This window comes from Callorhinus ursinus, unplaced genomic scaffold (assembly GCF_003265705.2).
Source record: "Callorhinus ursinus isolate GAN/ISIS: 27379988/994484 unplaced genomic scaffold, GSC_fseal_2.0 scaffold13, whole genome shotgun sequence".
Taxonomy (NCBI): domain Eukaryota; kingdom Metazoa; phylum Chordata; class Mammalia; order Carnivora; family Otariidae; genus Callorhinus; species Callorhinus ursinus.
In genome coordinates, this window is record NW_027397075.1 from 25851663 (window position 1) to 25987137 (window position 135475).

The 135475-nt window shown below is 46.3% G+C and overlaps 2 protein-coding genes and 1 pseudogene across 2 annotated transcripts; 2 read left to right on the forward strand and 1 right to left on the reverse strand.

Moving 5' to 3' along the window:
- Positions 1–5867: 5867 nt before the first annotated feature.
- GPA33 (glycoprotein A33) lies at positions 5868–51081 on the reverse strand. The gene is made up of 7 exons (XM_025878021.2): positions 50864–51081; positions 37265–37419; positions 22520–22736; positions 14586–14738; positions 7689–7808; positions 6898–7024; positions 5868–6446 (listed from the first exon to the last, which is right to left on the reverse strand). The coding sequence occupies exons 1-7, from the start codon at positions 50910–50912 to the stop codon at positions 6314–6316; spliced, it is 954 nt and encodes a 317-aa protein (XP_025733806.1). The 5' UTR covers positions 50913–51081; the 3' UTR covers positions 5868–6313.
- Positions 51082–53814: 2733 nt separating this feature from the next.
- Positions 53815–54159, forward strand: LOC112828797 (protein FAM162A pseudogene; annotated as a pseudogene).
- Positions 54160–55260: 1101 nt separating this feature from the next.
- STYXL2 (serine/threonine/tyrosine interacting like 2) lies at positions 55261–85217 on the forward strand. The gene is made up of 6 exons (XM_025877982.2): positions 55261–55395; positions 56077–56202; positions 71328–71422; positions 74803–75034; positions 76533–76750; positions 82070–85217. Exons 2-6 carry the CDS (start codon positions 56093–56095, stop codon positions 84748–84750), a joined length of 3336 nt encoding a protein of 1111 aa, XP_025733767.1. The 5' UTR covers positions 55261–55395; positions 56077–56092; the 3' UTR covers positions 84751–85217.
- The last annotated feature ends 50258 nt before the right edge of the window (positions 85218–135475 follow it).

Sequence of the window (135475 nt, forward strand, 5' to 3'; positions counted from 1 at the left end):
TGCCAGTCCTTTCTGGCCTGCCAGGTCTCTGTGGATAGGTCTGTTGCCAATCTAATCTTTCTACCATTGTAGGTTACATATCTCTTCTCCCGAGCTGCTTTCAGGATTTTCTCTTTGTCTCTGAGACTCGTAAGTTTTACTATTAGATGTCGGGGTGTTGACCTATTATTATTGATTTTGAGAGGCATTCTCTGTGCCTCCTGGATTTTGATGCCTGTTTCCTTCCTCACATTAGGGAAGTTCTCTGCTATTATTTGCTCCAATATACCTTCTGCCCCTCTCTCTCTTTCTTCTTCTGGGATCCCAATTATTCTAATGTTGTTTCATCTTATCGTATCACTTATCTCTCGAATTCTGCCCTCGTGATCCTGTAGTTGTTTCTCTCTCTTTTTCTCAGCCTCTTTATTTTCCATCATTTGGTCTTCTAGATCGCTGAATCTCTCTTCTGCCTCATTTATCCGAGCAGTTAGTGCCCCCATTTTTTATTGCACCTCATTAATAGCCTTTTTGATTTTGACTTGGTTAGATTTTAGTTCTTAACTTCCACGCTTTTTTCAAGCCCAGCTAGTATCTTAAAGTCATGATTCTGAACTCTAGGTCTGACATCGTACTAATGTCCATATTGAGTACGTCCCTGGCTGATGGTACTACCTCTTGTTCTTTTTGCTGAGGTGATTTTTCTCGTCTTGTCATTTTGTCCAGAGGAGAATAGATGAATGAGAGAATAAAATGCTAACAGGTTAACAACGTCCCCAGGAAATATACTGTATACAAATCAGAAAAGACCTGAAACCAGGGGAAAAGAAAGGGAGAGAAAGAAAAAAGAAAGAGGAAAAAAAAAACACAAAAAGAAAAAGATAAAAACAAAAACAGAACAATACAAAAAAAAAACAGGATATGATCAAATATGATCAGGCTAGTGCATAGATCAGTGCCACACACTAGATTTTGGGCATATTTTGGTCTGTTAGAAAAAAGTGCCTCCTAAAATTTTAAAGGAAGAAAGACATATATGTACAAAATAAGGGTTGATACAATGAAGGGATGGAAGATGACTGTAAAGATAAAAATTATAAAAGATTTTATAAAACGAACTGATAAGAAGTTGTTTGAAAAAAGAAAAAAGAAGAAAAAAGGGAGAGAATGTGGTCAGGCAGGAGACTAGAACAAAGCCATACACTAGTGATTCAGGGTATATTTTGATCTGTTAGAAGAAAATGTACCTTAAAATTTTAAAGAGAGAACAACTTATATATATATGCCAAAAATAAGGGTAACTACTATGAAGGAATAAAATACGACTCTAAAACTGAAAAATAAAAAAATGTTTTTTTAAAAAAGGGATTGATAAGATGTTGTTTGAAAAAGGGAAAGAAAAATTAAAAAAAAACAGTTAAAAAAATTAACTTTGAAAAACTGATGATTCATAGTAAAAAAAAAAGCCATGAATTCTATGTGCAGTATTCCCCTAGCGCTGGAGATCTCCCGTTCTCCTTGATCGGTAAACTTGGTCTTGGCTTGCTGTCTGTTCGTACTGATCTTCTGGGGGAGGGACCTGTTGCCGTGGTTCCCAAATGTCTTTGCCGGAGGCGGGATTGCCCCGCCCTTGTCGGTCCGGGCTAAGCAAGCTGCTCGGGTTTGCTCTCAGCTTTTGTTCCCTACAAACTCTCGGTACAGCTTTGGAGGACCAGGGTGAAAATGGTGGCCTCCCAATCTCCACCCGGAGGAGCTGAGAACTCAGGGCCCCACTCCTCAGTGCGCCCCCAGAGAAAAGCAGTCACTCCCGTCTCCCTGGTCTCCGGCCGCACTCCGTGCTCACCCGGCCTGTGGCCGAGCGTTTCTGTCTCTGGCACCCGACCCCGTGTGGAGTCTCCAAACCCAGCAGATCCCTGCGGTGCGCTCCTGCACCGCTCCTCCCGGGGGAGGAAGGGGAGTCTCCCCAGCTCTGCCGCTTGTTGGGTCCCTGCTGGAGGCACAGTGGCCCAACTGGGCCGCGGATCACAGTTTATGGCCACCCCGAGCTGAGAGCCCGCGCCTTGGCTCCGTCTCTGCAGCCGGCTTCCCCGCTCCAATACCTGGGAGCTCTGCTGCACTCAGGCACCCCCCGGTCTTTCTGTGACCCCGAATGTCCAGAGACCACACTGTCCTGCGAGGGTTCCACCCCCCGCTTAGCCACTGAAGCGACGTCCCTCAGCGGAACCGACTTCTAAAAGTTCCGATTTTGTGCTCCGCGGCTCTATCACTTGCAAGAAGCGGCCAACGGAGGCCCCCTCCCCCGCCGTCTATCCTCCCGAATATCGCCTCGGATTCACTTCTCCGCACGTCCTACCTTCCAGTAAGTGGTCGCTTCTCTGTTCAGAGAGTTGTTGCTACTCTCCTCTTCGATCTCCTGTTGAGTTCGTAGGTGTTCAGAATGGTTTGATCCCTATTCAGCTGAATTCCTGAGACCAGACAAGTCCAGGTCTCCTACTCCTCCGCCATCTTGCTCCGCCCCCCTTTAGCATGTGATTTTGTAGAATGCAGCAGGTTTTGGAAATGCACATCTAGTGTTATATCTGAAATGCCTGTATTTTAATAGGTAACAATTCCCATATACCAATTTAAAACAAACAAGAACCCTGTGACTCTTTCTCCATCCCTGTCTTTTCCCCATTCAGTCATCCTGTACCTATGCATGGGGTCAGGAGGACATGTGCTCAAGTGGAAAGAGCATGGTCTTCAGAATCAGACAGAACTGAGTCTGATCCTTATTCTGAAACCTACCAGCTATGTTAACTCTAATGATGCTATCTCCCTGAGCCTCAGCTTCCTTCTCTGTAATGGAGAGGGTAGAAAGTCCTTTCTGGAAATCAGCCAGAAGACAGCCAATCTCCGTGAGCAAACTCAAGAGCCAATAGCAAGTGTCCCAAGGAGGTCCTTCCCACAGGACAGCACTTTCCAGTAGGGACTGGGCCTTGCCCCTGCAGATGCTCAGGGCCCTGAACCAGAACCTGCAGGGATGGGGCAAGGCTGGTGAATGCTTCACAGTCCCCCTCCAGATGACACGATGCCTGGTGATACACGCTGCTATAGAGAGGCTGTTCCCTTGTCCTGATTCCATGTTCAATAAGCAACTGAGGGCACGGAGCTCACGGGGTGAGAATGCCTGGGGTAAGTAGACAGTCTGGTCTGCTTAATAGCTACAAATCACAAAGTGACATTCTGTGTTTATTCAGCTTGCTCAAACTCACTGTGCCTCAGCTTCCTTGACTGTAAAATGGGAATAATAATAGCACCTAACTCTCAGCATCGCTGTGAGGATTATGAGAGGTATATGGAAAGTGTTTGGAACAGTGGCTGGTCCAGAACAAGTGCTATCTGAGTGTTCACTATTAGTATTGTACATCAGGCTCTGTGAGGTTGGTTAATGTCACTCTGCCTTTGGAAGCCAGTGCTGCACAAAAGCAACTTAAGACCATGCCCCTGAATAGTGGCTGATTTACCAAGTTCATACAACTTTGAAGGAACCTCTCCGGGCAGCCAGAGTCCTTGCTTAGGTGATAATATGCATGCCTCATCTTGCCATGTGCCTTAATATTTGAAACTGTCAGTAAGGATTGTATGAAAAACTGTTTCAAACGCCTAACAAGTGTCTAGCACACAGTCTGTCCTCAAACAATGGTGCCTTTGTCTCTCTTCTCAAGTGCCGTAAGTCTTTGAACTGTCAGCTGCAAACCATGCATTGGGAAGGGAATGCCCGGCAGCCTACGAACCACTGGGATAGCTAACTTTGACTCTAAGAGAACCTACAACCGTCTCGTTCCCACTGTTTCTGGACTGAAATAAGTTCAGCAGGAGACTGTAGCCTTAGCAGCTGATAACGTGATTTGAGACTCACGTAAGAGAACCCCAGTTAGACTTTAGCTCCTCCCAAGTAATGGTGTCTTGGTGACCATTATATACCCTGCAGCCAGCACGATACTTGGCACATAGCAGGTGTTCACAAACGATTTGTCATTAAATTAAGGCAGTAGGCCCTGATTTAAGGTTATTGAATTAACGCAATGGGTCCTGATTTCCCTCATTTTTTTACACGAGCCTGGAGCTAAGACATGTGAACCTTAGAGCCTTTCCAGGACAGAGAGACGAGCCAGCCCCAACCGGGGGAGGTGGCCACCTCCCCTGCCACAGCTTTGTCAAGAACGTGCTTGTAGAGCCTTGCACGGCAAGGACTGGAAGGCATCTCAAGGTATGTAGGGGCCCAAGAAATGCCCTTGGGCAAGAAACGTTGGCACCAAACATTATTTATTCAGCAGACATGTATCCAGTGCCAACATGGGCCAGGCCGTGAACGAGATTCAGTTCCTGCCCTCACAAATCTTAGAGGCCGAGGCAGAAAACAGCCCGTGGGGGGGACAGTACCATGTGATGGATGGGGGGACAGAAGGGGGCACAAGGTGCCATGGGAAGGGACATGGGTGAGAGGACTTTGAATGGGTGGCAGGAGTGACAATGTCACAGGTGAGAACCAACTGTGCATCACACAGGTTTGGGGAGGGAGAGCCACCTGTTCTGTTGACAGCTGGATTGCCTCCTCGTCTCGCAGGAGGGCCCCATTTTGGGTATAACCAGTATGAGCATCTCCACCCCCTTCCCTGAAGCCTGTGGACCGACTGCCAGGCCCACTGTGGTCTGTCCGGCACTTCGCCTGGAATATTCCTCTGCTACCAGGGCGGGTTCTGTCTTGTCCCCAGCAACCACTAGAGACATGGCTTGACCCTACTACGGCCACAGGCAATGCGACCCACAGATCCGACCTTCTGCTCCCGTCACCCTGCCTTGCCCCTCCTAGGACGCAGAGAGGTGTGCGGTAAGTAGACACAAACCCACGAGATGCGAGCTTTCCCTCGGTGTGAACAAACCCACATTAAAAAAGAAATAAGAATTTCCACTAACAAATTTATCATTACTGATCACGTTTTGAATGAAGTGAAGAATGTAACAAAATATATATATGTGTGTGTGTGTGTATTTTTTTTTTTAATCACAAATGGATGATAGATTTCTAGAACTGGTTTGCTGACCATCCAGAAAAGACAATAATGTAACTGCACTTCGGTGAGACTAGCCACCAGGCCATGAGCCCGAAGCTGGGACAGTGTTTGTGATCTGACAGTGGGCGACATGCCAGGCCAGTGGGGGAGCAGGGCCAGGGTTAGGTGTCAGGAAGCAGGGGAGGTCATGCCAGGTATTCTCGAGAAGGATCATCATGAAGTGAGCATGTGGGACCAGCTGAAACAAGCTCCTGCTTGTGCACACGTGTATGTTCACTTACATCAGCACACACTTCCTTCACTAAACTAGCCAAGGGGTTTGGGGGAGAGGAGTCGTGAGTCTACAAACATCTCAGAGAGACTCAACCTATCAAGATAGGTACCCAGATTCAGCTGGAGGGGGCACCTGCTGGGAGGGCTCCTAGGATGTGGCAGCGGTGGGGCGGCGGCGGGGGTGGGGAGTGAAGGCCGGGCTCTGGCCCAAGGAGCTCAGACATTAGCCTAGGGATACGCTAATGCTCAGACAACTGCCGTGTTGTGACGAGTGTGAGACAAGGTGACAAGATTGTTCCCATGTGTCGGGGAGAGCAGGGTCCAGTTACAGGAATCACTGGGATTTTGAGGCAGCCCTCTTGGGACAGGTGGCGTTGGAAACAGCATCCCAGCCAAGGAGAGAAAGTGAGGGGCCCCTGAGGAAGTGTGCAGGGTTGCTGAAGGCAGCCCTTGCGGAGAGTTTCTGGACTATACAAGAAAGTGGCAGGCGATGAGCTGGAAAGGGAGCTTGAGGCCAAAGTGGGTCCTGAAGCAGGAGTTTTCATTTAGGTTGGATAAATAACAGGGAGCCCTTCCAAGACTCATTTATTCAACAAATATGTACTGACTTCAACCCCTCCCCCAGAAGCTCCCCCAGGTGCTGTGCGAGCAGGGAGCACACGTTTCGGATGGCTCACAACCAGGGGCACCCAGGCTCCGCCCTGGGCCTCGGGGAGCCCCGCGCCAGCTACACAGGAAGATGAGGCTGCGGCCGGCTCCAGGCTGGGGGCCGGGCTGTGAGCTAGGCATGGCAGTAGGAAGGGGCCACTTTGTGGGTGAGGGCACTTGGCAGGGTCAGTCACCAGTGAGGTCCCCTTAGCCAAGTCCTCTAGCAGATGACACAGGGAAGAAGCATCCCATCAGTGACTGGAATGAAGGGCCAGAAAAATGGGGCAAAGAGAGGGGAGTCGGGCGGCAGAGGAATGAGCACCCATCTCCCCCCCACCTCAGCCTGCAGCATGCTCCGGTCACCGGTCAGCGTGGCGGGGGGACTCCCGCCCAGTGCTCTTCTGGTCTTCTTGCCCGTAGTCATCCTCCTCGTCCTGCTCTGTCTGAAGCTCTTTCACCTGCTTTGGAGCCTTCTGGTAGGCCGCCCGATTCCTGAGAGCAGTGAGGACAGAGGGGAAGGGTTTGCCCTCACTCAGGCCGGGAGAGCTGGGCCCAGTGCTCCTTATGGGAAGATCAGCCATCGGACCTGCCGCCCCTCCCCGCCCAGATGCAAAGGGACCCCGGGCTGGGGGGCTGGCTCGGAGTGGACGGGCAGGCGGCACAGACTTGCTCTGCTCATGAGCTCAGAGCGTTATAGGAACGGGCCAGCTCCGCCAGACCAGGAGGAACCAGCCCCTGGAGGGGGCCCCACCCGTGCTTGCCCCCGGACAGGCCACAGGAAGCCTGGGGAACTACGGGCCTTGCAGTCAGGCACCAGGACAGCAAGGCCACTTGGGGGCAGCTGTCCCCGGTGGTGGTGTGAGTGGCAAAGGCCATGAGGCGCTGTGACACGTCCTCGCCCTCTGCTCAGACCCTTGCCAACAGGCTGCCCGCAAACACTCACGGCGCTGTGTCCTCAGCCCTGCCCTCCTGCCGGCGGCAGCAGCAACAGAAGAAGACAATGCCAACGATGATGATGGCCGCAGTCAGGCCGCCGGCAATGCCCGCGTACAAGGCCACGTTCATGGAGGCTGCAAGAGACAGAGCAGGGCAGCGGCACCTCCCGAGTTCTGACCTGAGCCCAGGCATCTGGGGCTGGTGAGCCAGGGTGAGGGAAGCCTCTGGGCAGGCCCAGCCTCCCTCCCAGCCCAGGGAGGACTGTCGGCTTCTAGTAACACGCCACAAAGGGCATGGCCTTGCAGAAAGGTGACCAGGTAGGTCTAGAGACCACTCTTCAGGATGGAGGCGGATGCGAAGATGCACAGGCCAGTAGATCTGCGCCCACTCCCTGGGCAACCCAGGCTCCTGCCAAGTCCTCAGCTGTCAGCCATGCCAACTCCTACTCTAGCTCGTCCTTGAGCTGCTGGAGGTGACCCACCCCCCAAAATAAGGTCCAGGCTCCATGGCAGCTGACTCTGGACACTTCCCTCAGGCCCACTGAGTGGCCCTAAGGGCAGGCAGGGCTGAGCAGGTCTCCAGAAGTCAGTCTGAGGCTCTACTTCCAAAGAACCAAGGGAACTGGACTGACCTCTAGGCCGGGAGCATCTGGTTGAGGTCACCCCAGCTACCCTGCCAAAGAGGCTCCCGAATTCACCTCCACAACGTCTCTCTCAGCTGCCTCTTTGGACCCCAAGCCAGTGATCTTTCAGCCTCGGTCCACTCCCCTCCCCCCCCCCCCCCCCAACCCACTCTTACGAGGTCTGACAGCCACAGTGATGTTACAGGACTCGGTCCCCACCTCATTGCTGGAGGTGCAGATGTAACAACCCGATATATCTGTGGAGATGTTCTTCAGAGACAAGGTCTGGCCTGTGACTGGGAAGGAAGAACAGCAAGGGTGAGGAGCCCAGGCACCACAGGTCAGCGGAGACACCTAGGAATCTGGGAGCCTGAATTCCCAGGCAGACACGAGCACTGCGGCTGAACTTGTCCGAGCCTCCTCTGAAACATGGAGAGGGACAGAGTGTCCACCTCTAGGCCTCCCAAGACAGCTGCAGGCAGGATGCCCAGTTCTGAAGTACTCGGAATTCAGCCAGGCCCCCTGGTTCTGCCCCTGATTAATTCTGTGACGTTGGCCCGGGAACTTAGCTTCACTGAACCTTAGCTTCTCTATTTATAAATAACAAGAGTCCGTGGGAGGCACGCTAATAGCATAAAATGAGGTACTGATCAATGCAAGCCCACATCAGAACACCTGATGTGTAGTGAGTGCTCGGCAAACATAAAATACGTATGTATTACATGAAAATGCTTTCTAATTAGAAGATATGGTTATAACCACTTTTATGATCTTCTGAAACTGAGTCCTTGAGCTTGGACTCATGGAAGAAGTCCTTGAGAAATCAAGAATGGTCCAATAGTCCTCATGAGAAACCTTCCTGCTAAATCTGTGATCCTATGAATCTCTTCACCTTGAAAGGGAGAGCTTTATGCTTAGACATCTTTATATGCCCTGTCCTCAAAGAAGCTTTGTCATAACTGCTATCTTGAGTGGAGAGTTAGAGACCTTTTCCTCTAATCTGCGGCAGAGTTAGCCTCGTAAGATCCTGCTGCCACCAGGTGGTTGCATTTCATCCAGAGGAGATGTCTGACCTGGCAAGTGGCACCCAGTCACTGTACGGCTCCTAATCTCCAACAAGTCCAGGCTTTCTCTGACTGACTTATTTAGCTTAGTATTATACCTTCCAGCTCCATGTTGTTGCAAATGGCAAGATTTCATTCTTTTTTTATGGCTGAATAATATTATATTGCATACACATAACACTTCTTTATCCATTCATCAGTGGATAGACACTTGGGCGGCTTCCATAACTTGACTATTGTAAATAATGCTACTATAAACATAGGGGTGCCTGTATCCCTTTGAATTTGTGTTTTTGTATTCTTTGAGTAAATACCCAGTAGTAGGATTACTGGATCATAGTGTAGTTCTATTTTTCACTTTTTGAGGAAACTCCATACTGTTGTCCATATATGTGGAATTTAAGAAATAAAACAAGTGAGCAAAGGGAAAAAAAGAGAGACAAATCAAGAAAAAGATGCTTAACTCTAGAGAACAAACTGATGGTTACCATGGGGGAGGGTTAAACAGGTGATGGGGATCAGGGAGTACACTTGTGATGAGCACCAGGTGATGTGTGAAAGTGTTGAATCCCTATATTGTACACCTGAAATTAATATTATACTGTGTGTTAACTAACTGCAATTAAAATAAAAACGTTAAAAAAAAAATAACAAGTCCAAGCTTCTTAATGCCATCACAGTGTTACAGATCTGGTCCTGCAATCACCTCAGCTTTATCTCTTGCCAGTTCCCCTGCTGTGCGGCGCCCCCCTTGTCCCACCTCCAATCTCTTGCCAGATTGTATCTGGTGCGGATTTCCCTTATCTGGATGTGCTACTCTGTATACTTCCTCAGATGTGATCTCTTGTGATTTTGTCAGCCATCTTGTATGGGAAGTGGGACAAATATTCAATCTCCAATGTCACAGAGGTAACTGGAGTCTTCGAGAAGTTAAGGTACTCGCCGAATGCCACAAAATTAAGAAATGATAAAGCGTAACAAAAATCCCGTTTTAGGTCTAGAACTCTCTGGAGCAGTTGACAATTTTCTTTAAAAAATATGTATTACACAAACAATGCAGGTTCATTATAAGAATTTGTACATGATATGAAGCTATTATTTAAATCAATCCAGTCCAGAAAACCTTTAGACGCTTGATCACCATGACCCTAAAGAAGGTGAAGACAGTCTCTGTCCTGGCCTGAGGGTTGGCAGACAAGAAACCAGGATGATCACAGGATGATTAGAGTTAGAAATGGAAATGCTATTTGAGTTTATAGCAAGGGAGTTTAATCTCATCTGAAGGGTCAGGGAAAGCCGGTATAAAGAACAGAGAATAAAATAAAATCATCCATAATTTCACCAGCTAGAAATAACAGCTGATGATTTGGGTTATTTTCTTCCAATCTTTTTCTATGTACTTTCTTCAGATTCTTCCCTTGAAACCCCCAGCTGTATCTTCTGGATGCTCATTCTCTATATGCTTCTACCCTAGAATTTCATGCCTCCGAATGTTTTCTGGAATATTGCTTACATGTGACATTAACATACAGTACTAAAAAAGCAGTCCAAGACCAAAGCAAATTTCGACATCATTGAGAGAGGGTTAAATACATTTTTTAACAACAGAACTCTTAGAGCTTCTAATTTGCTAATGAGCACTGGGTGTCCCTAAATGGAGGTTATAGCAATAATGGTCTTCTTTCCTTTTAAAATTTTTAAAAATTAAAGTGAGTTAACATACAGTGTATTATTAGTCTCAGGGGTAGAATTTAGTGATTCATCAGTTGCATATAACACCCTCTGCTCATTACCTCCTGTGGCCTCCCCAGTGCCCATCACCCAGTTACCCCATTCTCCCCCCCCACCTCTCCTCGGTTTGTTTCCTAGAGTTCAGCATCTCTTATGATTTGCCTTCCTCTCTGTTTTTCTCTTATTTTCCCTTCCCTTCGCCTATGTTCATCTGTTTTGCTTCTTAAATTCCACATATGAGTGAAATCATATGATAATTGTCTCTCTCTTGACTTATTTTGCTTAACATAATACCCTCCAGTTCCATCCACATCATTGCAAGTGGCAAGATTTCTTTTTTTTTTGATGGCTGAGTAATATTCCCTTGTATGTATATACACCACATCTTCTTTATCCATTCATCTGTCAGTGGACATCTGAGCTCTTTCCACAGTTTGGCTATTGCAGACCTTGTTGCTATAAGCATTGGGGTGCAGGTGCCTAATGGAATCACTGTGTCTGTATCCTCAGATCATGGTGTCACATCTGGGATTCTGCCCCACTTTGCCACCTGAGCACCTTTAAACCAGGCACATCCCCCACCGCAGTGGACTTCTAAAAGTTCCGATTTTGCACTCCGCAGCTTATAATGCTTTGTAGTAGCCTCCTTAAGCAGGCTCCCTCCCTGCTGCCATATACTCAGCTATATCACACTGGAATCAGGTCTCTGCACCTCCTAACTTCCAAGTGGCGGTCTCTTTTCTACTTGTAGACTTGCAGTATTTGTTTTCTCAGAAACTCCAATTGATTTCTTAGGTATTCAGAATGATTTCATAACTATCTAGTTGTATTTGAGGGATGAGACAAACTTAGGGTCCCCCTACTCCTCTGACATCTTAACTCCTCCCCCCTAATGGTCTTATTTTCTAAACTAATTGGATTTTTTTTTTTTTATTTTTAAGAGGCATCTTGGGGCACCTGGGTGACTCAGTCGGTTGAGTGTCCAACTCTTGATTTCGGCTCAGGTCATGTTCTCAAGGTTGTGAGACTGAGCCGTGTATCAGGCTCCACATTCAGCACGGAGTCTGCTTGGGATTCTCTCTCTCCCTCTCCTTCTGACCCTCCCCTGCTCTCTCTCTCTCTCTCAAATAAATAAATAAAATCTTAAAAAAAAATAGAGATTCAGCCTATGTGTAAAGGTGTACACAGCACATTGCAGACCGATCACGACAGAAGCTTCAGACTGCCTCCAGGACCTTTCCGGTTATCAGAGCCCAGCTTTGGATTCCGGGCCTTGTTCCCCAAAGGAAACGGTGGACGTTAGAAGCTGGTCTGGAATTAACCAGTGCATATGCAGTGCCACAAGATCTGCTCTGACTCTGAGCTGGGGCTCCCAAGCCCCTTTTCCTCTTGGAAAGAACCTAATACAGTTTCTGAAATCCGGCTAACGCTGATTTCGCTGCAGTGGCGACACCTTGTGGTCAAGAAGAGGAACGCACAGGACCGTCAGCCTCCCACTTCCCTGGGCTCCAGCTGGGGAGATTTCCGCAGAGAGAAACCCCCGTCTCCCAGAGGCACTGATGTCAAATTGGCAAGATTTAACTTTCCTGTCCCCGGCCGCTCTCCACCCCCACAACCCTGACCCTACGGCTGCCACCTTTTACTCAGGATGTTCAAGATCCTCCTTAGCTGCAGGGCACATACCCTTTGACCCTTCAAGAACCTCCTCCTCTAAAGTGCTCTAGCCCCCAGAATTACCCCTCCCTCCTTCCTTGATATCCAAATTCCTCCTCTTTTAGTGCCTGAAGTTCAGCTGCCTTACAAAGGATATTCAGAACTATCACACATGGGATCTCCTCTTTCCTCTTCCCAGCCTTCTGGGTTTTCATCCCAGGGTTTTCAGATGAGGATTCTAAGGGTCAGAGAGGCTGTGAGTGACTTACAGCTACAAGGTAGAAACATAAGGACTGAAATTCTTATTTACTAATTCCAGAGTCCCTGTTCTTTTCGCTGCTGGCTTGTTTCCATTGATTACTAAATGAAAGGAAGCAATATCTACTGCCTTCAGATAGAGAAGGGTGGAGGAACCCTACTCTCAAACTGTCCACTGTGGACTGAAATGTTTTAAAAAAAAATCAGAACTGGGTTTGTTCTGACTCTGGTGCTCCGTGAGGCAGGTGGAGTCCGAAGGCTCTGAGAACGAACTCCACCCCATTCCATCCAACACCAGATGCAAGCTTGCCTTGCTTTTACCATTACCCACACTCTTGGCTGGCACTCCCGGATCTGGACTCTGTCTCTGAGCAAACCTTAACTTGAAGCAGGATGAAGCTTTTACAAAGTAAGCACGTGAGTCTCCCTTTGACCTTCTTTCATGTCCTCAGGTTTCTCCCCTTTCAAATCACTGAAAGACGAAGGTTTGGCTTCCAATAATTGGAAGTCTTTCCTGATGGAGGCTGGAGAGCATGAGCAGGGCAGTCATCTGTGATGCCCCTCAGAAGGTGCCTGGGGTTGCAGGGCAAAGGCCAGCCTCTCTGGCCCCATGCACAGGTTCTTCGTCGTCCCCCATCGCTGCTTTTCATAAAGCGGTACCCCCTCCTCCCTGCAACGCATGCTCCCTACCCTCGGCTGCACAGAATACTCGCGATTCCCGGGATATTTGCCATGCCTACCCTGCTCATCCTTAAGGATCTAGCTCACGTACCACATAGTTAATAACACCTAGCGTTAAGGAGTTCCATCTACCTACCAGGCATGGTCTCCATGCTTTACATGTTCTTTTATTTAATCTTCACAGGAACTCTGTGAAGTAAGTACTAGTGTTATGCCCATTTTACAGATGTAGAAACTAAGGCACAGAGAGGCTATTGCCATGGTCACACAGCTAACAAGTGGCAAGGCCAGGGTTCAAGCCCACACTAGGCTCTTAGCCACCTGCTATCTTGCTCCCTCAGGGGCCCCCTCCTTGGAGAAGCCTTTCATGCCCTTATGCACCCCCTGGTTTACAACAGCCCGGTTATAAAACTAGCACGGCGCTCACCATGTAATCTTCGGCCTTGGCTCTCCCTATCCAGCCTTTGCTGGAAGGGCCAACCAGCCATTGTCCGCGGCAGACCTTGATGACCATTGCTGGAGTCACCGGGTCGTGCACAGGCAGGGCCCGTCAAACCCAGAGGAGAGCTGCCAGGTGGTTTTCAGAAATTCCAGACACACTCGATAGCAATTCGCCAGCCAGAAATTTGTCAACAAAACTGGAAACTTGTTGAAATCCACAATATCCTTTCTAATTTACATTGGAGTGAGTGGGGTTTATTTATTACTTTTAAGAAGTTCTCGTTTGGCCCCCAGGTGAGTGAAGGACAGACCGACAAAGATCGTCCTTGTTTGACCAGAGCCCAGCCTGTCCATTCACCAGTGCGTCTCCACCCTCTGCTTCCCTCCTGGCTGCCCACTTCCTCCTCACCCACACCGAGCAGAGAGGCCGCCTGGAAGTTAGGCCAGCCAGCAGCTTTCAGACCTTGTCTGTTCTGATCTCCAGGAGCGCTGGCTGCGCCAGGGGCTACTGGGGCCCAAAGATGCCACTGAGGTATCGCCCCCCACCAGTGGGCACCAACGTAATGACAGTAAGATATTTATATAGGGTTGTTTTGTTTTGTTTTTCAGTTTGTTTCCTGACCAAAGGTCAAAGAGCAAGCTGCCCAGTACAAAGCAGGTCTCCAGGCCACCGCCACTGAACCTAACATCTCCTTCCCTGAGACTGAGGGACCCTTACGGCACACCTGGTCGTGCAGGGGCTGTGGCCACAAACAGAGGGCAGGTTTGGGAAGGAGGGCTTCCGTGGAGCCTGAGCTGGACCAGCCTGGATGGGGCATTCCCGATGGGAATTCCCGCCCTTGAGTGGAACCACAGAGCTAGGCTTGAGGCCTTGAATGTATACTTTAGGACATGATCACAGTCAAAATGAAAACCCCACTTGGGCTTTTGCACGGAGTGGCCATCCAGACGTGCTTATTCAAGGAACTGAGTTGTGCGGAACAAAGATAACAGATGAAGATTTATTATGCGCTTCCACGGAGTGCTTTATGTGACTCACTTTTATTTTCCACAACAACCTATGAGATGGGGATTATCATGAGAAGACTCAGAGATGCTGCAGGGGGAGGAGGGCAGGGGAGGAAAAGGGCAGCCCTTCAGGGAGACCTGACTGGTCAGGCCAGGATCTCCCCTGGCAGCCCTAGCATTTGGGGTGGGGGCTTGCATTTGGGGGTGGGGGCCTGTCCTCCCCACTGACCCTGTTACCTGCTGGTGTTGGCCGCTCCTGGTTCAGGGCATCATAGCTCTTCCAACTGTACTGAGGGGCCGGAGAGCCCTCCTTCGATTGGCAGGTCAGCTGGATGTCATTCCCAATCACGGTCTCTCCCTGGACGCCGCAGTCTGGTTTGGAGGGCGGCACTACACAGGGGAAGGACCAGAGTGAAGGCACGCATCAGGTGGGGCGTGGTGACAGCCACCTCCCACCTCGGACACACACTCCTACTGCTCTGTTTGTCCTCAGGCAGAGAAATTCATAGCCAACGGGTGAGAAATAGTCCTGCAAGGTCAATCCACCGCAAAATATCTCCTCAGTGGCCCTGTCACCATCACAGAGAGGCAGCGCGCACCTACATCAGGAAGCATCCTGAATGCAAGATTAGAGTCCCCACCATTAGAAATGGTGGGGATACTGAGGCCCAGAGAGGAGACTGGGTGGGACTGGAACCCAGGTCTTCTGACTCCACATCCAGTGATCTCTCCACCAGCCCAGGAGAGCTCCTTCTGATGTTGGCTCATCTGTGCCATTTTAGGGAAACCTTGCAGTCCCCCAGTGTTCCCATCTGTAAGATGAGGGGACAACGGAATTTCTGTAAAGGGTCAAAGGTAATATTTTAGATGTTGTGGGCCACGTTATAGTCTCTGTCACTGTTTCTATGGTTTCAATAACCCTTTATAAATGTAAAAACCATTCTTGGCTTGCAGGCCATGTACAGAGGCCCAGGCTGGATTTGGCCATGTCTGCCTGCCCCTGGGTTAGGGAAAGGTCCCTCTCTCTGAAGCCCTTCAACTCAGACTTCTTAGGAAGGTTCCCTTTGTGTTAAGCATTGCCCTTGTCCTGGGTTTTGCTGAGAAAAATGCAACTATTTGGAGTGGCTGGGTGATTGGAGAGACCCCAGGTGGTAGCAGAGTTGCATGCTGGGTGAGAACGAGGTCCGAAGGGGTGGGGGTGGGGGCAGAAAGGAAGAGACAAGGAAAGGGAAGCCTACAGAAAGGAGGTTACAGAAACCAACCGGCCCCTCCCCTCACAATCCTGACGCGATCTCCCACAATTCCCGAAGATCTTAAGCTGGTGCCATTTGCTTGGCATTGCCGTAGGATGGCTCATCCTACACCACTGGGTAGGATGGCTCATTCTACAAACCTTGTTGGGCACTTCCTGTATGTCTGAGACCGCTAGGCACTGGGATGACATAGTGAGTGAGTTCCTGTGTTCAAGGAGTCCAGTGGGGGCAAAAGACAAGTAACTGGACCATGACCAGGCAGGAGGCAAAGCTGCGGGGGCGGGGAAGGCACACTGACCCCCACAGCCTGGGCTGTGACCTGGAGGAAGAGTGAGAGTAAACAAGGCCAATAGTGGACGTGGTGGTGGTCAGAGAGAGGTGAGGGCCCTCCACACAGAGGGAAGAGCGTGCAAAGGCCCTGAGGCAGGAAGAAGCATCAGGTATGCTTGAGACTTCAGGTAGTGCCCTTGGGGCTGGGAGTGGGGAGAACATACAGTGCAGAGGGCTATTACTGAATCCCCTGTGGCAGGCCTGTCCCCTCCACCTCTTTCTTCAGACCCCTGGATGGTCCGCTTGCCCTGGTCAGTAGCGCCACCCATTGTACCATCCAGACTGCACGGATGCATGGTCACTGAGCATGCAGAGTGGCACAGCCCCCCCCCCCGCCCTCGAGTGGCTGGGGGAAGCTACCCAGGATGCACCCGGCCGCCGCTTCTGGTTTTTCTCTGAGACAGGCAAGGGGTTCTTGGGTGTGTGTGCCCCACAGCTCCTTCTCTCCTGAGGGCCACCAGGTGTGGGACAAGCGTGGAGAAAATAACAGCACCCCCCCCCACACACACACACCAGCCCCTGCTGCACAGTCCCTAAACCTAAGAGGCCCAAGCTTGGTTCACAAGCCACCTTTTTATATCCTGGTCCAGGCCCCAGGGACTGAAGCAGCCTGGGCAGGAAGAGACTGCTGCCTTCGGACCACTCTGACAAGCAGCCGTCTGCCCCGCGGGCCCGGCAAACAGGTACAAGCAAAGCTGAACACTGCTTCCCCAGAGACTGGCTCTAGGTCAGGGTTGATGAGCCAAGTTTGCCTCCTGAACTCTCCAGAGGTGCAGGAACAGCCCTCTCCACGCATGAAAAGCACTCAGCCTGCTTCCCAGGTATGCCTTGACCAGGGGGCTACAACTTTCCCAGTTAGAGAGCCCGCCGGAACTATGATACCCCCAAATTAGTGTCACATGGAGTCAGCCTCATACTTGGTGTGCATGACCATTGTCAAGCCTTTCTGTGACCAGCCTTCTCTGGGATCCGAGACAAAAAGGAGAGAGAACAGACCAAGGCAAAGGAGCATTTAGCATCTAGAGAAACATAAAAAAGCAAGCTGGACATATCCGGAGGCTAGCTTTGCCAGGAGAAATTACTAAGGCAAAGCCGTCATGCACTCTGGAGGCGGCAGTAGAGCTAACAAGAGACCAGTCTTACGAAGGAGTGTGTCAGGTTTTTGTCCGTACCTCCCCCAACACACACACACACACACCTGGGGCCCTTACCCTCGGCCCCCAGGCTGTCCTCCCACCCCAGCTCACGCTAGGCACACCCCCCCAACTCTGTCCCGATCTTCTCTAAGGATTCCTTCCCCAGCCCCCCACCATCACAACCAGCGAAGACCTCGAATCAGCTCTAGTTCAAACAGCCCCTCCTGCGGGGCGGTGAGGCCTGCGGGGCTCCCGGAGATCTAGGGTTCTGGGTGGCCTCTTCTTACCCCCCAGACTGAAGGCGGCTGTACCTGGAGCCTTCGGGACTGGGCACCGCGCCGCTCCAAAGCCTGCGCCTCCCGCTGCAGACGCCAGGCGGCGCCAGAGGCCGGGGAGCCGCCCGGTCCCGCCCCTGCCCCAACCCCCCCGGAGCGCCGCGTGCGGGGGGGGGGGAGGGGGGGCAGGGCCAGGTGGCTTCCCCCTGGTGACCCGCCCTGCGTGCTCAGCCCCCGTCCGAAAGCTCTCCGCTCCCTCAGTTTACTGTGAGGTCGCCCAGCCCCGTGTGGGCGGCCCCGTATAATTAAAGCCCTTCTACCTAAAAATAGCCCAGTAGCAAAAGCCTTTTGGAAACAAAACTTTCTTTTAAAGATTTTTACTGGATTTCTGAACAGAGAGTACAAAAATGATTTCTCTCTCTCTTTCTTTTCCTCTCTCTCTCTCGTTGTAAAGCAAAACACTGAGTTCCGTAATCTCTGATTCAACTTGTGTCTTTGCCCTCCTAGTTAGTTAGTTCCTGTCTTAAAATGAAGCTGGCCATGGGAGGGAAGGAGGAATCGGACATTCACACGTAAGTGGGGTCTTGCTGCCTTTCCCCCAACCAGCTTGTTGCCAAAGGAAAGTGGGAGCTACTTAAGGGAAGCCAGAAGGAGACAGAATCAGCCAGAAAAGGACCAGATCCGGAGAAGTGAGGAATGCAGCTAGGGGTCAACCAGGGCCATGGGTTTGGAGGAAGACCTACAGAATAGAAACTAAATAAAAACGTGCATTTTCTTGGCCTATAATATCTGTCCAAGGAGCTAACGCAAATAAAAATTAAGAGCTATGTACACAAAACAATTTGTTACATTATTCATAATGGCTTTGATTGGAACAGGCTGAAGGTTCAGCCAGGGACAGGGGACTCTATCCACTCAACCAAGTGGCAGGGAGCCTAAAGGACTGTAGGTGCTAAGACAGCGGAAAGCACTACCTGGTGAGAAATGAAAAGAGCCAAGTACCAACCCATTCGGCTACAAACTCAGTTATGGACATGAATAAGCATGTGCACAGGAGCCGGAAGTCAGCGTGGACAAATATAAAACCTAGTGATACGAGTGAATGTTTTTCTTTTTTAGTTTCTCTCTCTCTCTCTTTTTTTTTTCCTAATTAGTATTTTTAGGAGGGCAAGGCAAACACAGTTATTTGTTTGTCTGCGTTTGGACCAAGGTTGCTATAGCGGCAGGTGGGAAGAGCAGAGCTCCATTTCAACAACTAACAGCCTTCTGTGCGCTACAGATCTCCACCTGAGGGGCCCTCCAGAGAGCAGGCCCCCTGCTCTAAGGGTCCTGGGTAGACAAACACATCAGGCACCCCAGCTAGATTGGGAGCAACTAAAACACGGCTATAAAAATGCTAGAAGATGATAATGTGTGATGGCGACAGCCTCGTCCATGAGGTGAGAGGGGCTGTGAATGTTCGTTCCTAAAGGTCTAAGACCATCAAGAGCCCCCGCCGTGAAAACCCAGAGACAATGAGGCATGCACTCATGGGGCAATGGGGCTTCCATCTCCAGGACCCTAAGCAAAGACCTCCCACGTGGAAGAGCAGGTACAGAACCTCAGTTATCAATGAGTGATGTGTCCAAGATGCAGGTGCTCTGTGGACAAATGAGGGCAAATGGCATATCCGGAACTGGCTGGGCTCTGCCCCGCCAACCTTCTGTTGGCATGGATCCAGGAAGGGCAGAGCTCAAGTTACTGCCGGGGCCAGCTAAAACATCACTGGCAAGCTTACGTCTGCTATCAACTGACAGAGAGTGTACTTTGAAAAGGTAAGTAAACCTAGAAGAATTTGGGAATCATCCTCAACTGGATCAATTACTGGCCGGGGGTGGCAGGCTTACATGGCGGAGCAGTGCAGGGCTTTGCATTTGGGCCATCCTGTTTTGACAGAAGCTTGTACACTTTCTACAGGTGTCTCGAGCCTCAGTGTTCTATTAAACGTGTTAATACCCACTTCCACAGATGGATTGCAGAGATTAAAAGAGACCATAAATGTAAAGCTCTTAGATGCCTGGCGCATACCTGGTCCTCAGTAAATGGGAACTATTATGACCATGAATTTGTGGCAACTTTCCCACAGACCAAGGTCATTGCAAGTTGATGGTAGTTTTTCTCTCTATTTAAGATAAAACCCCTCTGTTTTCAGAGCAGGAGGACACAGAGAAACGGGAAATTTGGCTACATGGATGGGTGCAGGGTTGTGAAAGAGGTCCTGTGCCTTCCTTCTACAAACCAAAAAAAAAGGGCTCTGCATCTGTCCACGGGAGGCCTGGAATTCTGTTAGAGATCCCTTGTTATTGAAGGTCATTAAATCTGAAATACTTCTTCCTAGATGAGAGGACTTAATCTTTTTAATATGTCATTCCTTTGCAAATTAATTTGTAAGTTGACCATAATTCCAATCAACTTCTATTTTTAACTAAGCAAAGTGATTTAAAAAATTAACATGGAAGAATAAATGTGTAAAAATTGACAGAATTTTTTTTGGAAAAGTTTAGTAACAGAAGATATTACACAGTGCCAGGTATTAAAAGCCAACTATTCAAACACTGATAGCTCTAACTAAAAAAACAAAAACAAAACAAAACTAGATAGAGAGATAGATATGTCTATATATATATATCAACACTGAGTATAAACATACTGTAATCAAAACCATGTAATATCAGCATAGGAATAATCAAAAGAAAAGTGAACAAAAAAAGGAGTAAGAAAGCAGCCATTCTGTGTAAGAACTTCCTGTGTGACAAAGCTAGCATCCCAGTGGGATGATCAGTGTTTCTTTGGTACAGTGAATGATGCTGATGCAATTGGCTATCCATGTGGAAGAAAACAAAGTTAGACTCCTAGCATCCTATTTACAAAAATAAATTCCAGGTAAAATAAAGGTCTAAGTGTAAAAAATAAGGCTTAAAGACATAAAAAAAGAACATTAAGTTCATTTTTATACTCCCAGAGGTGGTGGTACATGACAAGGGACCTCAAACACGTGATAGAAAACATCAGCATGATACAGATCGGGATTTCTCCTGTGCCTCAGAATTTCCACTACAACCTCCAGGGGAGTAAGTGTCCTCAGTATTAAGGAGAAGCATGAGAAACATCCCAGCAGCCTTTCCAAGAGCGAATCCTTAGGTTATCAGTGACCCTCCTCCCACCCAAGCAAGAGAAGCCTGGAGGTTCAGCAGGAAGGAGATCTCTTTGAAGAGGACGCTTAGGAATAAGGACCCATGAGCATTTCCTCTCCTTCTCTTGGGGGAAGAGAAGGAGGTATTTCCCCCATCTCGGGTCAAGCCAGGGAGGCACCAAAAGAATCCGACATGGAGACTGGGGTTCCCTAGTGTTGGGAGCTGACATCTCTCATTCTCTGGCTGAGGCTCACTGAGTGACAGAAACCTGTAAGTTCTTCAAGTGCTGATCCTGCAGCATGAGGATGGAAGGGCTCTATAGATACCTCTGGGTCCCTGGGGATCCCCCTGAGGACTGTGGTGCCTGCCTGTTGCCAAGAGAAGCAAGAGAAGCCGGCTGGAGCAGGCTGCAATGGCAGGGTGGGGGTGCAGGCTGATTCATGTCATGAAGGGGGTTGTGCCCAAATGGGGGTAGTGAAGCTCATTAGTGGCTAGATTAACATTTTGATTTAGACTGCACTGAATTTTTTCTCACCTAACAAATTAACAAAATTTACAAAAATTAAAAAGATTGATAACATTCAGTACTGGTAAAGATATGGGAAAACAGGCGTGCTCATAAAATGCCATAGCAATGTAAGTTGCTTTGAGGAACGTAGTTTGTCGGTATGGATTAATATTTAATGAAGGCATCGTCTTTGACCCAGAAATCCTACTTTTAAGAATCTATCCAATAGAAATATAAACAACAGAGTGGAAGAATATCTATATATATCAGTATTGTTCACACACAAAACTGGAAACAGCCTGAGGATATCCATCAGGATGGAACACTTGAATAAATCATAGTACATCCACGTGATGGAATGTATGCTGCTAACAGGTAGATCTATAGGTATTGATCTGGAGAAATATGCATGAAACATTACCCAAAAAAATATTGCCAAGTGATCTTTATAATATGATCTCTCTTTTTTTTTTCCAAAGGAAAGGAAAGAAAGAAAAAGTGTGTGTGTGTGCATGCACACTTGCATAGTTGAAAAGGACGTGGAGAAAAGTATGGAGGAATATTACCATTGGCTACCAGGCTGGTGGTAAGATGGAAGGAGATGGTTAATTATTCTCTCTTCGGGGCTACATTGTTTGATTGACACAATGCTTCAAAAAGCCAGGCAGCCACTTCCCGCAATTTAAAAAAATCCCACTAAGGAGTATAAATGGAAAAAATAAAGGAAAAATGATCCATCATTTTGGTTTAAAGCATTGCTACCTTCCAGGGTGGAGGCCATTCCTTATATTGGACCTAGAGGAGCCATTCATTAAAATGCATCCAGTAACTGACTGAGTCAGGTGCCTACTTTCTCTGGGCCTCATCTACAAAATGAAGATACTAAAGTAGGTGATTGTTCCGAATCTTCCAAAACTATAAGCTCCAACAATAAGTTATCTGTATGAAGAGAATGTCATCTTGGGACATATTTCAAAGGTAGTAGAGCCTGATCTTCGGTGTGTGGTTGGGGCCCAGGGGTGGAGAGATGCTGGTGTGAAGGGTTTCTACTGATTAGCTGGATTTATGACGGGGAAGTTCACAATCTGGCTCTCAGCACCAAAGGAAGGCCCGGTGAGAGTGCTTATTTAGGATCTAGGATTTCTCTTTTTCTTCTCCCTAATAAGTTTGCGATGAAAAGGAAGGGAGCTGCATTATGGGGAAGAGCGCTGGATAGAGCATGGGCAGAATTTCCCAGGCTAACCCCAGGGCCACTCCAAACCAGCCTTCTCCACTGCCCTGGAACTGTGTGCCATTGGTGGGCCACTCAGAATAGTCTTCGGTTAAAAAGGGAAGAGCTGCCCCCTGCCCAGGCAGATGGGATGAGGGGAGGAGTCTGAGCTCCTGGTCAGGTCTGGCTGCCTCTGACTTTACCTTCCCACAAGGGCGCTTCTTCTCTGAGCACGCCTCCCTGCCCCACCTCCCTGCCACCCCAGGAAGGAGACAGAGACGCTCACCGAGGACCAAGAGCCGGATGCGTGACTTCGAGGTTCCCACCAGGTCTGACATCAGGGAGACTGAGCACTCGTACGTGCCGTTGTCATCCATGGTCAGCCGGTCAATGGTGATGGAGGCGTCTGATTGCTCAGCATTGCTCGATATGTTGACGCGGTTCTTGTAAAGTTCACCATAGATGTAGCTTTTCAACGAAAATTGCCAGGTGAGCACCCTTTCCTGGGAGGAAGAAGAAACACCACTTGGCCTTACCCCAAGTCTTGGCATGGTGCTTTCAGCCTGTGCTGAGTAGCCTCATCCACCATTTCCCAGGCCCAAAGGGCTGACTCAGCAACCCCTCAGAAGAAACAGCTCTAATATGTAGTGCCCATTTGTGGGTTCCTCTTATAATGTATGTGTCCTTTTAATGAAAATACTAAAAGACCAGGGCAGATAGGCAGTTCATAACACAGAAGCACAGATGGATAAAGGGCTTTCTCGGATCCCCACACCTTCACCTCTGGTAACCTCTGGCATCTCTCTTACCCATTCGATTTCAAACTGTTCTCACTCATTCAGACAACCAGAGTTTAATGAGCACCTATCACGTGCCACACATTGTGCTAGGCGGCCGCCATTGGCTTCCAAGCCCACTTTATTTACTTGACTCTTACCTTTGGAATTTATTTATTCACTGATCTACTCATTGTTTACCAAAAAGAACATGAAACTGGCTAAGATCACTACTTTCTAGCCAAACTGCCCAAGTACAAATCCCAACTCTGCCACTTACTAGTCATATGACCTTGAGCAAAATGTGACTCCATTTCCTTTTCTACAAAATGGAGATAAAAACAATAACACCTATTTTATACAATTTTTGTGAGGATTAAAGTATATATGCAAAACAGTTCGGGCATTGCCTGACACGGTAGGTTTGCTGTTAAGTGCTAGACATCATCGCTATTGAGCGTGATATTCAAAGATGAATAACTCATGATTTCTGCCCTCAAAGGATAAATGTTATGACACCCTATGATTAGCTACGGGGCCTCAGAATAGAGGCATTACATCTAAACTGGGAAGTATGGGAAGGCTTCCTGGAAGAGTTCCCAGAAGACAGTGGCTTGGATCCTGAAGGACAAAGGAGAACCGGCCAGGCAAAGGGCTAGGGGGTTGGAGTGGTGCACGTTGCAGGAGGACAGATGTATTTGGCATTTTAAGCAAAGGGAGAACATTGAAGAAAGACCTAGGAGTGGGAAGCTCTGGGTCAACCCCAAGTGGTTCAGTATGAATGGAGGTGAGTGTGTGAGGGTAGGTGGAAGATGAGCATGGGCAGGTAGTAATAAGGATCATAGGTGCTCTTTACTGAGTGTGTGCTCTGTGCTGGGTACTATTCCAAGCACTTTGTGTGTATTATCTCACAACACTGCCATGATGGAGGTATTATGATTACACCCATTTTACACATGAGGAAACCAAGGCACCAAGAGGTTAAGTACCTCTCCCAAGTTCACGTGGTTAACCAAATGGCAGGGCAGGGATTTGAACCAGACATCTGGTTTCAGAGCCCGGACCCTGGCGATTCTGCGTTGCCAGACTGCAGGCACTGTGTATACGGGACTGAATCGGTTACACTTTATCCTGAAAGCACTAGAGAGCCATGTATTTTAGGAAGTCAACTCTCAGCACAGGGTGGGAAATGAATTAGAAGGAGAAGCAAAGGCAGTTAAGAAATGAGTTGAGCAATTCAGATGAAAAACGATGGGTCTTTGGATCAGGCTGTGGCAGTGCAGATGGGAAGGATGAAGTGAATTTGGGGAGGGTGAACAGGGTAGACCGATGGGACTGGGAGTCAGGGAGTGGCAGACCTCAAGGGGGAGGGTCTTTGGCCTGAATATTCCGGGTATACAGTGATGTCACTTCCAAGAGAAGAAACACCTAGACAGAGAATGTTTTAAGAAAAAATGATGCATTCTGTTTAATAGGTGATGTGCCTGAAGTGTCGAAGGGACACCCCGGTGGAGCTCAGTAGGAGTGGATAGGGCAGCTGAGTGCACCTGGGAATGAAGGTTTGGAAGTCAGTGACTTAGATATTAACTGAGCCATGGGCTGGAGGAGGCCACCCCAGGTAAATGAGTATGGCATGCCAAGTCCCCAGCACACTTCATTCTGAAAGGTCGGGGAGAGCTCAGATGGATCAGAAGAAAACCCAAGATGGGACTGCCAAAGAGCCAAGGGAGGAAGATTCCGAGATGGGAAAGTGGTCGATAGTGGGAAATGCTAGCGAGAGATGAAACAAGGGGAAGCCTTAATGAGTACATTGAATCAGCAAAAGTTGCCAGTGACATCAGTGGGTTGGTAGAGGCCAAAGGCAGAGCAGGCTTGGGTAGAGAAGGGAGTGTGGAGACACAGTGCAGGTCTGATGCTGCACAGGTCCTTTGGGCAAATTAGGACAAGGTGCCCTAGTTTTTGGATCGACACAGCCTGTGCCAGGGCACGCGAGTTGGCTACTGGAGTGCAGGCTCCCTGGGCTGGGTACCCTTGTGCAGGGCATAACTGCAACTGCCCTGGGAGGGGCCGGTAACCCTCGGGAAGCTTGGCTGAGAAGGGGAGGAGCATCAGGGCGGGAGAGGAGGAGGTGTCTTGAGCTGAGGACCAGCCCACGAATGCAGATCCTTCCCAGCTCAGCTCTTTTCTGACGGGCTGGCTCTGCCTGGGGCTCTTGATGCCCCAACCTTTCTCCTAAACACAGCTATCCCAAGGCTTCCTCCCTGGATCCTGCACCCCCGCCCCCTTGCCCGGACCTGTCACAATAATCTCCTTGAGGATACAGATTTAATCCCTTCTCCGCACCCTTGCTTACTCTCAAGGGGATTGCCTCAAATCCTTTTGGAAGTGGGGGATCCATCAGTCAACAGAAGAACTTTAGTGTTTATTAAGCACTCAGAAAAGTGCCTCATGAGACCTTACATCTGGTTGGCTGAATACATGTGATGGTGAAAGAGACAGCCTTCAGTTTGTTCAAGCTAAAAGCTGCAGCTTCCCTCTCTAGGTTTTACCCTGAGATTCTGGAAATAGATAAGACCTGTGCCCATGGCCCATCAGGGTCCCCAGGGCAATAGACAACAGGGTGCATCAGGCAGGATTTACTCTCCTTCCCCTGGGTCCTGCTGCTCTAGGCCTTGGGTGTCCTGGGTCACCCCTTCTTTCCTGTCAGGGAAAAAGGTAAATGCTTTCACTCTGGGTATTCCAGGGACCTAATGCTTACCTCTGGCAGGCACGTTTGCATTTTTTGTTTCTTTTTTCTTTCTTTCTTTCTTTCTTTCTTTCTTTCTTTCTTTCTTTCTTTCTTTCTTTCTTTCTTTTTTTTTTGTTATTAAGTAGGTCCACACCCAGCATGGAGCCCAACACGGGGCCTGAACTCAAGACCCTGTGATCAAGACCGGAGCCAAGATCAAGAGTCCAGGGCTTACACTGAGATAACACCTTACACCAGTTAGAATGGCAAAAATTAACAAGGCAGGAAACAACAAATGTTGGAGAGAATGTGGAGAAAGGGGGAAAGCTCTTACACTCTTGGTGGGAATGCAAGTTGGTGGGAATGCAAGCCACTTTAGAAAACAGTATGGAGGTTCCTCAAAAAGTTAAAAATAGAACTACCCTATGACCCAGGGACTGCACTACATGGTATTTACCCCAAAGACACAGACGTAGTGAAAAGAAGGGGCACCTGCACCCCAATATTCATAGCAGCAATGTCCACAACAGCCAAACTGTGGAAGGAGTTGAGATGCCCTTCCACAGATGATGGATAAAGAATATGTGGTCCATACATACAATGGAATATTACTCAGCCATGAGAAAGGATGAATACCCACCATTTGCATCGACATGGATGGAACTGGAAGGGATTATGCTAAGTGAAATAAGTCAAACAGAGAAAGACAATTACCATACGGTTTCACTCACATGTGGAACATAAGGAATAGCATGGAGGACATTAGGGGAAGGAAGGGAAAATGAAGGGAGGGGACTCAGAGTGGGAGACGAACCATGAGAGACTATGGACTCTGAGAAACGACCTGAGGGTTTCAGAGGGGAGGGAGGTGGGGGATGGGGTAGCCAGGTGATGGGTATTAAGGAGGGCACGTACTGAATGGAGCACTGGGTGTTATGCGCAGACAATAAATCATGGAACACTACACCCAAAACTCATGATGGGAGGGGGCGGAGCAAGATGGCGAAGGTAGGAGACCTGGATTTCGTCTGGTCTCAGGAATTCAGCTGAATAGGGATCAAACCATTCTGAACACCTACGAACTCAACAGGAGATCGAAGAGGAGAGTAGCAACAACTCTCTGAACAGAGAAGCGACCACTTTCTGGAAGGTAGGACGTGCGGAGAAGTGAATCCGAGGCGATATTCGGGAGGATAGACGGCGGGGGGGGGGGGCCTCCGTCGGCCGCTTCTGGCAAGTGCTAGAGCCGCGGAGCACAAAATCGGAACTTTTAGAAGTCGGCTCCGCGGAGGGACGTCGCTGCAGTGGCTAAGCGGGGGGTGGAAACCACGCGGGACAGTGTGGTCTCAGGACCCTCGGGGTCACAGAAAGACTGGGGGTGCCTGAGTGCGCCAGAGCTCCCAAGTATTGGAGCGGGGAAGCCGGCTGCAGAGACGGAGCAGAGTCGCGGGCTCTCAGCTCGGGGTGGCCATAAACTGTGATCCGCGGCCCAGCTGGGACACTGTGCCTCCAGCAGGAACCCAACAAGTGACAGAGCCGGGGAGACTCCCCTTTCTCCCCCAGGAGGAGCCGCGCGGGAATGCACCGCAGGGATCTGCTGGGTTTGGAGACTCCACACGGGGTCGGGTGCCAGAGATAGAAATGCTCGGTCACAGGCCGGATGAGCACGGAGTGCGGCCGGAGACCGGGGACACGAGAGTGACTGCTTTTCTCTGGGGGCGCACTGAGGAGCGGGGCCCCGAGTTCTCAGCTCCTCCGAGTGGAGATTGGGAGGCCACCATTTTCACCCTGGTCCTCCAAAGCTGTCCCGAGAGGTTGAAGGGAACAAAAGCTCCTGAGAGCAAACCCGAGCAGCTTGCTTAGACCAGAACAACAAGGGCGGGGCAATTCAGCCTCCGCCAAAGACATTTGGGAACCACGGCAACAGGCCCCTCCCCCAGAAGATCAGCACGAGCAGCGAGCAAGCCAAGACCAAGTTTACCGATTAAGGAGAACGGGAGAACTCCAGCGCTAGGGGAATACTACACATAGAATTCATGGCTTTTTTTTTTACCATGATTCATTAGTTCATCAAAGTTAATTTTTTTAACTGTTTTTTTTTAATTTTTCTTTTTCCCTTTTTCAACCAACATCTTATCAATCCCTTTTAAAAAAAAATTTTTTTTATTTTTCATTTTTAAAGTCATATTTTATCCCTTCATAGTAGTTACCCTTATTTTTGGCATATATATATAAGTTGTTCTCTCTTTAAAATTTTGAGATACAGTTTCTTCTAACAGGTCAAAATATACCCTAAATGACTAGTGTATGGCTTTGTTCTAGTCTCCTGCCTGACCACATTCTCTCCCTTTTTTCTTTTTTTTTTTAAATCTTCTTCTTTCTTTTTTCAAACAACTTATCAATTCCTTTTATAAAATCTTTTATACTTTTCATCATTACAGTCATCTTCCATCCCGTCATTGTATCGACCCTTATTTTGTACATATATGTCTTTCTTCCTTTAAAATTTTAGAAGGCACTTTTTTCTAACAGACCATAATATGCCCAAAATCTAGTGTGTGGCACTGATCTATGCACCAGCCTGATCATATTTGATCATAGTCTGCTTTTTTTGTATTGTTCTGTTTTTGTTTTTATCTTTTTGTCTTTTTTTTTTCCTCTTTCTTTTTTCTTTCTTTCCCTTTCTTTTCCCCTGGTTTCAGGTCTTTTCTGATTTGTATACAGTATATTTGCTGGGGACGTTGTTAACCTGTTAGCATTTTGTTCTCTCATTCATCTATTCTCCTCTGGACAAAATGACAAGACAAAAAAAATCACCTCAGCAAAAAGAACAAGAGGTAGTACCGTCAGCCAGGGACCTACTCAATACGGACATTAGTACGATGTCGGACCTAGAGTTCAGAATCATGACTTTAAAGATACTAGCTGGGCTTGAAAAAAGCGTGGAAGTTATTAGAGAAACGAACTAAAATCTAACCAAGTCAAAATCAAAAAGGCTATTGATGAGGTGCAATCAAAAATGGGGGCACTAACTGCTAGGATAAATGAGGCAGAAGAGACAATCAGCGATCTAGAAGACCAAATGATGGAAAATAAAGAGGCTGAGAAAAAGAGAGAGAAACAACTACAGGATCACGAGGGCAGAATTCGAGAGATAAGTGATACGATAAGATGAAACAACATTAGAATAATTGGGATCCCAGAAGAAGAAGAAAGAGAGAGAGGGGCAGAAGGTATATTGGAGCAAATTATAGCAGAGAACTTCCCTAATGTGAGGAAGGAAACAGGCATCAAAATCCAGGAGGCACAGAGAACGCCTCTCAAAATCAATAATAATAGGTCAACACCCCAACATCTAATAGTAAAACTTACGAGTCTCAGAGACAAAGAGAAAATCCTGAAAGCAGCTCGGGAGAAGAGATATGTAACCTACAATGGTAGAAAGATTAGATTGGCAACAGACCTATCCACAGAGACCTGGCAGGCCAGAAAGGACTGGCAAGATATCTTCAGAGCACTAAACGAGAAAAATATGCAGCCAAGAATACTATATCCAGCTAGGCTGTCATTGAAAATAGAAGGAGAGATTAGAAGCTTCCAGGACAAACAAAAACTAAAGGAATTTGCAAACACGAAACCAGCCCTCCAAGAAATATTGAAAGGGGTCCTCTAAGCAAAGAGAGAGCTGAAAAGCAGCAGAGATCAGAAAGGAACACAGACAATATACAGTTACAGTCACCTTACAGGCAATACAATGGCACTAAATTCATACCTTTCAATAGTTACCCTGAATGTAAATGGGCTCAATGCCCCAATCAAAAGACACAGGCTATCAGATTGGATTCAAAAACAAGACCCATCAATATGCTGTCTGCAAGACACTCATTTTAGACCCAAAGACACCCCCAGATTGAAAGGGAGGAGGTGTAAAACACTTTACCATGCTAATGGACACCAAAAGAAAGCTGGGGTGGCAATCCTTATATCAGACAAATTAGATTTTAAAACAAAGACTGTAATAAGAGAGATGAAGAAGGACACTATATCCTACTTAAAGGGCCTATCCAACAAGAAGATCTAACAATTATAAATATCTATGCCCCTAACATGGGAGCAGCCAATTATATAAGACAATTAATAACAAAAGCGAAGAAACACATTGACAACAATACAATAATAGTGGGGGACTTTAACACCCCCCTGACTGAAATGGACAGATCATCTAAGCAAAAGATCAACAAGGAAATAAAGACTGTAAATGACACACTGGACCAAATGGACTTCACAGACATTCAGAACATTCCATCCCAAAGCAACGGAATACACATTCTTCTCTAGTGCCCATGGAACATTCTCCAGAATTGATCACATCCTAGGTCACAAATCAGGTCTCAACCGGTACCTACAAATTGGGATCATTCCCTGCATGTTTTCAGACCACAATGCTTTGAAACTAGAACTCAGTCACAAGAAGAAAGTCGGAAAGAACTCAAATACATGCAGGCTAAAGAGCATCCTACTGAAGAATGAATGGGTCAACCAGGAAATTAAAGAAGAATTAAAAACATTCATGGAAACCAAGGAAAATGAAAAAACAACTCTTCAAAATCTTTGGGATACAGCAAAGGCAGTCCTGAGAGGAAAGTATATAGCAATACAAGCCTTTCTCAAGAAACAAGAAAGGCCTCAAATACACAACCTAACCCTACACCTAAAGGAGCTGGAGAAAGAACAGCAACTAAAGCCTAAACCCAGCAGGAGAAGAGAAATCATAAAGATCAGAGCAGAAATCAATGAACTAGAAACCAAAAGAACAGTAGAACAGATCAACGAAACTAGGAGCTGGTTCTTTGAAAGAATTCACAAGATTGATAAACCCCTGGCCAGACTTATCAAAAAGAAAAGAGAAATGACCCAAATCAACAAAATCATGAATGAAAGAGGAGAGATCACAACCAACACCAAAGAAATACAAACAATTATAAGAACATATTATGAGCAACTCTATGCCAGCAAATTAGATAACCTGGAAGGAAATGGGTGCATTCCTAGAGATGTATCAGCTACCAAAATTGAACCAGGAAGAAAGAGAAAACATGAACAGACCTATAGCCACTAAGGAAATTGAAGCAGTCATCAAAAATCTCCCAAGAAACAAAAGCCCAGGGCCAGACGGCTTCCCAGGGGAATTCTATCACACATTTAAAGAAGAATTAATACCTATTCTCCTGAAACTGTTCCAAAAAATAGAAATGGAAGGAAAACTTCCAAACTCATTTTATGAGGCCAGCATTACCTTGATCCCAAAACCAGACAAAAACCCCGTCAAAAAGGAGAATTACAGACCAATATCCTTGATGAACATGGATGCAAAAATTCTCACCAAAATACTAGCCAATAGGATCCAACAGTACATTAAAAGGATTATTCACCATGACCAAGTGGGATTTATCCCTGGGCTGCAAGGCTGGTTCAACATCCGCAAATCAATCAACGTGATACAATACATTAACAAAAGAAAGAACAAGAATCATATGATCCTCTCAACAGATGCAGAAAAAGCATTTGACAAAGTACAGCATCCTTTCCTGATCAAAACTCTTCAGAGTGTAGGGATAGAGGGTACCTACCTCAATATCATAAAAGCCATCTATGAAAAACCTACAGCAAACATCATTCTCAGTGGGGAAAAGCTGAGAGCTTTTCCCCTGAGGTCAGGAACGCAGCAGGGATGTCCACTCTCACCACTGCTATTCAACATAGTATTAGAAGTCCTAGCCACAGCAATCAGACAACAAAAAGAAATCAAAGGCATCCAAATCGGCAAAGAGGAAGTCAAACTCTCACTCTTGCAGATGATATGATACTGTATGTTGAAAACCCAAAAGACTCCACCCCAAAACTGCTAGAACTCATACAGGAATTCAGTCAAGTAGCAGGATATAAAATCAATGCACAGAAATCAGTGGCATTCCTATACGCCAACAACAAGACAGAAGAGAGACAAATCAAGCAGTCGATCCCATTTACCATTGCACCCAAAACCATAAGATACCTAGGAATAAATTTAACCAAAGAGACAAAGGATCTGTACTCAGAAAACTATAAAATACTCATGAAAGAAATTGAAGAAGACACAAAGAAATGGAAAAACGTTCCATGCTCATGGATTGGGAGAACCAACATTGTGAAGATGTCAATGCTACCTAGAGCAATCTACACATTCAAGGCAATCCCCATCAAAATACCATCCACTTTTTTCAAAGAAATGGAACAAATAATCCTAAAATTTGTATGGAACCAGAAGAGACCCCGAATAGTCAGAGGAATCTTGAAAAAGAAAAGCAAAGCTGGCAGCATCACAATTCCGGACTTCCAGCTCTATTACAAAGCTGTCATCATCAAGACAGTATGGTACTGGCACAAAAACAGACACATCGATCAATGGAACAGAATCGAGAGCCCAGAAATGGACCCTCAACTCTATGGTCAACTTATCTTTGACAAAGCAGGAAAGAATGTCCAATGGCAAAAAGACAGTGTCTTCAACAAATCGTGCTGGGAAAATTGGACAGCCACATGCAGAAGAATGAAACTGGACCATTCCTTACACCACACACAAAAACAGACTCCAAATGGTTGAAAGACCTAAACATGAGACAGGAGTCCATCAAAATCCTAAAGGAGAACACAGGTAGCAACCTCTTCAACCTCAGCCGCAGCACCTTCTTCCTAGAAACATCGCCAAAGGCAAGGGAAGCAAGGGCAAAAATGAACTATTGGGATTTCATCAAGATGAAAAGCTTTTGCACAGCAAAAGAAACAGTCCACAAAACCAAAAGACAACCGACAGAATGGGAGAAAATATATGCAAATGACATATCAGATAAAGGGCTAGTATCCAAAATCTATAAAGAACTTCTCAAACTCAACACCCAAGAAACAAATAATCCAGTCAAGAAATGGGCAGAAGACATGAACAGACATTTTTCCAAAGAAGACATCCAAATGGCCAACAGACCCATGAAAAAGTGCTCAACATCGCTCGGCATCAGGGAAATCCAAATCAAAACCTCAATGAGATACCACCTCACACCCGTCAGAATGGCTAAAATTAACAGGTCAGGAAACCACAGATGTTGGCGGGGGTGTGGAGAAAGGGGAACCCTCCTACACTGTTGGTGGGAATGCAAGCTGGTGCAACCCCTCTGGAAAACAGTATGGAGGTTCCTCAAACAGTTGAAAATAGAGCTACCATACGATCCAGCAATTGCACTACTGGGTATTTACCCCAAAGATACAAATGTAGGGATCCGAATGGGTACGTGCACCCCAATGTTTATAGCAGCAATGTCCACAATAGCCAAACTGTGGAAAGAGCCCAGATGTCCATCGACAGATGAATGGATAAAGAAGAAGTGGTATATATACACAATGGAATATTATGCAGCCATCAAAAGGAATGAGATCTTGCCATTTGCAACGACGTGGATGGAACTGGAGGGTGTTATGCTGAGTGAAATAAGTCAATCAGAGAAAGACATGTATCACATGACCTCACTGATATGAGGAATTCTTAATCTCAGGAAACAAACTGAGTGTTACTGGAGTGGTTGGGGGTGGGAGGGATGGGGTGGCTGGGTGATAGACATTGGGGAGGGTATGTGCTATGGTGAGCGCTGTGAATTGTGCAAGACTGTTGAGTCGCAGATCTGTACTTCTGCAACAAATATTGCAACATATATTAAGAAAAAAGAAAAAGAAGAAAATAGCAGGAGGGGAAGAATGAGGGAGAGTAAGTCCGAGGGGGAGACGAACCATGAGAGACTATGGACTCTGAAAAACAAACTGAGGGTTCTAGAGGGGAGGGGGGTGGGAGGATGGGTTAGCTCGGTGATGGGTATTAAAGAGGGCACGTTCTGCATGGAGCACTGGGTGTTATGCACAAACAATGAATCATGGAACACTACATCAAAAACTAATGATGTAATATATGGTGATTAACATAACATAAAAAAAAACTAATGATGTTCTGTATGGTGACTAACATAACATAAAAAAATAATAATAATAAATAAATAGTCCGGTGCTTAACTGACTGAGCCACCCAGGTGCCCCCACATTTGCCTTTTAAAAGTAGACCTCACTCTGGAACTTACTGAAACACCATGGAAAAGACAACTGTTAGCCTCATGGGCTATATACTTCCCTGATGATCATATGCAGGTACATGAACAAGATCTGGCATCTGTTTAGGGACCTGTTTTGTATGACCCCCAACCCTACACCCATCCTTTCTTTTTTTGTGTACTTAAACAACAACAACAACAACAACAACAACAACAACAACTAAGGTTGTAGAATTACAAAATTCCTTCCACCTTGGAACCTTAAGTTGGATGCCCTCAACTGATTTTAGTCCTTTGGGAGTCAATGTGTGTTGCTGCTTATTTAAATACAGTTCAGCTAGAGCTCCAAGAGTGGCCGGTATTTTAAAATAAGTATCTCATTTTTTTTAAATGAGGAGTAGGCACCTGAGCAGGGAACCTCGGGTGACTTAATTTAGTTCACCAGTGCCTACTCAATGGAAGAGCTGGGTTTTTATTCTTGAAGAGACTCATGGAAGGGCATGTTTCTTATAGGGTCACATACTAATTTTTTAAAAAGATTTATTTATTTGAGAGAGGAGAGAGCACATGGGGTGGGGGGGGCAGAGGGAGAGGGAGAGAGAGAATCTTAAGCAGACTCCCCCCCAATTCCCTGTGAGTGTGGAGCTCGACTAGTGGCTCATTCGATCTCATGACCCTGAGATCATGACCTGAGCCAAAACCAACTCAACAGACTAGGCACCCCTAGGTTCACGTAGTAATTTGTATAAAAATGTCCTTGGTGCAGCTTATGCCAAGTAATTATGAAAACTGTTCTTGAGTATCATGTGAAGGTTACGAAGTTGGAATAGGCAAGTCATGGGTGTGAAAGCTCTCATTTATCCACCTCATTTAATTTTTAGCTTTGTAGCTGACGTCTCTATTTTCCTATTTTAGGACAGCTGAAGTGTCCTGACACCCTTTCTTAAACCTGAATTTATGTATGGTGGGGCCATGCGAGATATTTTTTGTGATTTTTTTATTCCCCTTTTTGTATATGTAATATGAAGCAAAGGATGAAACATTGCTCTAATGGTTTAACAAAGGAGGAGAATGAAAGACCCTAATTTCTGGGTGGAGAAGTCAGTCTCCTTCAATGTGGAAAAGTAGATCAAGACTGTTCTCAAAAGTTCTTCTGTGTTATTGTACCTGACTTTAGGATCCAAATTTTTTTTTGGCCAAGTCATGCCTTTCCTCCCGGAATTGTAAGTGGGACGCAAGACTCGCCCTTTTTCACACTGCGAAGTACATATTGTTACAGAGAACATACCAGAGCCTTTCTCACTGTTAAGCAAATAATGCCTCATGAATATATGATCTATGCAGAAACTCCTGCAGTTTTACCTGCTGATGCTGGCTGTCTGTTGGAGAATAAATTTTGAATGTGTTCTTCTTCCTCCCACCCCCAAAAATAAAATAAATAAAAATAAAGTAGACCTCACTCAAGCTTATGAATAGATGCTCCATTTCTAATAATTAGAGAAATGCGAATGTGATTTTAAAAAATGAGATACTTTTTTCACTTACCAAAATGGCAAATATCAAACAGTTTGGGAATACTGTATGTTGGAGAAGTAGGTGCCCTCATATTGTTGGTGAACGTGGAGATTGGCATGACATCTAATGAGAGCAATCTGATCTTATTTATCAAAATTTTAAATTCACATACCCTATGACTCAAGTTCTATTTTTAATAATTTATCCTCCATGTGTATACTTTATATACACATTTCTGCCATATATGTGTGTTATATATGTCCATAGACATTCACATAGAGATATTTACTGCAACATTATTTGTAGCAGCAAAATACAGGAAACAAATCAAATATGCATCATTGGTACATATAGTACACTCATAAAATGGAACACTTTGTGCAAAGATTTAAAAAAAGAGACAGATTGCCTCTAGGCCTGTTGGCTAAGATCAAGGGTAAAAAATGAGATAGGTATGAATGTATTGACATATGAAAAGAGCTTATATAATAAATGTACTGACATATGGAAAGAGCTTCATGACATGTATTAAGAGAAAAAAGCCAAGTGCAGAACAGTGTGTGTGTAGTCTGTGTAAACATGCATATTCATATATGTATGTTTGTATATGTGTACAGCGTGTATTGAAGGCCACCCCAAAACTCGGAAGAGTGGTTCCCTTTGGTGAGGGGAACAGGAGCCTGGGAGTTCACGGTATGGGGTAGACACACTTCAAGTATTACTTCTTAATCTTTAGTCATATGCGTGTGTTACTTAAGACACACACGTACGCACAAATGAGCACTCAGGTTCTGCTGGGGGGAGCACAGAATGGAGGCAATTTGGTGGTCTCTATGAAATTATCAGAGCATTTACCCTTTCTGGGAGTGTATTCTAGCAGTATACCTGTCCACACACAAAATGACATATGTAAATGGCTATTCTTGGTAATTGGAAGATTGGGAATAAAAAAAGTGCCTATCATTAGGGGGCTGGTTAAATAGTAACAGTGTCTCCTCACAGCGGACTCCTATGACGCTCTTAAAGAATGAGGGAGCTCTCTATTAACTGATGGAGAAAGCTCTTCAGGAACTATGTGAAGTGCAAAATGCAAGGGGCAGAACAGTGCCTGGAATGTGCTACCTTTTGTGTAAAAAGAGGGGGAAATAGGAACAGACATATGTGCCCACAAAACATGCTAACATTTTCTTGAATTTGCATAGAGTCAATGGAAGGATACACAAGAAATTAAATTGGTTCTTAGCTGAGAGTAATATTCAAAATACATAACCAACCAATCAGAATAGAGGCTGGTCCCAAACCACCAGAACCAGTGAAAATCGGCCTTGCCTACAGGTGGAGAGTGCAGGGGGGAGGGGCGGAGGTGGTAGGAATAGAAGGATCACGGTAGACAGGAGGGGCGAGGACGGGAATGAGACTTCCCAATGTTCGCTTTCGATGATGTTTTAATTTTGGACCCGTGGGACCGTATTACCTATTTCAAAATAAAAATAAAAAATAAAATACAATGTCTTCTATATTCCCCAAAAGAACCTAGACAGAAAACAAACAAACAAACCCCAAAACACTATTAAATAAAATCTGACCTCAAGGAGAGCTCTGTGCTAATCAAAGGGAATGACTGTCTCAAAGGATACAATTTAGGTAACTTGAGGCTGACCAGCAGAAGGATATTTTAGGGAAGGTCACTTTTTCAAAATAAAGGTGGCATAATATGCCCCTCGCTGGGTCCAACACTCACCACTCTCTCCCCACCCAGTCCAGCTTGGGTGCTGGTGTTTATTCTAACATTTATTGAAAGACGTGTAGTCCTTGCCCTCTAAGAGGTCGTGGTCAGGTAATGTTCATTCCCATGATACCCTCAGCTTTTTAAGGATCCTTACCGTGTGACTCCTTAGAAGCTTGTCCCATTGGATAATTCCATTTCGCTCGGAGGCCGATGTGTGGTAGGTGCATGGAAGGGTAACGCTCTTTCCCCGGGCAGCCCGAAGAACATCCTGTGGGGTTTCCACAGAGATGGCATTGACAGTTGCCCAGACTGGAAAGAAAGTGGGAAATGGGAAGAAGTAAATGACATGGCAGAGCCACTCATTGCCCAGAGGACCTCTGAGGGAATGCCCAGTGACATTTTCCTCCTGCGACCACAACTAGACACACTACAACTGTGATCTTGGCCATGGCACACCCTCTGTTCTCCAAGACTGAAGTGAAGACGGTCGTGTGCCTTGGTCCACCCTACACCCATCCTGCAACATCACCAAGAAGTTAAATGCATTGTATGGTAGCTAAAAGCCCAGCTTTGAACCGCAGTCCCACCTCTTACAAGCTGTGTGAACTTTTCTCATCCATAAAATAAGAACACCAGTACTTCCCAGAGTTGTCGGGAGAACTTAGTGAGATAATATTTATAAATACATTTTTTTTTTTTTAGTCTCTGTCTCATAGAAAGCTCTTGGTAAATAATCCTCACCGCCTTTTTTTGTTGTGATGATAATGTAGTCCTACATTTAACAAATTTTTATGGAGCACTTAAATGTGGTAAGGAGTTTTATAAATAAGATTAAATGAAGGTAAAGAGATAGAGGGTATTCCCAGGTGAGTTTATTCTACATAAGTTTACCAGGAAAAGGTGAGAAAAGCAGTGTGACCACACCAGTATCTCCCATCATGTATATTCATCTTTCCACATGATGGTGACTCCTTCATCTGTGTCCCCTCCTCTTGAAAATGAGTAAGCGGGGACTACAGCATGAGGGGCACCATATGGCTTCTCATGCTAACTTGTAAGAGGCCATAAGATTTGCTTGGTCCTCTTGAGATGCTCCCTCTGAGAACCCAATAACATTCTGTGCAAAAGTGAAGGAGCCACATGGAAAGCCCACATGCAAGTATTTGGGACAGAGCGCCAGCTGAGGTCCCTTGGGAGAGCCAGCATCCATTCCCAGCATGTGGATGAGCATGCTCAGCTGTCTAGGAAAGCAGGGCTGAGCTGTCCTTGCAGAGCCTGCCCAGAGAGAAGATTCATGAGCAAAATATACACTGGCATTGTTTTAGGACACTAAGTTTTGGGGTGATCTGGTTTGTAGCAATAGATGGTTGAAACAGAAAGCCATGCAGATACCTGTCATGAGAACTTTCTAGGCAGAGTAAAGGTGGTCCATGTGAGGAAGAGCAAGGAAACCATGTGGTTGGAGGGGAGGGAGGAGGAGAGATGAGGCAGAGAGGTGGAGAAGTCTCAGGCCACCTTGGGCCTCATAGCCCATACTTAGGACTTCTCATTTTTCTTTGGAGGAGGTGGGAAGCCCTTGGAGGGATTTAAGCTCAGGTAATATACTTGACATACATTTTTAAAGGCGCATCCTGGCTGAAGTGAGGTGCAAGGAAGGAGGAGATTGGGGAACAGAGTGGAAGCAGGGCAAGCAAAGAAGAAGCTCTTCCAGTTGTGTAGGTGAGTGTTAATGGTGGCTTGGGCACAGGTCAGGGGAGTGGAGGTGGGGAGAAGTGATCCGAATTGGAATGCATATAGAAAGTAGAGCCAATGGGATTTGACTGCAGATTAGATTTGACATATTAGAGGAAAAGAGAAGTCAAGGATAGATAAGGGGTTTGGCTGAAACAACTGGAAGGATGGAATTGTCATTTATGGAGATGAGGAAGACCCAGAGGGGCAGGTTTTAGGGGGAAGATCAGGAGTTTGTCTGTGGACGTGTGAAGTTTGGGATGCTTATTAGACACTCAATAGAGGCGTTGAGGAGACAGTTCCCTGAGGAGGTCACTGGAGGCCAGAAGATGGGGAGGAAGACAGAGAAGCACACAAAGACAGGGAAGGTATTTGGGGACGGAGCCCTGGGGCACTACAGCGCTTAGTGGTGGAGAAAATGAGGAGAAACCAGCGAGGGAGAAGGCGAACTGGCCAGGGGGCTAGGAAGAGAGCCCAGGAAAAGTGGTTCCCAGTGGCCAAGCAGGAAAAGTGTTTCGTGAAAGCAAAGGGGGTCAGCTACGCCAAAGCTGCCGATCTGTTGGGCCGGGGAACTGGGAACTGAGGGATGACCGCTGGATGTGGTGACGTGGAAGGGACGAGGGGACCTCGGCCTGAGCAGATGCCATGGAGTGGAGATGGAGCCTGGCAAGATGGGCTCAAGAGCAAGTGGGATGAGAAGAGGGCAGTCTTTGCCAAAGGGACGCGGGGGTTAAAGGAGTCTGTGGGGTCAAGAGAGGTTTGTGCCTTTTAAAAATATATGTTTGATGATTTAAAAAAAATTTTTTTTGATCCTGCGGCCCTCATGTTTTTCTCTTCTATGCGATCTTTGCCTCTCAGCGGGTGTGACAAAAGTACCAGATGGGACACCTAATCTGCGACTAGACAAGTAGGAGCAGAGAAGTTCATTTCGAGAACCTTCCAACCACCTACCTCCCTTCCTCCTTCCTTGTGTGGGTCTACACTGGGTATCTCCTTTCTAGTGGTTCAGAAAAGGGTAGGTTCTGCCATCCTGCTGCAGCCTGAAAGCTGTGGGTGCCCCGTGCTCCAGAAAGATGCTTTCTCACCCTCGCCACTCCCCTGCTCTCTTCCTCCAGGCTGAGCCCTTCTCCTGTTCATGAAGAACATCCACCTGATGCCCAGCTAATTCCCCCGCAAGGGGCTACAAACGAATAGTTCAGGGTTGTGTTAACCTCCCTCAGGGTAGACAAACTGGGAGAGTGAGTGCTTTTCACCTCCAGGAAGAAATCAAAATCTCCCAGCACCAGAGTAGTTTGCTGAGGAAGAAGTTTAGAGCGCATTCACTGTCCCAGAGGAAATGTCCACTCTCCCCGGCAGAATCAGTACTCACAAGTACTCGCCTCCTAGGACTCCTGTCTCATGCAACTTTATTACACGCTACACCAGAGTGGTCAAATGCAGGAACCAAACTGCCCGGGCTGCCGTCCTCATTCTTAACTTTTTCTAACTGTGTGACCTTGGCCACCTTAATTAACTCTTCTGTGCCTCAGTGTTCTCAACTCTAAAACGAGGATAACAAGATTACCTAACAATATTGTGAGGGTTGAATGACTTACCATATTTAGCGGGCACATCATCTAGCCCGGCATGCAAGCCAGAACCATACCAGCACTCTCTACTGTCACGTCTTTCTGCTCTGCGACTCTGTTTTCTTCATCTCCACGTCCCCAGGGCTCAACAAAGTGCCTGACATAGGAGGTGCTCAAGTAAGTGGTCTTTGACAGCAAATACGTGAGTGACAGAGGATTTAAGCTTAAAAGATGGGGAGGACTCAAAACCAGAGAAACTTGTTGGAGAACCTGTCTTACAGATTGCTAGAAAATGTCCAAAAAAAAAAAAAAATCAAATAAAGGGTCAAGAGAGCCCCCAGAGCAAGATGCCTCAGAAGGAAATGACATAGGTCATTTTTTAAAAAGATTTTATTTATTTATTTGAGAGAGAGAGTAAGAGACAGAGATAGCGAGAAAGAGCATGAGTGGGGAGAACAGGGAGAAGCGGCTCCCCGCTGAGCAGGGAGCCCGATGTGGGGCTCGATCCCAGGACCCTGGGATCATGACCTGGGCTGAAGGCAGATGCTTAACCGACTGAGCCACCCAGGCGTCCCGAGAGAGGTCATTTAACCTCCCTAAGAGGGCGTGGTGTGGGGACCCCCGGCCCCAAGCCTTGCTGATTGCTTGTAAATAACGAAGGTTTGTTAAGAAGATAATAAACCATCTCTTGAGAGCTAACCAGAAAGTAATACATCCAAGGAGGATAATGAAATGCTTGCGGCATACACAGCACATTATGGGAACCCTTGGGAAACTGGCAGTTAATGCCTCCACTCAGGCAAATCCATTTGCTCAGAGAAACCACATTCTTAGGGAGGAAGGGCTGGAGGCCAGAGGTGTCCCAGCCTGCCCTAGGACGAGGCCGGGGCTCTTCGCTGAGAAAATAGGGGGCCCCTGGCTGGGGAGGGGCAGTTCACACAAGCGGGCTGGGTCGTCCTACCTCCGCTGGGGTCGGTGCAGGGCTGCGTGGCTGGAACTCAGTTCTGGATGGATGTTTAGGAATCTGCAAATGCCAATCAATTCAATGCATTGTTCCTAAGGTCGTGGTCCTAGGCCCCCCTAGCAAGGCACTGGGAAAGTGATCAGAGGCATGTTCACGAGCCACCTCTTCCAGAAAGCGCTGGGACCATCCCAGCCCAGCTTGCAGGCTCGCAGGCTTTCCGGAGCTGCGTCTGGTGGCACTCTGCACGCGCACACAATTCTCACGTCGCTGGGGTTTGGGGCAAGGGGGCCTCCTCCTCTCAGCGGAGAGTATGCCCCTTCTAGCAGGGTCTGTGTCTTGAGTTTCTCTTGTGTCTACTCTTTGACAGTTCCTACCTCAAGGTTTCTAGAGAGCTGGGTGCTGATAAGACCTTGTGGATTCGGGGGCCTGGGGCACAGGCCCTGCCCAGGAAGCAGGCAGAGGTCACTGTCAGTCAGCCGCCTAATGGAGCCTAATTAAGTGTTAAGTGCAAGGGTTAAGGAAGTAAAGTGGAGAAGTTGGGGGGGGGCTGTGCCACCTGAAGAAGGCTTGTAAAAGAAAGGCTTACCAAGGAGGTGGGACTTGAAATTGCCCCCAAGGGAGTCACTTCACTACGTTGAACTTGTATATGTAAGAAAATAAAGCAGAATGCACAACTGTCTATACAACAGCATCCCATTCCACATAATCACAGAGAGAGAGCAAATTCTAGAAGAAAATATACCAAAACAGAGTATTAATAACAGTTACCTCTGGATTCTGGGATCATGGATAAATTTTGTATTGGATACAATATTTTTATTTTCCAAATGTTCTGTAGTAAACATGTGTTACTTTTGTAATCACAAAGCCATGTTACAGTTTTATAAATCAAGCTGGACTTGAGGAAGCAGAAACAGGAAGGGCAGCCTATTTTGCCAAGGAGCTCACCTAACACAGGGAAATGAAAAAGCTGAAATGAGGGGCGCCTGGGTGGCTTAGTCGTTAAGCATCTGCCTTCGGCTCAGGTCATGATCCCGGAGTCCTGGGATCGAGTCCTGCTCAGCGGGAAGCCTGCTTCTCCCTCTCTCACTACCCCCTGCTTGTGTTCCTGCTCTCACTGTCTCTCTCTGCCAAATAAATAAATAAATAAATAAATAAATAAATAGAAGAAGCTGAAATGAGAGGGCCTTGAGAAAGTTTCTTTAGTCTCCTTTGGGTTGGAAGACGGGGAGACTTACGCAGGTTTGTAGATTATAGGGAAGGAGCTCCTAGAAAGGAAGACACTGAAAATAGAAGAGAAGCCAGATGGAGCAAGACTCCAGCCTGGGTGAGAAGGGAAGTGGGGGGAGGGTTCAGGGCAGAGTGGAGGACCAGTTTTGCTCACAGCAAGTGTAACCTGTTTCCATGTGTGCCGAGAGATAAGTCCCTAAGTGGGAGCATCTGTCTGTCACTGTGTTCTGCCCATGCCAGGTGTTTAGGGCATCCCTGACTCAACCAAGGCCGAAACGAGGAAGCAGCCCGGAGGTCACCGGGTGGCAGAGAGGAGGAAGGAGGCAGGTTCCGAGCATGACAGGTGGTGCTCCGGGCAGAGGGGGCTGCTCCAGGGACAGGGTGATCTGGGAACAGAGACAAGCTCGGCAGGCAGAGAGGAGACGGGGACAAAACCTGTGCTCTGCCAGCATGGAGTAGTTTAAGGGACAACTCTCTTTACCGACCTCCAAGTCAAGCATGTCCTCCACCAACTGTCTCAGGACTGAAATCACCACTGAAGCTGCTGCTAAAATCCAAGTGCTATCTGGGAGGGAGGGAAGGCACACCTGAGTGACTCCCTTTCCCTTGCAGGACAAACTCATTTCCCTAATCCGTCCCTCTTATCCGTCAAACCCTAGAAAGGGACTCAGAATGGGTAACTTTTGATAGAAGCATCTGAGATTAGGAAGTTGAGGCTTGGAGAGAAGCTGGAACTGCGTAGAGAAAGAGGGAAAGGAAGAAAGGCAGGATAGGAGACACTAAAAGCAAACCAGCTTGCTGCCTAGTGAGGTTCAAAAGGGTAGGTTCTCATTCATTAACACCCATAAAGCAAATGACTGCTGGGCACCTGTGTTGCAGGGATGGAGCTGGACTCTGGGGAGAAAATGACAAGCAGAGACACACCCAGCCCCTGCTCTCATAGCATTCGGTTCTTCTGGCTGAGTCAAACTGGAATGAATAATCCCGGAGAAAAAAAATGTAAAACCACCATGGACACAAGTGTTACACATTCGATGATGACAGGATATAACAAAAGATTTGCAGATGGGAAGCAGTTGTCCTAAGAAAGGGCCTATTGAGCTGACGTTGGAAGATGAGCAGGAGTGAACCATGCGAAAATTGGAGAAGAGGTGGGTAGAGAGAGAAAGCACTGTGCAGAGGTCAGGGCATGGAGAAGGTGGGGCACATTCCAGAAAGTAAAAGAAGCCAGTCTGTAGCAAGAACAAGGCTGTTCTGCGATGCAATTCTGGAATTCCAGAATTCTGTGGGTCCAGAAATGTGGGATGGGTCCGACTCTAATTGGCCATGACACAATTTGAGGGTTTTGGTTGTGTGTGTGTGTGTGTGTGTGTGTGTGTGTGTGTGTGTGTGTGTGTCCCCTGCTATCTGCATTGATGGTTTATTTGAAACAGTTCTAAATATGAGGGTTCTTTCTTGCATCAAGTGAATGAAGACTCAAGGTGGGAGAGGAAGGGTACTTATTAGTTTGAACTGCCTTGAAAGGCAGTTTATCTTTCTATAAATACATTAGGAGAAAAGTGAAGAACCCACTGATAGCAGGAAAAAGCATCTTCTAGGGTCTAGCATGAGTCTAGAGAGGTACTCAGTTATTGTGCATTTCCATTGTTTTTCCACAGCAGAACATAGAGCGAAACTTGGGAACATGCATGCCTGAAGCCAGGTCACTCTTATGTTCCATAACTATGCTGTTTGTGGGGCTGTTGTTGCCACAGTAGTTGCCCTTGCCCAGACAAATGGGCGTTGGTCTGTTCCTACAAATCTTTATCTCAGTCTTCATGGCAAGGAAGGCACTGCCATGTGCTCTCAGTCTCCCGTCCAAGGTTCCTGGTTTGGTTGACAAACAACATCCCCCCAATACAACTTTTGTCATCACAACTTGAGATGTGATGACTGGTTTCAGCCCAAGGAACCCGGGGGTGAGCATCAAAGGGACAAGTAGCCAATTTATTTGCGATATCAGCATGATCTGTAAGTTTCTTCTGCCCATCCGAGAGCTCCGTGGAGACACAGACGCCCTCACACCACAGCCGGGCCCCAGCAATATTCACTTCCGGCCCCTGATGTTGGGCCATTAGGCCCCACTTCCTGTGTCAGGCAGGTGGGCTCTGGCCTGAGGGGAGGGGGCGGGTGGTGCTGGCATCTAGGCCAACGGCCTCACAGGTCCCCCTCTCCGGCCCTTCCCCCTCCTAAGGCGCCCGTCTCCTCGGGTCCGTCGTCTTCTGGCCCCCAGCGCGGCAGCACCGCTGCGGGCTGGGACTCACGCTCCCTTCCCCACGCTCCGCGGCGGCCATATTAGGAAAGAGAAGGAGAACCTGGAAATGGGCGCGAAGAGGCGACGGAAGCAGTGAGAGGTCAACTGCTGGTCGGGAAAAAGCCTTGTTTGTGGCAGCTGTCCACATAGAAGAGTAATTTCGATTTTGAGGGTAGAGAAGAGGAATATTATAAAGGAGATAAGCAGGCAGAAGAGCCTGTATCACCAGGGACAGAGATCTAGTTGTTTTGTTTAGCATGCGGTGTAGAATCTCACAAGTCAGTGAGGTATCTGAGGATACTTGGCAGGATGGACGCCCAAGTCGGACGACAGGGAGTCTCAGAGTTGAGGAGAGAGCTCATAAAAAGAGTTGGAGAGGAAAAGAGGACCATATACATTGTGAGCCTTTGTTCCGTAACTGTGATACCTGAAAGAAAGAGAAAGAGAGAGAAAGAAAGAAAAGAAGAAGAAAAAGAAAACTATGTAGCAGTAGTTCTTACCCCCAGGTTGTTTAGGAAAACTAGGCCCCAAAGTGGGTGAAAGGTTAAATGGCAATATAACAGATGCCAAAGAAGTGGTTGAGACTATAAATTCCTATTAGGAAGAAATCAGTGGGGCCCCAAGTGACCTGGGAAGGCTTTCATGGGGGAAAGGGATTCGTGGCCTTTGAAGATTAGACAGGAAACAAGGAAGGTGTGGATACTCCAGGTAGAGGTGCTGATAATATTTTTCCAAACCAAGGGGTAAAAGATGTGATCTGACAAAAATTTTTGAACTATCCAACGTATAGGAGTCAGTCTGGGAGATCAGTCAGGGTGCCAAAATACTGGGGTACAGGGAGCACTTCAGTGGTTTCTAGAACTTAAGTATAACTTAGGAGAACCCGTCCTCATGATTTGAGTCTTTATTCTGGTGCTAGTGGGAAATCACTGAAGAGCTTTAAGTAGGGGGAGTGACGTGGTCACAATTTTATTTTAAAAGATCGTTCTGGCTCCAGCGTGGAGAACAGAGAGAAGGGGCAAAACAGTCACGCAAGGCCAGTGAGAGGCTATGGAAGCCGCCGAGGGGAGGCAGTCACGTCAGCTAGGCAGCAGAGAGACAGAGAAAAGGGAACAGATTCAAAAGATGTAAGAGCTAAAATTGTCAGGGCACGGTGATGACTTGAAGGTGTAGCTGAGGAAGAAGGAAGTATCGGGTGATATGGGGATCCTAAAGTATGATCTCCAAATACTTTGAAACTCCTCTCATCAAGAGGTGAAGTTCATGTCCCTTTCCTTGAGTCTGGGTTCTGTGACTCCCTGGCCAGTAAAACATGCTGGAAGCGATGCTGGGTCAGTATCTGGGCCTAGACCTTAAGGTACTGGCAGCTTCCATTTTCTTTCTCTTTAGAACTTTGCTCTTAGAATCCAGCTGCCATGCTGTGAAGATGCCCAAACTTCCTTGTGGAGAGGCCCACAAGGAGAGGACCCAGAGTTAGCACCAACTTGCCGGCTAGGGAGTGCACCATCTTGGAAGTGGGTCTTCCAACCCCAGTCAAGTCACCCCAAGTGATGTTGCACGGAGCAAGGACTGTCCCCATCAAGCCCCATACAAATTGTAGATTGGTGAGCAAAATAAATTATTTTATCATTTTCAGTTTCAGGGTAGTTTATTACATACCAGTGGAAACACTGTAACAGAGGACTGCTAGGTTTCTGGCTTTCATTTGAGGGATGGATGGGAGTCGTTTATGCTGCAGAGACCGCTGAAAAAGCCCAGGTTGGGGGAAAAGATTATGAGTTTGCTTTTCAGCTTGTGAGTTTGCAGTGCTTCTGAGCCATTTAACTTGAGAGGTCATGTTAATGACCTCAGGATGCCTGGGTGGCTCGGTGGGTTAAGCATCTACCTTCAGCTCAGGTCGTGATCCCAGAGTCCTGGGAACAAGCCCTGTATTGGGCTCCTTGCTCATCGGGGTCTGCTTCTCCCTCTGCCTGCCTCTATCTCTCTCTCTGACAAATAAATAAAATCTTAAAAAAAAAAAAGGTTGAGAGGTCATGTGGGCTGGACTGTTGGGTTTGTGGGTGTGTAGCTCAGGAGGGAGGTTGGGTTGGAAGACGGAAATTGTGAGTCAACTGGAAACCGGTGTCACCTAAAGATGTGGATGTGGATCTAGAGTGAAAATAGAAGTGGGTCTTGGTGTGGGGAACTCTAACATTTCCTAGTGGGCAGAGGAGAATGAAGCTGCTTTCAGGAGGAGGAGGAGAACCAGGAGAGGGTGTATCACCCAGCCGATAGAAGTTTCAGGAAGGAGGGAGGGAGGGATTACCAGGGTAAAGTGCTGCCAGGAATACAAGAACAGGCTGAGCCAGGCACACTTTCCTCCAGGCCTCCCAGGGACCAACATCACAGTAAGCAGTATGGCTGGGTTACCCAGAAGCCTGGGGATGGGCCTGGGGGACAAAGGCAAGATGAGGCTCACACCTGCGTCCACAAACCAGTTCCTCCCTGGAGCCTTGTTTCTTAAACAGTAGTCCCTAAATCAGCATCATCATCCCTTGGAAGCTTGTTAGAAATGCAGACTCTCGGGCCCTGCCCTACGGAATCAGTCTGCGCATACACTTGGGTCCCTGAGTTGAGTCACCAAATCAGGCGCTGGACAGTAACTCAGGGAAGCCGCCAGATGGCGCAAAACTGAATCGAGTCACCAGCGGAGGATCAGCCCGGGCGCCAGAGGTGACTGATTACACCTACTTTCCCTCAAGTTTCCAGATCTAACTCTAAATGTAGCCTGCACATCAGAATCGCCTGGGTAACGCCTCAGTTCAGGAACTTGGACACCTAGATCCCAGCAAAGGCCCCCCCAACACACACACTATGGATCAAGCATCCATGGATTTATTGAAATATCTTTAGATGGGGGAGAAAAATATATTTTCCTATCTTGTGTATTTTGGGATGATAGATTCCTTTATTTCTCTGTGTAAAGCAGTGCCTTCCTCAGTTTTTCTAATTTAACCTTCAGAAAGGTTTCCTCTAGTTCCAGGAAGGAGGGGCTTTTTTTGTTTGTGTCTTTTATCAAGTTTTCAAAGATTTTAGTGACTCCAGGCAGAGTTGCTTATGGACTTTTTATTCCTCTGGTGGGTTCCTACTTTGTGCAACTACTTCCATCACATCAAGTCTCATGGAGTCTAGTGGCTGGAAAAATTCCCGGAATGGAAGAGCTTTAGTTCTCTGCGCAAGTTGGGGTGTTTTCTCTAGCAGCCTTTGGGAGGGCTGATAACTCAGGGCTCATCCACAGTGACTCTGACTTGGCACCCTTCTACCAGATCCCAGCACTCAGGCTATGGATTACCAAAGTGTACGAATTCTCTGTAACTTACACTTGCCCACACTAATAATATCAACAGCAATAATAATAACCGGTGTTTATTGAATGCTTATTATGTGCCAGGCACTGTTCCAAGATCTTTACATTTACAAACTCATTTACTATCCATAACAACCCTGTGGGAGGCACACTGCATTTTTGCACGTTACGGATTACCCTCTCCGTTTCACAGAGTGGGAAACTGAGGTTTCTGAAGGTTAACTAATTTGCCCCGGGTTTAAAGTCAGTGCAGGAACAAGGCTGCCCCTCTCAATGCCTGTGAGGCAGTAGAGCGAGGTGATAGGAGGGGGTGGGGACACCTGCTCGAGAAGGGTGAAGTATTCTGTCACTGACAGTGTTTAGAATTATCAGGCTGATTTTCAGTTGGTTTTAGGATTGTTTTTAGATTTTCTAATGTATTGCCTTCTATTTGAGTCCCTTCCATACGTGATATCTTCTGCCTCCCCAAAGTCTGTTGAGTCCTAGGGCCCACTGGCTCATCAGCTGGGTGTTGCTCTGCCCAGGACATCAGCAAAATCTAGGTTATTACTGTGCAGGTTCAGATGGAGAAAGGAAGAAAGGCAAAGGCCAATAGGTCCTCTGGAACCCAGCTCAAGCTCCACCTCCTTCAAGAAGCCCTCCCTCATTTCCCTGCTCCTCCCTCTGGTGTGCTCTCCTGAGATGCTGTGGGGAGGATCACCCCGTTGCTCTTAGGTGTGACCTTTGAACACCCTCATTGCTCACTTGCACAAAGCAATGGCTAACGGCTATTCTCTCCCCAGGTGTTTCCAGTTGGCAAATTGTCTGCATGCCCCGAGCTGGCCACTGACCCGGCCACCAACCCAATCTCCCCCTGCCCCACTGCTCCAGCCCCTTCCCCTTAGTGTAAGGTATGGAGGCTAAGGTGGTGGGCACGTGAATCTGGACTGGGCAGTCTGGGAGGGTGGAGGGATGGGGATGGGGGCAGAAAACACACATGAGCCTGAACACAGGCCCAAAAACTGGTTCCATTGGAGAAGTTCACCCCAGGGCCACGTGCCTTCTCAAAGGAAGAGGGAAAATGTGCAGGCAATTCAGAGTTAAGGCCACTTTTCATTCTAAGCTGAGCTGGGGGAGCATTTGCTTTATAGAGTTTTTTCCCAGGCCCAAAATGCGCTGGTTGCAGCCAGACCGCAAATGCAAGGATGTGTACTGGGGGGGTGGCGGGTGGGGGGAGACATCCCTGGCAAGACTTGCAGCTCTGAAGAAGAGGATCAGAGTGTCCCTGGCCTGGTCCGGGGAGGATGGCCGTTTCCTTGCAGCCTCCCTCCCTGGGGACTTGAAGTACCCTGACTGACACCTGCACCAGCTACGTGCTCAGTAAAGAGGTTTGGAGGAGGGAAAGAACCAACCAGACCCTCCAGCCTGAGCAGGAGGGCATCTCTGCCGCCAGTCATTTGGGTCTCGGTGCGGGGGGGGGGGGGGGGCTTGAGCCAGACTGAGCTGATGGATCTTTCCCAGGTCTACCTCTAAGCCTTGGCCCAGCCCTTCCCCAGCACCTCCACCTAAGGTCTCAAAGGACAGGTTTTGAGCGTTGGGAGGAGTGGGGTCTGCTGGGCAGGCAGGCCAGCTGGCCCTGGGGCTTGCTGTAGGGGCTGAAAAGTGAGGTCTGAATCAGAGCCTCCTTGATCCCACTTCCCAGGCCTTGGGGCTCCTAAATTTCCCAGGAAAACTCTTTACCTCCTCCCCATTCTTACCAGATCCCTGAAGCTTGCAACAGTTTCTAAACTGCAGGCCGATGGGATTTCTCAGCATAGCCAAATACAATGAATTATAGATACTCCTCAAATTCCCCCAACCCCAACCTGTCAACTTCCATTCTCCACTCTACTTCTTCCCTGTGCCCAGTACCCTTACTGCCAAGGCCTCCGTCTGAACCCGTGAACACTCCGTGGGCCCCACGCAACCACTTTGCTATTTTTAAAAGCACTCGATTTGGATTTAACCATTATATCAACAAATGTCTGATTTCTATTTTGTGGCGCTTCCCCATCTTCCCGGTTTTCAATGACCAGAGTTATCAGAAGGGGTGAAGAGCTTTGACCTTTGGAAAGGGCCTTTCTAGTTTTTGAAGGGTTTGTGTCTTCTCTTGCTCTGGGAATGATACTAAGTTGTGTTGCTCTTCTGCCTTGGTTTCCCCATACATGATAGGGCAGTTACCACTTTTACCACCGCCTTTTTCTCTAGTTTTAAGGCAGTGGTTAAAATCCCAGGTAGCGAACGTATCTAGAGCCACACATCCTGGATTTTCCGGGACAACCTTGATTTCAAATACTTTGTCCCTATTGTCAGATCTGGTGTCAGATCTTGTGATTCGATTTGGGATCAGAGTTAATGGTCTTGAAAATTTGTGAATTATTCCTTCCAGAAATGGGCTGGAATTTTATTGGTTGATATGCATATACAAACCATTCTGCTGCCGGGGCACTGGCCTGCACAGCAGAACCTGTGGTTCTGCCCAGAGGGAATGCAGCCGTTTTACTGGCGGTCATCCCTGGGGGGTGTCTGCACTCAGTCAGCACTCAGTCCCCTTGTCTCACCCCCCCACCCCCAGGCGCCAGACAGGGGAGGGGCTTACTCACCGGCCCAGACCCAGAGCGTGCACAGCACAGGCTGCATCTTTCCCACCATGGTCTCGCTTCCTCTGTGCCCCAAGCCCAGCCTGGCAGGGAGGGGCCACGGGCAGGTCTGGGCTGGCTAGTTAAAGTCACAGTGGCCTCTGGCCTGGCCCAGCCCTCTGTCCCTGTGGTTTCCCTTTTCCCGTATACCTTTGTCCAGCCTGCCCCCCGCAACCAACTGCTCAGTGGGACTGGCAGGTGAGCTCACCTATGGGCCTAGACTCGTGCTCTGCCTACTCCCCCAGAGGCCCCAAGAGGAACCTTCCCCATCTTCACCTGTCCCTCCCCACCTTTTCTCCACTTAGCGGGTGTACAAAGTCCTGCGCTTCTCACCAAGGTGTGGGCTTCGGTAACAGGAAATTACCATCTCGTCATAAAAAGGGCATGATCTCAGAGGCAAGTTTTCGAAGCCAATAAAAAAAGGGTGTTGCCCACAATTGCTGGAAGGCTCCCACGCACAGTAGGATCTGTTCTTCTATTTCCCTCCCTTTCCTACAACCCCCACCCCACCCATGCTACAGACAGATGCATAAAGAAGACAGGACGTCTCTATGCTCGGAGAGTTGGTAATTTGGTTGGGGAGATAGAGATTACACAAGTAAACAAAGAAGACAATCCTGGAAAAAACCAGACCAACTTGCCTCAGTTTGCTGAGACTACTATAAGTAATGCTGCAATAAATATAGGGGTGCATGTATCTTTTCTGATTAGTGTTTTCATTTTCTTTGGGTGTATATTCAGTAGTGGAATTACTGAATCATATGGTATTTCTATTTTTAATTTTTTCAGGAGCCTCCATACAGTTTTCCACAGTGGCTGTACCAACAGTGCAAGAGGGTTCTTTTTTCTCCACATCCTTGCCAACACTTGTAATTTGTTGTCTTTTTTTTTTTTTTTAATTTTAGCCATGCTGGCATGTGTAAGATGATATCTCATTGTGGGTTTTGATTTGCATTTCCCTGATAATGAGTGATGTTGAGCGTCTTTTCATGTCTGTTGGCCATCCATATGTCTTCTTTGGGAAAATGATATTCAGGTCCTCTGTGCATTTTTTAATCAGGTCATTTTTTTTTTTGGTGTTGAGTTATATAAGTTCTTTATATATTTTGGATATTAACCCCTTTTAGGATTTATCCCTTGCAAATACTTTCTCCCAATCAGTAAGTTGCCTTTTCATTTTTTTGATGGTGTTTTTTGCTGTGCAAAAGCTTTTTATTTTGGTGTAGTCCCAATAGTTTATTTTTGCTTTTATTTCCCTTGCCTCAGGAGACCTGTCTAGAAAAACGTTGCTGTGGCTGATGTTAAAGAAATTACTGCCTATGTTTTCTCCTAGGAGTCTTATGGTTTCATGTCTCACACTTAGGTCCTTAATCCATTTTGAGTTTATTTTTGTGTATGGTGTCAGAAACTGGTCCAGTTTCATTCTTTTGCATGTAGCTGTCCAGTTTTCCCAGCACCATGTATTAAAGAGACTGTCTTTCCCCCACGGAACTGTCCTGGTTTTAAAGCAGAAAGTTCCTTGTCCCTGGAATCTCTTAGTCCCAAGCGAAGTGGGAATGGTTGGTCACCCTACTTAGAGGGTGATGGTGCTAGGGGGAACAAAGCCTGGACATGGTACAGGAAATGAGCTTGGGGCAGGGGAGGGCGCCCCACTTTAGACTGGATAGTCAGCACAAAATGGGGAGATGAGTGTTATGGATCTCTATTTTACAAAAATGGGATCTGAGTCTCAGAGAAGTGAACTGAGTTCTCGGAGGTTACATGGCTAGTAAGTGGTTTTCTGATTTCTAGTCCACCATTTCAGTGGCCTGATGTCCCGCTCTGCAGGTAACTGAGGGTGTATAGAAGACAGAGGCCATGTTTTCCTCCTGAGTGGTCCCTCCTTATCTGTTGCCTCTCTTAGGTGTGTTGGCTCTCCATCTTTCCCTCCCCCGCTTCCCTGCCACCTTTTTATTCTCTGCACTGGTGTCCTGTCATCTTGAGCTTTACCCTGACTGACGCAGCCCTTCAGTCCTTCCCTGACCCTCCCCCCACACCCCCATCCCACCTCTGTCTCAAACCACCTTTCATCTTTATGGAACCTTGAAGTGTGTGGGCCTGAAATGAACCCCCATGTTTTCTCAATTGCGGTCATTCTTAGGCGGCCAATTACTGAGCCCCTATTTTGACGCCCAGGATAGAGGTTTGATGATCGGTCAATGGTGGTGCCATGTGCCTCCTCAGGGATGTGTTCCTTGGCGACTCTTTCCAAAGGAGCCCCCCACTCCGGCCCTGCCGAGTCTCTGTCACACGACCTGTTTGCTTTCTTTTCAGTTCTAACCACTGACATCCCCAAACTTTGTTCATGCTAGTGCCCTCTGGAATTCCTTCCCCCCCATCACATCTGCTACTATAATCCGCCTTGTTTTTAAAGTATTATTACTTTTCCTATGAAGCTTTTCCTGACTTCTCCAGCCGGGAGGTCTCCTCCCTTCTTTGAACTCCTATGGCACTCTGGCCCTCCCTGAGGGCGCCTAACCGACCTTCTGCCTTATGCTTGAGTTATTTTTGACCCGTGTCTCATTCCTCCTAATAAACTGTGAGCTCATTCATTTATTCAGCCAATTTTTGATGACACTGTGTGCAGGGCGTTATTCCACTTAGCTAGGAAAAAGGACAATTTTGAGCATGTAATGATGTGTCTTACTAACTTTGGTCAAGGATGGCGCCCGACGCATAGTGGGCAATTTGTGAATGGGTAGACAAATGGATGGACAGGCTGATGGATGAAGGTGTAATTATAGAATGTGTGGGATGAGAGCCCTCGTCCTGCCTGCCTGCGCCGTCCGCCTCTTTCCTATTGCGGGCGTTTGGTGACTTGGCGCCCGCGCTGTCACCGCCCAGGAGGCGCTGTCAGGTCAGCGGAGTAGGCAGCCATGGAGAGCCTGCGCGGCCTGCGCCAGGCGGCGGACACTTACAGCCACAAAGTGCCATTACACAAACCTACACACTGGGAGAGGAAGATCCTGGTATGGTCGGGTCGCTTCAAAAAGGAAGATGAAATCCCAGAGACTGTCTCGTTTGAGATGCTTGATGCTGCAAAGAACAAGATCCGGGTGAAGGTCAGCTATGCGATGACTGCCCTGACAGTGGCAGGATGCGTCTGGATGGTTATTGAGGGCAAGAAGGCTGTCAAAAGAAACGAGTCTTTAACAAGCCTGAACTTAGGAAAAAAAGCTCGCCTGAGAGCAGCAGCAGCTCTGAAAGCCAAAACAGAGTAGCAGAGGTATCCGTGTTGGCTGGATTTTGAAATTGCAGGAATAATGTTGCAGCAATTAGCCTGTATTAAAAGGAATACAGTATGAGGATCCATTTCATGAAAGTATGGTTTGCACAGACTTATAATTTCCCCCATTTTTGATATAGTGGGACAAATAAATTTCCTTAAACGAAAAAAAAAAAAAAGAATGTGTGGGATGAGGGGGCTGAACTGTCGGGTTTTTGGTTTGCTTTGGACATGGTGATAATAAGAGGTGACAAAGTGGAGTAGAGTGGGTTATGAGCTCATTTGAAGTGTATGAACCTTGTGGAAATTTTTTTTTTTTTTTTTTTAGAGAGAAGGAGCAAGGTGGGGGGAGGGGCAGAGGGAGAGGGAGAGAAAGAATCTTAAGTAGGCCCCACGCCCAGCATGGAATCCAATGTGGGGCTCAATCTCACAACTCTGAGAGGAAATCAAGATTTGGATACTTAACCAAGTGAGCCACCCATGTGCCCTGAAGCTCATGGAATTTTTATACCATCCAGGTTTGCCACTTGACCATCACCATGAGCATAAGTGTGGGGAAGGGATTATGGAGGGTGAGCACAACTGCCCACTTTACTCTCCAGGGTCATTGCTGTTCAAAGAAATGTAACCCTGGTCAAAAGCCATGACCATACCCTTTAGTAGCACCATGGTGGTTTCCCGACATTGATCCAAGGCCCCTCCCCATTCTATATATCAGGTATTTTTTTCCCAGGGCCCTCCAGACTGACATGGGGCTTGGATACAGTTTGTTTCATTCTTCGAGATTTTTGGTGTTAGACCATCTTCTGAAAAGACTTTGAATAGGTAGCCCCAGGCAAGAGGATATGAAGAGAGAGCCCCCGAAAAGCCTTTTCTTCAGGCCTCTCCATCAGTGAAGTGTGACCTTCTCCTAACTTTGCTCCTCAATGTCAGTGCCCGGTGTCCAGAGAATCAGCCAGGAGGGAAAGAGTTAAGTGGGGCCTGCTTTCAGGTCTGGGTCCTGAGACTGCATTCCTTCCTCCTAGAGATCTGCCAGGCTGTGGGGCCAGAGGCTAAATTTAGAAGGTAGCTAAGATTTCCTGTTAACAGCTGTCCTGCCCCTCAGAGAAGAAGCACTGGAGAGAGGAGAGAGTTTGGTCCCTCTCACTGGTCGGAACTTTTGGCCATTTTATCTGGGTCCCTCAGCCCTTGTGTGACTGCCCTTTGGTGTGGAGATACAGGCAAACCTGTGGTGAGTGTGCTTTTCCCTTCATTTTGTCCTGTGAGCCCAAGACTTACAACAGAGGGGGGCAGCAGCTCTGCCTTGAGTGTCAGGGCCCAGCCATGTGTGGGACCAGCCCTGAGGGATTTCATGTTCCATAATGGGCTGTGGGAGGGTGCCTTAGCCAAAGGTAACGACTCCTGTGGTCTTGGTTAGAGACACTGAGGAAGGCCAGCTGCACCTCCCCCAGTAGAGGCGAAGGTGTATACGTGTGCACAGGCAGGGTATGTGCTGGTACATGTGTGCCCATGCGTGCATGAGGGGGCACACCCAGGGGTTTCGATAGAAAGATCTTTCTGGTCTAGGGAATTCACTGCTTTCCAACTGCGTTAGCTCTATGAATGCAAACCCAGGACCCTGTTCCCCTCACTGCTTCCTTGCTGGAAACTGAGGAAGGAGCCAAAGTGTCATTTCTTAAATATTGTGACTCCAAGGTGGACAGTTTACACAGCTTGGGTGGGTGTGCCTCGGTGTCCTGGTTTAACGGTAGCTGGGCCAAGTCGGACTGGGTTTCCCCCGCACGGGTCCTTTCCCCACCAGAGAAGTAGCATGTGGTGACCTTCTCCCTGACATCACTGATATACCCCTTCCCCCTCCACCCCGACAAAACCTCCAGATTCCCTAACCATGTTTGTCACACCAAACTTACAGGGACCGGCAGGCTGTCATGGCGACCAGTGGGGACCCAGAGGAGGAGCAGGTAGTCCCAAGTGAAGAGGAGGAAGCCGATGTGAGGGCTGTGCAGGCCCAGTATCTCCGGAGCCCCTCCCCCAGCCAGTAAGTGTGCACTTGCTATGCTCCCTGCCCATGCAGCCACACAACACGAGTGGGTGGGAGGGGGCATGATGAGATGTGGGCCCCGGGGAGCCTATAGCTACCACCTTAAGTTCACTCATTTAACAAGTATTATTGGGTACTTTTTATGTGTCACACTTTCTGGAAGAGGCAAGTAAGCAAACAGACCGCATTTTGATGTGGCATGGTAAAGTGCTGGAATTAGTATGCCTCGGGTCTAGGGCATCGTGGGCCAGGGAAAGAACAGCTGGACTTGGATGGGTCATAGGAGGCTTCCTGGAGGAGATGATGCTGGACCTGAACCTCGAAGGAGGAGTGGGAATCTGACAGGCCCACCTGGAGGGTGATGCTTGACTCACTAGGATTGAGGCTGAGGATGTCCCGGGATGCTAGACCAAAGACGGTAAGAGAAGGCATCAGGACAAGAAGGGGCATAAGACCAGGCCCTAGTACTGAGATAATTTCGCATCTGTGATCAAGCCTTGTCTTTCAAACTGGGATATGTGCATACCTGAAGGTAAGTGGCAGTGTGCACAGGGGTAGATCAACATGGTGCGTCTTCCTGGAGAGTTCTCTTAATTTTATGACAAGTAATTTAAAATTTTTCTTTACATAAAATTATTGAGGCTATATCATGATGTAGATTGGAAATTTTGCATGAAATTTTAAGAAAAACCATGAGACATCAGAGAAATGCTTACTCGCCTGCTGAAGAATGGTGTGTGTGCCTATTTATTTTCTTCTGCCATAAATCATAGTGGAGGACCTGATTTGTAATCTTAGTTCTGTTACCAAACTTATGTTAAGAATCCCTTTAATTCTTAAGCCTGTGTCCTTATCTATAAAAAAAGGAAGAAAAGATCCAACTAAGATATCTCATGGTAACTTTACCTCAAACTGTCTGATTCTGCTTGATGTCAGTTTTCCTCAGTTCTGGAATCTTGCTAACTTTTGCTCCTCAGAGCTTGGAAACCTTCCCCACTGGAATGAGAGTCATCACTCATGCGTCAGGACACTTGGTCCAGATGTTGGGGACTTTTCCTTTAAAATTCAGCATTATGTTCCCACTAAGAAAAGCTATCAGGATAGCGTTTTTAAAATGTATCCCTCCCCGGGCGCCTGGGTGGCTCAGTTGGTTAAGCGACTGCCTTAGGCTCAGGTCATGATCCTGGAGTCCCGGGATCAGGTCCCACATCGGGCTCCCTGCTCAGCAGGGAGTCTGCTTCTCCCTCTGACCCTCTTCCCTCTCGTGCTCTCTCTCATTCTCTCTCTCTCAAATAAATTAAAATCTTTAAAAAAAATAAAATAAAATGTATCCCTCCCCTCTCTACACTACCAGACAAGGCAGAGATAGTTTTGTGTGTGCTTGAGGTAGGTGATGGACAGCTTTGTGTAGTACTTAGGGTAATGTTGGCCGCTTTAGCAATTGGGTATTTTTTTCTCACTCAGATAAATTCCAAAACAGGTACCTGAGCAGTGATTCAGGAACCGAGGCTCCTTCTATCCTGTAGATCTTCCATTTTAAGGCAGGCTCCTAAAGTTACTGGGCTCATCAGCATCAAGACAAAATGGGAAGAGAATGAGAAATCTCTCAGGAGGTTTTAATGGGCCAGGCCTGAAAATGGCCATTTCTCTTCCACTCGTTTTCCATTGGCTAGAACTTAGCAAAGCCATGCTTTCTTATAAGGGAGGATGGGAGCTGCGGTCCATGAGAAAGAGGAAATGGGTTTGCTAATACATAGGCGTCTCAGCCACAGCATACCTCTGTAGACAGCTAATATTCATGCTAACTTTTTCCCCACTCATGAAACTCCCAAAGGAGATAAGCCCAAAAGCAGTTTACCAACTGCTATATACAGTTCAAAGGCTAGGTTCTCTGCCTACATGTTAACTAACTGGAATTTAAATAAAAACTTGGAAAAAAAAAAAAAGGCTAGGGTGTCTGGAGGGTGTGCATCTTCTTGCCCAGGTCAGAGGGCAGCACCTTATGGTCTGACCTTATGGTCCACAAAACAGGCTCCCATTGGATAAAAGAAGGAGTGGGAGGCATGCAGTCATCCGTCCATATAGTTAATGAGCACGGCTGCCTGAGAAGAGAGAAGATCTCCCAGATTTGACCTTGATTTGGCCCTTAGGGAGCATTTCCTTGTCTGTTGTTCTCTGCGGCCTCTAGCTCCACCCTCTGGGCCTTTTTCCTTGTCTGTTACCCTCCAGAGCCACATCCAAGCTGAGCTTGGAGAGGGTGTTTTCCTTGAAGGCTGTGTAGCTTTGGCAGACTAAGTCCTGCTTATGGAAATTTGGGGGCCCAAAGGCTGTTTAAGGCTGAAAGCAGCCAAAGACTTTTTAAGGCTTATGGTTTCTTTGAAAATAGGATCTCTTTAAAAACACAGTAGGTTTCTGATGGGTATAGACCAGACAACCTCATGTATCAGAAACCACACACCAAGTTCTTTCTTAGATATAATTTTCAATCTTGATTTATTTCTTTGCCTCCTTGTCTGCATATGTCACTGTCTAAGCTTAAGACTGTTATCGTCAAAAGGTGTCTGAAACTGTAAATGAGAGTGGGAAGTCCAGGACGCCTGTTGTCATTTGTAGTGTAATTGTTAAAAGTTTTACGACAGAATGTTTAACTAATGAACAAATGAGGGGAGAATGCAAAGCCAAAATGTAATCAACCCAAAAGAAGGCAAGAAAGAAGAGAAAAAGAACATAGAGAAAGCATAACAAATAATAAGAAAATAGTAGGATGGTAGATTTAAACCCAAGTGTAGAAATGATTACTTTAAACCTAATAAAAATGAAATACTCCAACTAAAAGCAAATACTGTCAGACTCAGTTTTTTAAAAAGCCTACATACTGCTTATAAGAAACACACCTTAAGAAATAGAGATATACAAGGGGCACCTGGCTGGCTCAGTCGGTGGAGCGGGCGGCTCTTGATCTCAGGGTCTGAGTTCCAGCCCCACATTGGGCATGGAGCCTACTTCAAATTAAAAAAAAAAAAAAAAAATAGAGATAGAGGTTAACAAAGGCTAGAAAACTTAGATTACTCTGTCCCAGTTACAGTTGCTCTACCTTCAAAACTTAGTGGCATAAAACAACCACTTTTTAATGTTCACAATCAGGAAACTGCACGAGGTACAGTGGTATGGCTCGTCTTTACTCCAAGATGTCTGGTGCCTCAGCTGGGAAGACGTAGGTTCTGGGAGGACTTAAGGCTAAGGATGACTCACCAGCTGAGGGCTGGTAGCAGAGAGGCTTCTTCACACATATGACACTTCATTTTGAGCCAGGCTGTTGGCTAGAGCACCTAACATGGTCTTTTCCTATGGTCTCTCCATGTGGGCCAGTTTGGGCTTTCCCATAGCCTAGTAGCTAAATTCCAAGGGCTAGCATCAAAGAGAACAAGACAGATGTGCATTGATTTTCATGATCTAGCCGTAGAAGTCATGTACAGGACCACAGAGGCTCAAAAGGAGGCAACATAGGCTCTGCCAGCACTGCCGGAGTTTCGCAGTAACCCTGTAAAGAGAGCAAGTGGGATGGGAAATCTTGCGGCCATCTTTGGAAACTACCAACTGCCACAATCACAAACTAAAGCTATTTACTGACATCAGACAAGGAAGAATTTAAGGACAAAGAAGGATGTTTCACAATGATCAAAGGTGTGGTTCACCAGGAAGGTGTAATCATTTAAAATTTCTATGATCTGGGGTGCCTGGGTGGCTCAGTTAAGCCTCCAACTCTTGATTTCAGTTCAGGTCATGAGATCAAACCCCACATTGAGCTTCATGCTCAGCAAGGAGTCTGCTTGAGAGTCTCTCTCTCCCTCTCCCTCTGCCCCTACCCCCACTCATGCTCGCTTGCTCTCTCTAAAACGATAAATCTTTTTAAAATAAATAAATAAAACTTCTCTGATCTAATAATGTAGGCTTTAAAATGTACAAAGCAAAAAATTGACAGAACTAAAGAAAAAATTAAAATCCACAATCTTAGTCAAACATAAAATTTTTTAAAAAAACAACCTCAGCAACTGATAGTATGGGGCAAAAAAAAAAAATCATTAAGAATATAGGAAGGGGGTGCCTGGGTGGCTCAATCAGTTAAGTGCCTGACTCTTGATTGGAAGTTTGAACAAAACAATATTAACCTAGTTGGCATTTATAGAACGTGTACCCAACGAGTGCAGGATACACACTTATGTACATGGAACATTTATCAAAATAGATCATATACTGGTTATACATGTGTCAACAAATTTTTAGATTTGTTATATGCTTGAAATCATATAAAATATGTTCTTTGACCTTGGGGGAATGAAGCTAGAAATCAATAAAAGCAAAAATATATGATCGAAATTCTAACTAAAACCACAATTCAATACTACTACATACTCACCAGACCATCTAAAATTAAAAACTGATGGTAGCATCTATAAATGAGGATGTAAAATAATCGGAACTCCATTCATAGTTGGGAAGAGCATAAATTAGTACAACCACTTGGAAATCTCTTTCATAGTATCTACTAAAGCTCAACACATGCCTGTCCTGTAATCCAGCAGGCTCACTCCCGACACATACTTAACAGAAACAAGGACATTTGTGCACCAGAAGAGAAGACCTAGAATGTTTCAGTAGCTAACAGTCATTAAGGGTACAGAATGTGTAAACAGTATGATGAACTGTCCAGTTAACAGTAGGCTGGATAAATGAAGTCTGGTATATATATATATATATATATTTAATGCTGCCCTAGGGAATACACATTTCTATTAAGTGTTTATCACATTGGTGTGATTGAGCTTCTCAGATTATTGGCTGGGGAAGGCAGACCGTGAGCACTGGTTGCGAAGGTGAGAAGTGGGTCACTGCAAAGAGAGGCAGGAGACAGGGAAGGCCAACTCTGCTGATTTCCCAGTTCCACATAGTTAGCCGGCCACATACAGGACAGAAGCATTTGTTTGTAATAGAGAAGTGCCGATGGTATTCAGTCCTTACTGCCCGCCTCATTCCTGGGCAAAAACAGGTCAGCCTGAAAGCCCCACTTACATGTGGATGCGCTGAGCTTTTCCACAGTCCCACATACAGAGCTAATTTCTTCCAGGTTCTCAGGGACTCCGGCTGAATCCTGTTGGTTTTGATGCTCTTCTTGGTTTGTGTACGTTCGTTAGCAATTGGTTTTTGAACTTGATCCCAAATCAGCTGGCTAGCCCTTTGCAGAAATTTTCAAGGGAGGCAAACACACAGTGACACTTGATGGGTTGCCCCTTCCTACAATGATCATCCTAAAACCTGGAGCATAAACTGAGCTGCATCGGCTTTGAGTTATCATTCGGTCAGGCCCACTGCATTACAGACTGGACCTAAACCAGCTCAGATGAATGAGCCTATAGTATCTTTAAAAATGAAAAGGCAGGGGCACCTGAGTGGCTTCGTCAGTTAAGTGCTTGCCTTTGGCTCAGGTCATGATCTCAAAGTTGTGAAATCGAGTCCTGCATGGGGCTCCTTGCTCAGCCCGGAGCCTGCTTCTCCCTCTCCCTCTGCCCCTCCCCTCACTTGTGTGCGCGCGCTCTCTCTCTCTCTGATAACTAAAAAAAATCTTTGAAAAAAAAGTGAAAGGCAACCCACAGGCCAGAAGAAAAATTTGCAAATCACATATCTGATAAAGAAACTGTATCCAGAATATATTTTTAAAAACCTCTCAAAACCCAATAAAAAAGAAACGAGCAACCCAATTTAAAAATGGACAAAAGACTTGAACAGATAGTTCACCAGAGAAGGTATGTGGATGGCAAATAAGCACATGAAAAGATCCTCAAAACCTTTAGTCATTAGGGGAATGTGAATTAAAACCACCATGAGATACGATTACCTACCTATTAGAACATCTAAAATTAAAAAAGATTGACCATACCAAATATTGGTGAGAATGTGCAGTACCTGGAATCCCATAGCTGGTGGAAATGTAAAATGGCCCAACCATTTCATAAACTTCTTTAAAAAGTTAAACATACCCCTGCTTAAACGGACACCTCCCTGTATGATCTAGTCATTCTACTCCAGGGTGTTTACTCAGGAGAAATGAAAGCCTACGTCCATGCAAAGACTTGTACATGAATGTTCAGAGCAACCTTATTCGTAATAGCCTAGAAACAACCCAAATGTCCATCAACCAGTGAATGGATAAATACACTGTGGTAAATTTATACGCCGGAATACTAGTCAGCAGGAAAAAAAGGAATAAATTATTGATTCATACAACAACATGGATAAATCTCAACATAACTATGCTAAATGAAAGCAGTCAGACAAAAAAAGAGTGCATACCATATGATTCAATTTATATAAAATTCCAGAAGACGCAAATGACTTTGTATAACAGTGACAGAAGGCAGACCCGTGGTTGCCGGGGGAGTCCGGGGCTGTGGGAGGGTCAAGGGGGGCTTACAAAGGGGCGTGAGGAAACTTTGGAGGATCAGAGGTAGGTTTGCAGCCTTGACTGTGGTGATGGTTTCCCAGCTGTATATGTAAGTCAAATGTTAACCGCTCTGTACACTTCAAATATGTGCCATTTGTATAACAATTATACCTCAAAGAGCTGTGCTTTTTTGAAAGCTACGAAAGGGGAAATAAAACTCTTCTAGGAGGCAGTGTCATGCTGCGGAAAGAACTTAAATGGCATAATTGAGGCCAAGATCAAAGTCAGGTCTGCTCTCCCACTTATTAGCTATGAGAGCTTGCTTACATTACTTAATCATGAAATTGGAATACCAGTTTACCCAGTGGTAGAAATTAAATAATGTAAAAATAACGTATGTTGTTTATAGCATATGATCTATGATATAGAACATACATTGTTATGACATGTATATAAAGGCATATTAGGTATTGATAAATGGTGGCTCTCTTTCCTTTTCCTTCCAGAGAAAGATATCTGACGGTAACTCAGGATGTCAAGAAATTTTTGTTTAACCAGAGACCCACCCACTCTAGTTAAAATGCCATGTTTCTCTCATTCTGCTCTAAGCAAATGTTGTATTCTAAGCAACTGATCATCACCATTGCTCTTGGTCTCCAGCCTGAACAGTTCCCTCTGTACTTAATCTGTGCCTGAAATTCCAGCCTTCTCTTTTTATCTCTTTAGTTAAAGGCTTGAGCATTTTAAAAATTAAATATACACTGAGTCAGCAAATACCCCACTAGCCACTGTCAGTCCCGGTTTCCTAAGGCTACTGTAAGAAATGACCACAAACGGAGTTGCTTAAACACAACACAGATATATTCCCTCACAGTTTTAGAGGCTGAAAGTCTGAAATCAAGGTGTTGGCAGGGACACCTTCCCTCTGAAGGTATCAGGAGAGCTTCCTTGCCTCTCCCAGCTTCTGGCGTCTTCCAGGAGTTTCTTGGCTGGGGCTGTGTCCCTCCAACACTCTGCCTCCATCTTCACATGTCTTTTCTTGTCTCTCTTCTCTATGTGTCCTTCTTAAGGACATTTGCCATTGGTCTTCGGGCCCATCCTAACACAGGATGATCTCATCTCAAGATCCTTTACGTAATTACATCTGCCAAATTCCTTTTTCCAAATAAAATTGCATTCACAGGTTCTGGGAGACACACCTTTTTGGGGTGCCACCATTCAACCCACTACAGCCCCAGATCCAGCTCCTGGCAGACATAACTACTCTTTCCCGTGCAACCAAGATAGGACCTTGCCAAGTCTATCCCGGGCCGCAGACAGTCACTGCCAATCAACCAGAGCTAGTTCAGGGACGAAGTCGGCTTGCTAGCCTGACAGGTGTCTTAACATTTCCAACCTCATCAGTAAATGGCATCCTGGGGTGAATTAAGAACCTGAGAAAGGGGAATAGACAGTGGATAGAGGTGTCAGATCTTCATTTTTGCCTGACTTAGGCACTGACCTCAAATGCCTTAAATTCAAACCCGTGTCTGTGAATCATTCTCTCTGGAAGAAAACCTTTGGCTAGAGATTCATCCATCTCCCAGCGAGACAAATTTCCCTAGGTAATTTATGAGCTAACACTAAAATTTAAAACCTCCTGTCCAGCGGGGCAACTTGGTGGGGCCTGTATCTATCATCTCCGTCAGATCTCCCCACTTACCCAAATGAGCAACAGTCTGAGAAATCAGTGTGCTTGTGCCATGAACCAAGCTCAAGGCAAGCCCTCCCCTCCCTTACCAGGAGACCACAGCCCCCCAAGCCCTTTCCTGCAGGTGATCTGGAGCCCACCTCTGCCACTCCGCTTCCTCCTTAGCTATGACCAATTTTCTTTTCCTTTCCAAATGAAGGATCAGACTTCTTTATCCTTCTCCTGTTCTGATTTGGAGAATGTTTTTCTCTTTCCAAGTTAAAATTCATTTCTTGCTTTGGCTTGTTGGATCTGAAACTGTTAAGCCTCTGCAGTTTCTAGAGCTCCTTGATTATCTGCTCAGGCCAGGTCTCGTGATAGCATTTTCCCCTCCACCTTCAGTGAAGCTCCTTAACTATGTTGTGCTTAACCTTTCCTACAGGGAGGTCTCCGTGGCTGGCAGCGGCAGGCGGGACTGGGTCATGCAGTGTCAGGTCTGAGTGTCCTTGAGAAATGGCTGCTCCTAGCTACCCTTTCTCTTTTATATTTCTTTTTCCATGAAAATTTTTCCAGCTTTCACAAAGCCTGCCAGAAGCAGCTTGCTATAAATCAATTTGCTTTAGTTTACTGACTTCTCTCCTTCTTTGGAAACTGAACTTTGCCTGTGTGGTCACTTTCTCTGAAGTGAATGAACGCTTAGAAGAAACTCAGAAATCTGTTCCTTTTTTTGCAAAAGTCAAATCAAGATAGACAGCCCCTCCTGGGGCGCTGCCTCCACTTCATTTCCAAGGGACTCCTTGAAATGAAGTGATCAGCTGTCAGGGGGTCTGGGTTGAAGGACCCGTTCTGTGCCTTGACAACCTGGCAATTGGTTTAAAGCAGTGGATTTCAAACTTTGGTGACTGTAATCTAGGGTAGACATGCCATTTACAGCTCAACTCAGAACATACATTCAGGTCTGTATAAATTTAAAAAAATAGGTTTCACAAAATTATACTCATCGTAAAATGGATGGTACTACTCTACTCTCTTTTTCTCTTTCTCTTTCTCCCTCCCTCCCTTCCCCTCCCCTCCCATCCCTTTCCCTTCCTTCCTTCCTTTCTTCCTTCCTTCCTTCCTCCCTTCCTTTTCCAGATGCTGGGCAGGGCCCATTGAATTGATTTTATGATACACTAATGGGTCACAGTCTGCAATTTTGAAAAACACAGCTTTAAAGAAAACGGCACCAGTCTCCTGCTCTTGGTTAGGAAGTCCATCAAACTCTGCTTTATTGTTTCTCTTTCAAATCACCCTCAAGGCTTTTTAGCTGCTGCTTTGTGATCCTGTGATGAGGTGTATATCGATCCTAGATTCTCTCCTTCCCTGCCTGTTTCTTTGAACAACCAGCCCTTGCTGCTTTCCAATCAGGGTGTGAGTGTCATTTCACTCTGTCTCAGGTCTGTGGGTGGAGGCACAGCCGTGGTCATAAATCAAAACCTCTCGGGCCACTGTCTCACTGACCTTGCAAATATAAACAGGGCCAGTGGTTCAGGCCTTGCCTTCCTTCCTCCTTTCTTTCCCTGCAGGCCTGCTTCTCCCTGGAAAACAAAGGAAACGCTTCTGGATGCCTAAACTTTGTTCTCCACTGGGTCCTTTTTGGGTCCCACCGCTATACTTGACTTAGTAAACCGCATCTGTGGCAAAACAATTTAGGACTGTTAGGTTTACATCTCCTTTTCCCTTAGCAGTTGATTCATAATTTACATCCTAGACTCAACACTGTAATGCTGAGCTCAGTTTACTGTTGTTCACATGCTTGCGTCAGCAGCCAAGAAGAGATACATCATGGGGCTGGGGAGAGAATCTGTTCTTCACACCCCTCTTTTCTCAATCATAAAAGCACCGGCTTCTGAAAAATGTCCTGGGTAGAGTCTTCAGGAGTCTCCTACTCCCTGACTCATTAGCTGAAGTTCAATCTTGACCACGAACAAGAAGGGAGGATGTTTCTCTGTCATTTCTATCTTCAGATTTCAAATTCTCCCCTATCAAGCCCACAGCCTCAGAGTTCAGGTATATTTAGGACAGATTCTCCGTTCCCTGTATTTGTCATGTGAAACCAAATCCACACCATCTGAAGTCAATGTGTTGAGGGAAAATGGCCTGATCATGGGCTCGCCGATCCTTCCAGGTGGGGATCCAGGTGACACGGGCAGGTGAGTTCCTCCCAAGCCTTTCCACACACCTGCCAGGTGAGGGCTCCTCCTCTGTCCCTTTTCAGTTCGTGCCCATTGTTTGGAATACCGACTACAAATGTGAGAAAGCCTCCTCCAAGTGCAGAGCCGCGGAGGCCTGCCGAGAAACAGAAAACCGACCTGTGGGAGACATGAGGGGCTGTGCCTGAAGAAAGCCCCTCTCAGCCCCACGGACCGCAGGGGTTCTCCGTTAATTCCCTGATCAGGGTTTTGCTTCGATCTCCCCCCTCCCTGCCCAACCTCATTTTACATAATACTGACCCTTAATAAAGAAAATGATCATCTTACTAATAATAGTATAAATAAAAAATAATAGTATAAGTAATATTGTTTATAAATAAAAGAACAAAACTCCCTTAATAAATAGTTTATTTATGAGGATGTCGCTCACATTTACATAAAATGTGAGGTTCTGACTCTAGTTTTGTGAAACGTTGCTAGTTTAAAATGGAGACTGCCCTGAAACCTGGGCCCACGTGCCCACAGGGTCTGATGGTGGTAGGGTTTGCTCTCACACTGATGTTACTTTGTTGTTACTTCCTGACTGCAGCAAATCTGGGTCATTCGCTGATATTTATTAGGTTCTGTAGCACTATTAGGGAGAAGAGTGCCTTAGCATTTGCTCAAATCTCACTTCTTAGCCCTTAGTGCCTGTTACCTGTTGCTGCATAACAAATTTACCCAGAAACCTAATGACCTAAGGCAGTGATTTTAGTTTGCTCCCCTTGTGGCGGGTTAGGAGTCTGGACAGGAGTCCACTGGGCAGCTCGTCTGTGTGGTGTCAGCTGGAGTGGTTTGACAGGGGGAGGAACCACTTTTAAGAGACGCATCTACGCGGCCGGCTATGGGCTGGGAGCTCGGCAGGAACTGTTGACCGATGGCTTTTTCGGCTTCGTGGTCTTGAGGTAGTAGGACTTCTTTTTTTTTTTTTTTAAGATTTTTATTTATTTTTTGACAGAGAGAGACACAGCGAGAGAGGGAACACAAGCAGGGGGAGTGGGAGAGGGAGAAGCAGGTTTCCGGCAGAACAGGGAGCCCGATGCGGGGCTCGATCCCAGGACCCTGGGATCATGACCTGAGCCAAAGACAGTCGCTTAACGACTGAGCCACCCAGGCGCCCGGAGGTAGTTAGGACTTCTTACAGGACAGCTCAGGGCTCCCAAAGAGAGAGCCACGAGAGCCAGACTGAGGCTCAGACTGCCCCAGTGTCCCTTTTACCATATTCTATTGGTGAAAGCAGTCACAGAGACCAGCCAGCTTCAAGGCAAGTGTGAGGAGTATCACAGATCCGGGGCCACCTTTAATCTACCCTAAGAAAAAATTGCTAAGGGTCCAACACCGGCCTCCGAGATTGTATCCAACTTGGCCTCACAAGGGCTGAGAGTGAGCATGAACAGAATAGAGTTTGGACCCTGGTTTTGCTTCTGGGCTCGCTACTGGTACCCCAGTAAAATGATGAGCAAGTAGCAAATACTTGATAAATACCTGTTGCTAATTGTTGGAACTGCTATATCACCTTAAATATGGTACTATACTGAGGACCAGTTCAGTCAGTCAGTGAATCAGAAAATCCCTATTAAGCATTTACTCTGTACATTGTACTCGGTGCGGAGAACACAACAGTCTTTTTTTTTTTTTTAAGATTTTATTTATTTATTTGACAGAGAAAGACACAGCGAGAGAGGGAACACAAGTAGGGGGAGAGGGAGAGGGAGAAGCAGGCTTCCCACGGAGCAGGGAGCCCGACGCGAGGCTTTATCCCAGGACCCTGGGATCATGACCTGAGCCGAAGGCAGATGCTTAACAACTGAGCCACCCAGGCGCCTGGGGAACTCAAGTCTTCAAAGCACCAGCCATGGTCCCTGCCTCATACAGGGTATGGTTTAGTACAGGAGACGGGTATTTATCAAATGATTTCCTAAATAAAAGGAAAATTGCATCTGCTAGAAGGACCATAAAGGAAAGGCATATGGTAATGAGAGGCAGAGATCGGGGAGAAGTGATGATTGAACTGAGATCTGAAAGATAGATGCAGTGGGAAAGACTGAGCATCCAGGCAGGGGAAATGGGCTTCTGCAAAGTCCCAGGGCAGACGGAAGCTTGGTGAGGATGGGAAGCCAAAAGAAGTTTAGCATCCTAGAAAGGAGTGAGCCAGAGGGGAGCCAGTGCAAGCTGAGGCTGGAGAGGAGAAAGAGGCCAGAGATGGCAGGGCCCTGGAGACCACTGGGTTTGCTCCCCAAGGTGGTATGTGGACACCTTGCCCAGTACCTGGCAAATTTCATCCATTTATCCATCCATCTGTCTGTTCATCCACCTCCCCATCTGTCCACCCACCATCCAGTCCATCTGATCTCAATCTGCCTGATCACCCTCCATGGGCTGGCGATATAGGGGTAAATAAAACGACCTAATGTGTGCCTTTACAGAGCTCATGCCCACCCCCACCAGGTGTTCCACTCTTTACTACTTTCACCAAATAATGAGACCTCTCCAGTTCCGGCATGCAAGGATGAATATCCCGCACACTTCACCCTTAATCCACCTCCACCCCCACCGTGATACTTACTTAAAGATGCATCTTCTTGAGTACTTGGAGTACTAGAGGAGTACTTGGTGCTAGAATGGGAATCCAATACAACTGATCTTAGAAATCCCTCAGGAACTACCAACAATAAATCTGCATTGTGCTGTCCCTTATGCCGCATTGGCAAGTCTAGCCACATCCTGGGTAGAGTCATAGGCTACTCCTTCCTTTTGGCAAAGATATTTCTTTCTCCATAGCTTTGCTAGCCCTGAGCACACCATTCTCCCAAGGGAGGACGCTCATGTGTATTTCTACTATGAGAAAACTGTTCTGCTAATCAATTCAACTAAACTTATCTTCGCTCAAGTTAGCTCCGTTCAGTTAGCTGGACTCAGCACAACTCAACCCAGTCCATCCATCCATCTCTTCATCCATCCGCGCTTTCAACAAGTATTTTTGAAGTACTTTTCTGTGTCGAAGTCTATGTTGGGCTGGGGGATCCACCAATGGACTAGCCTCCTCGGTCTAATCTAAATGGTGTATTGTGGTGGAGAGAAGACTGGACTTCGGAAAGGATTGCCCTATGTTTGCATCCTAGTTCTGTCTCATTTCCTGCCTTGGGGAATTTCGGTAGCTTACCTGGGCCACTTTCCTTATCTTAAAGCAGGAATAACAATACCTGGTGGAATTTTGTCAGGATTAAATTCATAGAAGGCACTCAAAAATGGTATCCATTCCAAATGCAATGGGTGAAAATAAACCAATGAACATCACTGGGAAGTTTCTAAATACGGCAAACCAAAGGATCCTATGGGTTTTCATAAAGATAAAATAAGTCAGTTACGAGGATCAGGAAACACATGGACGTCAGACATTTAAAAGCAAAAAGACAGTAAAACAGAGGTTCTCGTCCTGGGTAAGATGGCAAACACACCTATCACTCTCCCATGGATTGCCTTTATAAAACCTGAACAGAAGGATACAGCAACTGTTTGAAGACTCTGAAAAGTAAATAGTAACAGGCAGATTGAGGAAGACAGAATTCAAAGTACAACCAAACCAGAAATGTGAGTATCCTTTTTTCCCCGGGAATACCCAGTTGTGACTCAAAGCAGTGTGACAGCACTGGCAACAACAGCCTGAAGTGCCTAAAAAATTAGGAATATTAGGAATATTATTCAGCAACAAATTATTGATTAATGCAATACAATAGATGACCTGTAGATGCATTTTGCTAAGTGAAATAAGCCAGATCCAAAAGACCGTGATATGATTTAATTTGTATGACATTCTGGAAAAAGCCACACTGTAGGGACAGAAAACAGATCAGTGATTGGCAGGGGATGAGGTTAAGGGAGGGGTTGACCATAAAGGGGTAGCGTACGGGAACTTTTGTGATGGGGAAAAAACATGGTATCCATTAAGTCCTCTCACTTTTTCTTTAATTTCTTTAGACCTAAAGGAAAGACTAAGCAAAAAAAACTACCCAAACTCACCCCAACAGAGGGAAAAGAGATGAACCCACTAGGTGGGGCGGGGCGGGGTGGCACCCACCGTGATACTGGAGTGCTACCCCTTGTTTCTACCCTGACTCACCATGTCCCTCGTATCCCTTTGGACGTCTCTGCTGAATTATTTCTGGAAAATCGCCTTGAAATTTACCTAAGTTACTTGATTGCATCCTGGGCTCAGGCTGAACCTTGATTTTTTGTGTTCAGAATCAGGACTGTGCATTTGAGCACCTCCACATGTTCCTGTGCCAGCCCATCATTCTGAGCCCATTCTCTTTCCAACAGGGCAAAGATACGGGGCATGGAGGGCATGGTGGCAGCCTACCCAGCCCACCAATCCAGCAGAACCTCAGGAACAGCATAGTTAGGGACGTCCTATAGTATTGATAACAGGGGCAAGAGGGAAAAAATGATCAGCAGTACATCCAAGTGTGGGAACCCAATAGAGAAAGTGAAATCACATCAGGGTGAGTTCTCCCCAACCACAGGCATATGCTTTTCCCTCCATAGCCTCGCCTACCATGTCATTAAACATCAGTTCCCATAAGTGTCAACTCTGGTCTGAAAACAAGTGGCAAATGAGTCACAGTGTTGGGCATTCTCAGGTTCCCTAAACTGAGGAAGGCATTCCCTTTATCTCTCGTCGTCCACTGTGCCTAAAATCAGGTCCAGGTTTCTTGTCTAAAAAGGATGCCTCCCATTCAGATGCTGCCCAGAGTCCTCTCACACAGATATTCTCTTCTCTTAGGTACTCGATGGTCTCAGATGCAGAAACAGAAAGCATTTTCATGGAGCCCATACACCTCTCTTCAGCTGTTGCGGCTAAACAGATCATCAATGAAGGTAATGCCATTGGAAGGTGGGGGGGAGCAGGGAGAGTCCATAACTCATCTGGGGACCCTTGGAAAGGGCCCATTGGAAGAGGTCAGTGTGCTTCTCAGATGCTGCCCATCACATTAAGAGGAGAAGATCCAAAGAAGGCAATTCTGCCAACACAACTCATCATCAACCTTCATGAGACAGAGGTTGAAATTATTATGTACCAGTGTGAATAATTCTCTTGAGTCAACCACTGGAGAGGCAGTTCCAATCTGCTCCTATGGCCTCCCATTCAGTTTTTCAGTTAATCTCAGCGATCCTGGGGTGGCTTATACTAGAGACACAGACCTGAAAGCCCAAGAAATGACCAGAAGCACCCAGAGAGTTCTGTTCAAAGGGATATCTAGATTTAGATCTGCATTTCCACTAGTGTTTGAAGATGGTTTTCAATCTGAATTATGTATGAGGAGGAGGTAGGGAAAGGTAGAATGGGGAGGTAGGTTAATATGCACACTGTTAAGTGTTGGAGCAGAAAACATACTATGTATTTCATTCAAGGATATTCATTGTGATTAGATGGATTTTTTTTTAATCAATTTTGGGCAAATTTCTTTTCTCCTCCCTTTGCCCTGGGTGTCTCTGTCACTCCTGTGGGGTGGGGTTGGATATAGCAGCACTGCTAATGACACAGGGACCTGCTGGGCCTTGGGCTTCATGTGGCATCCCCTGCTGGTGGCCATGACCCCTTCCCTGGCCTTTAGCTGTGAGAACCACACATGCTGCTCCTTCTCCATGTAATCTCAGGTCTTTCTCAGTCGCCAGGCCATTTGGGTTCCCACAGGGTCCCTGAAGACACCTAGATCTCCTGTCCACCTTATGAGGAGCCAGAAGTTCCATTGCTGGTGCTTGTGGTATGGGCATCCTCGGAGGCCCCATCTTCTCAAGGAGCTCTCAAGTTTTTTTCTATTTTCTTTTCCCTTCCTACCTGGGGTATCTCTTCCCTCACTCCAAGCCAGGCCTAAGTGGCTTCACCCAGTCTAGATCTCTCTAAATTGATCCCAGCACCACCTTAGCTCTGGACGTTCTTTTCTCCTCCTATGTGTTTGGGAACTTCCCTCGCCTTCCAGCCTGCAACATCCCTGCTCTGTGCTTTACTCTCTGGACCTCTCTCCATGCTTGGGTTCTTGATAAGTGAACAACCAGCTTTAGGGGCTGTGAGAAAGCCATTTCCTCTCTTTGAAAACTTCACTTTCAAGCCTATAGAATGCTATGGATATGTCTACAGGACATTGCACATGTAGATTGAAATCTAAAGCTAAGCAATGCCTTTTTTTTTTCCCCTAGATTTTTATCTACTCTCCCCTTGTCTGAGGCATTAAGCCTAGGTTTCCTTAGTCTTAGTGGCTGACAGGTGGTGGGGGAAGAAAAAATATATGACAGAGAAAGGAAGATGGATCAGGTGATATTTCAAAACATTGCTCTCCTCACTAGTGATCAGAGGGATAAAAATGTGTGTTGAAGAACTCTTCATTTTTATGAAAGTCTGCATATGCCACACATCTGAAAGAGCTTAGAGGAGAAATGTATAGGCTTGGCTCTCTTCTGAAGAAACCTTAGGTAGTAGAAATAAATGGGAGGAATTGATGCAGGGAGGGAGGTAGAGTTGAAACAGGCTGAGGGGTGGGCCAGAGACCTCAAGACCTCCAGAGATCTCCTACAGGAGCTGCCAGTAGAAATGAGGGGCTGGAACATTTGTTTTTAAACTGGAAAGGGGAAAGTCAAGACAACAACCAGCCATATAAATCGCTGAGGAAGACAGTGCTGTATATTTTAATGAGGCATCAGAGCATTTTATCTTTTACATGTAGTAAAGGAGAGATGTCTCAGTTAGGGGAGAGAGGGAGGGAGAGGGGCTTTTGCATTTGCTAGGTAAGATCCCAGGAGAGCCAGGGGAGAAGACTGAGTGGTAGAGAGAAGAGGAACACTTCATCTATTTTTAAACAAAATAGAGCTCTGGGACTGCAGGGCTTTTCTTCTTTCTGCTTTTGAAACGGAGATCAGAGAACATTTAGGGCGGAGATCTGATGCAGGGATATGGGGGCCCATCAGGTGGTTCAGAAGAGGGGAAAGAGAGAGAGGAGCTGCAGGGAAACAGGAAACCGGAGTGCTCAGTCCTGGGTAGAACCCAGAACTCCCAGGACCCGCAGAGCTTGAGCAGCAAGCCAGGCTCACAGACACCTGTTCGTCCTGGGAAGAGCTGGGCCGAGTCTATTTGCCAAATGTGGCTGTGCCTTCCACCCATCAGGGAAAGAGATGGTGCCCGTGCAAGGTTATGGCCAACACAGGCCATACTCCTTGCTTACTTTTTCCCTTCTCTCTATTCAGTATTTTTGGCTCCTAAGTGGTAGGAGCCACTATTCTTGTATACCTTCTCAGAGAAAGAAATACCCGACTTTTCCCCCAACTTTGAACATTGGGAACAGAAATATTAGGAGGAGATAAAGTTTCACTGGAGATATGGGTGAATAGATTTTGAATTCATTTGGTTTGGTTTTTTAAGATTTTATTTATTTTTCAGAGAGAGAGCCCAAGCAGGGGGAGTGACAGGCAGAGGGAGAAGCAGGCTCCCGGCTGAGCAAGGAGCCCGATGCTGGACTCGATCCCAGGACCTTGGGATCATGACCTGAGTGGAAGGCAGATGCTTAACTGACTGAGCCACCCAGGCATCCCTTGAATTCATCTGGAATCTGAGCTTTTCTAAACTGTTGGCAGAAAGGCCCGGAATGCTGCTTTGGGACTAGCAGGGGAGTTCATGGCAAATCTTTGCCACCTGCCAGAAAGTGGAGGGACTGAGACTCACAGGTGCTCATACTCCAGTGGGGAGAAGCCGACAACAAATGAAATAAACAAGTAAATTAAATGTGTATGAGAAAGTGATCTGGCAAAATTCTGAAAGTTTTACTTGTCTCAAGTTATCTGCATTCCACATGAAAGGAGTCAAACTAATAAAGTGAATTATGTTTTGAAAGAATGCCATTGATTCATTTGATAAATGCTTCTAGTTTATGTGGAGCACTGTGGGAGCTGTAGGTGTGAATCAGACATACGCCAGGTACTTAAGGACCTTGGTCTAAGAAATTATCAGCCAACTTTAGGAAAATACAGGAGGGAGTAAGGGAAACCCGTGTGCCTTCACCTATCTACCTATATGGCTGCTGGTTCTGACCTCAAGGATCCAGGCCAAGGCAGGGCCCCCCTGGACCTTCATTAAGTCCTTCCTGGTATTTCAGCCCATGGCCAGAGTCCTAGCAGCATCTGACCTCAAATGCCTTAAATTCTTCTGAGGAACAGGGAGGGCCGTGGTATTCTAACTCTCTAATGGGAGTGCTGCTTGTCTTCTCTAGAATTCAAGACACGGAGGATCAGAGCAGAGGCAGAATGTCCAGGCATACTGGAGTCGGCCGAGCAGCTGCTGGTGGAGGACCTGTACAACCGTGTTAGGGAGAAGATGGATGACACCAGCCTATACAATACCCCCTGTGTCCTGGATTTACAGCGGGCCTTGGTCCAAGACCGCCAGGAGACCCCCTGGAATGAGGTGGATGAGGTCTGGCCCAATGTCTTCATAGCAGAGAAGTGAGTCTGACTGCGGCAGGTCATGACCTTCTGTCCTACCCTCTCGGTGCCTGAGAGAGATGAAACTCCCCCCACTTTGAGCAAAGTCCCCAAGAGCTCCATCCAGCAAATTGAGGTTATCTGATGGGACATTTGGAGCCAGTGATGATACTGACTTTTATATGTATTACCAACCAATGAAAACTTGTACAATAGAATAAGAGGGTAAATAGGTTACAAACTATATGTACATATATATATATAATATAATGCTAATTGAACAATGTACTGATGTGTGTGTATGCACTTCTGCATAGACAACAATTAGACACAATGTGATAAAACGGTGACGATATTCTCTAGTAGATGGTTCTACAGGTGATGTTTTTATTTTCTTCTTTAGGTTTCTTTTGAACTGTACAGATTTCCTAGAGTAAACATTTATTGTTTTCATAATCAGAAAAAAAATGTTATTTTTAAAAAGTCTGTGAGTGGTTTTCAAAACAAAACACGAAACCATTCACTCAGGTCCTATTCTTTCAGGATCTTGTCCATGTATAATTGGCACCGATAGGCTAAGTTGTGAAATTAATTTTTGCTGCTCCATGGGCGACTTAATGAGATATTCTCCCTAAGTAATTACTCATATATGCAGAAGCAAAGCAGGGAATTTGGGGCCCCCATGGCAGCAGGCAGTTGGAAAGATCACTTTGGATGGTGGGGCTCCCACTCCACCAGAAGTAATGAGTTGCCCAGAACCTGGTTCTCGGAGCTGGGCACCAAGTCCTAAGTGATCTCTAGCTAAGCTCTGTAGACCCAGAAACATTCCCATCGTGCTCACCAGGGACCCCAGACACCTGCAGATACCCCAGCTTCTGCTCCGTCTTTGGTAACCTAAGGTCTTCAGGACCTCTTTGAGTGAAACTCCTCTTACTTTGCTGCAGCAAAAAGAGCTCTGAACTAGAAACCAAAAACACCTGTCCTTGTTCAGTCTTTTTTTTCTTTCAGGCTTGGGAAGTCATAAAACCCCCCAGGTTCATTTTTATAATCTTCGAATGGGAATAAAAATAGTTGCCCTGTCTACCCCTTGAGTTTATGATTAGGGATAAAGTTAAAGAATGCATGTAAAAGGACTTTGGAAAATATGACAGGCCATATCAATGTGAAGCACGCCTAATTTTATTATTATTATTGTCTGCTACTTTTGTGTCCTAACGAAGGTCCATTCCCAAGGCAAGGCATTTTAAACCAGAGATCTCTAGACCAAAGATTTCCTGACAAATCAGTCTTGTTCTCCTCTTCATTCTACCCTTCCCTGTCCAGCTCCCTGTCCCTACTTGTTCTGGCCCCTTTTTAGAACCACATTTGCAGTGAGCCCCGGACACCAGAGAGCAGAGAAGGAGGTACTCACCCAGCTCCGGCCTCCCTGACCCAGCCGAAGCAGCCTCCCGGTCTCAGGGGTAATGCACCTTTCTAGCTTGGACTCTGGCAAAAATTGTCTCTGCTTCTCTCCCCCCAGGAGTGTAGCTGTGAACAAGGGGAGGCTGAAGAGGCTGGGAATTACTCACATCCTGAATGCTGCTCATGGCACTGGTGTCTACACTGGGCCTGAATTCTACACTGGCCTGGAGATTCAGTACTTGGGTATGGAAGTGGATGACTTTCCCGAGGTGGACATCTCCCAGCATTTCCGGAAGGCTGCTGAATTCCTTGATGAAGCCCTGCTGACCTATAGAGGTGAGGCGGGGGGTGGGGGGTCCCGCCTGCCCTAGGCTGCTAGAATTTCACAGGGGGCGAAGCAACGTGGGGGATGCCATGAAAACCTCCGGATTATCTGTCTTAAGAAGGTTGTTGTCTCATTCTAAGAGGAGAGGAAAGCAAAGGATGATCATTCATCTTATCAGTAATTACTGAGGGCCTAACACATGCCAGGCACTGTTCTAGGTGCTTGTGGTGAAAGACACAGAAGAAGCCCCTGACCTTCAAATGTCACACTAGAGTGAGGGCAGAGAAAATTACAAAGAAAAACGTCAGATAGTGACAAGAGTGAGGCAGAGACTAACGAGGATGATGTGTTGGAGTGACTGGCTAGCTCCTTGGGGAGGGCGGTTGACAGGTCCTCTCTAAGCAGAGGACATTTAAGCTGAGTGACAAGAAGGAACCAGCCATGGAAAAATCGGAGGAAGAGCATTCCTGGCCAGGGAAAGTGAGAGCACAAAGCTCCTAAATTAGAATAAGCTTGGCTTGTTCAGGATCAGGGGTCCTGATGCAGGTCCTAGTGCGGGTCAGCACGGTGGGTAAGGGTTAGAGTGGCAGGGGCCCCTTCATGCAGGAAATTTTAGGCCAAAGTGAGGGAGCTGAACAGTGCCTTGATCTGATCTACATTTTAGAAAACTCTCTCTCTGCTCTGGTGGGGGAGTGGGAGTGGGAGCTAGGGGAGAAGGGCTGAGGCTGTGGCTGTCATCCAAGTTGCCCCAGGATGACCCGAGACTCAGCTACAGAGTTGATGGGACACCTCAGTAGGGACAGGCGGCAGCCCAAGCATGCCCCGGGGGCGCTGGGAGTTCAGGATGCCAGTCAGAAACCTCGGGCTTCAGTCCGGGCTTTGCTTTGCTCTTTCTATTCCATGGGACCTCAGGCTGTTTCTTTCTCCAGGAGAACCTCAGTTTCCTTGTAAATACAACAAAGTTAAAGAGATGAGATCCTCCTAACTTCACTGTGAGGACTAACATTTTAAAATGCATATAAAAGCTTACTTAGCACAGCACCTGGTAAATACATATGTGTATGTATATATGTGTATTTATAAATATATGTACATATATCTATACATAGAATGTTTTTATAGAGATTTTTATTAAAATGAAATTTATAAATTTATAAATTTTATGTACGTATATATATTACATATGTATGTATATATATGAAATAGTTTTCTCCCCTTTTCAATGCTTAAAACAAACAACAGCCCTTAGAACCTTAAGAAGTACTTGACAGGGGCGCCTGGGTGGCTCAGTCGTTAAGCGTCTGCCTTCGGCTCAGGTCATGATCCCAGGATCCTAGGATCGAGCCCCGCATCGGGCTCCCTGCTCGGCGGGGAGCCTGCTTCTCCTGCTCCTGCTCCCCCTGCTTGTGCTCCTGCTCTTGCTGTCTCTCTCTCTGAAATAAATAAAGAAAAGAAAAGAAAAGAAGTACTTGACATTTCAGGGGGCAGTTCTACTAGTGACTCACCCTAAGGAGGTGAGAAACACATGCATAAGACGTGCTTACAAAGCTGTTACTCATGGGATTATGTAAACTATGATTAGAAACACGAAGTGTGGATTGGTTAAGTCAGTTTTGATATGGGCATAGTCTAGAAAACTCGGCTATCCTTAAAAATGAAAATGGAGCCTTATATTTGCTACTATGAGGGGATGTTTATAACGGATTAAGTGAACAAAACTGAATACAAAACAATACATATGGTTTGACACATTTTTATGCGGGGGGAAAAAAAAAACTCTGCTTTAAAAAATATATTCCTTCTGACCCAACGTGACTTGAGCATGTCTGCAAACGCCCGCGGGGAGGGAATTTCTCGGGTTGCTTCTGCAGCGCAGGCGGCGCGGTGGAGCCCGTGTAGACGCGGCCCCGGGAGGGCGGACCCGGCCCGCAGGACGGTGACTGTCCCCAGAAGTGCGGCGACAGCAAGGGCCACGCGGCGGGAGAAGCTGCCCGGCGCGGGGAGGGAGGCGGCGGGGGCGACGGGCTGCGCGAACCCGAGCTGCGCCCCCGGGGCTGGGAAGGGTCTCCTCGGGGCTTCGAGAACGGAGGTCACACTCCTGCGAGGCCCGGGTGGGCTGCCCTGTGGCCGGAAGCGGTGCGCAGGGCTGCCTGGCGCAGGCAAGGGGGAGACCCCGGTGGAGCCCCATCACCAGCAGGGGCTCGCGCCCCGCCCACCTGCTTCTCTCCTCTGGCTGCTGGCGGTCGGTGGCATTCAGCCTGCCTTCCCTCCCCGCACCCTGCACCCCTGCCAGGCAGGGAAAGGACCTTCTCCTTCCTGGGGTTGCCCCTGGGGTGGTTCCTACTGCAGGCCAGAGGGTTGTCACCATCCCTAAAGCCTTAGTTTCTGTGATTTCCTCTACCCCCCAGGATGCTGTGGACTCAGTTCTTAAGGAGCAGAAAGGCAAAACTAACACCTCGGCGGGGTGGGTTATGTAATAATCACAATAACCACAATGGAGGGTGTTATTTACATTTTACAGTTGGGAAAATCGAGACCCAGGAAAGGTTTCCTGACTTTGCCACTGTGTAATAAGCAAGGTTCTCTTAGTTGCTACTAAGTAGAAACCATGTCAAGGCATTAATTATAACAAAACAAGAAAACTTCCAAAGACGGGAATGTGGCTCCAGGATCATCTGAACAAGGACCTTGCAATCTCTGGACTCTTGGTTTGCATCTTCTCTTTTTCTTTCTACCTCAAATAGTGTGGCCCTCCACAGGCCTGAACATAGACTGGCTAAGCCCCTGCCTCAGTCCCATTTCCAAATCTCCAAGAGAGAAAATTTGCTTGGCAGACTCTGGTCCTTTGTCTACCCTGAATTCTATCCGTGGTGGCAAGGTGGGGAGGGTGGCTTTTAGGCAAGTACTTCTTGTTTTTCTCGAAAATGGAAAGAGGGAATGCTCTGCAGAAAATGAGAATTATGTATTGGGAGAATACAACCCCAAAGCCAGCCGTGTAGAGGCATACTGAGAATGGAAAGAGACCTTTCTTACTCAAGTCCAGTGCTCTCTCCGCTAGCCATACCCTTCAAGCTCTTAGAACAGAGGGACCACATCTAGAGGGACCCTCCCTCCCACAATCAGCTTTGCTGCTAATCAAAATGGTGACGGCAAATTAGAAAAAGACCGCCTTCCTCAAGCCATTTTACTGCTGGAAATTTTTCATCATAACCAAACAAATCTACAAATCTACTCTGACATGGATGTGCAAGGTGCCCCCCGCCCCAGAGTCATGCAGAGCACGATCTGCAGAGTATCAGTGTGGCCTTGTGCCTGACAGAGGACAGTCCTGTCACCCAGGGTCTGATCCCCCCCGCCTCCCCCTTGTCCTCAGGCCGCCCCTGAGGCTCCACAGAGGAATCCCAGGGTGCAGGGAACACAGCAGGGAAAAGCATGGCACCCCCAACCTTGTGTCTGCCAGATTGAGTCTAAGGAGCATTTGCTGCCATGTCCTCACGAGGTAGCTTGGCTAGTTGTGCCTGACGTGTCCTGAAGTGAGCTGGCCGGGTCACTCCACCTCCAAGGGAAGGAAGGGAGACTTTGGTGTTGACAGTAGTAAGTGGTGGCCTGGTCAGCCAGTTAAAGGGGGGGGTCCTTGGTGAGGGACAGCTGAGCGCAGAACTGGAGGTGGGAGGAGATGAGACAGTAAATCTGTATATGCACCTGCAGCAGGTTTATTCTGCCTGCTTACCTCCCTCTAGTGATTGCTGGCTGTTGGCAGCAATGCCTATCAGCATTATTGGGCCTCAGGTCCCTTCTGGTGTTGCCTTGGTCTCCGACCTTCTGGGTGACAGACATGGTCTTCACTGATGCAAGAGGTACTGATAAAAGTCACCCCCTACCCATCCCATATTGTTAGCTAGGACTCTTAAAAGATTTAACAAACATCCCCAAAGACTGTTGGCAGATAGATTGATGGCAGTCTGGAAGGACGTCTCTGTGGTCTGGGCTGTGTTGTAAAGAGCCATCAGAACGAAGGCATAGAAGGCTTGTTTGTCAGGTTTATGAAGGATTCAAAGCAGAAGATGAGGCCAGGGGATAACCGATTTATTGAATGCTGGAGTCAAGACTTGGTAAAAGTTTCTATTAGGCTATAAGAACAGGTTATATTTACCAAAAACATTAATAGGAATTTGTAACCTTATCCTTATGTTTTAAAAATGCTACCAAAAAAAAAAAAAGTGACGCATGACTGAATAGCAGTTTTTTGAAAAACCTTTACAGGTTTCAGTTGATATAAAAGATAACCTGAGTTCATTTTAGGACATATCCATCCACATTGCAAGCTTAAATGGCATCAGGGAAGGCTCCGTGCCCAGAATGAGAGTGGCGAGAGGCCTCTGTGTGGATCAGTCCAAACCTGAAATATACTTGCTCCATCCTGACACAGACTCCTAAGGAAAAAAAAAAAAAGAATATAAAGTTTGATTTGCAAGTTTGGCTAGTAAAGGAATGCGACGTGAGAAGACGTCAGAATAATGATTGGGAGACCCAGAATAGCCAGGAAAAGGGAAAAAAAATCAATGAAGAATATGATAGTGATCTTCTTACATGTTTTTGTATAAAAGGCCTGTTCATACAGATGTTCGTTATTGACCCCAGAATGTCAGAATGTCAGAGGAGGAGCTCGGGATGCTCATTACAGAGCGTTATACTTTGCTCTAATATGTGAAGGAAGTTTCAAAAGAGTAGATTGATCTAAATATGGAGTGAAGGGGGCGGTGTGTGCGCGTGCGCGCGCGCGCGCAGGGACACATGCGTGATACTGAGCTCCCCATCACAGGAAGCACCCAGTCTCTCTCCTGGATGGTGGATGATCCACATCGAGGATGTTGTAAAGGGACTGCTCAAGTTTTGACCATGCCTGTGGTGTTCTCCCACACCGACAGTCCCGTGATTCATTCATCTTAGCCTCACTTCTTTTCTTCTCTGTCCCCCTTTCCCCCATTCTTTCATTTCTCCTCCCTCCGATATTCAGTTTGGCAGGAAGAACGTAGAAATGCACTCGAGTGTTTCAAAAGTGGGGACACGTGTTGGCTCCCTTTCCCGCCCCCCCCTCCTCCCCCCTGCCGGCGTTCAGGCAATGTGGATGCTTGCAGCAGGGCAGGGCACCTGTCCGCCCTCTCTGGGGGCAGTGATGCTCGTCCCTCACGGGACCTGAGCGCAGATGGACTCCAGAGGCAAATACAGTAAATGCAGCACATCTAAACAGTACCTTTTAACAGCACTTTAACAAGAACTTTTATAAGGCAGCCACTGTGGCTACATTATTGTCCTGTGCTTTCTTTCAGGGAAGGTCCTGGTCAGCAGCGAAATGGGCCTCAGCCGGTCGGCCGTGCTGGTGGTGGCCTACCTGATGATCTTCCACGACATGGCCGTGCTGGAGGCCCTGATGACTGTGCGCAGGAAGCGGGCCATCTATCCCAACGACGGCTTCCTGAAGCAGCTCCGGGAGCTCAACGAGAAGCTGATGGAGGAGAGAGAGGAAGCCTACAGCCAAGAAGGGAGGACAGATGAGGCTGAGGAGGGCGGAGACATGGAGAGCAACGACGGGGCCAGAGTGCAGGGCCTCACCGTGCAGGAGGAGAGCGACACCGCCAGCCTCCTGAGCGGCTCCTCCTGGGGGAAGGCCAGCCAGGCGTCCAAGTCCCTCACCCTCATCGACGAAGACGAGGAGGAGAAGCTGTATGAGGAGTGGAGGAGGGGGCAGGGCCTCCCCCCAAGCAAGGGCCCCCCGGGGGGAAATGGCGGGCGGCCAGCCTCTGGCCAGGGTAGGGAGGAGCCCGAGGACGGGGCAGTGGACCGGAGGATCCAGGAGTGGCAGAGCCGGAACGAGCGGCTGCAGGCGGGAGGGCTTCGGAGGTGGGAGGGGGCGGAGGCCGAGCGGGAGGCCGGCGACGCCGGCTGGTTCGGGAGGCGAAGCCCGCGGCACACGCTGAGCGAGAGCCGGCCCCCGGAGAGCGTCAGCGGCCGCGACCTCCGGGGCCCGCAGCCGCCGCTGGAGACAAGCGGCCAGGGCGGCGGGGCGGCGGGCCGCTCCGACTCAATGTCCACGGACGGCACGTGGGACATGTGGACCCAGAGGCTGCTGGAGATTGAGAAGGAAGCCTCCCGTCGCTACCGCTCTCGGAGCACGACGGAGGCGGCGGCCACAAGCTCGGAGGGGGCGAGCAGCGTGCGAGCGGAGGACGAGGAGAGCGTGTCTTCGGAGGCCTGCTCTTCCTGTAACTTCTGCAGCAGGACCCAGGACAAGCTCACTGCCCTGGAGAGGTGGAAGATCAAGCGAGTCCAGTTTGGGTTTCACAAGAAAGACTTGGGGGCAGAGGACAGCAGCAGTGAGCGAGCCGCCGAGGAGGCGGAGAGGGAGCCCAAGGGCTCCGACGTGGACCTGACGGCCTACCGGGCCTGGAAGCTGGGGCACCAGAAGAAGGTGGGCGGCGACAGCAAGCAGGAGGTGGCGGCGCTCGGCAAGGGAGAGGACTCGGCCTCGGCCAAGAAGAGGCAGCGGAGGCTGGAGCTGCTGGAGAGGAGCAGGCAGACGCTGGAGGAGAGCCAGTCCATGGGAAGCTGGGAGGCAGACGGCTCGGCCGCCAGCCCGAGCATCCCCCGGTCCGCCGTCTGGGCGGCAGCCCCCTCGGTCAGCGCCGAGGACGCGGCCTCGGTCCTCAGCGCCCAGAGCCACGGCTCCCGCCGGTCTCAGGCTGGAAGCCACGCAGGGGGGTGCTGGGCCCCGACCGCCGGCACCGCGCTGCCTGACCTGCCCGTGGGGCCTGGGGACACGGTCTCCGTCGCCAGCATTCAGAACTGGATCGCCAACGTGGTCAGCGAAACCCTCGCCCAGAAGCGAAACGAAATGCTCCTGCTGTCCCGCTCGCCGCCCGCTGCGAGCACGGAGGCGGCCCGGGCCCCCCTGCTCAGTGGACGCGGCAGCCCCGCGCCGGGCGGGGGGACCAGCAAGCCGCTCTACAGCCTCTTCGCTGACAGCGTTGACCTGAAGGAGCTCGGCCGGAAGGAGAGGGCGATGCAGATGGACCTGAGGGACAAGATGTCCGAGTACAAGATGGAGAAGCTGGCCTCCGACAACAAGCGGAGCTCCCTTTTCAAGAAGAAGAAGGTCAAGGAAGAGGAGGGTGATGGCGTGGGTGACAGGGATGAGGACACCGACAGTGCCATAGGGAGCTTCCGGTATTCCTCCCGCGGTAATTCCCAGAAGCCCGAAACGGACACGTCCTCCTCCCTGGCTGCGTCTGATCGCTGCGCCAGTTCCCAGAGGGCCGGCAGAGAGATGCAGGGCAGCATTACCAAGTGGCTCAGCGGCCTCGGGACAGAGGACAGGCCTCCTCCCCCAAGTGATTGGTCTGCAAGCGCCAGGGGGAAGTACACCAGATCTTCCCTGCTCCGGGAGACCGAGTCCAAGTCCTCCAGCTACAGGTTCTCCAAATCGCAGTCGGAGGAACAGGACACTTCCTCCTACCAGGAGGCCAATGGCAACTCTGTAAGGAGCACTTCGCGGGTCTCTTCCTCCTCTACCAGGGAGGGCAGAGCGGTGCACAGATTCTCCAGGTCAACGTTCAGTGAGACCTCAAGCTCCCGAGAGGAGAGCCCAGAGCCCTACTTCTTCCGCCGGACCCCCGAGCCCTCCGACGGGGAAGAGTCCCCGGAGGCGCGGCGGCCGAACTGGGCCAGGCCCAGGGACTGGGAAGATGTGGAAGAGTCGTCCAACTCGGACTTTTCTGAATTTGGAGCCAAGAGGAAGTTCACGCAGAGCTTCATGAGGTCCGAGGAGGAGGGAGAAAGAGAGAGGATGGAAAACCGGGAAGAAGGGAGGTTTGCTTCAGGGCGGCGGTCCCAGTATCGGAGAAGCACTGACAGGGAGGAGGAGGAAGAGATGGACGATGAAGCCATCATTTCGGCCTGGAGACGCCAGCAGGAAGAGACCAGGACGAAGCTGCAGAGAAGGAGGGAGGATTGAGCTGGGGCAAGGCGGACCTGGGAGAGACCGAGAACATGGGAAGAAGCCACACAGCTTAGCACAGGGCTCGGGGCACACCTGGCCACCGCCCATCAAGGCACAGGGGTGTGGAGCGGATCATCATGAGGGGCAAAGCCTCCAGGAGAGCCGTCAGGGTGAGGTCTGAATGCTAAGCCAACTGACCCCATTTTCTGTTGCCCGATGCCCTCTTAGGCTTTGACTCTTCACTTCTGTACCCAGTAGCGTTCGGCACTGACGGGAGAGGTGAGCTCGCCGTGCCACCCTAGCTTGTCAGAGATTCCAGCTCACGTCCGGGAAGACGGAATGCAGGACATGGCTCTGTTGGTGGAGGTTTTATGAGACCCAGGAAATTTATCCTGTGCCAAGTCTCACCTCTCCTGGCAAAGCTGAGTTCTGGGTGTTTTTTTAAATGTTTGGGATCTCCATTAAAATGGCATGTTGTCTAACATTTCTCCTTCATTCTGGTCACTTTTAGCTCTTTGAACCCACCTTAAAAGACACAGATGGGTGATCATGAATCAGCCTCACCTTGTTCCATAAATGCTATGTCTCCAGACAATACCACTGTCATCACCTTAAAACAGTGATCAAATATTTCGCCTATGACACAGTGTAGCAGGAAGACCCGAGGAAGACCCATGCGAGTTAACAGGGAATTAGAGGGAGATCAGGTTTTATTGTGCTGAGGGTGGTGAGACCTAGGCAGAGAGGAGGTCCCCGAACAGCAGAGAAACAAAAGCAAACTATGGGTTGGGGAATAGGGGAGAAGAAAAGAAGCCCAATACAAGGAGATGGAGATGTGGTTTTATGAAAGCTTGCCGTCACCCTTGCTTTTCATTCCTTGGAGGATGGTACCATGGGAGAGACTCCAGTACAGGGCTCCCCTTCTTGCTGGATTCCAGTTAGGTTTGGCATGAAAGTTACTAGCATGAGATCACAATCTAGAAAGAGGGAGAGGTCAGGGGTATTTGTCCCCTGTACTCCTGTGCCAGGTTGTCAGTGGCCCTTGGCCCACAGTTGTGGCTCTTGCCAGGCTCTGCAAACAGCTCCTTCACGTTGTTCCTTCAGCCCTCGGGTGCTATCAGTTTCTCACATTGCTAGTATCTGGGAGCTTTACTCTTCCTTCTTGTTCCCTTAACCCTGCCCATGCCTCTGTGCACAGTTCCTGCGTTAAACTCTCATCCGTTTCCAACTGGGGCATGTCATCTACTGGGACCTTTACAGACACAACACATACCTTTGAATGTCAGAGTCCGGAAGGCTGGAGTGCAACCTATCATCCTAGATTTGGTCCAATTCAGAAGTCATAGTTGTGATCCTAACACTCTAAAATCTCTTCAAGCTCATCAAAAATCACATAAAATTTCTATTGACGTGCTTTCCCAAAATAATGTCTGAACTCCAGGAATAAGCTGAATTCAGAATCCCAAATTCTCAGACAGACACCTCTCTGAATACAGGATCCTGAAAGAGCTCTCCTTGGAGACACAGCAAGCAAAGGCCTCTCTCCAGGGCTTGACCCTGCCCCTCTCTGGTTTCTTCACAGTCCTGGAGTGCTGGAGAAGAGCAGAAAGCAGATCTGAAGGGGCAGAGAATAACCAGCACAGAGATGGTTACGTTTAAATGGTAAGGCCATGTCTGTTAGAGCCTCCCCAGTAATGTTGTTCTAAATGACTGAGAACACTATGCACTGACCATAAGGTCGATCTACTCTTAAGAATTAATTAATGATTGGAACAGGGTTTTAGCTACACAAAACCAACTAATAGAGCCAGTAATTTTGTTTTACGGGAAAGAAAAAGAGAAGACAGATCTGACTCTGCGTCCTTCGTCTAGTCCTGAGTTGTGTAGAGCTCACTAGGAGAAAACCCCCACAATAAGGGGAGAATAGTGTGCAGAAGGGGGCCCCACAAGAGGGGAAATCCTGCACAGAACTCTGAGGTGGGGGGTGAGAACGAGAGAACAGAATTTGCCTCAAAGGTGAGGCCCTGGAGGGTAAATGAAAACTTGGAGGCTGTGAAGAAACAAGGAATATGGGAAGCGTACCAGAACGAGAGGGCACACCCAGATTAGGGTAGTTCAAAGGGGAGATCCATAAAGGAGTCATTTACAAAGCTGTGGGCGAGTGTAGAGGGATAGTGTGCACCCCAGGGCCAGGGGTCACATCCCTGGGCCAAAGAGGCAAGCGCACGGAGCTGTTACCAGAACCCTAGAGACAGAGAGGGCTGGCTGTGTGGGGAGGCTGACTCACAAGAGCTGATGCCTTTGATCCAGGGAGCCAGCCTGGCCGGACCCCACGGGGAAGGAGCCAGAGGACTTCGGGCTCCAGTCTCCTGCCCGTCTCCCCACAAACCAAAACCCAGAGGCCAGGGAGTTGGTGCATGCGGTGCCCCTGATCAGCCTCATGAGCACAGAGGAGGGTAGGAAGGCCTGGGCGTGGGGTTGAAAGGGCCAACGGAAGACTGCAACAGCAAAGGCAAAATTTGGGGCCAGTGCGCCAGTGATCCTGTGACATACTGTTGATGCTGGGTTAGGAAGACTCTGCCTTTGGTGTTAGGAATGTTACCAGAAAAGGTATATGCATTTCTCTGGACTCTCTGAAACCTTTACACCTGGTGTGGCTAGGGAGAATTAGTAACCAACAACAAAGGAGGCGTCTAGGCTCAGTAGTGTGCCAGATCCATCCGAAGAGCGTCGTTCACGGAAGCTTCAGACCTCACGGCCACGTGTGTCCCCTCCCGGTCCCTCTTGTCTGTAGCTGGGCCAGGAAAGGCTGCCCATCACATTTGCCCCCTTCGTTCTAGTCCCCTCACGGCTCCCCAAACCAGGCCCCCCGCCCACCACCTGGCCGTCACAGCTGCCTTCCTAACCAGTTTTGGCCTCACCTCTTTGCTATCCAGTCTAGAACCAAACTAATCTTCCCAAGGTTCCTAATTCTGGTTCTTTCTATTCCTCTGCTTAAAAACTTCAGTGATCCCTACTGCCTATAGAATGAAGCTTAAATTCCTTCCCTTGGCCTTCGAGGGCCCCCTTCTCCTTCATGTCCAGCCCTATCGTTGCTCCCCTCGCGAGCCACACCTCCCACCGTGTGTGAGCAGCACGCCGGTCCACACCCTCTTCTCGCGCTCCTTCTTAGGCTGTCCTCTCTGCCTCGGGCGCCCCATCAGGCGTTCCCCCTCCCTGCTGCGGCCCCACCACCCTCCAAGTTTCTCCTCTGCTGCTAACCCTCCTCCAGCCTCCCCGGCCACACGAGTCTCTTCCTCCTCTGAAATCGCACAGCGTTTTGCTTGCACTTGTCTTTGATGCTTACCCCAGTCTGCTTTTTATTACAGGAATTTGGTACATAAGGACAAGAATGTCTTTTAGGATTAATGTGGGGTTATAATTAAATAAGATATTATTTTAATATATCTAGACAGGTGATGGCATACGCAGAATTTAGTAAGTTGTACATTGTTACGTGTAATTCTATAATAACAATGTGATTACTGTTATAATTATTATAGACACAATGTGGTAAAGTGGTTAAAAATACAGCTTTGGGTGGCTCAGTTGGTTAAGCGACTGCCTTCGGCTCAGGTCATGATCCCGGAGTCCCGGGATCGAGTCCCGCATCGGGCTCCCTGCTCAGTGAGGAGCCTGCTTCTCCTTCTGACCCTCTCCCCTCTCATGTACTCTCTCTCTCTCATTCTCGCTCTCTCAAATAAATAAATCTTAAAAAAAAAAAAAACAGCTTTGGAATCCAATGGAAAAACAGCCAACACTTTATTAAGTGTTTACCATGCTCCAGGCACGACGCTAAGAGCTTTAGCATGGATTATCTACTTCTCTTCAAAATCTTACCTTTTACTTTTTTACTTCATTTTTTGAAGCATATGGTGTGCTTAACACAGTGAGAGGCACTGGAGATTCAGGAGAAATAAAGAGAGATGAGAACTTGCCCTCAAGGAGCTAATAATTTTATTAAGGGAGATAGGCGGTAAACAAAGAATTTTGAACATTTAGAGTATTATTTGTTTATTTATCATCCACCTGCCTATCTGTCTGTCTCTACCTACTAAAATGCAAGCCCTGGGGTGCCTGGCTGGCTCAGTCAATGGAGCATGGGACTCTTGATCCTGGGGTCGTGGGTTCGAGCCCCAGTAGGACATAGAGCTCACTAAAAAAATAAAATAAAATAATAAAATGCAAGTCCCATGGGGGTGCCTGCAGTTCACTGATGTAGCTCCACACCTAGAAGCCAAACCTAGGATAAAAGGTCTTCTTAACAACCTTGTGTTGTGGCTGAAGAGAAACCAGCCCAGTAACACAGTGGAAACAATGGTGGGTAGGGAGTGCGGTGGCCATAGGGTGATAAGGAGAACATTTTTCTGAGGAGCTGAAACCTAAACAATGAGAAGGAGTCAGCCCGGTTAGGACCCTGAGGAAAGACATCCCCTTCGAAGAAACTGACGGAGACACTGGGGCTTAGTGGGGTGAAACCATGAACGACCCGAGGCCATATGGCAACTCGAAGTCGAAGCCAAAATGCAAACTGAGATCTGATTTCAGAGACTACACACTGCACAGAGTAGGTGATGTCTGTAAGGTGCTTAGGGCAATGCCTGGTCCATAATAAATGCTCAGTAAGCATCTTTTACAACCACTACTGGATTGGAAGTTTTTAAAGCAGTCTTGTCTTAAAAGCATAGAATTATTGCTCAGCTAGTTACTTAATGATTCAGCATGGATCATTTTTAGGATGCAAAGAAGTCCGTTTCTGTTTAGTGTCAGAGTGATCTCTTTCCTTTCTTCTCCCCCTGATGAGTGAGCCAGACAGTCAGGGGGTGATGGGAGAGAGAATGTCCCAGATACTCGAGGCCGGACACTGACACCAACGGCAGAAAGCATTTCTCTCCAAGTCACAGTGACACTGCAGTCGCCCCAAAGGAGGCCAGTCTTGACCAGTGTCCACACTGTCTGAAGTGGAGCAGAAGCTGGTGCGGAGAGCAGGGAGGGGAAAGCAAAGCCAATCCAGAAGCCGTCAGAGTTATGACAGGTCCCAGCCCAGCTCTGGGCCAGCCACAGCCAGCCTGCTTGGACCTCACTCACAGGAGGCTGCTAAGAGCTGTTGTGGGAGAAGTAGGCATTCCTCAGAGGAACACAGAACAACAAAGGCCCCTGCAGCAGGCAAAAGGGCAGATGGCAGGCATGACTCACTGCCCTTTGCAGGACTTTAAGAAGAGTTGGCTTAAATGGATCATCGCCTTATTAAAGTTACTGGAACAAGAAGACAATGCAAACAAGCCCTCAAACAGGAAGACAGTTCCTGTTCCTGGCCCTGGTGGCCCCAAAGACAGACACCCCCCTGCCCCGCTCTTCTTTTGGAATTGCATTTAGACAGGCAGCTGACCACTTCTCGGCCTGGTCCCATTTAGCCCTGCCCACCAATACAGCTCTGCAAAAATCCCTGTTAACATTCCCCTTTCACAGATGCGAAAAGTCAGACGTGAAAGGAAGGGCCAAGTGATATGCCCCGAATCACAATGTAAGTAGTGGAACAAAAATTTGAACCTGGGTATGTCTGATTTTAAAGCCATGATTTCTACCACACCAATTTGCCTTTAAGAGAGATTTATGCCAAGGGAGGGATTAAAACCGAAATTGCAGACAAATCTGAAATGTAACTGCAGGGCTGCATCCATCCAGAAGATGCAGTCTGCGAACAAAGCCGGTACTCCCGTCCGCCTCCCTCCATCCTTTGTGTTAGCCGTCTCACTAATAAACAGCCCAGTGCAAAAAAGTGTCGGGAAGATGACAAGCACGGAGCCCCCAGGGACTGCTCTTAAATGGGAGCCTCACCTAAAGGATGGGATGTTCAAAGGGGTTCAGTTTTCAGCACGCTCTCTCCTCCGACTCCTGGGAGAGAAGCTTTCATCCCAGGGAGTCCACAATATTTGCGCATATTTCAGACAGCTTTCTCTTTTTAAAGCTGCGAAGCTCAGGTAGTTATGCAGCTCTTGATTTATCACAAAGGCTGTGGGGGGAGATGGCAGAGAGCTGGAGGGCCCATGCGCATGTGTACGTGTGTGCGTGACAGAGACAGAGAGAGACAGAGATGGACACGGAGAGAGAAAGCAAATCACTCATCCCCACAGTGTCTCAAACAGAAGAAAAATGCCCCCTGCTTGATAGCAAAGAGAACTTCACCTACAGCCAACATTTAGACAAACAGGTCTACTACTAGACCCATTCAGTTGACCTGTATTATAATATATTGTTCAACAACAGTTAGGACCTGCTGTAAAAGATCTTCGCTGGTTTCATCCATTTTTTCCTACTTTCATTCAACCAGCATTTAGGGAGTACTCACTAGAGGACAAGAATTGTTCTGGGTGCTGGAAATGCAAAGAAAAATGAAACACAGTGTCTTTCTCTGAAGACTGTGAATGCAGTCTGGTGGGTTCTCTGACAAAGAATGGCACTTGGGAGCCCAGAGGCAATTTTGGCTTAAAATACCAGCATTAGACTCATTCCTTTGAATTAAGGCCTAGCTGCAGTTAAAGTGTCTGTGAATTAGGGGTAACTCAGTGGCGTGGATTAGCTGGTCTCTTTGAAATGAAACAGACCCTGAGAAAGTAAGTTTCTCTGAGGAATATCAAAAGGTACAGGAGCCCATAAATGATGTCAGAAGAATAACAAGGGCAGCATGAGGGCATTTTGCAAATCAAGAAAGACCCTTTCCTTCCTTTCTCCTCTCTATCACTGTAAGTTTCATAAGATATACATCTCAGTGCATGCTGCAGGGAATCACAAGACAACACAGTTCACTTGAAACATGCCAGCCCTCCACTCCAAGAAATTTTCTTTTTGGAAAAATTTTTTATTTAAATTCTAGTTCAAATACAGTGCAATATATTGGTTTCAGGAGTACAATTCAGTGGTTCATCACTTACACATAACACCCAGTGCTCATCATAACAAGTGCCCTCCTTAATCGCCACCACCCATCTGGCCCATCCCCCACTCACATCCCTCCAATAGCCTTCAGTTTGTTCTCTATCGTTAACAGTCTCTTATTGTTTGTTTCCCTCTCTCTCTTTTTTTTTTAACCCCTTTTCATATATTTGTCTGTTTTGTGTCTTAAATTCCACATATGAGTAAAATCATATGGTATTTGTCTTTCTCTGACTGACTTAGTATAATACACTCTAGCTGCATCCATGTCATTGCAAATGGCAAGATTTCTTTCTTTTTGATGGCTGAATAATATTCCATTGCATCTATATACCACATCTTCTTTATCCATTCATCCATCGACGGACACTGGGGATTCTCTCCATAGTTTGGCTATTGTGGACAATGCTGCTATAAACATTAGGGTGCATGTACCCCTTTGAATCTGTATTTTTGTGGGGGGGCGGAGCAAGATGGCAGAGGAGTAGGAGACCTAGATTTCATCTGGTCTCAGGAATTCAGCTGAATAGGGATCAAACCATTCTGAACACCTATGAACTCAACAGGAGATCGAAGAGGAGAGTAGCAACAACTCTCTGAACAAAGAAGCGACCACTTACTGGAAGGTAGGACGTGCGGAGAAGTGAATCCGAGGCGATAATCGGGAGGATAGACGGCGGGGGAGGGGGCCTCCTTCGGCTGTTTCTGGCAAGTGATAGAGCCGCGGGGCACAAAATCGGAACTTTTAGAAGTCGGCTCCGCTGAGGGACGTCACTCACTCCAGTGGCTAAGCGGGGGGTGGAATCCTCCCGGGTCAGTGTGGTCTCAGGACCCTCGGGGTCACAGAAAGACCGGGGGGTGCCTGAGTGCGGCAGAGCTCGCAGTTATCGGAGCGGGGAAGCTGGCTGCAGAGACGGAGCCGAGGCGCGGGCTCTCAGCTCGGGGTTGCCATAAACTGTGATCCGCGGCCCAGCTGGGACACTGTGCCTCCAGCAGGAACCCAACAAGTGGCAGAGCCGGGGAGACTCCCCTTTCTCCCCCCAGGAGGAGCCGCGCGGGAATGCACCGCAGGGATCTGCTGGGTTTGGAGACTCCACACGGGTTCGGGTGCCAGAGATAGAAATGCTCGGTCACAGGCCGGGTGAGCACAGAGTGCAGCCGGAGACCGTGGACACGGGAGTGACTGCTTTTCTCTGGGGGCGCACTGAGGAGCGGGGCCCCGAGTTCTCAGCTCCTCCGGGTGGAGATTGGGAGGCCACCATTTTCACCCTGGTCCTCCAAAGCTGTCCCGAGAGATTGCAGGGAACAAAAGCTCCTGAGAGCAAACCCGAGCAGCTTGATTAGACCAGACCAACAAGGGCGGGGCAATTCAGCCTCCGGCAATGATATTTGAGAACCATGGCAACAGGCCCCTCCCCCAGAAGATCAGCACGAGCAGCGAGCAAGCCAAGACCAAGTTTACCGATTAAGGAGAACGGGAGAACTCCAGCGCTAGGGGAATACTGCATATAGAATTCATGGCTTTTTTTTACCATGATTCATTAGTTCATCAAAGTTAATTTTTTTAACTGTTTTTTTTATTTTTTCTTTTTCCCTTTTTCAACCAACATCTTATCAATCCCTTTTTAAAAAAAAATTTTTTTTATTCTTCATTTTTAAAGTCATATTTTATCCCTTCATAGTAGTTACCCTTATTTTTGGCATATATATATAAGTTGTTCTCTCTTTAAAATTTTGAGATACAGTTTCTTCTAACAGGTCAAAATATACCCTAAATGACTAGTGTATGGCTTTGTTCTAGTCTCCTGCCTGACCACATTCTCTCCCTTTTTTCTTTTTTTTTTTAAATCTTCTTCTTTCTTTTCTCAAACAACTTATCTTATCAATTCCTTTTATAAAATCTTTTATAATTTTCATCTTTACAGTCATCTTCCATCCCTTCATTGTATCGACCCTTATTTTGTACATATATGTCTTTCTTCCTTTAAAATTTCAGGAGGCACTTTTTTCTAACAGACCAAAATACGCCCAAAATCTAGTGTGTGGCACTAATCTATGCACCAGCCTGATCATATTTGATCATATTCTGCTTTTTTTGTATTGTTCTGTTTTTGTTTTTATCTTTTTTTGTCTTTTTTTTTCTCTTTCTTTTTTCTTTCTTTCCCTTTCTTTTCCCCTGGTTTCAGGTCTTTTCTGATATGTATACAGTATATTTGCTGGGGACGTTGTTAACCTGTTAGCATTTTGTTCTTTCATTCATCTATTCTCCTCTGGACAAAATGACAAGATGAAAAATATCACCTCAGCAAAAAGAACAAGAGGTAGTACCGTCTGCCAGGGACCTACTCAATATGGACCTTAGTACGATGTTGGACCTAGAGTTCAGAATCATGACTTTAAAGATACTAGCTGGGCTTGAAAAAAGCGTGGAAGTTATTAGAGAAACCCTTTCTGGAGAAATAAAAGAACTAAAATCTAACCAAGTCGAAATCAAAAAGGCTATTGATGAGGTGCAATAAAAAATGGGGGCACTAACTGCTAGGATAAATGAGGCAGAAGAGAGAATCAGCGATATAGAAGACCAAATGATGGAAAATAAAGAGGCTGAGAAAAAGAGAGAGAAACAACTACAGGATCACGAGGGCAGAATTCGAGAGATAAGCAATACGATAAGATGAAACAACATTAGAATAATTGGGATCCCAGAAGAAGAAGAAAGAGAGAGAAGGGCAGAAGGTATACTGGAGCAAATAATAGCAGAGAACTTCCCTAATGTGAGGAAGGAAACAGGCATCAAAATCCAGGAGGCACAGAGAACGCCTCTCAAAATCAATAATAATAGGTCAACACCCCGACATCTAATAGTAAAACTTACGAGTCTCAGAGACAAAGAGAAAATCCTGAAAGCAGCTCGGGAGAAGAGATATGTAACCTACAATGGTAGAAACATTAGATTGGCAACAGACCTATCCACAGAGACCTGGCAGGCCAGAAAGGACTGGCAAGGTATCTTCAGAGCACTAAACGAGAAAAATATGCAGCCAAGAATACTATATCCAGCTAGGCTGTCATTGAAAATAGAAGGAGAGATCAGAAGCTTCCAGGACAAACAAAACTAAAGGAATTTGCAAACACGAAACCAGCCCTCCAAGAAATATTGAAAGGGGTCCTCTAAGCAAAGAGAGAGCCTAAAAGCAGCAGAGATCAGAAAGGAACACAGACAATATACAGTTACAGTCACCTTACAGGCAATACAATGGCACTAAATTCATACCTTTCAATAGTTACCCTGAATGTAAATGGGCTCAATGCCCCAATCAAAAGACACAGGCTATCAGATTGGATTCAAAAACAAGACCCATCAATATGCTGTCTGCAAGACACTCATTTTAGACCCAAAGACACCCCCACATTGAAAGTGAGGGGGTGGAAAACCATTTACCATGCTAATGGACACCAAAAGAAAGCTGGGGTGGGAATCCTTATATCAGACAAATTAGATTTTAAAACAAAGACTGTAATAAGAGATGAAGAAGGACACTATATCCTACTTAAAGGGCCTATCCAACAAGAAGATCTAACAATTGTAAATATCTATGCCCCTAACATGGGAGCAGCCAATTATATAAGGCAATTAATAACAAAAGCGAAGAAACACATTGACAACAATACAATAATAGTGGGGGACTTTAACACCCCCCTGACTGAAATGGACAGATCATCTAAGCAAAAGATCAACAAGGAAATAAAGACTGTAAATGACACACTGGACCAAATGGACTTCACAGACATTCAGAACATTCCATCCCAAAGCAACGGAATACACATTCTTCTCTAGTGCCCATGGAACATTCTCCAGAATTGATCACATCCTAGGTCACAAATCAGGTCTCAACTGGTACCAAAAGATTGGGATCATTCCCTGCATATTTTCAGACCACAGTGCTTTGAAACTAGAACTCAGTCACAAGAGGAAAGTCGGAAAGAACTCAAATACATGGAGGCTAAAGAGCATCCTACTAAAGAATGAATGGGTCAACCAAGAAATTAAAGAAGAATTAAAAACATTCATGGAAACCAATGAAAATGAAAACACAACTGTTCAAAATCTTTGGGATACAGCAAAGGCAGTCCTGAGAGGAAAGTATATAGCAATCCAAGCCTTTCTTAAGAAACAAGAAAGGTCTCAAATACACAACCTAACCCTACACCTAAAGGAGCTGGAGAAAGAACAGCAAATAAAGCCTAAACCCAGCAGGAGAAGAGAAATCATAAAGATCAGAGCAGAAATCAATGAACTAGAAACCAAAAGAACAGTAGAACAGATCAACGAAACTAGGAGCTGGTTCTTTGAAAGAATTCACAAGATTGATAAACCCCTGGCCAGACTTATCAAAAAGAAAAGAGAAATGACCCAAATCAACAAAATCATGAATGAAAGAGGAGAGATCACAACCAACACCAAAGAAATACAAACAATTACAAGAACATATTATGAGCAACTCTATGCCAGCAAATTAGATAACCTGGAAGAAATGGGTGCATTCCTAGAGATGTATCAACTACCAAAATTGAACCAGGAAGAAATAGAAAACCTGAACAGACCTATAGCCACTAAGGAAATTGAAGCAGTCATCAAAAATCTCCCAAGAAACAAAAGCCCAGGGCCAGATGGCTTCCCAGGGGAATTCTATCAGACATTTAAAGAAGAATTAATACCTATTCTCCTGAAACTGTTCCAAAAAATAGAAATGGAAGGAAAACTTCCAAACTCATTTTATGAGGCCAGCATTACCTTGATCCCAAAACCAGACAAAGACCCTGTCAAAAAGGAGAATTACAGACCAATATCCTTGATGAACATGGATGCAAAAATTCTCACCAAAATACTAGCCAATAGGATCCAAAAGTACATTAAAAGGATTATTCACCACGACCAAGTGGGATTTATCCCTGGGCTGCAAGGTTGGTTCAACATCCACAAATCAATCAACGTGATACAATACATTAACAAAAGAAAGAACAAGAATCATATGATCCTCTCAACAGATGCAGAAAAAGCATTTGACAAAGTACAGCATCCTTTCTTGATCAAAACTCTTCAGAGTATAGGGATAGAGGGTACATACCTCAATATCATAAAAGCCATCTATGAAAAACCTACAGCAAATATCATTCTCAATGGGGAAAAGCTGAGAGCTTTTCCCCTGAGGTCAGGAACACGGCAGGGATGTCCACTATCACCACTGCTATTCAACATAGTATTAGAAGTCCTAGCCACAGTGATCAGACAACAAAAAGAAATCAAAGGCATCCAAATCAGCAAAGAGGAAGTCAAATTCTCACTCTTTGCAGATGATATGATATTGTATGTCAAAAACCCAAAAGACTCCACCCCAAAACTGCTAGAACTCATACAGGAATTCAGTCAAGTAGCAGGATATAAAATCAATGCACAGAAATCAGTGGCATTCCTATACACCAACAGCAAGACAGAAGAGAGACAAATCAAGGAGTCGATCCCATTTACCATTGCACCCAAAACCATAAGATACCTAGGAATAAATTTAACCAAAGAGGCAAAGGATCTGTACTCAGAAAACTATAAAATACTCATGAAAGAAATTGAAGAAGACACAAAGAAATGGAAAAACGTTCCATGCTCATGGATTGGAAGAACAAACATTGTGAAGATGTCAATGCTACCTAGAGCAATCTACACATTCAAGGCAATCCCCATCAAAATACCATCCACTTTTTTCAAAGAAATGGAACAAATAATCCTAAAATTTGTATGGAACCAGAAGAGACCCCGAATAGTCAGAGGAATCTTGAAAAAGAAAAGCAAAGCTGGCGGCATCACAATTCCGGACTTCCAGCTCTATTACAAAGCTGTCATCATCAAGACAGTATGGTACTGGCACAAAAACAGACACATCGATCAATGGAACAGAATCGAGAGCCCAGAAATGGACCCTCAACTCTATGGTCAACTCATCATTGACAAAGCAGGAAAGAATGTCCAATGGCAAAAAGACAGTCTCTTCAACAAATGGTGTTGGGAATATTGGACAGCCACATGCAGAAGAATGAAACTGGACCATTTCCTTACACCACACACAAAAACAGACTCCAAATGGTTGAAAGACCTAAATGTGAGACAGGAGTCCATCAAAATCCTAAAGGAGAACACAGGTAGCAACCTCTTCGACCTCAGCCGCAGCACCTTCTTCCTAGAAACATTGTCAAAGGCAAGGGAAGCCAGGGCAAAAATGAACTATTGGGATTTCATCAAGATGAAAAGCTTTTGCACAGCAAAAGAAACAGTCCACAAAACCAAAAGACAACCGACAGAATGGGAGAAGATATTTGCAAATGACATATCAGATAAAGGGCTAGTATCCAAAATCTATAAAGAACTTCTCAAACTCAACACCCAAAGAACAAATAATCCAGTCAAGAAATGGGCAGAAGACATGAACAGACATTTTTCCAAAGAAGACATCCAAATGGCCAACAGACACATGAAAAAGTGCTCCACATCGCTCGGCATCAGGGAAATCCAAATCAAAACCTCAATGAGGTACCACCTCACACCAGTCAGAATGGCTAAAATTAACAAGTCAGGAAACGACAGATGTTGGCAGGGATGCGGAGGAAGGGGAACCCACCTACACTGTTGATGGGAATGCAAGCTAGTGCAACCACTCTGGAAAACAGTGTGGAGATTCCTCAAACAGTTGAAAATAGAGCTACCATACGATCCAGTAATTGCACTACTGGGTATTTACCACAAAGATACAAATGTAGGGATCCGAAGGGGTATGTGCACCCCAATGTTTATAGCAGCAAGGTCCACAGTCGCCAAACTGTGGAAAGAGCCCAGATGCCCATCGACAGATGAATGGATAAAGAAGAGGTGGTATATATACACAATGGAATATTATGCAGCCATCAAAAGGAATGAGATCTTGCCATTTGCAACGACGTGGATGGAACTGGAGGGTGTTATGCTGAGTGAAATAAGTCAATCAGAGAAAGACATGTATCATATGACCTCACTGATATAAGGAATTCTTAATCTCAGGAAACAAACTGAGGGTTGCTGGAGTGGTGGGGGGGTGGGAGGGATGGGGTGGCTGGGTGATAGACATTGGGTAGGGTATGTACTATGGTGAGTGCTGTGAATTGTGCAAGACTGTTGAATCACAGATCCATACTTCTGAAACAAATAATGCAACATATGTTAAGAAAAATGAAAAAGAAGAAGATAGCAGGAGGGGAAGAATGAAGGGGAGTAAGTCAGAGGGGGAGACGAACCATGAGAGACGATGGACTCTGAAAAACAAACTGATGGTTCTAGAGGGGAGGAGGGTAGGGGGATGGGTTAGCCTGGTGATGGGTATTAAAGAGGGCACATTCTGTATGGAGCACTGGGTGTTATGCACAAACAATGAATCATGGAACACTACATCAAAAACTAATGATGTGATATATGGTGATTAACATAAGAATAAAAAAATTTAAACAAAAAGAAGATATGTATCTGTATCTTTGTATCCTTTAGGTAAATACCTAGTAGGGCAATTGTTGGATCATAGGGTAGTTCTATTTTCAACTGTTTGAGGAATCTCCATACTGTTTTCCACAATGGCCTCATCAGTTTGCATTCCCATCAATAGTGCAAAAGGGTTCCTCTTTCTCTGCATCCTCGCCAACACTTATTGTTTCTTGTGTTGTTAATTTTAACCATTTTGACAGGTAAGGCAGTATCTCATCATGGTTTTGGTTTGTATTTCCCTGATGATAATTGATGTTGAGCATCTTTCATGTGTCTGTTAGCCAGTTGCATGTCTTCTTTAGAAAAATGTCTATTCGGTGTCTTCTGCCCATTTCTTAACTGGATTTTTTTGGGGGTTTGATTTTGATATAGATTTTGGATAATAACCCTTTATCAGATATGTCATTTGCAAATATCTTCTCCCATTCTGTAGGCTGCCTTTTACTTTTGTTGATTGTTTCCTTCTCTGTGCAGAAGCTCTTTATCTTGATGAAGTCCCAACAGTTCATTTTTGCTTTCGTTTCCCTCACCTCTGGGAGATGTGTCTAGTAAGAAGTTGCTAAGGCAAAGCTATTGTCATCAAGACAGTATGGTACTGGCACAAAACAGACACATAGATCAATGGAAGAGAATAGAGAGCCCAGAAATGGACCCACAACTACCTGGTCCACTAATCTTCGATAAAGAAGGAAAGAATATTCATTGGAAAAAAAGACAGTTTCTTCAACAAATGGTGTTAGGAAAATTGGACAGCTACATGCAGAAGAATAAAACTGGACCACTTTCTTACTTCATACACAAAAATAAATTCAAAATGGATGAAAGACCTAAATGTGAGACAGGAAAAGATGAAAATCCTATAGGAGAACACAGGCAGCAACCTCTTTGACCTCCGCCAAAGTTTTCTCTTTTTTTAGTCTGTGTGTCAGCAGTTCAGCCAAGCCAATCAAAGTTTTTTTTTTTTTTAAGATTCATTTATTTATTTGAGAGAGAGAGAGCAAGTCGGGGGAGGGCCAGAGGGAGAAAGAGAATCCTGAAGCAGACTCCCCACTGAGTGTGGAGCCAGACTCGGGGCTTGATCCCAAGACCCTGAGATCATGACCTGAGCCAAAATCAAGACTTCACCAACCAGGCACCCCTAAACCAATCAATTATTTGTTTATGACAATTGTGGAGTTTTAGGTCATAATGTTTACTTGACACAAAAATATTGTTTCTCCTCTGATTATATACTGGATGGTTTTTTAAAAATTGCATTTATTATCATGAAATATTTTCACCACCACCACCACAATAATAAACAGTATGAACTAGGTCCTCTGAACTCTGGCCTTGCAGGCCTGACCCTCAGTGAAGTCTCGGCAATAAGACTGAGTTCTCTCCAGATGAATGCCACACTACTGTGCTAGTTTGGCCATCAGATCCCTACAGTACCTTCATTGTCGCCACTTGCCTGGCAAAGCCAACAGTATTTACTATGAAAGACGAGTGAGCAGAACAATTTAATTCCATGGACAGCATTCAAATTTTCCTTCCCTTTAGCCCATAAAATGTCATTTCATTAACTTGTGCATCCATCCATCTATGTAAGAAGACTATCATGCTGTGTTTATTTCATTATGATAAAGCTAAGAAACAATCAAAATTATAGAATAAAATGGCTTCAGACATTATACTTCTATCTTTTTTCTTGTTAAATAAAATTATGTTTCTTCAAGTCTGAAGCTTTAAGTCAACTATCAGAAAATCTCCCCTCTACATCTTAGCTGCATGGTGGTAGCCCAAGCTACCCCCATCCCCTGATTTCTCCACAAAATCTCTCAACTTGTCATTGAGAGTCATATGCCACCCAGGTTTCCAGGACTCACCAAGACCTTCCTGTAAGCCAGAGTTGGCATATCTCAGCTTTTGTGACTCTACATCATCTCAGTGATCTAACAATGACCAGAAAAAGGCATTTTAATCACCATTTTGCAGATGGAAAAATAGGTTCAGGAGTTAAAGAAATTACTCAAGGTCAATCAACTGGGAAAGACAGAGTAGGGAATCCACCATGTAACTTTGAGCCTAGATCCCAAATTTCTTCACTGTGCTTTGATTGATTTTAGTTCTAGATCCAAAGCAATATGTGACAGCATTTCGATTATTTTACTTAAAAAATAATTAGTTAATAATTAAAATGTAACTACTGCACAGCAGACTTTTCTTTTAGTGTTATGGATCAGCAAGATGATTTTTCATATTTTTTTACTTCAATGCCCACCCTCTAGCCATCAGGAACTTTCTAGAAAATTATCAATTTGCTTGGGTTGGTTTTTAAAATTTTAAATGAAATTCTGATTTTTCTCAAGAATACCTTTAAATTCCTAGACAACACTTCTCCCCCTTCCAAGCCTTTTCTGGAATAGTGATATATTTTTGCCACATTTTGCATATGGAAGAGTTGAACTCAAGATTGGTTGGTTTAACCCCATGATTAGTCTTAAACAAATGTGTTCTCTTATTTTCCCCAGTAAGGAACTGGATGCCTCAGCCACCCAATCATTTGGGTTTGTTTTTTTATCAAAGTCTGCTTTGCTGCTTTATGTGATACTGTGCACTGGTCCCTTAATATTACCAGTAATGTTCAGTGCCACCACTGGTAGAATGTCCACGGGCACTATGCATTCTTTTATTTCATATTCACAACAATCCTCTGAGACAGGCATTTCTCTACCTCCTTTACAGGTGAGGAAATGTGTACAGAGACGTTTAATTACCTGCTCAGTGTCACACACCTAGACTGGTGGGACTGACCTTAAAACACATTTCTGCCTGACTCTGGAGCCAACACCCTCTCTCATACCTTACTTCACCTCCCAACTGCAAAATGCTCTGCAGGTATGACATGGGATCTTGAAAGTCCGCAGACTTTTCTGATACTCCTACATCATTTTATCTACCATTCCCAGACCCCCAAATCAGGGACTAATATCATAAATCAACCCTGAGCACATAATTTTTAATTGAGTGGTCTATAATATTGATGTCTCCCCAGCTGGACATCCTGATCATGTCTGGGGTTTTTCTGAGAGCATCTGTTATTTTCTGGAACAATTTTCTTGTCCGGCTTTTAGCTTGCTGTAGGTATCTCCAGATTTGTTGGCGCATGCCACAAACATCACTAATACCTGTTGCTTGAGAATGTTTGTGTAAAGTGAGAATGGCCTCGGTTGGTGATGCCACTATCGGCTTACTTAATTACATTTACAATTACTTGGTGTTCTAGGGACTTTTGAAGGAGAGAAGGTAAATTAGCCCTGCTGATGCTGTTCTGCTGCGGAGGCACCTCTGCCAGTAAAAGAGATCTATGCCTGTTGCGTACAGTAATTCCATCACGAATCACAGGGACCTGCAGCTAAAGGGTTGGTAAGATTAGTAACTTCTGCAGACTTCTGCTGTCATTGGGAGTAGTTGAGGCTTACAGGGGGGTTTCATGGCTCTGGTCTAACAGAAACATTGAGGATAAGAAACCCCTCCATGCCAAAACAGTTTCCTGTAACACTCCAATTTCCAGGTTGGAAAAGACAAACCCAACGCCCATTGATGAATTAGAGAATCAATTAGAGAATATTCAAAAAGTAGATAATGAAGCATGAACTTGGGTGATGTAAATCTTTACACTTTTCCCAGTAACATTCTTGAGTTTTCCCCCCTCCGTTGCCAAAAAAAATTAAAAACAACAACTTACAAATAGAAAGGAAAATTTCACTGAAGCAAATGTGGAACACACACAGAGAAACACACAAAGAAGAGAAAACCTGTCTGTAATCATAGTTCAGTGTTGATATATTTTTTAAAGATTTTATTTATTTATTTGATAGAGAGAGAGAGCATGAACAAGCAGGGGGAGCAGCAGGCAGAGGGAGAAGCAGGCTCCCTGCTGAGCAAGTAGCCCAACGCAGGGCTCGATCCCAGGACCCTGGGATCATGACCTGAGCAGAAGGCAGACGCCTAACTGACTGAGCCACTCAGGTGCCCCTCACTGTTGATACTTTTACGTGTATATAAATACATATTTTTTATATATTTGAGATCATATTATACATTTTTAAACTTAGTTTTCACTTAATATGTTTCCATTCAAGATATTTCCCTAAAATGCGATTTTTAACAACTTCACAGTATTGTCTTGGAGCTGCCTTATTCATTTTACAGATCTTTATTACCAAACAATTATTTTTTCTAGTTTTCCCTATTAAATTCAATGAGATGAATCACTTTATACACACATGGTTGTGTATCTCCCCAGTATTTCTTCAGAATAAACTCCTGGGCGCCTGGGTGGCTCAGTCAGTTCAGCAAATGACTCTTGGCTTTGGCTCAGGTTAGGACCTCAGGGGGGTGAGATCAGGCCTCACATCCGGCTCCATGCTCAGTGGGGAGTCTGCTTGAGATTCCCTCTCTCTCCCTCTCCCTTTGCCACTACCCTGGCTCATGCTCTCTCTCTCTCTGAAATAAATAAATAAATCTTAATAAAAACAATAAAATCCTATGAAGTTCTTACCTCAGTGCATACATACTCAAAAACCAAAACCAAAAAGCCCTTTGTAACATAGGGCCAACTGCCTTCTGGGAAGTTTGCATAAATTCAGTATCAGCAGCATCTAGTTCTCCAAACTCCAACCTGTGCTGGATATTAGCAAATACACTTATGTTTGCCAATATAATAATGCGATAGTAATGATGGCTGAGGTTATGAAATGCTTGCTGTGTGCTAGGCACCGTGACGGGGTTTCCTAGATCTGTTGTGAGGCTGCCATTCTCGGGTCCTCCGTCAGCCCAAGCGAGACTAACCTTCTAGTTCCGGCCCACTGTGTACTCCTCTCAAAGAAACTGGGAACTAAAACCGCACTGTCCCCGATCCCGTCTTGCATCTGCGGATGCTCACGTGTCAGCCACCCTGGCCACACCTTCTCTACGCCGTCATCCCCAGGATGCTCCGCCCCTCCTTGGCCACGCCCCCACCGCTCCCCTCCTCCAAACCCTCCTGCAGATGCACCGTCTTCTCTGAGTTACCCTCATCCTCTCCTTGCCTTAAGAAATCTGGCTTTTCGGGCGCCTGGGTGGCTCAGTTGGTTGAGCAACTGCCTTCAGCTCAGGTCATGTCCTGGAGTCCCCGGATCGAGTCCCGCATCAGGCTCCCTGCTCAGCGGGGGGGTCTGCTTCTCCCTCTGACCCTCTTCCCTCTCGTGGTCTCTGCCTCTCATTCTCTCTCTCTCAAATAAATAAATAAATGAAATCTTTAAAAAAAAAAAGAAATCTGGCTTTTCATTCAGGACACAACTTCCATCTCAGCCTTCTCAAGCAAAGGCCATTTATGCCTTTATTCATCCTGTGCCCCGGGGCCACAGGTCGTACTTGGCTAGATGAAAGAGCTGAAGATGGTTGCCCACAGAAGGCAGAAATCAGCAGTGAGGAGAGCAGGCCCCGGAGTCGGCTGCTTTTTGTGATTACCTTTGTAGTTTTTATTTAACTCTAGAAATGATGTACGTATAAAGCAACACGCATGTATTACTTTGATAAAAATTAAAATTAGATTTTAATGAAGTATAGAAAGTATAAGTAGCTTGCCCCAAATCACACAATAAAATGCCACCTCATTGTTTTGCTTTTTTAAAATATTTTTGCTGAATTTGACTTTTTTCTGTTTCCTGACTGTTGGTGTTTTGTAATTTATAAGTTGCTTCATTTGCAGCCGCTGTCCCCTTTTCACTTTGGGTATTGACCTTGTGACTAATTTACATATACTCGGTAGTTATAATACACTTGGACTCCGTCCTATATATTGCAAATCATTTCCTCCGTTGATTTTCTTGTAGTTTTATTAATGTTATTTTTTGGATATGCAGACATTTTATGTTTTCAGATAGTCAAAAATTTCGGTCTTTCCCTTGATGGTTTCTGCTTTGAAAATCCTTTCCTGTTCAGTGATTCATACAAATGGTTTGTGTATGTAACTGTATATTTATATGCACAGATGTTCATACTATTCCCTTATAATCCTTTTTATCTTTGTAAGGTTGGTAATGACATCCCCCTCTTCATCTTTGTCTTTAGTAAGTTCTGTCTTCTCTCTTTTTCTTCTTGCTTAGTCTACCTAAAGATTTGTTACTCAAGGGGCACCTGGGTGGCTCAGTCAGTTAAGCGTCTGCCTTCTGCTCAAGTCATGATCCCAGGGGCCTGGGATCAAGTCCTGCATTGGGATCCTTGCTCAGCAGGGAGTCTGCTTCTCCCTCTGCCTGCCGCTTCCCCTGCTTGGCTCTCTCTATCTCTGTCAAATAAATAAATAAAATCTTTAAAAAAAAGATTTGTTACTCAAGTCAGTCTTTTCAAACAACGAACTTTTTATTGATTAATATTTTTCTATTTTATTTTAATTGTTTCTGCTCTACCAATACTTATTTACTTCCTCTACTTGCTTTGTATTTACTTTGCTCTTCTTCTTTTCTAGTTTCTTATGGTAAAAGGTAAGATTATTGATTTGAAGTCATTCTTTTTTAAAATATACGTGTTTACAGTTATAAATTTTCCTCTAAGCACTGCTTTAGCTGCATCCCATAAATTTTGGTATATTGTGTTTTCATTTTCATTCATCTCAAAGTATTTTCTAATTTCCCTTGTGATTTTGTCTTTGACCCATGGATTACTTACTGAAGAGTGTGTTATTTAATTTCTTCCTATGCCCATCTGTTACTGATGTCTAAGTTCATTTCGTCAGAGAGCATACTTTGTATGACTTTGACCTTTTTAAATTTGCTGACTCTTGTTTTGTGAGCTAGCATATGGTCTAACTGGGCAAAGTCCTCTTGAGAAGAATGTGGATCCTGTGCCTTTTGTGGGCTATAGAGTTCTGTAGATGAGCATTAGGTCTGTGGGCTTATAGTGTTAAGTTTTCTGTTTCTGTGGTGATCTTCCATCTAGTTACTCTATACAGCATTGAAAGTGGTTCTTCCATGGGCTTTGGCTTATTATTTTTTACGTCTTTTTGAGGAAATTTTCATTGTCTATATTTTCCTAGAAAAGTGTTTAATGCAAATTTCAAATGTATTATATGAAGCATACTCACAAATCTTAAACATTTCTGCTGTGTTTATGACTATATGCTTTCTCATTCCCTAATGTTTTATATTTGTCTATTCATTTTTGTTTTAGATAGTAGATTATCTACCTCTTTGTATTTTGTCAAAAGAAACTGTATTTTTACTATTTGTTTTCTAATTAGTGAATGTTCTTATCTTTATTAATTCTGTATCCCCACTTTCCTTGGGTTTGTTCTACTGTACTTTTGGTAACGTCTTGAATAGAACCTTGGTAACGTCTTGAATAGAACCCTTAATGCACTTATTTTTTATTTACATTTATTTTTAAGATTTATTTATTTATTTGAGAGAGAGAGAACATGAGCATGGGAGGGGCTGAGGGAAAGAATCTCAAGTAGACTCCCTGCCACGCATGGAGCCCTATGCCGGGCTGATCTCATGATCCTGAGATCATAACCTGAGCAGAAATCGAGAGTTGGACGCTCAACTCACTGAGCCACCCAGGCACCCCTATTTACATCTATTTTTAAATAAACATATGATATATATAATGTAAATTATATTTACCTATATTTATATTAAATTTCTTAAAGGCCACAGAGTTTATTCTGAATATAGCTTTGGCTATTCCTCATAAGTTTTGCTATTTGTTATTTTTATTACCATGATTTTCTGAATATTTTGCAATTATAATTTTGATTTTTTTTCTTTGATCCAGGAATTACTTAAAAGAGCATATAGGAATCTCCAATCATTTAGGTATTTATTTTTTTTAATTTTTGTGGCTGAATATGTGAGCCAATTTTTGTCAATATTCAATTTCTTTATGGTATAGAGCAGGAATCAGTAAACGAGGTCCAAATCCCACCTACTGCCTGTTTTTGCAAATAAAAGTTTCTTGAAACATATCCATACCCAGCCCATTTATTCATGGTCTATGGCTGCTTTCATACTACAACTACAGAGCTGAGTAGTTTGGGTTCTTTTTTTTTAAGATTTATTTGTTTATTTGAGAGAGTGCTTGAGAGTATGCACATGCACAAGTGGAGGGAAAGGCAAAGGGAGAGAATCCTCGAGCAGACTCCCTGCTGAGCATGGAACCCCATGGGGGCTCGATCCCATGACCCATGAGATCATGACATGAGCCAAAACCAAAAGTCAGACACTTAACCAACTGAGCCACCCAGGCGCCCACAGAGCTGAGTAGTTTTGAAACAGACTGTATGGCCCACAAAGCCAAAGTGCTTGTAATTTGGCTCTTCACAGAAAAATTCTGCCAGTCACTCCACAGGAATAAAGTATGTAGGGTACAAAAATAAACAAGACTGTCCTTAAATAGAACATCTATTTTTGTAAATAAGAATAAATTACCACTATACAATATAATTTAATAAATAAATAAAACACAGTGAAAGGGTTTACCACCACCAGAAGTGACTATGTTCCTGCAAGAAATATTGGGAAGTGTCCTAATCTAGTCGTGGTAATCATAACTCAATACCAAAAGGTAACCAGAGAAAGCTCAAATTGGGGGACACCTGGGTGGCTCAATTGGTTAAGCGCTGGAACCTTGATTTCAGCTCAGGTCATGATCTCAGGGTCTTCGGTTGGAGCCCAGCATGGGGCTCTGTGCTCAGCGAGGAGTTTGCTTCTCTCCTTCTCCTTCTCCTTCTGCCCCTCCCCCTGCTAGTGCATGTTCGCTCTTTCTCTCTCAAATAAATAAATAAACCTTAAAAAAAAAAAAAAAGGAGAGAAAGCTCAAATTGGATCATGCATATCCTGGAAGTACATAAATATTATGGAAAAGTCATTCTTTCCAACATCCTGGGATATCAATATTACTAGATGATTATTGAATTAAAAATATTAATGTTGGGGCTCCTGGCTGGCTCAATCACTTAAGTATCTGACTCTTGGTTTTGGCTCAGGTCATGATCTCAGGGTTGTGAGACTGAGCCCCACAAGCCCCACCCTGGGCTCCGCGCTCAGTGAGGAGTGTGCTTCTCTCTCTCTGTCTCTCTCTCTCCCTCTCCCCCGCCCACCGCTCTCGTGCATGTGCTGCCTCTCTCTCTCAAATAAATAAATAAATCTTTAAAAAATATATTAATATAAATTCAGCAATGCCTAGGAGTAAAATGTAGAATTTGTATCCATTTTTAAGACAAAACAAATTACTAAAAGACATTACCCTTGTTTGCAGTAGGTTAATTAAGCTGCACCCTAGACCCCAGGAGGATGCCTTTATTCACTTTGCCGTGGGAAGTTGCTGTGGAATAGTGGTATAGGAGTAAGTTGTTCTTTGTAATAATTATCAGTGTGTGTTTATGTGGGGTTGCCTAGTTCCCAATTCACCTCCGTTCAATACCTAAGAGGCGGCCTAGAAGGCATTAAGTTTAAAACATTCTGAAATTGAAGCAGAAATTGGCAATGTGGATAAGAGCCAAAGAAAATTTGATCTAATGCTAAGTAAAAACTGTACGTCAAGGCAGAGTTCAGAGTACTAAAAAGGCAGGTAGAGCGCCCACAAAGGACAACAGGAATGACAAGATCCCCATTCTGGGTGCAAACTTCTGGGACCTATACCCTGGGCTTCTAGCTAGTCAGGAGCCTTGATGACTTTACAGAGCCAGCATATCAGCCCTTCACTGCCCACATCTAAACTTCATTTACATGAGAGAAAAATAAACTTCTATCTTCCTTAAACCACCATTATCCCAGAGCTCTGTTGCTAACAGTGGAACACAATTCCTAATACCCTATATGCCAAGCAGGATGCCTAAGTCATGCTGGTTAGGCGTATCTCCCTTTGCAAAGGAAAAAAAATTGGTACTACAGATTTATACACCAATCTCCGGTAAATTTGGTTAATAGGAAACAAGCTCCTAAAGACTTCTGTACTCCCAGTGAACTACAAATGTGAATTTCTAGGTCCTGCGATGTCAAGAGTATGAGATAATAAGAAGATTCTACTTAGATGAACAGTGAAAGAAACAAGTCCTTGAATTGGGATCAGCCTTCAGTTAAGGGAAAGTGGTAGAGAGAAGGCTCTATGAGAAGTCTGAAGATAAAACAGAATTAGCTCAGGAAGGTAGGAGGGTTCTAGACAACTAAGGCAGGAGGCACCTCTGTATTGGTCATGCCAATCCAAGCTGCCACCCACCCATCCCAGCACGGCCATCTTCACCAAGCCCCGGGAGCCCAGGGTATACGCAGGGTCCCAAGCTTCAGGAATCAGCAGCACAGACACTGCTGACTTTTCCAATGGGCAGCGAGTCTCCTTTCTAGCTGCCCCAAATCAACATTTGGCGTGCTTGTAGTAGCCACGAGAGCCCATACTGGCCTGTCAGAGGACTTGATTGTTGTCCAGTACGTAACCCGCGCTAGGTAAATATTGGTTGGTTAATGGAGAAAGGAAAAAAATCACCCAAGTTAAAAGTTGCTGGAATTAACCAAAGTTAAAGTGGCGAATGGTATTTAAAAATAAATTCAGGCAATGTATAGTTAAGATTTGTGCTGGCACTTAATGGAAGGTAAGAATACTCTGGCTCTGGCCCACGATATCATTACTTTACAAGACATAAGGTTGGAAGTGGTGGGGGGCGGTGCTGAAGGGGAAGTGAAGACACCGATGACCAGGCAAGGCAGCCCTGGTCACCAGGGCGGTCACTTCTCGCCTGGATGACCCCTCTCCAGGCCAGGGGCTCTCTCAATCCTGCTCTGCTTCTGCCACCACCGCCTGGGCTCTCTGTGCTGGGCTAGTCCAGTTCTTTGCTTATTCTGGGCAGGGAAGCACCTGACCAGGATCCCTGTGTCTCCCTAAAGTGGGGGAGCCAGGTCCCAGGGGACACAGGCGATGACCACCTCGGAAGGCTCCCCTCGAGGCACGGCTGGTCCAGATCAACCCTGGAGAAACCCGCTCTTCCAAATTTACAGCCCCTGGCACTATTTCAGCTGTGGAGCATGGTGACACCGTGTGCTAATTCACTCAGTCCCTCTCCCTGCTCCTCGGGGTCCGTTCTATCACGTGCCCACGCTGCATGTGAGGCAGCAGACTGCGGGCAAGTCGTCACCTGTGTCCGATCACGGATCCTGAGCGGCAGCTCGGGGACTCACACCCAAGCAGTATGACTGTGGGAGCCAAACGCCAGCCGGGGCGCTGCTTATTCACTGTTTTCTATGAAATACAGAAGAGGGAAAGGAAGAGAGTAAAAATCACCGCGGATTCCGCCAACAGAGATGACTATTGGTTGTATTTCCTACCTGCCGTCCTTATTGCAAGGCCCATCTTTATGCGGCAGGATGCCAGCTTCTCCGGCAATGTTCCTGTGGGACATTGTCCCTCGTCTTCCCTGTCGGTGGCCTGTCTTGAGACTAGTCTTGCTAACGTCTGCGCCAGCCGCCCCCTCCAGGTGACCCCTGCAGGGCCCACACCCACTGGGTTCCTTGACCAGACCCAGGGGCCTGACCCGTTCTTGCTTCCCACACCAGGGCCTGGTTTCTGCAGAGGCCTGGCCCTCTCTTGCTTGCATCCAGCCTGGCTAACCTAATAATCTCAGGTAATAACACCCAGGCATTAGTCGTTTACTCTTCGCAGGGGACACGTTCCTAAAGAGGCAGGAATCTTTGAGAGATACTGTGGTTTTTAACTGAAAGTCCAATGTAGAGATACCCTGGGCTCAGCCAGGCTTTTGGCATTCTCTTAAAGCATGCCATCCCTCCTCTGAGGCTTTACCAGTGGGAGAGAAGTGCTTTCACGGCGAAAGCTCCAGCACCTCTAGCCGGGGAGCTGGGACGAGGAGTGTTGGCGAGTGGGGGGTGGGGGGGAAGATGCTTATGCTGCAACACAGGCAGTCACTGACCTGGGAGCCCCTGAGGACTCTGGTGAGGTCAGTTCGTCTTGGAGGTTGTTCTTTCCTGCCTCAAAGCCTAGGCTGACTACAAATCTCCTTCTGCCCTCAGAGCACAATTAGAGGTTCAGAAAGTGGAGTGCCAGGGCCTGACAATGGAGCAGTGCAGGGAGAAACAAAGTTGAGGACAGCCCTCTGGGACACCATGCTTCCCTTTTATAGGAAATCTTTCCTCATATCCCTTTTACTCTCTGCAAATGAAATTCTTAGGTAATACAATCGACCTACACATATATTTTTTTTTAAATCAGTATGATGTCCTTCCTATAATATAAGGTAAAAATAAAAGGAAAGTAATCAGAAATAAAGTATGTTTTAAAATGTGATCCTAGCACACGACTACACCAGAAGACATAGCAAAGAGCCAGATGCTTGCACCTTTACTGAAAATCATTGTGAGCACAAGAGCTACAAAAACAGATTGATATAGTTGTGGTTAAATTGGTGATCTAGTATCATGAGAAGTATTGCTGTTGGAAACACGCATTTCCAAAATTGTGAGCAACTTTTGGCAAAGTTCTAAACAAAACCTAATATCATCTCCCTCTGATTCACAGTTACATTCTAGGCTTAGATAATTATCGGTAGGAATTTCAACTACACAAATGTCTAGTGCGATTTCCCAAAGTCATATGAGACCCAGAACAGGTGCTGTTTTGGAGGATGACCTTGCGCATTTCAGGAAGCTCAGCATCCTTGACCCCTTCCCTAAGCTGTCAGTGATGATAAGGGAATCAAAGGCGGAAGAAAAATTATTAAATTTCCTTACTACCTACAGCCCATCGACAAGTCCTTGAAACAGGCAGAGGGACATTCCTCTAGGAACTCAACTGCCTCGATGTTAATACTTTGCTAAGGGCCAAAAGGCAATCCTAGCCCGACCCACTCCCACGCCCCCCCCCACCCCAGGATCCTGTAAGTCTACTTTAATGTATAAAAATTCCTTTAGAAATTTCCTTTATCTCTAAGCCCCCCAAGATACGTGTTGGCAACCAGCCCCCAAGCATATGACCCACCGATATACGTCTGAAGGGTCTCATGACTTAGGTTTTTTGAGACAGTAATAAACGATGTTTCCCTAACAATAGCTAGCCCCCTCAAGGTCCTGGAAACCTTGCTTCCAATATTCCTTAGAGACTTATGCTCTCCCTAACCCCCTCCCAACTTGAAAGTATATAATGGGCCACTCCTCATGACCCCAGTAGAGCTCTTTCTGCCCACGGGTCCTGTCCACGGGCTTTAATAAAATCACCTTTTTGCACCAAAGATGTCTCAAGAACTCTTTCCTGGCCGTCGGCTTCAAACCCTAATGTCTTTCCTACATCGAGTGGTACCCTCCGGTCATTGTGACAAACAAAACTGCCCCCATAAATTTCCAAAATACTCCCAGTGGTGTGACCCTCATTGAGAATCAATGTCTGGGGAGACCCCAGGAAACTATTTACAAGAAGATCGCATGCCCTAACGCTGTGTATGTGTGAAAATTCAGCAGCATCCTGGAACCAGAGACCCAAATACTGATAAACAGCACAGGCATGCGTGTTAGTGACATTGTTTCCCCAGAAACGAAAACTCTGCTTTTCCTCAGACTAAACTACAAAATCAACACAGCAGGGTTCAATCGGGGATTTGCGAAAAGTCATCTTCAAGAGCTAGAAGTGCCTAAGACTAGAGATTTAATGCGAACCTAAACGGTGGTGGTAATAAATTCAAAGAACTTTAGGTAAATTTGAGGAAAATCAATTGATCAAACATCAATTCACCAAAAGATAAGTCACTTGGTGACCAATTCATCAAAAGCCAACACGTTGAAAATTAATTTGCTGAATGATTAATTTACCCCAAACTGCCAAATCTGGTAACCTCTAGAACAGCTAGACCGGGCGATTTCAGTACAAGTCAGTTTGCTACAGCTGTGGCCCTGAGGCTGGCCAGATGCTAGTGATTTTGGCCCTGTGGGTCTATGTCACTAAGTATTGAGAGAATCTTGTATACTTCAAGTTTCATGCAGTGTGCACATATTCCAGTGTCAAGGATTTGATAAATAATAAGATAGGTTTCTCTCTGCAAGTACATTTAGCCCGTTGTCTTTCCTATTATCCTTAATCATGGCCTTGTGAATAAGCTCAATCAGATATTTTGTGCATGTTTCAAATTTCAGACTCCTTTCACTTTAATGTCATGTATCTGAAAAAATGGTTTGCCCTTTAAACAGTTTTATACCAACTTGCCCTTCCCTATTTTTGCTGACTTTATCAGTCTTTTGAACAAAGATTTTTGTCTGCTTGTTAATTTTGCTTATCCATAACAAATGCGGAGACTAGCAAAATCCTTTTCATGTAAGGAGTTCTCTATATCATTTTAGGTGTGTGGCCTATAAAATCCAGGTGATGCGTGAGGCCTCAAAACTAGAGAAGGCATGAGGCTGTACTGAAGAGTGAGCTCGCCTGTTAACATATAGAATGCTGCGCAGTAGAGATTGAACATTAGAAAACACAAAACCAGCCCTCCACCGGGCCAACCTGACAAACCGTTAGTGGGGTTGCTGGGTGAAGCAGCTCCCAGGGGCCACACCAAACAGACACTGGAAACGAGGCCTCCAAGACAAGTGAAGTGACGTCTTACAAGCCATCTGTGACAAGCTCTGGAAGTAGGGAACAGAAGCAGGGTTTTGGTGAATCAGTAATTTAGTAAGTTGCTCATTCGGCAAATTGAGGATTCAGTACCTGACTTTTAGCAAACCAGTATATTGGCTTTTGGAAAGTTGGTTTGCTTCCCTTAAGAAGTGATGTGATAGGCAGAAGGAGAGTTGGAAGGGGAACCCCCTCTCATTCCAGCAGATTCATGATGATGTCCCATTGGCCTTCTGACCTGCACATGGATCCCCGCTGGGGAGACAGCCGCCTCGGGCTAGCCTGGGCCCTGCCAGGAACAGGTGAATCTCATACCCTACCCTTCTCTGACTCCGCGCTCCCCTGGAATGCTTCTGATTATAAATGAGCTTCCCCGGTAGTTCCCCTCAGGGAGAGAATTTGTAGTTCAAGGGTCAGGAGTACCTAGTCACCTTCGTGGACATTGATCTAAATGTGCATTAATAAAAGGGCATCTTTGTTTTGCCATCTGTATTTTATGAGCTCTGTAAAGTGTGGGTCAAAGCCACCAAGTCTGATCACCCCCAGGACCTTGGTAAGATTAATTTCTCACAGTGTCTGTGAGTCATGGCTGGACCTAGGTCTGTTCTGGATTCACCCAGGTGGCTCTGCAGCTTTATTTTGCATTTCTACATTCAATGAAAACATGGTTGAGGAAGACTCTACATTTAAAAAGGGCACCTAAAATAATTACAGAGAGAAAAAATATTTTTATTATAGATTTTATATAAAAGCCCTGACATGATCGTCTGCATCCGAAGCCACATGGGCCTGGAGGCTAAGACAGGGTCACATGAGCAGAAATAAACAGTATTTCTCTTCAGTCTGCTATTGTGGGCCTTGCACCTTGCACCCCTCCTCTGCCGCACCCGTTCCTTTAGGGGGTTCCCACAGAGTTCTCGTGTGCCAATGAGAGACCCCTCGGCGACCCCTGCCACTGCCCTGCTCTGCTTTGCTCCCACTACCTAGGGAGCTCCTCACGATGTTCACAGCCAGGTGGGCACCAAAGGGCAGCCCTCGCTGGGGGGCCTCTGCCCACTGCTTCTCCGGCTGGAGTGACCTCCACCAGGTCCTCCAGGTGCCAGACCTGGGCTTTACTTGACGCATCCTGCACGAAAGGGTGAGTGAGGAGTAGTATCTCCCTCTTCTTTCCATCGCAGTGGGCACAGGGCCTTGCAGTGTTGCCCATGTCTCCAAAGAGTTGTCACAAACCTCCGTAGGGACTCCACTAAGGCTCATCGTAGGCTGGAAGAGAGAGTGAACCCCACTATGCAGAACTGGAAGGTAAACAAGCTCCGTGCATCAGAGGATCAGGAAGCGATGCACAGTCACCCAACCCAAGAAGACAGGCATCATCAGCGCCAGAGTAAAGATGGGCCCTTGGCTACCCCTGATCTGTCCTACCAATCTGGAGAGAGATGGAAGGGAGGATTGCCTCCAAAACTGCACTGGAGAACATGGGTCACTTTTAGAATCATAAAAAAAAAAAAAAAAAAAAGATAGCATTTCAAACCATCATTGTAATAAAAGAATACATTCATTTGTTCAGTTCGATGCTTAGAGTGTGGTGTGCACACTACCACCAGAAATCCCAAGAGTGTGGGCACAGTCACTCTCAACGAATCATCTTGCTGCCTCCAGAAAGTCACAAGCAAGCAAAACGCTTTGGGTGGCGTCGAAAGATACCCGACCTAACTGGACCCAACCAACAGTTGCATCCGAGAGCCTATTACCCTGAGTGAGCAGGCCGGGTAAAGATTTTCCCACGCCACCCTCCTTTTCCTGCACCTTTGGAATGGGACCTCAGTGGGGTTGGGTCCTGCCTGGGCCTGCCCAGGTTCCATTTCTGGTATCAAGGACTTTTCAACCCTCTCCTTCGTCACGTATCTGTGAATGATCACATGCACACATACAAATGCACACACGTCCACACGTTTTCCTCTTGATCCAGGTGATTTCCAAGGCTGCTGGTCAACCCAGATACTGGTTTCCTGATTAATAGTTGCTCACTGCAGGCTTCACCTTGTAAATCCGAAGAATGTTCCCTGGTTCTGCTCAGTTGCTCCGAGAAAGCAGAGGGCCTCCGAGCAGCCTGGAATCCCACCTTTCCAACCTCATTTCCAGACAGGATTCAGACAGGACATCTGTGTCCTCCGGGAGATCTAAATTCTCATTCGGCAGGTACCTCTAATTAATTTCAGCATTCCCTTTCCTGTGAAATCTCTTATTCCATGTGTTTTCCTCTCAGTGTCACTCTTCTTTCAAACCAAGTTAGGAGAGGGACTCCGCTATTTATGGCTGACCTTATCCTGTGCTTTATAAGGTGTGCTAAAGGGTTTTCTCCCCATCCCTGCCACGGGGTTTTAAAATTAATTTTGAAAGAGAATGCAATTTCTGAGGCTGTCCTTCCTTGAAGGACATTTTTATTCTCTCGGCAGAATGTGTACTGAGGATTGGTCTATAGAAAAAATTGTTTCTGGACGTTTGTTTTGTCTTATTCCTGGTGTTTTGGGGGGATGGATGACCCGGTGACACTACAAACAGGAAGGGAGTGTCCTCAGTCTCTGTCTGAGCTTAGTTTGCAACATAATCAGGGTTAGCAGTGGATATCTCTACGGGAAACATCATTCTGCCTCAGGCCAAACCTATTCACCTTTATGGTTACTCTTAGTCAGTGTCTAGCATTTTGCTTTCAGCTACCATACCTGGTTCCCCAGTGATTAAAAAGAATACACAGGGCTTGTTCTACAAACACACAGACACACACACACAGACACACACACACACAGACACACACACACACACACACACACGCACACACACACACGCAACAGAGACTCTGGGAGAAATGTGCCTTCCAGAAGTGTTCTTTTTATTGCTGCCCAAACCTGGGCCTCTTCCTTGACAAGAGAAGGGTGGGGTGAAAGGAGGGAGGGTATACAGCAATGCGTGAGTTGGGGCCTGTGTCTCCTCCACCTGTGCGGCGGGCTGCAGGGGGCGTGGGAGAGGGAAGTGGTCCGAGCAGGTGGACCGCTGCTGCCATAGGGGAAGTTCTTCTCTTTCTCCCTGTTCCGTAGCCCTGGCTGACACCCCGGCACACGCAGGTGGGAACTGGAAATGGACAGTACTGCTATTTCCATGTTTCTGTTGGGGAACTTTTCATACTCAATATCAAAATGTAGGGGCACCAGGGTGGCTCAGTCGTTAAGCATCTGCCTTCGGCTCCGGTCACAATCCTGGGGTCCTGGGATCCAGTCTCACCTTGGATTCCCTGCTCAGCGGGGAGCCTGCTTCTCCCTCTCCTTCTGCTCCCCCTGCTTGTGTGCGCGCTCTCTCTCTCTGTCAAATAAATAAAATAAAATCTTTTTTTAAAATGTATACAAATATGTATATATATAGCACGCAGACTCTCTGGGTTCATTCTAAAGAAGTGGCAAGACCATTTGCTGGTGGAAACCCTCCCAGGGTTAACTGTGGACCGTGTTGATATTGGTTTAAGGTGAACACAGTAGCAATGCATGGCTATGTTTCCTTTGCTTCTCTCTCTCTCTCTCTCTCTCTCTCTCTCTCTCTCGCTTTGTTTCTACTTAGTTTCGCATTTGTCAGGTCTGGTGAGGGCAGCCAGTCATTCCCAATTACGACCAACCATGAAGCCCACAAAACTCCAAGTCCCTGACCACTGGTTCTACCCAATGGCAGACAGTCATTCCAGGATGGGGATTCATCAGTCATCAGTCAGAGTGACCCAAAGGCTATGGCTGCAAATATCCGTGAGTATCTGACTGTATTTTTAAAAGACAGTGAACCTAAAAAAAAAAGTAAAGAAAAAAACACTTCAACTGGCTGAAATCCAGCTAACTAGAACCCTTACTTAATTGGGATTACAAAAAAAGAAGCAAAATGATAACAAAAAAGATAAAAATAATAGCTCTTTGTTGTGTCACTTCTATGTGCCAGGAAGTTATTTTATATAATAATTTTATATAATATATAAAATTTTTATAATATATAAAATTTATACAATATTCACCCCTGAGGGAAACCCTAAGGGTCACAGAGGTTTAAGTCACTTAGACAAGATCCTACCACCATTTGCAAGTAGCAGAGGCAAAATTCAACCCCAGGTTCTATGCTCTAAACAGCTATGCTGTGTTTATCTTGTTTTGGGTTTTTTGTTTTGGGGGGGTTTTTTTGTTTGTTTTTGTATTTGAGCCCTAAATCATGCAGTGCGTAAGGATTTTACACCTAAAGGGGTAGTTATTAGTGATGTTCACCAAATATTCTCAGACCTCCACTTTTTGGACACAGACTTCCTGACCCTCACCTGGTTGCACAAGGGCCTGTGACCCTTTCAGGCCAATAAGTTGTGAGTGCAAGTACTAGACGTGGTGTGTGTCACCACCGGACTGGGACCTCCCAGAGCTCTGTGCCGGGCCAATGGCCCAGTTCCAGCTCCATCAGCATAGGTCCTGAAGTGAGAACAACATTGAGCCAAGCCCTCACTGACCCAAGGTAGATGTGCCTGGAATTTGGGGGTTATTTGATATTGCAGCATAATCTAGCCGCCTCTGACTGAAACAGCCTAGAAAGTACAGACATGTACCTCTGTTTCCTCTTAACTGAACTTTATGATCAAGCCCTCACTTTTACCAATGTAGAACGTCTAGTCTTACCCACTCTGCTCACTTTCAATGTGATGATCAGCCATTTTGTAAGGGAAGAATACTTGGTAAACTCAAAGTTCCGCTCCCCTCCTTGTCCAGTGGGGAATGGGGAGAGCACATCTAAATTTTGGGTAATGGAGGGAATAAGAAGAGTAGGTAAGTGCCCCCACTGAGGAGAGGCACAGGGGGACCCCTTTCCCCACAGCTGCCTTCCATTCTGCAGGCCATCTTGGCCCTGTGACTTTCCTCTCAACCTTCGCAGTAGATGGCTGGCACTGATTCACCACTCCGGCCCCTCCTCATCCCAACCAGGGGCCTCTGGTATCTATTAACCCTCTTGCAACATTTCTCCTCCCCCCACGGACCTCAAGGTCTTTAAAGTGCCGTGAGGTAGTGGCCACCGCTCTGGCACATTCCACATCGCGGGTGCTGGTGGGAGATGTCTTTCTCTAAGAGCCTCACCACCTCCCAAGGCTACCCCTTGAGGAGCAAGGCAGGAGCGCCTACTCATCTCAGGCGCCAACCTATCAGAGGTGTCTGTCACTTTTGGCCAACACCCAGTTGCTGGGATGAAGCCCAAGGAGAGGGGTGCAGAGATGGTGGTCAGGACTCCAAACGTTCCCACAGGGAAGCACCACAGTGGTGTCTTCTCTTGTTCTCCTTAACCAGTTCTCTCTCACCTCCTGCTTTGGAATGGAAAACTGTCTCTTCCATCCTGCTCCTCAAAGTGCGGGTTTGCAACAGAAGGACGCTCTGCTAGCATGTGAATCAACACACTGTTCCCTTCATCAAGGAAGTCTGGCTACCAAAAAAAAAAGTGCCAACTGAACTAAATAGTGTTCATAGTGATAAAGTTGATTTACATTCTGTTTTGAGCTCTTTATCTGAGTAATAAACAATTCTCAGGAGGCAGCCGACTCTGTCACGCACTCCTACCTATTCTGTGGTTTGTGGATAAATGTTATGCCCAGCTTCCTTCCCGTTTGGCTTTTGATGTTCAAAGCCAGCTTTTGGAATTTAAAAAAGAACCTTTCCACTCTCTGGTACCTTGCCTTTCAAGACTATTGTTTCAGCTGTGACTTTAAAACAACCTCATTCAACAATCCAATTGACTTCTTTGTTCCATTCTGTATCTGCCGTCATCCTGAGAACAGTTTTTTTTTTTTTTAAATCGTTGCCAAGAGACTGGTGAAGAAAAGCTGATATTGATACCTTTGTGCTGTTTAGCTTTTTAATTGCATTTCCTGTTTCCCTGTTTAGAACACTGCATAATTCTTAAGGTAGAGACTTATTCTATAAATGAGAATTAATTCTCTAAGTATCCAGATTAATCAAAGTTTGCCTCTCTTTTTGTGTAGATGATTTTTTTTATTACCAGTCATTTTGAATCTGTTCCCTTCTAACAATACACATACTAAGAAAGTTGCCTGATTAATGTGATGTTTATTAAGAATTTGTGATAACATGAATAAATCCTTCCTATAACTTGAACTGAAAAATGTATATTATAATACGGGGTTGGACTGTGAGGATAACTTTAAAAACAACCAAAAAAGGCTAGGGGGAAAAAAAACAATAGAAATAAATACATTTATTGATATTTTTAATTTATATATTGCTCTTTAACAGAAAAAATAATTTTAAATTTTTTTAAAGTGACTGAATTTTCCATCTGACTTGTAACTTGAACAACACATTATTCTTGGTTATATTTTGCCTTATATTGTTCTTTCGAGAGTTTATCTCCCCAGCTTCTTTTCTAAGAATCTTTTCTGCAATATTTTAATAACCTTAGAAGGTAAAGATACATTGTGATACATTATTACCATCACAGACCCATCTAAGACCCTTCCGCTCATCCCTGCCCATCATTCCAACCCAACCCCACGTACCCATTTCGGCCCCAGGTGTAGGAAGAAGTGTACCCCCACTCTGTGCATACGCATTCCATCACTTTGCTCATCCAGTGCAGCGTTTTGAAGATTTATCCCATCACCAAACACTTCATTTCCTATCTCAGGCAGTTAATGTATTCTCATTCGTGACTGGCTTCTCTCACTTAGCATAGTGTTCCCGAGGGTCATTCACGATGAAGCATGTATTGTATTCCTTTTACTGGTCAAACAATATTCCACTGCATGGATATCCAGTATTTCTCGTGTATCCCATTTGGCCTCTACAAGTGAAAGCACATCAATCACTTCCGGTGCCTAATCTACAGTCAGTTTGGAAATTGTTGTAATACATACTTTCTGTCAAGTAATTAGAATAAATGCTGTCTATTTTTTAAACAGTTTAGGCATTTCAGCAAGAGGAAGGGGGGAAAAGAGAGAAAAGGCTTGGGGGAAACATAAGAAATTTCTGCACTTTTCTATTCTTTCAGGTAAATGGAATTTTATGCAAACCAGAAACGCTTTCCCACGTTTTCCCGGGGGCTACACATCGCTCTATATTTTCCTAAGCCCTGAAAACTCAGCTCGCGGTGCTAGGCTGCTGGGTGCTGAGTCCCCAGCAAGTGTCGAATAAAGGCTGATGAAGGAATGAGAGCTGGCTCCTGGCTCTTTCCCGCTCCCTCTCTCCCACTCTCCTTCTCCAACTGCCCACTCCCCCCCCCCCCCCCCCCGGCCTTTTCCTGGTTCCCCGGGGTGGAGGAGGTAGCAGTGGGGAGGGCTGCAAGAAAGCTCCGTAGTTAAGCTTAATTACAAGTAAATACAGTTTCTCTGCGGCTGCTGGGGCAAGGCCACAGACAAGATCAGTGAAAGTGCTCAGGGGGCCTCGAAGGCGGCTCCTCTACAAATATGGGATTGGCTTTTATTGTTGCTGCCGTTAATAAAACAGATGTTCTCAAAACATTCCTCCAACCGTTGACAGGACTTGGGAAAACTGCTGTCCCTTTATTGGTTGCTGGAACCAAATAAAAATCAAATTAAAGTTTAATTCACCTCATAATTTTCTTCGTGGCAGTTCTGCTTGGCCAGCCGTGGGGCAGGGCTCACTTCCTCCTCCTCCGCTGCGAACATCACCTTCAGCCTGAAGCTCTCCCCCCGCCCCCCCCCGGGGTCAGCTGCTCCTTTTCGCTCCACCGGGGGCCCCATGTGGGTGGTATTGGCAACTGGAAGAAGGGCCACAGCTTGGGCCAGGATGAAAGAAGGTTGGAAGCTGCTGGATGATACCAGAGTGGACGTCCCTCCTCTTCGCCCTGGGGTCTCCATGGTAACCGGTATTCCAGCTGTGTGACCTGGGCCAGGCAGATCCCCCAGGCTCGCGAGGGGAGCCGGGCCACAGACACTGAGACCTACCACCACATCCGCCATGTTCCCTCTTACAGGCCTCAGATCCAGTGCACTGCCTGGGATCACGGGGGCTCAATGAAGAGTTCGCATCTCTGTTCAGGAAGTGTTTTATTCAACTAACCCATGAATGAGTGAAAGAAGAAATGAAGCCATTTTCCAGCTTTCCTTTTTAAATCATCTCCTTTCGTCTTCTTCCTTCATCCCTTCCTTTTTTTCCCCTGTGATCTATGAATCATCCAGGACTTCCAGGCACCATCCCACCTCTGGCAGATGCTTCCGCACATGCTGGGAGTGAACCCCTTACCACTGACCGTTAACCCAAGAGTCGGGCTTTGTATCAAGTGCTCTACAAACGCAAACTTCGTGTACATCAGACAAGACACAAAGCCGAGGAGGGGATGACGATGGAGGCAGGCGCTAGCACCTAGCAGTCTTCGAGGTCAAGAAGTGCTCAAGAAAATCTACTGCCGTTGGCGTGAGAATTTCAGAGCTAAAACCCAGGCAAGGCTACAAGTCTCCCTCAGGAGTGAGGCCTGCTCAGCCCCTCAGCCGGTCACGTACCATTTGTACGTGCATATACCTGCACGGCGCACCGGAGCCTCAAGGGATGAGGGAGACCAGAAGGCTGACACACGGGGGCCTGCGGGCTAGTGGGGGGGACACGGAGAAAGGGGTTGTCACCCTAAAACGTGAGGAGGGTTCGGCGGAGACACAAAGCGCAGCCGACCCCGAGGGGATGCTAGTGGGATTCGCAGCAGGAGTGACCCGGGATGGGGTGGCTTTGGTGGAGTGAAGATGCGACCAGGAGGGGCTGAGCTAGGAGGACAGAGAAGAGGAAACAAATGAAATGGGGTGTTTCTCCGCAGCAGTGATCTTTGCACATGCGAATGGGAGTTTCTCTTGAACTAATCCTGGTGTGTCTTCTGGCATAAGTTTAAAGAGAAGAGGATTTGGAAGTTATACCATTGTTTTTGTTGTTTTTTTAAGATTTTATTTATTTATTTGACAGAGAGAGAACACAAGCAGGGGCAGTGGGAGAGGGAGAAGCAGGCTTCCCGCGGGGCGGGGAGCCCGATGCGGGGCTCGATCCCAGGACACTTGGGATCATGACCTGAGCCGAAGGCAGACGCTTAACGACTGAGCCACCAGGCGCCCTTGTTAGGCCATGGTTAAGAGATATTTTTCTTTCTCTTATAGAATGTAATGCATTTTCTGAAACTGTATACAAGTGAGACAAGTTATGTTTCCTCAATCACAGAAGTAGCTGAGCAGTTAAGCATTCTGATTTCAGTTCCTGGGCCAGGAAATCTGTCGCGGCAGACCCTGGTGAGTTTTCAGTTCGGCTGCTGACAGAGAAATGTGTTCTCTGCAGTCCCTTCCTCTCCAAGCCCTGCCCTGCTTCCCAGACTCCTCGGGGCCGCCAGGAGACCTTGTTGACAGTTGACAGAAGGCAGCCGCATGTTTGAAGAGCTGAAGATGGCTCTGCAGGCGGCCCAGAGCCAGGGAAGGGCTTTTTCTGCAGCATGTTGTGGGCACATGGTGGCTACATGCTGACTGAGTGTCACTCGGCGAGACGGATTTTTCTCTTTCTGTTCTTCTCCCCAACCTTTTAAAAATTTCAGCATTTCCTGGACAAGATTGGGCTTACTCCAAGGTAGTGCTAGATGTGGCTGATGTTAAGTGAAGAGAAAATCAGGGAAGGGAAGGGAAGAGGAGAAGTTGTGGGAGAGATTGGGAAAAGGGGAGGGGGAATAGGGTGAGGAAATTGGAGAAGCAAAGAATTAAAAAAAAAGGGTAGACGACAGTAGTACTGACTCTCTAGCATTGTTGTAGGGCCTACCTCAGGGCCTTTGCACTTGTTGCCTCCACCAGGAACTCCCTTTCCTCAATGTTGTCACTTTCTCAACTCACTTCAAATGGCACCTCACAGGGAGGCTGTCTTGATCTCCCTGTAATCCACTCCTTGTCATCACTCTCTAATCGTTTAACAGGGTCTGTTTTTCTTCATAACAATTACCATCACCTGCCATATTATGTTTTTTGGTTTGTTTTTCTTCCCTCAAAGGAATGTAAACTTCACCAGCACAGGAGTTTTTCCTTTTTTTTTTTTTTTTTGTAATTACTATAAATTTTTGTTTCAGCTTTAAAAAACAAGGAGGCCTGAGCATTTCCAAAACTAACTACTACAGAAATAAGAGCAATATCCTACAAGAAGCAACACTTGTACAGGATTATTTCACTTGACTAATACAAACACCTGAAACACTTTGTGTTATTTCTTTTTTAATTTGCCAGTGATTAACTCAGCACTGTCTAGGACATATGTATATCTTGCAAATTACTGAAGCATATTGTTTGCCATTTTCTTCTTTCTCTTTTTTTAAAACTGAAGTGTAATTGGCATATAACATTGTATTAATTTCAGTAGTACAACATAATGATTTGTTATTTGTATACATTGCAAAATGATCCCCACAAGTCTAGTTAATATCCATCATCATATATTGTTACAAAAAAAATTTTTTCTTGAGATGAAAACTTTTAAGATCTACTCTATTGGCAACATTCAAATAGCAATATAGTATTATTAACTATAGTCATCATGTACATTACATTCCTATAACTTATTTATTTTATGAATACATTTGTACCTTTTGACCTCTTCATCCATTCCATGCCCCCCACCCCCGCCCCAACCTCTGGCAACCACCAATCTGTTCTCTGTATCTGTGAGTTCAGGTTTTCTGTTTGTTTTTAGATTCCACATATAAGTGAGATCCTAGGTATTTGTCTTTCTTTGGCTGATTTATTTCACTTACATAGTCCTCTCAAGGTCCAGCCAAGTTGTCACATATACCGGGATTTCATTCTTTCTATGGCTGAATAATATTCCATTATATATAAAATAATATATTATATAATATATAAAAAGTATATATATTATATATATATCACAACTTCTTTATCTATTCAACCATCAACTGATACTTTGGTTGCTTCCACATCTTGGCTATCGTAAATAATGCTGCAATAAACATGGGGGTGCAGATATCTTCTCAAGTTAATGTTCTTGTTTTCTTTGGTTAAATACCCAAAAGGGGAAATGCTGGATCATATGGTAGCTATTTTTAACTTTTTTTTTAAGATCCTATTTATTTATCAGAGAGAGAGAGAGAGCGCGCGCGCACACACACACACACACACACACATACACACGCACAAGTGGGGGGGGCAGAGGGAGAGGGAGAAGCAGACTCCCCACTGAGCAGGAAGCCCAACAGAGGGGCTCAAACACAGGACCCTGGGATCATGACCTCAGCCAAAGGCAGATGCTTAACCGACCGAGCCACCCACGTGCCCTATTTTTTAACTTTTTGAGGAACCTCTATACTGTTTTCCCCAGTGGCTGCACCAGTTTGCATTCCTACCAACAGTGCACAAGTGTTCCCTTTTCGGCACATCCTCACCAACACTTGCTATTTCTTGTCTTTTTGATAATAGCCATTCTAATAGATGTGAAGGGATATCTCACTGTGGTTTAGATTTGCATTTCTCTGATGATGAGTGATATGGAGCACCTTTTCACGTACCCCTCAGGCTAGCTGTAGGTCTTCTTTGGAAAAATGCCCATTCAGATCTTCTGCCCATTTTTAAGTCAGATTGTTTGGGTTTTTGCTATTGAATGGTATGGGTTCTTTATGTTTTTGGGGTATCAACCCATTAATAGATATTTGATATGTAAATATCTTCTCAGTAGGTTGCTTTGTAGTTTTGTTGATGATTTCCTTTACTGTGCAGAAGCTTTTTAGTTTGATATAGTCCCACTTGTTTATTTTTGCTTTTGTTGCCTTTATTTTTGGTGTCAGATTCAAAAATTGCAAACTGATGTCAAGGAACTTACTGCCTCTTTTCATCTAGGAGTTTTATGGTTTTGGGTCTTGCATTCAAGTCTGCAATCCATTTTGAGTTAATTTTTGTGTACAGTGTAAGATAGTGGCCCAGTTTCATTTGTTTGCATGTGGCTGTCCACTTTTCCCAACATCATTTATCAAAGAGACTGTCCACACAGGGAAGTTTTCCATTTCATTTCTTGCTGTATTCCAAGCACCTAGAATAGTGTCTTGCACACAGTTGGTGTTCTATAAGTATTTGGTCAATGGACAAATGAAAGGTCTAGGGACTCCTTAAGAAAATAAAACAAAACCTTCCTCCTTCCCCACCCAATCTCACAGTGTCTCTAGGAAGAATAGGAATTTTGATGTAGAATCTTTATCTCCTGGAGAGAATTTGTTTTATTTGCTTATAGTTTGAAGCTTATCCTCCTTTTCATAATTTTTTTCCTAATAGCACCCCAAAGCCCCAACAGAAAGAGAGAGAAAATTCATGGATGTGCATGGGCCATTAAAGGAATCCTTTCTTTCATGGCCATCCTTTGGCACAAACCTTATGTCTGCAAGGCAAGGACAATGATGATTCCTTACCACCCCCCAGAAGAGGACGGGGAGAACCCAGTGACAAAGGGAAGAGCACGATGAGAGAGAGAGCTCACATCACAGAGATCCTAGGGGATGCTGTTTTTTCTCTTCTTTCTAAAGTCTCTGTAAAAAGCTCCAGATTTTTGTTTCTGAGTTGTGACCACTTGGAAGAATGTAAAATGCAAGCTAACGGGACTGCCACCCGATTTCACCTCTGGCTGCTGGTGTGAGACACATCAGCAGGCTCGGGGGGCTGACGTCTGACTCGCGGCCTTGGGGAGGAGTGCAGCTAGAAAGGACTCTCCATTGTGATGCTGTTGCCAGGGGAGTTTGGGGCTTTTGTGCCATAACTTTTAGCCATTGAGGCAGGAAAGGTTGAAGGGACTGATGAAAAGAACAGCAGGTAGAAGTGGAAGGGGATGCAAGGCTGAGGAAAAGGGAGAAAAGAAACAGAGGTGACTCGTGCTATCTTTAATCCTGGCTAAGCCCCCCTGCTACCCTGTGTATAGGGACCATGGGAAACCTTCAGCTTCGTTTTTTGGTCGGTGTAGGCCAAAAATCTACACTTGCAGCAACTCTTAATCATTTGATATAGTTTCCTACCCAGAGCATCTTAGTTGGTATAAAAAATTTGTTATGTTATAAAGAATCTGTGTGATTTTTTTCCCCCTAGGTTCCTAGCATGGAGCTTCTAACGTCCTTCGGATTTCCTGAGTGATAGAAGTACCTTTGTCATTCATGAGCCCCATAGGTCACTGTGCTATCCTTAAGTTAACAAGGTGACTCATTGTGGGCCCCTAGACAGCTTCAGAATGGGAGTGGGTCACCAGGAAGACCGACCGCATGATTAGAGGGTCTTTAGTGGGGTCTTTGAGCTAGCTCTGCTCCAGGGAAGGAAGGAGGACTGGTGATTATGTTTAATCATGGGGCCAATGATTTAATCAAGTACGTCTCTGGACGCCAAAGCTGAGTGGAGCTTCCTGACTGGTGAACACTTTGATGTGCTGGGAGCATGAGAAGAGGACCCAGGGCCCTCCCAGACCTCACCCTATATGTCTCTTCATTTGGTTGGTCCTGATCTGTATGTATTTTTTAGAATAAAACCGTACTCATAATATAGCTCTTTCCTGAGTTCTGTCAGTTGTTCTAGCAAATTATCAGACCTACAGTGGTCGTGAGAACCCTTAAATTTATAGACAATCAGCCAGAAGGGCAGGTGGCCTGGGGACCCCCTGAACTTGTGGCTGGCATATGAAGTGGGGGCGGTCTTGTGGGGACTGCGCCAGCACTGGGAAGTTAGCGCCAGGATTGGATGGCAACAGGCCACTGGGTGTCAGAATATCCTACTTACTCAACTTAGCATAAATGTCAACTCCTTGGTGGAAACTTCCTTGACTATCCTGACATTAGGTGCTATGTCTCTGTCCTTCCATAGCAATCTATTGATGTCTCTATTATAGCACCTGCCGTATTTTGGCACAAACATAACTTTTCTGTTAAGAAGTCTGCTTCCCGGGGCGCCTGGGTGGCTCAGCTGGTTAAGCATCTGCCTTCGGCTCAGGTCATGATCCCAGGGTCCTGGGATCGAGCCCCGCATCGGGCTCCCTGCTCCGCGGGAAGCCTGCTTCTCCCTCTCCCACTCCCCCTGCTTGTGTTCCTGCTCTCGCTGTCTCTCTCTCTCTGTCAAATAAATAAATAAAATCTTAAAAAAAGAAGTCTGTTTCCCCTCCCACCTAGGCTCCTGGAGGACAGGGCTGTGTCCCCCTTCCCTCTGTCCCTGCACCTAGAATCATCCCTGGCACACAGCAGGTACTCAGCAAATGTTAGAAGAGCAAATGGGTTGTTATATACAAAAAAATACCTTTTCTGATGAAAATAAATTTTTGAGAGCCATCAGCCCAGAATAGAGAGCTAATGACAGAAAGAGTGAATTTCCTATAACTTCATTTAAAAAAATTATCTATCCATCTATTATCTATCATCTATATTTAAATAACAAGTTTACACATACCAAGTAAATTTCTTATTTCTGGCCATAAGCCCCACAGCAAAAACATATCCCTCCTCAAAAGGGGTTGTGGCTCGTGGGGCACAAATGGGTGCATGGGATAAAATGCAAAGTGGAGGTTCAAAGGTGTTTGTTTAATGAGACAGAAGCTCCTCAGGGGCGGGTGGGGTCTATTTCAAATACCCCAATGAGTATTTAGGCGCCAGCCGTAGATAAGAAGGTACACTGAAGAGTCCGAGGAAAATCACCGGTGCCCTGTCCACAGAACAGAGAATCATGGCTACTCCGGAGAAAAGGCCAAATTTGTAGGGAAAACTGATGAACCTTCTGGTTAGTTTTTTATCTCCAGGGCTGCAATTCAGCGGGGTTGTTCACCCTTTCCCGTCCAGCCCCAGCTTCCAGGAATCCCTTTGCACGTTCCACCCCATCTTAGCTCAGGGCTGGCCCCATTCTTAGTGCAGCCTCCCACCAGCCTCTCCTTAATTCCCCCTCCTCCTTCCCTCCTGGGAGCAGCAGCGAGGTTTCTGTGCTATTAATTGGCTGCAAACTGGAGGGTGTGGCAAGAAGGATTATATTCCGAAAGCCTTTTGAACTTCAACTTGGACTAGGATGGCTGGTCTCTAGAAAGGGACAAGGTCCCAGAGAGGGCACAGATTGGAAATTAAGGTGGAGAGCTTTTTGCAAACTGGGCTCCAGCTCCATGAAGGGAGGAGGAGGGAGGCCGGGCTTGGGGATAACTAATGCAATTACCCTCTTGGAATTTAGCTTAGGAGATGGAAGACATAGGCCAGAGGTGACGAGCTTAAACATTCTTGTTTTTGTCTGTCTCCAATCCTCTGCTGGTTAAGGGGAGTGAAGAGGGAAGAAGAGGAGGAAAGAGACGAAACAGAAAGCAAGGGTGTGATGTGCAAGGAGTGCGGCTCAGGGGGTTAACACTGGCCCTCCAGCCAGAGGGGCTGCTAAGTGTGATCTCGCCAGAGGGCTGGAGGTCAGTGAAAATGCATGGCTTGGGGGCAAGGGCTGGGTGGCAGGGAAAGCAGGACGGATAGTCATGACAAGGGGCACATGCAATCTCTCTCCTCACCGGGCTTGGGCAGGCCTAGGAACTGGGAGAAGAAACCACAGGAACTGGATTCATTGGATCGGTGGGTGAATGAATGGCTTACTGATGCTGTCTCCGCCCCTCAGAGCAATACTGTCTGGCCTTTCCTTAAGGTTCCAGAACACTGGGAGCCCGGATCCGGGATGCCTGGGGCACCGCACAAGTCAGCTTGAGACCAACACTGTAGTAGTCTTCAGATGTTAGAGGCTTGCCCCCTATTTGGTATCTCTCAGTTCGGAAACCCACACACATTCCGCGCTCCCCGGCTACTCTCTGGGGAGATTACGGAAGCACTGAAGTCAAAGCTGGGAAAACTCACACACAACCTTGTAGAGTTTGAACTCTTCTCCCTGCTTCCTCCAGCTGGTTCCTTGCTTACGAGGATATAATTAGCAGTAAAGTCAATAAAATCTGGACTTTTGCGAACTCACCCACGAACTGTCACGTGGCAGTGCTGAAGAGTTATTAGCACTCCTGGAGAACGCCCACGCGCAGTTCCGAAAGCACCTGTCCTTCATTTTCCCACTTCCGCAACCCAGGACGGATGGCTTTTGGCAGCCAGCTCCCGGGCCCGAGTTTGAAGGCAGAACCTCTGGGCACAAAACCACCTGTTCTCATCTGATCCCGTGAGCAGCCACGTGCAGGACCATGGGCTGGCTGACGGTGAGGCTGCTCAGTGCTTCACGATCTGTGTGTTTGCACACACTGGGGCAGGACTGTAGGAGCTCTAGCTCTCTTCCCTGCGTTTACTATCCCAAAAATACATCAGATCTCTTTTCTATCCCCAGTAATCCTCCATGAATCTATAGCTGTGGAAAACAGTTTGAATTTAACTTGGAATATGGACAATCTGTAGCTGTATCAGCCAGGACAGGCTGGATTGTGCTGTGATAATAAACAACTCTAAAATCTCAAGGCTGACAACCACAAAGATTTATTTCTTGCTCGAGCGTCACATCCATCTTGGATCAGCCGTGTTGAGCTCTACGCTGCTTTTACTCTAGGACCTGAATTGAAGCAACCTTCTTGTGGAACATAGCTGGCGTCATGATAGAGAGAACAGAGATCATGGCAAATGCAAGCTGGCTTTGAATGTTTCCAGACTGTGTGAAACAACCCACATTACTCATACTTGTATTAACTACCTATTGCTCATAACAAATCACTCCAAAAAATAGTGGCTTAAAACAACAGCCATTTATTATCTCGGTTTCTGCGGGTCAGGAGTTTGGGCAGTGTGGTTCTCTCGATGTCTCTTAGTGAGAGTCCAGCTGAGGCTGCATCATCCAAAGGCTTGTCTAGAGCTGGAAGACTGTCTTCCAAGATGGCGCACTCCCACGTGGGCCTGAGTCTTCTCCACAGGCATCTCCTCCTGGGGCTGCTTTTGGGTCCTCACAGTACGGTGGGCGACCTTTTCTGGACCAAGTGATCCTACAGAGAAAGGCAGAAGCTGCCATGCCTTTTCTAGCCTCATCTTTGAAATCATGCATTTTGCCATATTCTGTTGATCACAAGGGCCAGCCCTGACTCAGTGTAGAAGGGAATTCCACAAGGCCATGGACACCAGAAGGTGGAGATCACTAGGGGACGTATGGCTACCTCCCTCACATTTCTTTTGCCAAAGGTTGTCTTGAGGTCAAGCCTGACATCAGTGAAATGACAACGCATAGCCCCCTTATGGAGGGAACTGAATATTTAGCAAGCTGAAATACCATCTACCATGGTGGCTCATAGACTAAGTCTCTCTTTCTCTCTAACACATCACTAACCCAGGGAACGATCTTTTTCCTGCTACTGCGTCTCGAAGTTCTTGCCTCTTCCAACAGCACAACCTAATCCTGCTCAATTTTCTTCACTGGGCTTAGGGACCACTCTTCAGGAGAACCTTGGAAATGTAAAACCAAAAGTCCTCAGTGGGATGAAGAAGGTCAGAGATCACTGGTGTGATGACTCTTAAGTCTCTTCTTGTAAGCCAAGGCTTTGGGAAGGTGTGCTAACATCAGCTAGGTCTGCACAGAACAGTGGGAAATTATAGCAAAGCCTTGAGGTAGAGCCTACGGAGCTAGACACAGGCTCACGTCAGACTCCCGTGTGCTGGCCAAAAGCAACGAGGCAGGGCTCTCAGGGTCCAGGGCAAGAAAAAGCAAAGCAAACACAAGAAGAACAGAGCAGTGGAACCAGGAGGTTGCAGGCCTTGAAGACCATGGTAAGTACAATGCTCATGTATCATGTCAGGAAGTCAGGGGTCGGGATGGGGTCAAGGACCAGAATCACAGCACCAAAGAGACCTCAGTTCTGAGATAAGTTTCCGTCTCAGATCTTAGAATAATATTGCCCTTGACCTTATCTTCCAGACATGTCCTATTTACATTCAGTGCAGCTCCATTTAACAAAACCAAGATCGTGATTTCTACAGTTATTATAATATTGAGTTCTGTAATCTTTATTACAATACTAAAGCTCGGTCTTTCCTGGGTGCTCAGTAAATGCTTCTTGACTATTAACAATTGCCATCAAGTTTCAAAACAGAATATATTGGAAAATATAGTAGTTCTGGGCGCCTGGGTGGCTCAGTTGGTTAAGCGACTGCTTTCGGCTCGGGTCATGATCCTGGAGTCCTGGGATCGAGTCCCGCATAGGGCTCCCTGCTCGGCGGGGAGTCTGCTTCTCCCTCTGACCCTCTTCCCTCTCGTGCTCTCTATCTCTCATTCTCTCTCTCTCAAATAAATAATAAAAATAAAATCTTAAAAAAAAAAAAAAGAAAATATAGTAGTTCAACATTATCGGGGATCTAGGTCCTGAATTTTGAGTAGAGTGTAATTCCCACAGGGGATTTAACACCAAGCGGCTCCAGGATCTCCTGCTCTCAACTTGCTCTCCAATTCAAGAAAGGATAAAGGGGCAAGAAGCAAAACTTTTCAATTACAACATAAGATAACTTGGAAGCCGGCGTCTCCTTGAGATCCTTTTTAAATAACTAAGCACCTGCAGCCCACTCAGGTCAGGTGTGGTCCACACCTGATGGTGGTCTCATGGTGGTACCCCCAAACTCTGGTTCCCAGACCAGAGTTGGACTGGCTGCCTCCAAGTCACCCAGAGAGCTTATAATACAGTCTCCAAGCTCTCCCTCTGGTGACTGATTTTGTAGGTCTGGCGTGGGATCAGAGTGAAACCAAAGGGTCACTGGGACTAACCAGCTAATGAGCACAGCTCCAACTTTTTACCCGGACTTATTTCCTTTGCCTTTAAGTTTGCCTGACTCTCCTGCCGAGAGGCAGATTTGAGGTTGTCTTCCCGTTTCCTCGTTTAGCTGCCTCCCAAACCAAGTCTTTCCGTGCTGCGGACTGGGTGTCTCTGTGATTGCCTTGCTATGCATCAGCATTTGCTTACAAGAAGGATGTGTATTTTTCCAAAAGCTCCCAGGTGATACTGATGCACAGCCAGGTTTGGCAATCACTAGCTGAACATCAGTTTAGTTCAATGACTCAGGATGTGCCTGACATATACCACACCAACGGACACGTAGAAGAGTCACTATTAGTTACACTAACGCTTAGTAATAATACTGCCCTTTGGGAAAAGATAACAGACAGCTGCAACTTGTGTGGATAAAATGTGGTTTATTATAAAGAAATAGGACCGTACAGAACCCCAGGTTGAGAAGCAATGGACTGGAATAAAAACTAGAAGGCTGTCAGGAACCAGTGTGTCCTTCTACCGCATTAAAAAAAAAAAAAAAGCCTGTTTTTGCCATTGTCACCTTTCAGGCTCTCTCTACTCTGGATGCAGCCACGGGCCCCGTTCACCACACTTCCCACATGCTGACCAGAGCAAGCACACGGTGCAAACTGGTGCTCTCTCGCAGACACGGCCAGCCCCTGGGTTTGTCAGGGACAACACAACTTCTTTAATGTAAGGTAATTTCAACATTGTTAAACTGTGGGATTTCATATAAAAACCTGAACTGGGGACTTCTGTAAACATCAGAACACCTGGCAACCGGGGCTCACGCGTGGCAGCATCTGGCTGGAGCTGATTAACAGCCAGCCCTTTGCATGGAGCACGGGCCCTCCCGCCTCCCGACTCTCGCTCGGTCCCTCACCTGTCCTCCTCAGTGCTGGCAGCCGTCGCAAGAATGCAGAAGATGGGTGGCTTCCACACCGCACACTGACTTCTCACAGTTCTGGAGATGTTCTGGAAAGTCTGAGATGAGGGTGCCAGCCTGGTTGAGTTCTGCTGAGAGCCTTCTTCCTCGTTTCCTCAGATGGTGAGGGGACAGGAGAGAAGAAGCAAGTTCTCTCCTGTTCCTTCTTACGAGGGCATTAATCCATTCACGAGGACTCCGCCCCTCACGACCGAATTACTTCCCAAAGATCTCCTCTTCAAATACTATCACGCTGCAGATTGGAGTTTCAACATAAGAATTTGGGGGGACACATTCAATTCAGAGCAGGGTCCCTGACCCCAAGATCACAGGTCAGGTGAAATTGTGCTTTGAAGCTGTGCGGTTGGTTTCCTTATGCCTGGCCGGCCTCATTCATTACGTTACCCATTTGACCCTAACAGGCATTTGAATTTGCAACCCCTGTGACTTTTCTAAGTGTGTATTCTAAAGGCCCAGAAGAAGAGTTAGACTGACGCAGCCATGACGGCTTTCCTGCCCCTGGTCCAAGCAGCTTGGCCACAGGAGTCATGCGACTCAGGCCCCACTCAGCAGTACCTGCAGGAGCATCAGTTCTGAGAAAAAGTTGAGAGCAAGTTTTGTAAGAAGACAGGATGGGGTCGGAGGAAAAATGATTAGTGATTTTTTTTTTCCTTGTTGGGGGCCGGGGGAAGGACAGAGAGAGGCAGAGAATCTTAAGCAGGCTCCCTGCTCAGCGGGGAGCCCGATGCGGAGCTCGATCTCACAACCCTGAGATCATGACCTGAGCCAAAATCAAGAGTCAGATGCTTCACCAACTGAGCCACCCAGGTGCCCCATTAAATGATTTTTGTATACAGGATTCGTGCATTTATCTTCCAGATTTTATCTCACTTCCCTTATGACCAGAGCACAGGCATTTGCAAGAGGGGTAACAGAATTTATGGGTGCAGCTGAGTTGGTGGACAGTGCAGAACTCTGGGTGAAGTTGTTTTAATAAATGCTATAGAATAAGCTCCAAAGGGCAGGCATTTTTTCTACTTGGTTTTCTGATTAATTCCACACACCTAGGGGCACCTGGGTGGCTCAGTCGGTTAAGCGTCTGCCTTCGGCTCAGGTCATGATCCCGGAGTCCTGGGATCGAGCCCCGCATCGGGCTCCCTGCTCAATGGGGAGCCTGCTTCTCCCTCTCAAGGGAGCTCTGAAAGCTCTCGCTCACTATCTCTATCTCTGTCTCTCTGTCTCTCAAATAAATAAATAAAATCTTAAAAAAATAATAATTCCACACACCTAGAATAGTGCCTGATCCATAGACATGCCCTATACACAACGTGAATGAGGAAATCAATGAGCTGAGCCCCTGTCATACACTGAGCTGTGGTTCTCAGCTGGGAATGCCCTTGGAATTATTTGGAAAGCTTTTAACAGTACAGGCTCCCTGGCCACATCTTAGACCTATTGAAATAAACTTTCCAGAGATAGTGCTAAAGAGTCCGCATTAAAAAAAAAAGCATCCCAGGGGGTACTGATGAGTTTACTTTAAAAAACAAAACAAAACAGAAAAACTCCAAGATCTTTTCAAAGACCTCAGATACTTTTCTCAAATTCCATAAAATAACTGAAGAAGCAGAGGAAGGGAGATAAGTAGAAGGAATAAGGACAAACAGAAAAATCGAAAACAAATGACATAGACCAAACACATTTTCAAGCTTTTCCAGCAAGCATTTCTATCTAACGGTGCTCACTTGACACAAGCTAAATTAGCACAGACTGGATCTTAAATCTCTCTGAAAATACACTGTATGTTAACTGGAATTTAAAAAAATACATTGGGCTCCCTGCTCCTTGGGAGCCTGCTTCTCCCTCTGCCTCTCTCTCTCTCTC

What these genes read in the sequence shown, in the direction of transcription:
- GPA33 (XM_025878021.2), bottom strand. Translation starts at nt 50,912, where the DNA reads ATGGTGGGAAAGATGCAGCCTGTGCTGTGCACGCTCTGGGTCTGGGCC. An exon ending in AGCTTCTAAGGAGTCACACG is followed by an intron (nt 22,737 to 37,264) that starts GTAAGGATCCTT and finishes TCTTCCTCCCAG; the next exon opens with GAAAGGGTGCTCACCTGGCA. An exon ending in GGAGCGGCCAACACCAGCAG is followed by an intron (nt 7,809 to 14,585) that starts GTAACAGGGTCA and finishes CTTCCTTCCCAG; the next exon opens with TCACAGGCCAGACCTTGTCT.
- STYXL2 (XM_025877982.2), top strand. Translation starts at nt 56,093, where the DNA reads ATGGCGACCAGTGGGGACCCAGAGGAGGAGCAGGTAGTCCCAAGTGAA. An exon ending in TAAACAGATCATCAATGAAG is followed by an intron (nt 71,423 to 74,802) that starts GTAATGCCATTG and finishes TGTCTTCTCTAG; the next exon opens with AATTCAAGACACGGAGGATC. An exon ending in AATGTCTTCATAGCAGAGAA is followed by an intron (nt 75,035 to 76,532) that starts GTGAGTCTGACT and finishes CTCTCCCCCCAG; the next exon opens with GAGTGTAGCTGTGAACAAGG.